The 144,179-nt window shown below is 43.6% G+C and overlaps 2 protein-coding genes and 1 pseudogene across 3 annotated transcripts; 2 read left to right on the forward strand and 1 right to left on the reverse strand.

The window, feature by feature from the left end:
- The first annotated feature begins 4,184 nt into the window (after positions 1–4,184).
- Positions 4,185–13,761, forward strand: LOC147447247 (uncharacterized). The gene is made up of 5 exons (XM_086523595.1): positions 4,185–4,265; positions 4,575–5,102; positions 5,185–5,857; positions 12,246–12,812; positions 13,226–13,761. The coding sequence occupies exons 1-5, from the start codon at positions 4,185–4,187 to the stop codon at positions 13,759–13,761; spliced, it is 2,385 nt and encodes a 794-aa protein (XP_086379721.1).
- Positions 13,762–21,076: 7,315 nt separating this feature from the next.
- Positions 21,077–97,282, reverse strand: LOC147447248 (synaptotagmin-2-like). Of its 2 annotated transcripts, none has more exons than XM_086523098.1 (12): positions 97,259–97,282; positions 50,109–50,207; positions 49,962–50,012; positions 49,750–49,873; positions 49,011–49,129; positions 25,375–25,476; positions 25,207–25,281; positions 24,828–24,907; positions 24,492–24,735; positions 24,008–24,349; positions 23,747–23,878; positions 21,077–21,459 (listed from the first exon to the last, which is right to left on the reverse strand). In XM_086523098.1, the coding sequence occupies exons 4-12, from the start codon at positions 49,835–49,837 to the stop codon at positions 21,331–21,333; spliced, it is 1,311 nt and encodes a 436-aa protein (XP_086379224.1). In that variant the 5' UTR covers positions 49,838–49,873; positions 49,962–50,012; positions 50,109–50,207; positions 97,259–97,282; the 3' UTR covers positions 21,077–21,330. The 2 variants fall into 2 exon arrangements, with proteins under 2 accessions (XP_086379224.1, XP_086379223.1); XM_086523097.1 differs by having other exon boundaries at positions 96,868–97,263.
- LOC147447249 (uncharacterized) lies at positions 60,825–61,480 on the forward strand (annotated as a pseudogene).
- Positions 97,283–144,179: the final 46,897 nt, after the last annotated feature.

Here is a 144,179-nt window from a genome sequence, read left to right on the forward strand (position 1 = left end):
CGATTAAGTGGATGTGTAAGAGGTTTAGTTCCAAGCCACCCAAGCAAAGGTTGTGGCTACAAGGCAACCTATGTCAGTGAGTCACCACACAACCCCCTAAAGCTTAACATCAAAATTACTTGAGGAAACACCTTGTGAGAGCCATGGGGAGCCTCTCACAAGATGTTTGCTCAAACAATTTCGGTGTTAAGCCATGTTGAGCCCCTATCCCCACACCAAGACTAACATGTACAAAAAATTTTGGATAAATTGAAACAAAACTTTAGTTCTATTGCAATAATCATTGACATCAAGTCGGGCTACAAAACATACAGGGTTGGTTTACAAAGAAGAGGGAATTGATTATTGTTGTGGGGGGAAAGAGAGAGAGAGAGAGAGAGAGAGAGAGAGAGAGAGAGAGAGAGAGAGAGAGAGAGAGAGAGAGAGAGAGAGAGAGAGAGAAGAGGAGGAAGAAGAAGAGAAGTTTCTAACGTCATTGGAAACTTTTGAAGATCTATCTGGTAAGTTTTGAACTCAATACCTCGTATCCAAGATAGAAGCAAATTAGGATGTTGTGAAAAGAGACTAAGGGGGATGAGAAAGCTATGAGGATGCTTCTTTACATGGGTAAATTGAGGCCCTTGTGAACATGGAGAAGGTGGAAGTCAAGTCCATGTGAGAAGCACCAAGCCTTGAAATCCACAAGATAGGGATAAGGAGGGGAGGAAAATCCCTTGGATCATGCATCTGAAGCAATCTCATAAGAGAGAGCCAATTCTGGTAATCCCATTATGTTGTTTAAACATGGAAAATCCCCTGGATCATACATTTTGAAGCAACTTAGAGGAGTACACCAATTCTAGTAATCTGATTAAGTTGTTTAATGAACATGAGCCAGGCGGCTAACACCTAATCATCTAATTTGAAGAGTCCAAAGATATGCTTCATATGGGGGAGAGTAATCACATGACAAATCAAGAATGGAGTCCATCGATGTGTGGTCTAAGGACACAAAGAGACATCTCAAAGAATGAATTGTGTTATTGGTCCAAGTCCAAACATAGAACCAAATCTCTCCATGCGCTTGATTTTTGAACATCAGTATATTTTGTAGTTTCCACCTCCTTATTTCAAGGGCATTAAATATTATTCCTTTTTTGGTATATTCACAAATGATAATAAAGTTGTCCTTAAGATGTGCATTATTGTGTCAATAGTACATCCTATAGATTGTGACTTTGGTATCAGATGGAGGCTTTTGATTTCTAGAACTTAATGGTAAACTGTATATTATGTGGGTGTGGGTGTGGGTGTGTGTGTGTGTATTGAAGTCAACAAATTTGTAGCTAGCCTGTCTTTGCTTGGCTGTTTTAGCTTTGTAAAAGAATAAACCCTGCAATTGAGAAGACCTTTTTTTGTTCGTAATGTGCCACAATCAATGGCTTCTAAAGCCATAGCTTGCATCAAAAATCCATGCCATAACTCTACAACACCTTCACCATCATGTACCTCCCTCAATTTTTTGTGATTTCATACCATGCACACCGCACACATCCATCCGCGATACTTGAGACATAACAATGGAGACACTTTTTGTTGCATCTTATGTCATTCAGACGACACCGCCACCTTGTAGGCTGGTTATCTTTTGCCTCTACCGGAGGCTAATACTCTCTCCACCCCAAAGTAGCACCTCACCCAAGCAAGACAACCACAGCCATCAAGAGGAGACTCAGATGCCCACATCAAAGACAAATTAGAGTGATCATTGAGTGCCATCAAAAGCAGATGCCATGACACCTCAATCACACAGACCTACATCTTCCATGAGGGAGACACCTTAGAGAGGATATTTCAATGACACCTTGTATGTTTGAACTATGGATGCAACTTTTAGAAAGGTAGCTCATTTCAGCCTTTAGATTTAAGCTTACTTTTATGTTGTCCCAAATAAGATATTTCATCCATTGTATCTACGAGATTCCCTTCATTGGATGTATGGGTTTTGTCTCATAGGCCACATGGCCTTTTAAAAACCTTAATATTCTCTCTCTCTCTCTCTCTCTCTCTCTCTCTCTCTCTCTCTCTCTCTCTCTCTCTCTCTCTCTCTCTCTCTCTCTCTCTCTCTCTCTCTCTTTCTCTCTCTCTCTCTCAAAAGTACAGTAAAAGATGCAGCTAGCTAGATTGCATATCATGCTTGTATACCCTATGCACACAGTCTTGCATTGCGAGCCCCTAGCAATAGAGCTCTATCCTTCATCACAAACATCATGCCGGGGCACACTACATCAAGTTTGTGAATGTGGCCACTATTCCTTACAGTCAAAGGTGTTGCGTTTTCAAAGGCATACACCAAACAAGAATAAATTTTGATTTTTCTCAACTGAAGGCATAGACCAAACAAGAACAAGTTTTGATTTTTCTCAACTAAAGCATCCAATAGAGAGAAAAGACAAACACTCAATTACATAATCCAGCTACAATTGCTCGGAGATGCTACCCTGTTACACTAAAAAGAATTACTCAGCAATGGTCCCAGTCAAAATCCAGAATGATCCCAGTCAATGGTTTCGCAACCTACGCCTTTTGCAGATTCGAGTAAATATGGGATACTCAGATGCACTCTACCTTGATTCTGAGTTAGGTTATTCCATATCTGAAGTTTATAGCAAAATTAATGCGCTAAAGAGCATTGTAGGATCTGATAAGATAGATAATCGTAAGGAGCCTATTTTCAAGTGTCCCAGTGCTAAACGCTCTTTTCCCATTTTCAAATGTAGATGGGGTTGATCATGTATTGGGCAAAACTTTTATCTACTGAACAAAAGTGATTCATGTAGATGGGGATTCATGTATTTTTTTAAATCTAAAATAGAAAGCACTTAAAAAGTGAATATTCTACGAGGGTTATTTTTTAATTTACAAGCATTCAGACCTTCTCTTTGGTTGTCACATTTCTCTTTGCAACCACTGTAGTTTTTTGTGTACAGTAAAATGGAGATTAGTTGTGCCATTCCATTGGCTATTGCAACCAATGGCTTGATATCTTCTAGGATAGCTATAAGTGCATCAGCGGGTGAAGAGGAGATATTGTCATCTCTTCCTACTATTCGCAATGTGCGTGCAGCAAAGAGAGCAGCTCGAAATGTCGAGAGGAATAGTACATCCGTTAATGAACAGGAGATACTTTCATCTCTTCGTATTCGAAATGTGCATGCGGCAAAGAGAGCAGCTCAAAATGTCGAGTGGAATTCAAAGAAGCAAATTATTGAAACCTTGCTAGAGATCAAAGCCTCCTGCAATAGGATGGAGACAATGCAAACCAATGTCTTGGATGTGGTTGAAACTTTAAGCTCTGCATTGGAGATTGAAAGTGGGATACTATGGAAATTGCGAGAAGAGACAAAAGCATCAAACTTGCAGAGACTAGAGAGTGAGGCATACATGAGAGAGAAACTTTTCAAAGTTGAGGATTCTCAAAAGATGATATTGGCATCTATTGAGAATCTTCGAAAAGAAGCTTCGCAGAGTCAACGTGAATCAAAAGGACGAATGCAAGACAATAATCTATGACAAATCGTACCTAGATTGAGAAGTATCGTCAACAAGCTCGGTGCTTTGACAAAGGTTCAAGGTTCAAGACTTTCAGATATCCGAGCTACCTCAAATAAATTAAGTGCTTTGGCTAGATTAGTTCAACCAAAGCAGCATCAAGTTTCTCAACGACCTAATCCTATTAATCCTACTAATGGTAGAAATATGTAATGCTATGTTGTATCTTCATCAAACTGTACTTTTTGATTGAGTCACTATCAATGTGTTGAATGTATTTAGTCCTACTTATGGTAGAAATATGTAATGTTATGTTGTATCTTCATCAAATTGTATTTTTTAATTGAGTCACTATCAATGTGTCAAATGTATGTAGGTTAGAGGATATAATTAGATGTTCCTTTTTATATTGATTGTCTATTATGGATAAGAATGTCCTTTTAGTGACTGATCAAAATTATAGCAAGGATATATATTATTGCACTTGATTTCATAGATGGTATTTGGACCACGTATTATCACCTAGTCATGCACGACGTAGTCAATTGTGTGATGATTCGTGAAAGGCAAGGCGCCAAATAGCACGAGAGAGAACAAGGCATGACCTACAAAGTACTATTGGAACTTTATTGGAGTGCAATGAAAGGCAGATCATGCATGATGTACATGAAGGAAACTCTGAAGACATGAATGTTGGGACAACAATGAACATAGTAGAGGGAAACTATTCTAAAGTAGAAAAGCATTGTTTGTCCATCCGCTTTGAATATCCAACGTCTCTCCTTTTACACCACAAGTCTATGGCACCAGTTCTATCCAAAAAGTGTGTGTTGCACAACTTAGGAAGCTTAGATTTTGTTTGCTCCAAATGTAAGGCAAAGGCATGGAAGGATGAAGGAAAGACTATCCAAATATTTGTGGGTAAATATTGTTGCTCTGATGGAAGAATTCGATTACTTCCTTTGAATGAGCCACCAAATGAATTGAAAGATTTGATGAGCTCCACCACAACAAGAAAAAGGAAGTTCTTATAAAACATTCAGGGATATAATAATGCATTGGCATTTGTGTCTCTTGGTGCCCATATCGATGAGACTATCAATTATGGTGGGAGAGGTATATACACTTTTAAGGTTCATGGCTCTGTCTATCATAGCATTGGTTCTTTAGCGCCTGTTGAAGGACAAAATGAAGTTCCACGCTTTGCACAATTATATTTTTTTGATACTGAACATGAGTTGAGCAACAGATTGCATCATGTTTCAAATTTAGATCGTAGTATTCTAGAGTGTTTACAATTGATGATGCATAGAGTAAATCCCTCTGCAAATGCTTTACGATTTACTGCTTCTTTGTCTGGAGATGCTATTGTACCCAATATAAGGATGGTTATTGCAGAGCATCATTGTGATGGTTGGCAATATCTTGCTCCAAGGGGTTTGGAGGTTGCTGCAATTATGCCAGGACCAGGGGATGATAGAAATATTAGCTTACCGCGACATTGGACAGAATTTTTGACACGGGGACTTGAAAAGAATCTCCAGCATGCATCGAGCTTACATGTCCTTATTGTATGTTTTATGATTTCCAAGTGGAGAGGATGGGTAGCATCTTTATTTACAAACTACCAATAGAAAAAAAATGATTCAAAAGAAATATTATGTCTTTTGCTTACAAATAAGAGATGATACCGTGGAGTGTCTTCTTCGAGGGGGTAGGCTATTACAACAGTATGTCGTGGATGCTTATAGTACTCTAGAGGAGTCACGGCTTTTGTGGATGCGAAATAACCAAAAAACACTTCGTGGTGAAGTGTACCAAGGATTGGTTGACATGGTTGAGGCTAGAGATGGCTTAGAGAGGGCTGAAGGTCAAAATGTTGGCCGTAGAATTGTTTTGCCTTCATCTTTTGTTGGAGTTCCAATATATATGTGCCAACTATTTCAAGATGCAATAGCAATTGCTCGTAGTAGGGGTAAACCGGATCTCTTTATCACATTCACATGTAATCCACGATGGAAGGAAATAGATGATGCAGTACTACATGGACAAAGTGTTGTTGATCGTCCTGATCTGACTATACGAGTGTTTTATCGGAAGTTCCAAGATATGATGCATTTACTTATCAAGCAAGCCGTATTTGGGGAGGTGATTGGACATGTTTCAGTAATTGAGTTTCAGAAGAGAGGTCTTCCTCATGCTCATATATTGTTGATACTTGCATCCGAATATAAACCCATAGATACATTACACTATGACAAGTTGGTTTGTGCAGAGCTCCCTGACAAGAATGTGTTTCCAGAATTATTTGATGTAGTGATTCATTGTAATGTTCATGGGCCATGTGGCCCTCTGAACCCAAGTTCTCCATGTATGGTTGATGGAAATGTTGGAATTAGGGTTGCAGAGAAACGCACACAACTTGGAGAAGACGAAGGAAGCTCAAGGCACACAATAGAGAGTGTATTACTTAGTGTGCAATGGAAAGATGGATAGCCCTAGAGTGATGGGCGTATATATAATGCACGGGGGGAAAAACCTCCTAAAGAGGGAAAAAATGCCCCGGCGGTCCTACTGTGTTCACACACATCACTACCACATGTATATGGTAACAAATCCCCCATGGAGTGATGCGGTGAACGAGAGCTGGCACATGAGTAAAGGGAAGTTTCATGCCCTGACATGATCAGTCCACAGTATTTTCTCTTAAAGAGAAGTCCGAAGTTTTTATGTGCTTCAAACATTTTTTGGCTATGGCTGAAAATGTCTCGAAATGTACTATGGGCACCCTCCGTTCCGATCGAGGGGGGGAGTATATGTCTCATGAATTTAATGCATTTTTGGCTAGTCGTGGGATAAAACACCAATGTACAGTGCCTTATACACCTCAGCAAAATGGTGTTGCTGAGAGGAAAAATAGGTCACTTACGAAAATGGCATAATGTATGGTCAAAAGTCAAGCTTTGCCGCATTCTTTTTGGGTTGAGGCCATCATATGTGCCACTTATGTACTTAACAGGTGTCGTATGAAAGCTTTGCAGTCTATTACTCCATATGAAGCATGGCATGATAGAAAGCCTTCTATTGAGTACATGTGTGTTTTTGACTGTTTGGCATATGCTTTGGTGCCACAAGTGCAGTGCAGAAAATTGGATGATAAGGCTGTCAAATGTATTTTTGTTGGTTATAGTGCTAAAAGCAAAGGTTACAGGTTGTATCATCCGCAAACAAAACGCATTCTGATTTCACGGGATGTAGTGTTTGTGGAAGATTCTGTTCAGCCTTTGCTGTCATGCACTAGAGACAATAATGTAAGCTCACAGGACATTTATGACACTTTGTTGCCTCTTTTCAGTGGTTGAAATACGAATGTAAGTTCCAATGAGGCAAATGTACAGCCTATGGGGGTTTCTGAAAATGTTACAAATCAGCCTATTACTGATGCAGATGTACATGATGTACTTGATGAGGAAAGGGCTGAAAATGAGGAGGCTAGAGGTATGCCAAAATGGCTGGTGCACACTTTGCGTGACAGTAAATTGGATGCACCTTTGTCTAGTCATACTTGTTCAGGCTCTCACCATGCATCTTATGCATCAGATTGTTATGCTTTGGCTGTGTCTAGTTTACATGATGTTGAGGAGCCTCTGTCTTTTGATGAAGCATAGAACTCAAAAAATTGGATGGCTACCATGCAATCAGAATATGATGCACTTATAGAAAATGATACATGGACTTTATGTGATTTGCCTCCTGGCAAAAAGGCCATTGGTACGAAGTGGGTTTACAAGTCGAAATGCAAGCCGGATGGTGAGATCGATCGCCATAAGGCTCGACTTGTTGCAAAGGGTTATGCACAACAAAAAGCATAGATTATGAAGAGAATTTTGCTACCACTTGTCGTATGACTACTGTGCGTTTTCTATGTGCATTGGCAGCTCATTTTGGTTGGGATGTACATCAATCAGACATTGTTACTGCTTTCTTGAATGGTTATATATTTGAGGAAGTTTATGTAACGTAGCCTCGCGGTTTTGTCATAAAAGGACAAGAGGACAAAGTGTACAAATGTAAAAAGGCTTTGTATGGGTTGAAGCAATCTCCTCATACTTGGTATGAGAAAGCTGACACTCATTTGGTTAAACGAGGCGTGAGGGTGATGTACTTCTCATTGTGGTTCTTTATGTCGATGATTTGCTCATCACTGGACCAAATGAGAGACATCTTGCTGAATTTAGGGCTGATTAGAATGCTACTTTCAAGATGAAAGATTTGGGGTTGTTGCATCATTATTTGGGCATACAGTTTAAGCAGTGTGATGGTGGTATTGCCTTGTGTTAGGAAAGTTACATAGAGACATTCCTATGTAAGTTTGGACTTGAGGATTGCAAACCTATTGCCACTTCCATGGAAACAGGTTTGAAGTTGAGTCTACATGATGCTTGCGATCCTGCTGATGTCACTCTTTACCAAACTGCTGTTGGTTGCCTCATTTATGTATGCAACATGAGGCCAGATATTCAGTTTGTAGTCTCACAAGTCAGCAAATTCATGCATAGCCCAGGGTCTAAGTATTGGTAGGCTGTCAAGACAATTTTCCGCTACCCTAGTGGCACTTTACATCTTGGCTTGTTTTATCCCTAGGGGGGATCATTGCCGCCACACTTACATGCTTTTTCGGACTCAGAGTCGGTTGGTTGTTTTGACATGCGAGTGTCCACAAGTGGTTTTTGTTTCATGCTTGGCAGTTCATGTATATCATGGTTGAGCAAGAAGCAACCTACTGTGGCCACTTCGAGTTGTGAGGCTGAGTACAGGGCAGTCTTCACAGCAACAGTTGAGTGTGTATGGCTCAGATGCCTTATGGCTGATTTGGGTGTTGGACAGGACACTGCCAACACTATCTACACTGACAGTCAGAGCGCATTGGCAGTTGCGAGGAGCCCAATTTTTCATGCTCGCACAAAGCACATTGAGGTGCATTACCACTATGTCAGGGAGAGTCTCTCAGTAGGAGAGATCAGCTTGGCTTATGTGCCAACACAGGACAACCTTGCAGATCTTTTCACAAAGGCATTGTCTCGTGAGAAGCTTGAAGCTTTCAGCAAAGCTTTGGGCTTACTCCCCTTCACTATGCACAAGCTGCAACCTGCATGTGGCCCGAACTGAACCATCCTTTGGAAACTTAGAACGTTGCATCTTACCCAAAATACAACCTTCACAAACATGTTTGACAGGTGCTTCAAGAGGTGGCAAAGAAACAACCATATCAAATTTCTGTAAACGCAGCAAACTAGCAAAATTCAGATGACCAAAACGTGCATGCCAAAGTTTTGCATCTGAAATAGCCCTTGAATCTGCAACAACATTTGCAAAATTTTGTCCACACTTGTCATACAAAGTGAGCTTATACAGCCCACGGCACAAAAGGCCAGATGCAAAAATTTCATCACCAAAACTGACATCATGAATTGTACATCTGTCATCCACAAATTTGACTACAAGTCCAACTCTAGCAAGTGCGGATACAGACAAGAGATTCTTCTTGATCCCAGGTACATAAGTGCATCAACAAGTGTGAAAGAACTGCCATTAGCAGCAGTAAGCACAATCTTTCCAACTCCCTGAACTGGATAAGAGGCATTGTTGGCACAAGTGACTGAATTCCCATGAGGGACAGACTCGAGAGAGGTAAACAATTCACGATGTGAGGTAATGTGCTTTGTAGCACCACTATCAAAATACCACACATGTGAATCTGCAGGAACTCACAAGCATGTATCATGGACAGCAGGATTGTAAGTGCACTCTGTGCTAAAAGCCCATTCTGCATCAACATCAGCATTACAGTCTCCTTTCACAGAAGACTCAACAATGGCTACATTTGTAGTGGAACCAGCATTTGCAGTGGAACCACCCTCTTTCTTCTTAGCCTCTTTGGCCTTCAACTTAGGACACGACTTGACCAAATGATCATTAGCTTTACAATCATGGCAACGCATCTTATTTTTGCCCTTATCACTAGAATTTCCAGACGAATTTCTGCCAGCAAAAGCCCCAGGGCAATCACTTATCAAAAGACCCCTAAATCACGTGCGTTCAAGAGGTAATTAATAATATCCCAATATACATACTATACTTACACTGTGAGCCTATTTAAAAAACCCCTAGCCCCCTCTATATGTATACATTTTTATACATTTTGGTCTTTTAATAATCCTCTCCCGTTAACTCACGTGATATCATACACATTCTAAAAAGTGACCGCCCCGGGGCAGAAGCATTAGGAATAGAATTTTTGCCACTCGCAGCAGAACCATAAGAAGTGGTTGCATTACTGTTACTACCCTTTCTTTGAGAAGCAATAAAAGCCTATTCAACTGCACGCTGCCTAGTCCTGTTTTTTCTAGAAAGTGACTCTTTCAACAGCAATGTGCATAATGTATCAAACTTGACAACTTCAGGATTTCCTTGGGTCATCAGTCTCCAAGTACTAGCAAAATTCTGGTAGGAATCTGGTAAGGCATCAAGAACAGTCTGCACAAGGGAACTGTCTAAAATGACTTCACCTCCAGAAATAAATTGCTCATTGATATCCTTGACACTAGCAAGGAAAGTGTCCATATCATCTTCCTCATGCATAATCTTCGACTCCAGCTCTTTACGTAACAAAGCAATTTTAGCCTCATTGCGGCTTGCATAAAGACCTACTAGAATATCCCAAGCCTGTTTTGCAGATTTTGCAGAATGGATGTGAGGAACAATGGTGCGCTTCACAGAAAATGCAATCAATGCATAAGCATGTGCATCCTTTACATCCCAACGAGCTTGTTCTGCCGTAGGCAAAACAACTCTAATGGCAGCGATCCTTGCAGCAAGACCTACAGCATCCTCAAGATCGCCTACATCCTCAGAACCAAGTTGTACATCAATGCCCTGCACAATGTTCCAGACGCCCTTTGACACAAGAACATGTTGCATCATATAAGCCCACATAGGGTAGTTGTCCCCATCCAACCCGTCCTCGGCAGCAAACATCTTGAACACATCTATGTTGTTGTTGTCAGCCATGGTAAATGTTGCACCTGATGTGAAAACTGCCCGAAAATAGGAGAAACAGAGCGCGAACAACACGTGCTATACCGTAGAAGACTATAAGGCACCTGTTATGCAAAAAACGGCACTGATAGAAATTCTGCACAAAATGACAAAATAGCCTGTGCAGTACTGCCTCTATTGGAAACGAAGGCCGAAATGAGCCCAAATCAAAAATCTGAGCAAACCAACCTCTTCAAGATTTCTCAAAATATTTGTCGACGTATGAACGCTCGCCAAAGCTCACTGAAATCGGAGAAAGTGCCTGTGTACTGGAGCAGCAGGCGACTGAGCCCGGGAGGACGCAACCTGCTCTGATACCAATTGTTGGAATTAGGGTTGCAGAGAAATGCACACAGCTTGGAGAAGACAAAGGAAGCTCAAGGCCACAATAGAGAGTGTATTACTTAGTATGCAATGGAAAGATGGATAGCCCTAGAGTGATGGGCATATTATTATGCACGGGGGAAAAAACCTCCTCAAGAGGGGGAAAATGCCCCGGCAGTCCTAGTGTGTTCACACACATCACTACCACATGTATATGGTAATAGGAAAGAAGTAGATTCAAGTTTCCACGAACATTTTCTACGTCTACAAATGTAAATGAGAGTGGATATGTTGTGTATATGAGACGAGATGATGGAAGGTTTGTTCCATCTAAAAATTACAATTTAGATAATCGTTGGGTTGTACCTTATAGCCCTCTCTTATCACTAAGGTACCAAGCCCATATTAATGTGGAGATCTGCTCAACTGTCACTGCCGTGAAATATCTTTATAAGTATGTCTACGAGGGAGATGATCGAGCCACTATTGTTCTTCAAGATATTGAAGGAGCGACTAATGAGATCAGCAGTTATCTCAATGCACGTTATGTTTCTGTATCTGAGGCTATATGGAGAATATTTGGCTTCAACATGCATAGTGAAAGGCCAGCTATTCAACGATTGCAAGTACACCTTCCATTGAAAAATATGGTTACATTTCAAGATGGTGATGATGTATCACATTTGCTGGATAATGAGAAAAAAAAAAAAACTACCTTGACAGAATGGTTTGTTGCAAATCAAAACTATCCAGAAGCAAATAGCTTCACATATACCGACTTTCCAAATGGTTGGGTATGGAATAAAAGTCGAAAGGCATGGTCTCCACGACAACAGGGTGTTTCTATTGGAAGAATGTGCAATATTATCCCTACTGCTGGTGAGGTTTATTACCTACAAATGCTTCTCAATATTTTCAAGGGATGTAAGTCTTTTGAAGACTTGCGGATGTATGATGGTCACATTTATGATACATACAAGGAGGCATGTATAGCTAGAGGATTATTGCAAGATGATGAAGAATAGTCACTTTGCGTCTAAGAGGCATCTTTTTTTCAAAATGGAATGCACTTGAGACAATTGTTTGCAATCATATTAGTCTTTTGTGAGCCACTTCATCCGGCTTCTCTTTGGGACAGGTTTTGTACCGAATTTTGTGAGGACTATGTTTATGCCCTGAGGATGCGTATTTCAGATGCAAGCTGCGATTTGATGTGGCAAAAAATCAATCTTTGCTTCATATAGAATTCTTTTTGCAACAAAGGCTTTGCGATTATATGTTGCCTGCAATAGATTCAACAATGGTATCCTTAAGTGAAAATGGTGTTATGGCTGAAGAAACAATGTTCAACGTTGATGAACAATGTAGTATAGCAGATTGTATGGAGACTTCGTTAAATGAGGATCAGCGAGATGCTTGCCACCAAGTGCTACACGCTGTTGACACACATTCAGGGAAGGTATTTTTCCTAGATGGTCCTGGTGGCTCAGGAAAAACTTACTTATATAATGCACTTCTTTTACGAGTGCGAGGAAGTTGTAGAGTTGCTCTTGCATATGCATCCTCGAGTATTGCAGCTTTGCTTTTGAGTAATGAAAGAACTACTCATTCTAGGTTTAAGATACCTTTGGAGCTTCACTCTGAAGCAACTTGCAATATAAAGGTAAATAGTCAACTTGCAGAACTTCTAAGGAATGCAGCTTTACTTATATGGGATGAAGCTTCCATGACACATCGCTATGCATTTGAAGCAATGGACAGAACTTTAAGAGATATTATGCAGCGAGATACTTTCTTTGGTGGAAAAGTCATTTTGCTTGGAGGTGACTTTCGACAAATACTACCTGTTGTACCAAAAGGTAGTCGTACAAACATTGTAAATGCTTCATTGTGTCATTCTCACATATGGAAATATACGAAGATATTGAGGCCTACCATAAATATGCGTATACGTGATTGCGGTTCAAATTCACTTCAACAAAGTTTTCCCGTTGGGTGCTTGATATTTGCAATGGGGTTATGGATTATGGAGGAGACTTAGACGGAGTCAAAATACCTTCACACATGATGCTTCTAGGAAATAGTTTGGCAGATCTTCTAAGCTTTATGTATGGAGATTTGTGTCATGTGCAAGATCATGCAACTTTTTTCAGAGATCGAGAAATACTTGCTCCGCGGAATAAAGAGGTGGATTTAATTAATGACTATGCATTGCAAAGAATGCATGGGGATTGCAAAGAGTATCTGAGTGCAGATTCAATTTGTATGTCAGAGGAAAACACACATTTGTACACAATTGAATATCTTAATATCCTTACTCTTGGTGGTGGTTTTCCACCTCATGCTTTAGACTTGAAAGAAAATGCTCCTATCATGTTGCTGCGAAATTTGGATCCAAGATGTGGATTATGCAACGGAACCAGATTGATATGTAAGAAATTTCATCATAAGGTAATTGAGGCAGAGATAGTTACAGGATCGAATATTGGAGAGAGAGTTTTTCTTCCAAGGATTGATTTTATTATTGGAAACCATCAGGGGCTTCCATTTCAAATGAAGCGTCGTCAATTTCCAATCAGGCTTGCTTTTGGGATGACTATAAACAAAGCACAAGGGAAAACACTTGGAATTCTTGGTCTATATGTTGCATCATCGATCTTCTCTCATGGTCAGTTGTATGTTGCAATGTCACGTGTACGAAGTGCAACTTCTATGAGGATTGTTGTCAATACTGAAAACACTCAAGCAGAGTGTTACTACACTCCAAACATTGTATTCAAGGAAGTATTACAACTAGCGAGCTCATAACAATAAGTTCAAATTGACATTGTGACTCTCACTTAAAGTCAAACACACATGATGTTAAATTTTATTCATATCTCTTAGATCAAAGTATTGCCAACATATGGATCCTCGACGCAGCGCCTCCTATGTAGTGGGTCACATCACTGAATTCATTCGAGGTATTTATATCTTTTTTGAATTAGTTTATTAAATTGACCTATTATTTTCTTGAGAAGATTGGCTTATACACTGACTTACTTTGTTGAAGGATCCACCGCAATGGAGGGGAAGAGTTCCTGCTATGTTTTTGGTGATCTTATTTGATACAACTCATATTATATTGTAAGAGTTTTTATTTTCTATATGTTATATTGGTAGTTTTAAGCTTTTATTGCTCTATATAATTCATGGATGCCTTTGCAGAGATCACTCCCATCGAGGTTTTATCATCGTAGGTGTTTATGAAATGCTATACTTAGGTAGAGATATGTCTATGGAAGTTCTTGGATACTGCCATGTTGCCTTTTCTTCAGACCACGAGCATCGTCAAATTCAAGTTAATATTTGGTTTGTGAGTGACGAGAGGCCAGTCAATGCACAACAAGTGGGGGTTGTTGGAGACCCCACTACACCATATCGATTGAGGATATTTACTCAAGTTGAAACACCACCCCGTATCTTGCAAAATGTACACAACTTAGGTCCTTGGACTTATAGAATCCCTAATGTGGTCTCTCGAAGGCTACACTTTGAATAATTGTTTTGTATTGTCTCTTTGTGAAGTTGTGAAATTTCAAAGTTTTTTGAACTGCTTTCATTTCTCTCTCTCTCTCTCTCTCTCTCTCTCTCTCTCTCTCTCTCTCTCTCTCTCTCTCTCTCTCTCTCTCTCAAATCCTCTTAAACTTCCAAATTTGTGCTGTTAGAGCAGATAAAGAATAGCACGATATATCATGGTTTCGTACACCCTCAATGATGTACCTACTTATATTAGAGGTATGTAAATATAAAATCTTATCTTTGTTATTTACTTTTACCATGAATGAGAACTTTGTGGCCTTTATTTTGTATGTTTACATGTGTTACATTTTTTCTAGATCCTCCATTGTGGAGGGGTCCTGCACATGCTGAGGATATTGTTCGTATTATCGAGGATTTTGAGATCCTTTGGTGCGTATAGCTTGAACTTGAATCCATATGACATTAAATGTGTTGTTACTTTTTATGTCTGAATGGTTGGTTGTTATTTTCATTGCAAGCTTCAATATTATTGCAGACAATCTGTCTTGGCATTATATGAAGCACGATATTTTAGAAGTGTTGTAGGTTAATATCACATAGAGTTTGATATAGATGATATGTGAATCACTATACGAGAGTTAGGTATGCAACGGCCTCTCAATTGCAACTTTTCATACGGTCCCTATGGAGTGAATGAATGGATGTTTAGAATCTATTATTTGGGTGAATCACCTCGACGCCTCGGTCGCAGTGTTCGATGTGTCGGACCTTCGATCTTGAGAGTTCCAAGTAGAGTGTGTCGTAGGCTCAACTTCTCTAAACGATCGAACACTTTGATCCATTGTCTATGCATGCTAAGTACCATATTTTTTTATTTATTGTTGGCTTACTGAAGTGGGTTTTTATCTACTAGATAGGTTAATGAGAGAGAGAGAGAGAGAGAGAGAGAGAGAGAGAGAGAGAGAGAGAGAGAGATTTGCGAATTGCTAATGTAGGTTAACATGGGTCATGATGTAGTGGCTATTCTCCCAATACATATAAGGATGATTATATATTTGAAAGTTAAGGAAGAGTACATTTGTCAAGGATATGGTACATGGTGTTGGTGGCATCATTGCGTGTATTCATATGCTGATGGGTGGTATGGAAATAGTGGACGGTTAAGCATTTCACTATTCAAAGTGTCACAAATATTGAGCGAAATAAAATTGATGAGAGTCCTACAAGAACTACATATGGTTGATATTTATTAAGCATTTCACTATGCAAAGTGTCACAAACATTGAGCGAAATAAAATTGATGAGAGTCCTACAAGAACTACATATGGTTGATATTTATTATGTCAATGTTTGTGGTTGTGATATTCAGTTGGCGAAAGATATATCACAATCACAAAATATTACATTTCGGATGAAGAGTTTGAAATTTTGAAATTAATTGTGAAGTTTATCAATGGGGTATATTGGAGCAATCCTCAATCGTCCAATTATAGAGTAGAATATGAGTCGTTGTAAACAATAAAATTTGAATGTTGTAAAGACTTTGACCTAATGAACCTCTTGACACTTTTTGGCATGACAATTAGTAATTGAAGTGTTCGTATTGCGCTTATACTTTTTTAAAGTGTTTAAGTGGCCATGTTGATCATCTCTCTCTCTCTCTCTCTCTCTCTCTCTCTCTCTCTCTCTCTCTCTCTCTTTCTTTAAGCTTTGAGTACTAATATTGCCTTCTTTTCTTGCAACCAATTAAATGGCCCACGAAATTGTGAATATTTTTCCAAGTGTAAAAAAAATTATTGTTGATGCCTTTGAAGAAAATTTGTTACCTGCTGAACGGGGATGGCAATGGGCATGGGAAGTGATTGAGAACTGTTTGGGGGTCATATGTAGACGAAGAGTTGGACACGATTTACATCAAGTTGCTTGATCCCTATTTCTTTCCCAACATTAGGCTCATGCTCTTAAAGGAAGAGCTTGGGTTGATTCGTCAGTACACGATTTACTTGAGCTGGGTTCAAAAAATAGATTTAAGAGAAGTTTGTAGAGCTCCAGCTCAATATCTTGATCCTGTTGAGAGTGCTATGCAGATATGTTCCTCAACCTTTTTCGCAATAATGTAAACTATTTTTTTATGTAATGTGCTTTAGTCATGTGCTTTTATGTAATCTCTCTCTCTCTCTCTCTCTCTCTCTCTCTCTCTCTCTCTCTCTCTCTCTCTCTCTGCGCAAAAGGGGCTAAATGTACCATGAGTAGTTTAAAGGGGCCAAAGACAGAAAGTGTCGATCGTGTGTGTGTCATGGAGAGATGTATAAAGATGCACACACACACACAAACACATACAGAGTGAGGTGGTAAGAGCGAGCGAGGCCCGCCGGTAGGCGGGGCGCGCAAGCTAGTTGGGGATTGTGTGTTTACCATTCTATCATATCATCATTACATATTAAGGTTGGTTTGCCTTTGTTAGTGTATGGTTAGGAAATTACTTTTTCTACAATATATTACTAGGCTAGTCCATCAACTAGCCACAAAGAAGAGATCATGTGAGAGGAATAATGTTCCTCTGTGAAGTATATTTTTCTACAAGATATTACTAGGCTAGTCCATCAACTAGCCACAAAGAAGAGATCACATACTGTTCCTCTTTGGAGTATATTTTTATGAATGTGAAGATAAATAGAACTTAGGGAGCATAAAGTTGGTCACTTAGTTTTGATGAAATGAGGACAAGATGTTGAGCAAATACTTATGGCGTCGACTATTTTCCTTGGGATGCTTTCTTCTCGCAAACCTGCAATCCAGGTGTACAACCAAATTTAGTCACTCACCATGCTTTAGTGTTTAGCCGTATTGGTATATTGTAGCAAAGGCATGCACTTTTGAGACTATGACCATAGGGTATGGCCTCATTGTAACTCTAAAGAATGAGACTTTCATGGTTGATCTCCTTGGCCCGTAAGTTTCTTATGGTCGTGATGCAAAAGATGCAATCTTCTCTTGATCTGATATTGTGGAAAGCTTTAGTATGGGCTTTATTATGTGTTTGTTTATAGATGTCAAGTAGTCAGTTGTCCCATTAATGAGCATGAAAAGGCATGCCAGCATCCATAATGTCACATAATCCACAACCTCATTCACAGAAAAGGTAAAATGACATAGAATTGTTGTGACAAACATCACTATTCATCATCCATTTTCCTACTACATTTTTGAGGTCCCTCACATCTCATGAAAATTGGGCAAGATCTATTTGATAGTATGGCCATCCTTTATAGTTTGAACTAAAGGCAATGCATGTTACTCAAAGTATGCTTTTCCAAAATGCTTGTTAACAAAGAAATTAGTTTTTGGTAAGATTAAGAGAGAAATTATTACATCAATGCAACATGGGGCCTATATTTTGAAGCTTTAAGTAGTAGGCTCACCTCCAAGGTAGTGTATATATATATTGTGAAATCAAAAAGGTTACAATGATATCCATGCTCCAATCGAGCCATGGCATCTACTTCCAACAACAACATCTTACCCATACATCAGCTGCATAAAGCAGCTTGCTTCCTATGGAAAAACTTCCTCCACAACATGCAAGCAATAAGCTTTTGAAAATCTTTACAAAGATGACATACTACTTAAAGAATAAATCATAGCATCACTTATATGAGGTTATGGGTTTCCATGTAAAAAGCTCATGTCTATAGACTCGTAGTTGCATCACTATGTATTTCTGTTTTTTCTGTCATCCTTGGCTAGCTGTGAACATGGAGATGCATGTAATTATTTCTATCATTATGCTAATATATATACTCCACTCATGTTTGTCAGTATGTCTAAAAATTAAAAAATAGATCAACCATCGCATCACCTATGGAACTCCTCTCAATGGAACTCCTAAGGAAATGCGTTGTTAAGCGAGGAGCTCGATGTAGAGGAGGTGCACTTGTCAGACCCGCAAATTGATGGCATTAGCAAGGAAAACAAGGAGCCCAAGGGGCAGGTGCGTTGATGTACCCTAGGGGGCTCCAAGGGGTGGTGCAGACTATGGTAACATCATTTCACTCCAAAGGATGAGGAGCCACGGTCAAACAACACCATCCTAGAAGTGGAGATCAACCATTTGTGGAGTTCTTGTTTTGCACAACTAGGATAAAGCCTTTGGCTTGTGCATGGATGAGTGTGTGAGTGCAATGTGCACAAAGGCCAAGCTCCCTCTGGACTATACTCCAGACCCCCTTTAGACCAAGCTTTTCTCAACCGGCGATACCATTGTCAAGACCATCACACTTGTGGTGAGAATGTACTAGGAACCGATTAAGCGGATGTGTAACAGGTTTAGTTCCAAGCCACCCACGCAAAGGTTGTGGTTACAAGGCAACCTATGTTAGTGAGTCATTACACAACCCCCTAAACTTGAGGAAACACCTTGTGAGAGCCATGGGGAGCCTCTCACAAGATGTTTGCTCAAACAATTTTGGTGTTAAGCCATGTCGAGGCCCTATCCCCACACCAAGACTAACACGTACAAAAAAATCTGGATAAATTGAAACAAAACTTTAGTTCTATTGCAATAATCATTGACATCAAGTTGGGCTACAAAACATACAAGGTTGGTTTACGAAGAAGAGGCAATTGATTATTGTTGTGGTGAGAGAGAGAGAGAGAGAGAGAGAGAGAGAGAAGAGGAGAAAGAAGAAGAGAAGTTTCTAACGTCATTGGAAACTTTTGAAGATCTATCTGGTAAGTTTTGAACTCAATACCTCGTATCCAAGATAGAAGCAAACTAGGGATGTTGTGAAAAGAGACGAAGGGGGATGAGAAAGCTGTGAGGATGCTTCTTTACATGGATAAATTGAGGCCCTTGTGAACATGGAGAAGGTGGAGGTCAAGTCCATGTGGAGGAGCACCAAGCCTTGAAATCCACAAGATAGGGATAAGGAGGGGAAAAAAATCTCTTGGATCATGCATTTGAAGCAATCTCATAAGAGAGCCAATTCTGGTAATCCCATTATGTTGTTTAAACATGTAAAATCCCTTGGATCATACATTTTGAAGCAACTCAAAGGAGTACACCAATTCTAGTAATCTGATTAAGTTGTTTAATGAACATGAGCCAGGCAGCTAACACCTAATCATCTAATTTGAAGAGTCCAAAGATATGCTTCATATGGGGGAGAGTAATCACATAACAAATCAAGAATGGAGTCCATCGATGTGTGATCTAAGGACACAAAGAGACATCTCAAAGTATGAATTGTGTTATTGGCCCAAGTCCAAACATAGAACCAAATCTCTCCACACGCTTGATTTTTGAATTTCAGTATACTTTTGTAGTTTCCATCTCCTTATTTCAAGGGCATTAAATATTATTCCTTTTTTGGTATATTCACAAATGATAATGAAGTTGTCCTTAAGATGTTGTGCATTATTGTGTCAATAGGACATTCTATAGATTGTGACTTTGGTATTAGATGGAGGCTTTTAATTTCTAGAACTTAATGGTAAACATTATATTATGTGGGTGTGTGTGTATATATATATATATATATATATATATATATATATATATATATATATATATATATATATATATATATTGAAGTCAACAAATTTGTAGCTGGCTTGTCTTTGCTTGGTTGCTTTAGCTTTGTAAAAGAATAAACCCCACAATTGAGAAGACCTTTTTTTGTTCATAAACTGTCACAATCAATGGCTTCTAAAGCCATAGCTTGCATCAAACATCCATGCCATAACTCTACAACACCTTCACCATCATGTACCTCCCTCAATTTTTTGTGACTTCATACCATGCACACCGCACACATCCATCCGGGATACTTGATACATGACAATGGAGACACTTTTTTGTTGCACCTTATGCCCTTCAAACGACACCACCACCTTGTAGGCCGGTTATCTTTTGCTTCTACCGGAGGCTAATACTCTCTCCACCCCAAAGTAGCACCTCACCCAAGCAAGACAACCACAGCCATCAAGAGGAGACTCAGATGCCCACATCAAAGACAAATTAGAGCAATCATTGAGTGCCATCGAAAGCAGATGCCATGACACCTCAATCACACAGACCTACATCTTGCATGAGGGAGACACCTTAGAGAGGGTATTTCAATGACACCTTGTATGTTTGAACTATGGATGCAACTTTTAGATAGGTAGCTCATTTCAGCCTTTAGATTTAAGCTTAATTTTATGTTGTCCCAAATAAGATATTTCATCCATTGTATCTACGAGATTCCCTTCATTGGATGTATGGGTTTCGTCTCATAGGCCACATGGCCTTTTAAAAACCTTAATATTCTCTCTCTCTCTCTCTCTCTCTCTCTCTCTCTCTCTCTCTCTCTCTCTCTCTCAAAAGTACAGTAAAAGATGCAGCTAGCTAGATTGCATATCATGCTTGTATACCCTATGCACATAGTCTTGCATTGCGAGCCCCTGGCAATAGAGCTCTATCCTTCATCACAAACATCATGCCGGGGCACACTACATCAAGTTTGTGTATGTGGCCACTGTTCCTTACAGTCAAAGATGTTGCATTTTCAAAGGCAAAGACCAAACAAGAACAAATTTTGATTTTTCTCAACTGAAGGCATAGACCAAACAAGAACAAGTTTCGATTTCTCTCAACTAAACCATCCATTAGAGCGAATAGACAAACACTCAATTACATAATCCAGCTACAATTGCTCGGAGATGCTACCCTGTTACACTAAAAAGAATTACGAAAACTTTCTGCGGTGGAGGTGTACGCAGAGTACAATTTACAAGTCTGAGGAGCAGTAGAACCTCCGCAAGACAGTAAAGAAGTATGCATACCAGTGTGGCATGTTAGCAACCACTCTCTCATCATCCTGATAACCACTGCAACTCAACTGTCACTTTCCCATTTTTGGAATCAATCAGCTGGTATTCCTGGTTTATCCGCTTGTTAGAGACCACATCTGCTAGATTGATGTCCACATAACCCAGTAGTTCCTGAAAGGGGGAAAACAGATAGGGAAGTCAATCGACACGCCTATTGAGCTGTCATCAACAGTAGCATCATTGACAATATCAAGCATCTGCATCTTCTCTACAAACGATGTATCACCCAAAGAAAGTTGTAATAACTAAGGAGAAGCCTTGGGTTAGGAAAAATGGTATGCATAGCAAATTGCTATTGCATCTTATTCAGCTAATGCTTTTTCTGTATATACCTGCTCCCAGTATCAAATAGCTGAGAAAGAAAATTCAGTAAAACTTAGTTGATCGATATCCCAGAATACTGGCGTTACAGCCACAGCCATAGCAGTAAAAGGAGTATGCATGAATCCAACAGTTGGTGGAAAAAGTTGTTAACACAGCTGATACTAGACATGGTGCTCAAGAATCCTGAACATTACGAAGGCAAGCATCATGAGAGAACGGGAACCTTTTAAGGAAGAAGACTCTTTGGAAGGGAAACGATAAGCTTGAGAAAAAGGGAACAGAACCCGGAGTGCCACATTATTTGCATGAATGTGTGTCTTCATATGGTTTTAAAAGAGGCATAATGTATACAAGGGGCATGCCACAGGGCTTGTTGGTGTTGGGAGGGCCAGGTTCAGGGCAGGTTAGCAATAGCTCCTTTTCTCATAATGATGTATCAGCTTTTGTATATGCAGCCTTGTCTGCAACAGCCCATGATGTACTAAATTTTTGCTCTCTCTAATACAATATACCTAGATGATTCCAGGATAAGCCCAGATTCACCCTTAAAGGAGAGTGCAAGATATAGAACGATGGTAGTCACCTACAAGACAATATAACCATCAGCTCCATCGTGCATAGTAATGATTAAATACCACGACATCCCCACTAACGTCACCAGTGCCCGATAGTGGGTGTAAAACTAGGTACTAACATATGCTCCCAAACACAACACACACCACACGCGCACACACATGAGCATGCATCAACACTAAGTTCAGCGTACTGAGTTTCTGTCGTGACTCCAGAGATCAAGAGCAGACTCGGCCATAATGAAGCCTAGCACTAAAAGAAGCATTAAATCGGAAAAAATAGCACAAAAAAGACATAGTTGATAGGGCATAAGCACCACAAAAGATAGAAAGAATTAGCAAAATATCAACTGGTCGTAACTCGGACGAAAACTTCACAATGTGAAGTTTGCATGTCCGCTATACGACCTAGATGAATCCAGGATAGCCTAGATTCACCCTAATACAAATCTCAAAAAGTTTTGATGGTAAAAAAGAGGTATAATAAAGAAAGAACCTTTCTTCATAGTGGTCATGACAATAGATGTGGTTGTCTTACATGAATCTAATTCAGAAGCATTGCTTACATCATCTCTCAAGTCATTCGGAAACGGGAACGGCTCTCTCTATGGAAGGCGTTCCCCGGTTCCAAGAGCTTGGAACAGCGTTCCCTTGTGATTATGGTTTTATGGTGCCTCGGCCATTGAAAAGGCTTCGTGACATTAGTCATTCTTTCGAATAAAAGCCTCTTCATTTCATATATGATGGCACCAAGCAAGCACGTAAATTGCTAACTCGTGCATACCAAAGTAGAAGCAGCAGCAAGCGACAGAACTTCCTTGGCAAGTGGCCTCATGCCCAACCTACCACTCTTCCTAGTGAGAGAAGTCTCTATAGGAAGTTTTTTAGCTCAAGAGCAATCTTTTCTAGGATAAGGTTGAAGAAAGACTCTTCAGACGTCCACCTCAGTCTTAAACGGGAGATCAGTTTTCCCAGCCTTTGTGCAGAAGTTCCCCCTTGACTCCATTGTAAGAACAGCACCATTTCTACACTGGGAAATGCAGTGTTTGCAGCTTTTGCAGCGCAAGCAAATCCAGTAAAAACCTCCAAACCTTGGGACGTCTTCTCAGCTCTGACAACCATTAGCATAATAAAAAAGGGATAGATGCCGTTTCAGGCCCTTCGCAACACTCATGGGAAGCCATAGGCTGCGGCCATAGAGCCATTGAAAACCCTTGATCTAATTTTTATTAGCTTATTAAAGATTCTAGTATTCTTCAGTGGCAACAAATTTTTGTGCCTTACAGGCTTCATCCTCCACAGTCCTACTAGCCCCTCTCAATGCATATTTTAAATTTCCAATGTCTTAGGTTTTTGCCTCCAAACTCATTTTTCTCCCTGCACTCCTTTTCTCGCAGATGGGTAAAGCAAAAAACTTACTTTTCACCACCTTGCAGGGACCAAACAACCTCCACAGAGCCACAACCAAAAAATTTAACATGCGATACAATATACAGCCTTACCTTCGGGTGTAGTCCCATGCTTGAACCTTTGCTCCAACATTCCACTCTGATTTTTCCACTTTCTGGGGGTTCGTCACACATGTATTCGAACTTCCCATCCGGCCACTTCGGATCTCTGTTCTTCTTGATAGGCTTCAGATTTTCAAACAAGATCATTTCACATCAGCAAGTAGATTTTGACCACTTTGCTAAGGTTGTGCTTATCTCACAGAAACAAGACAAGAAAGTTACTACACTTGAGAATAGGAGTCCAAGGATTACCTTTGTCTTATGTTCAATTCCTTTGAACAGGACTTTTGCAAATGGATTAGTATGATGCCTGCCTTCCAAATCCTCTGCTTCATGCACTGTCACAACTAAGCATCCTCCACCCTGTGGTGTTCCTTCTGGTGGTTTCTCAGTTTCATCCCCTTCAGGAATGACTTCATCATCTTTAAAAGGCTTATAGAGTGTGTCCAAAGTAATTGTTCCGCGAGGCTTTTGATTTGCAGGGTCGTTGTCATCCATGGTCTTTCTGATATTTAAGGTGTGAGTTTGTAACTGATCCGGAGTGAGTTTAGTCAGTGGAATAACCTGCATGCCCAAGAGATCATGTGCAGAAATCTGCATACCACAACACCCCTTACTTAAGTGTCAAAAATAAACAGGAATTGGTTTAGCAAAGGAAGAAAAGAGCTAAAGCTTGTTAAGCACTCTTAAAGAACAAAAGTTGCTGGAGTGTGAAAAGGATCTTTTAATTGATCACCTTTTCCCAGTCATAGATGTGCAGTTCCAAAGCTTGAGAATCAGGATTTTGCACCAAAAGTGTATGAGTCTCGTCCCAATCTGGATTCAGAGTCCCCATCCTCCTTTGTGTTTTCTTAGAAAGAGTTCCATCACCAAGAGACATTTTAACATATGGATCTGATTTTCCCATCAAATCTGCCTTCTTCAAATTCCTGCAGTTCTTTATGCTTACTTGAAGCATTCCCACAGGTTTGTTGAGGGGCCTGCAAGATCCAGCAACAAGGTTTTAAAAGTTGCCCAACAGAAGAAACCATCAAAGAAGAAAAACACTCATAGGAAAGTCTCAAAAGCTTACACTTTTGAGTCATCTAAGATTGGGACTTCCAAAAACTTGGGCCATAGATAAAGCTTAGCTACTTCCTCTTTAATAAGATCCTGTAAAACTAGCTTCAGCCATCAAGTAGCAAATGCACAAATGTAGAACATCGAACATACACTCAAATAGCTAGAACTTAAACAAACAATTCTTCTGGAACAGAGTGAGAATCATTAAAGACACCACACTGAAGAATGCTTAAAGATAAGTTACGGACAGATGGAAGTGTCTCAACCAAGCTCACCTCAATCATAGCTTTTACAAAGCTTTAACGGAGCTAATGGAAATCCTTTCCTCTTAAAGTGGTCTTACAAACTGAATATGCAGTTGAATACAGAAACAATTATAAAAAGAACACCTGAACAAAGCCATAAAGGCCTGGAATAGCCATCAAGTCTCCTCCAACCAGCTTCAAGCCAAAATCTATGTGTGGCTACAAAGTCATCACAAGAGCAGGAAGCCACTTGTTGGCATTGAAAGATGGAGTTCAATAACAAACACACCAATATAAATTTCAAAAACTAACCTTCTCCATCAAGGAAACAACTATCTTGGAAAAGCATGGAAAGATAGGAACCAGTGGCTTCAGAGTAACACGAGCAATCGCAAACACTTGCAAATCCACCAACTGAAACAAAAAAAACAATTCAATTAGCTGCGGCTACATAAAGCAAACACTTGGAAGTAGAGCAACTGAATTGAATAGAACAAACTCAGGGCACTGAGCAATAAAACTCATCCTTTTAGATAAAAAGGATAACATATGTTGTACTATATACTGTTCACATACACCGCCACAAAGTCCTTTTACTCGACAAAACAGACAGTGGATAAGACTTACATACTATTGGAATTAAAGGTGATGATATTTAACACGACAGCACAGTGGGTGAGGGTATAACGTATGGTCACGAAGTGGTTGAGTACGTAGAATCCTACGCATATCTGGGAGCCGTTTTTACAGCTAGAGGCAGCAGCTTTGAGACTTACACTAGGATACGCAGCCCTGCATGATCTCTATTACATGTTATCTATCAAGTGATCACTTTTATCAACCATCTGTGGGCTAAAAATTCTGTTTTGGGCTGTCCATTACCACCTAGACAGTAGGCCAAGCAGTTTCAGCATGGACCTGAGTCGTGTGAGACAAGCATTTAGCAACATGGTTGTTTGTAACTCAATGTAGCGATTGGATGCAATTTCTACTATCTCATACTCTCTTGATGTAATAGTTTTTTATTATGCACTAGTCAGAGCCATTATATGTGTGATTGGCTACTCTATGACAACAGGTTGCTTATCCGAGTGTTCCACCAGTTTATGGTATGCCCAGTTTTGTGAGCCTTATATGGTAATTTAACCTGCTCGTGGCAGTCAATGCATTTTGCATCGAATGCATTTCCTTTTGTGACCTCTCTTAGATGAAGGTTCCATTAGGAAAAATATTAACCCTTTTAAGGGCCTTTTGGGATTAAGGTTAATTAGAGGATAGGCAATAGGAAGAGGGTGGTGGACACACTCTATGGCCTCAAAATAGTAAGAGGACAAGGTAGTTTTACACTTCTTAATGGTCTCTTACCTAGTGAGAAGGTGCCATTAGTAATCCTGCACCTACTATTGGTATTTTAAACTTTGATAATGTGGCTAACAGCTTGTTGTTCGAGGAGATCATACACAAGTTTGTTGAACAAGACAAGCAGAATGCAACCAACGTGGAGGGGTAGAAAACATTTGAAGGGGAAGTCCCGTGAGAGTAAGTCTCATAGCAATCATAGTAAGTCGTAGTAAGTCGAGAGAGAAAAAAGATCTTCAATGCTATCAATACAACAAGAAGAAGCAAATTAAGAAGATTTGTTGGAAGTGGAAACGAGGAGAAGAAATATAAGCATGTTGATGGCAAGAAAGAGGACAAGGGTAAAGCCAAAGTCGAAGAGGTTAATGCATTTAGGAGTGTTGATGGCCATACCTTGTTTGCCTCTTCATTACGTGCATTTTTCCTGACGAGCAAAGAGGGCTCATTTACCAAAGATTGGACGTTGGATTCTCGTGCATCCTTTCGTGTTACTCTCGATAGATGAAGGTTCCATTAGAAGAAATATGAACCCTTTAAAAGCCCTTTGGGATTAAGGTTAATTAGAGACCAACCAGTAGGAAGAGGATGGTGGACACTATCAGAAATTGTTGACGTGTCAAGCCACTGAAGAGCAGAGCCTACTTGCAGATCCTAGCAGAGGGGCCTAAACCCTAGAAGCAGCAGGAGAAGTTTCACCAACTTGCAAAGTTTTGTCGAGTGGCCTACCAACTTGCGGGACCCCGTCCGATGGGCCCAAGTGACCTAAAGACATTAAAATAAAGCAAGACTACACACACACACACACTCAATCTTTTGCGTTTACTGTTGATGACATGACAGATGTACAGACGCCCGCAAAACGCGTTGGCATGCTGACGTGGCAGCCTGTACGGATTTTTGTGATTTACGTTGGGCAACTTTTAGTGACAATTTTTGAGGCCATATGCTTTTGAGTTTGAAGTTTTGCTTTTCATTGGCCAAGAGCCTTTAAATATGTGCAGAGGGCTCACTCTCTAATACGCTTCCGAGTGAAGGTGCAAAGCGCGAGTACCCGTCTCGTGTGTCGTCTATCTCTTTCAATTCAGTTGTTATTTGAAGTGCTTAAAGTTGTAGACTGTCCTTTCCCGTTGGCACGTAGTGCCCGTCTCCAAGACAGACACTCTCTATGCCCTCAAAATAGTAGAAGGATAGATAGATTTACACGTCTTAATGGTCTCTTACCTAGTAAGAAGGTGCAATTAGTAATTATGCACCTACTATTGGTATTTTGAACTTTGATGATGTGGCTAACATCTTGTTGTTCAAGGAGCTCAAACAGAAGTTTGTTCAACAAGACAAGCACAATGCAACCAACAGAGAGGAGTAAAAAAAACAATTCAAGGGAAATTCCCGTGAGAGTAAGTCTCATGGCAATCATAGTAAATCGAGAGAGAAAAAAGATCTTTAGTGCTATCATTACAACAAGAAGAAGCAAATTAAGAAGAATTGCAACAAGTGGAAAGAGGAGAAGAAGAAATATCAACGTATTGATGGCAAGAAAGAAGACAAGTGTAAAGCCAAAGTCGAAGAGGTTTATGCAATTAAGAGTGTTGATGGCGATATCTTGTTTGCCTCTTCATTACCTGCATTTTTCCTACCCAGCAAAGATAGCTCATTTACCCAAGATTGGACGTTTGGATTCTCGTGCATCCTGTCGTGTTACTCTTGATAGATGAAGGTTCCATTAGAAAAAATATGAACCCTTTTAAGGGCCCTTTGGGATTAAGGTTAATTAGAGGCGAGCCAATAGGAGGAGGGTGGTGGACACACTCTATGCCCTCCAAATAGTAGAAGGAGAAGAAGGTAGTTTTACACTTCTTAATGGTCTCTTACCTAGTGAGAAGGTAGGGGGTAGGCAAGGGAATGAGAGAGGAAGGACCCCTTGGAACCTCTAAGTTTCCCTTTTTTTTGGGCTGATATTTAAAAAACCTTAAAAGTTTGAAAATTTTGGAAGTTTTCAAACTCAAACTTACTTTCTTTAAAACCCCTCCAAACCTATTTTATGGTCAAAAAAACATTTTTGGACTTCTAAAAGTCAAAAACGTGCACCCAAAAACCCAAAAATTGAATAACTTTCAAAAAAAAATCAAAACATCATTTTCCAATCTCCAAAGCCCCCCAAACCTATCCCGTATGTCACTAAAAGGTGTATTTTTCCTGTTGCCTTCTTTAAATATGTACTACATATTTTTATTTAATTTATTTTTACTTGTTTTCCCCGAAACTCTTGAAAAGGTGCAAGTGGACATTGCATGGCCAGTGTGAAACGGCTGCGGCCGAACGGGTTTCTCACATCGAGAATCTAGTTCGGTCAATCAGAAACTGGCTAGGCCAATTAGCACTAAATTCTGATGAGTATGGAAGCATGTGTACGCCAAAATGGAATTTGGGCCACTCAGCAAGTCACAACTTTTTAAGTTGGTGGGTACTAGGAAATTAAACAAAAGGGGCAAACTGGACACATGGCAGTAGGAGAGCAACTTGCAAGCCAAAACACACTCCAAAAGCTCTTCCCAAGAGGGGGCGCCAAAAATTGAGAGTGGAGGCTGATTTTACTCATTGTGACTACAACGTGTGTGAGAGCAGTGGGTGCAGGTGATCACAACTTTAATGGAAAGCTTGCCTTCTTCCTTTGTCTCATGTAGCACAATGATTTGCTCTCGCACATCTCTCTCTCCCCTTTGTACAGAGGGGTAATGCCCCACTAGTTGGGCTTCGCAATTGACCATGTACAGTTCTGGGGGTTTTAAGCGCGTTTGCCAAGGCAAGAGCCTTCTAAAAAGGTACCGGATTAGCTAATTGCTAATCCCCCACAGGTGCGCACAGTTCCATCGCGAAGGATTGCGAAAACGGAGAGTTTTCTCACATGAAAACTCGTCCGATTCAAAGGGGCATGTGGGAGCACCTGAGACAGAAAATTACAGCCTGCTGTGTTTTTCTGCAAGTTTAGGGTTTCGCATCTAAACTGCAAGAGATCACCAGGGGAGCCTTGGAAAGGCCTTGGGATGCGTGTACAAGGTTTTGGGCACCCGACAGTGACAAAACAGAGAATTACAACACGATGAAATGGACCTGCAGCTCACCGGAAAGCTTCCAAAATGCAAGGGAATCTGTCCTAGAGGTGTAATTTTGACCTACACGGGTTTTGGCACCATTATGCTACCGAAATCAGGTTGGAAACCTGCAATTTCAGCCCTTGACAGGTTTGGACAGCTTGATGAGAGTTTGATCTAAGTGTTCGGATCATCTATTTCAATTTAATAAAGAAATACAGAAAGGGGCGCCAGTCTTTGGGGCCTACAGGGTGTCGGTCTTCGTGTGCACATTGATGATCTAGTCGTTGGATGCATCTGTGTTCTCTTTTCTTCTCAATGCTCTGTGTAAAGTTAACAGGTAATTGAATTAATTCCACCCTCTATTGTGTACTGGCCGGTTATATCGTACTTAAAAATTGAATCTCTCTCTCTAGAACCCATTTCCCAAGCCCTCCTTTGCTACAACCATCACACTCACCCTCTCTCCAACACTCTCTCTACTACCGTCTCCACTAGAGCACCAAGCAAGCTCCTCTTGCTTCTCTCCTCCTTCCACCTCCCATTGCCACACCAAGCAGGTCATCCACCTCCTATCTCCATTGCAGCACGAGGCCAAGCTCCTCTCCCTTCTCTCCCTCCCACCTCCCATTAGCACACCAAGCAAGTTCATTCCCCTTCTCCCACATGCATTGTAGCACCAAGCAAGGTCCTCCTCCTCCTACTACTTTCGTTTACACACATGGCAAGCTCTATGTAATGTGCACCGAAAGTGAATGATGTGTATGGCTCAGGATGAGTAAATAGTAAGTGCTCAAGGTTCCTTTTACTTAGAGAAAGGGAGAGCCTTCCTCGACTTAATGAGAGTAAGTGTGCAATGAACAAACACAAAAGTGGAATGCAACTATGAGTGACTGTGCAAGAGAGTGCTAGAGAGAGAGAAGAGAGGACACCACATGGCATCCCAAACCCCCCTCCAAGGACCCCCCTCTCTATTGCTAGAGAGGTATTTGCTTTAGATTGCACAAAGTCTAGTACAACGCTTCTAGATGATGTGGTACTTGATGATGAGTATGTCGACGACAACGATGGAGACTATGACGATGACGACAAAGGTGTTGTCGTCAAATTTGGGATCTGTGACGATGGCGACAAAGGTGTCGTTGTCAAGATAGGCATCTGCGATGACGATGTCGACGACGACGATGGTGTCAACCACGATGGCGTCAAGGCTGAAAATTGAAAACACTAGATGCTCTGCTGGGGATCTACTATTGTGGCGGTACTGCGGCCTGGATTTGCAACCGCTTCGCTGAGCTAGGGCTGAAATGCAAAAATGCTGGCTGATCTGGCTGAAATCTGAAAACGCTAAACTGATCTGCTGAAATCTGAAAATGCTAGGCTGATCTGGGTCTTGACGGGAAAACTGGCAAGGATCTGCAGCCGGGTGGGAGCGGGTTCTCACAAGGCCAAGGGCTGAAAACTAAAAGCACTGGCAGAACTAGCTGAATCTGCAAACGCTAGGCTGATCTTGTAAGAAAACGCTGGGGCAAGCTATCTGGTCGCACTCTGCACTTGTGCACTGAGTCTGTCTTCTATCTTCTGCTTCTACTGAGTGCCCACTAGGTTTCACTAGGTTTCTTTTATAATTTCTTAGCAATTTGCCCTACCTACTTTTCCAACAAAAGTTACTTATTAATAAATAAGTGAAAAATGTGTACTTTGGCAAAAAGGGTTCTATGCTCTAAAAATGCTCATGCTTGGTACTGTATCATGATACTAATGATCCTGGGTTGTGCAATCAGAGGGTATGCAGCTACTCTAAGTGCCTGGACATGCATGGCCTACGTATAGGCTCACAAAGGTGCCAGAACACTTCCTAGGCTTCCTAAACCCTAGCAATAGGAACAGCTTCTCCACGTACACATAGGGTTAGGAAAGATGGTGAGATACATATCGTTTCTAGGATACAATGATTGTATCCCATCGTTTCTAGGATACAATGTTTCGTAAGATAATCCGTGGCAATGATTTCATACTCAAATGAGAAGAAAATGCACAAGATCCCTCTCAAAGAGGTTGAGATGAGTAAGCCTTAAGGTTACCTTTAATGATGGTACGTCATCCGTTCATGAGTGTCGACAACAAGCTGTCTAAGCGCCACATAGAGAAAAAGAGTGCAGAATTACACTCCAAATAGCTCTGACCATGCACAAAGTAGGCGCACTTCATCGAGTAGTACTAGAAGGCCGATAGGATAGCCAGGTCCACGCGCAACATTGACAGGGTCAACAAGTTTGTAGGCCGTAGAACCAGCCTAGACTATATTATGTTGACAAATTGTGGGCCATGTTACAAGATGACAAGCATAAGTGGGGGAGTGCTATGATATAAGAGATGAATTCTTTCTAGAAGAATCAGAATTGGAACTTAGTACCTTTGCCATAGGGGAAAAATGTTTTGCCGTATAAATGGGTTTACAAGTTCCCACATTGTCAAGGGATTATGGGCTATGGGTAGAGATCCAGAGGTTACATACCTTGTATAAATGTCCAGAGCTTGCTTAAAGGCACATTGCTCTTTAAGAGGGAGGATTTTGGAGTTAAAGACCAATGTGCCTTTGGCCACTTGCCACTATGGCCGCCCACCCGCACACTAACAATTACATTCATGATCCATAATATACAATAAGGAGTCATCTACAATGTTGCAGTCGTTGCAAGAAGCGCTCCACCCATCTCTCTCTCTCTCTCTCTCTCTCTCTCTCTCTCTCTCTCTCTCTCTCTCTCTCTCTCTCTCTCTCTCTCTCTCTCTCTCTCTCTCTCTCTCTCTCTCTCTCTCTCTCTCTCTCTCTCTCTCTCTGCCGGATGGTGGCTATGGTCGGGTGGTTCGTCCGACGTGTATCTATAGGCGGTAATGGTAGCTGGGAGATCCATTCTCCTCGTTCGTTTCACATAGGAGGCATGTCCTGGCCTCTGTTGTATCTCCCAGTCTCGATCCGCAGCTGGTGTGAAGATGTGCGTATCTGACCAATAGCACATCGTATCCCATGAGACAAGTGTGTGTCCATGTATCTAGGTCTCGTCACAAGACCGTCTTCTGAGAGAGAGAGAGAGAGAGAGAGAGAGAGAGAGAGAGAGAGAGAGAGACCCGTACTGGGGCCAGCGTCCGAGGACGTAGGCGTGCACCTGTAAGACCGAGCGTCCCATACCACCCGACCTCACCTCCTCGAGGTGACCTCGCGCACTCCTAGCCTCGCGGGCTAACCACTGGCACTCTGCCAGTGGGGGTCGATAACTCCAAATGAGGCCTCGGCCTCCCTTTTATAATAATGGCTGGCCACACTGGCCGGGTTAACACTACGTCCGCCTGGACACTGGACGCCCATCCCGACGGCATCTAGGCTAGATCCCCTCTCCTGTGAGTGGGACATAACATACTTTCCCCCTTAAGAACCATTGATGTCCTCATCAATGAAGTGGGGATACTGAGCCTTCAAAGCTCTAACAGGTTCCCAAGTAGCAAACCTTTCAGATTGACCCTTCCATTTAATTAAGTACTCGTCATAAGCCTTTTGGCGCGAATGACGGATACGATGATCTAAAACTGCTTCTGGTTCTCGAGGAATATACTCAGTTTGCATATCTTGCCAGACATTTTCCTTGATAGGCACAACAACATCGGCTTCGCCCAATTTTGCTTTAAGGCGGCTGACATGAAATACTGGATGTACACTAACATCCGAAGAAAGAGCCAGTTTGTAGGCAACTTGGCCAACTTTCTTTGTGATCAAGAACGGACCAAAATATATAGCTGAAAGCTTATAATGCTTTCCCGTTCGCATAGTCTTGGAATCCTTGGGTATCTTCAGATAGACCCATTGTCCCACATCTAGAGTCCTTGGAGATCTCTTTTGATTAGCATAAGTAGTGACTCGATCACGAGCCGTCCTTATACTATCCTTAGCCAATTCGAGCATTTCTTGCATGTCATACAGGAAATCACGAGCTTGGCGTTCCTTGACTTTCTCTAAGCCAATAGCAATTGGGGATTTAGGCTCAAATCCATACATCAGCATGAACGGGCTAAATCCAATGGCAGAATGCTTGCTACTATTATAGGCAACTCTAACTGTGGAAGATACCTTTCCCAATCAAATTGCCTGTGAGAGACATAGGCTCTCAACATGTCCTCTAATGTTTGATTCATCCTCTCAGTTTGTCCATCGGACTCAGGATGGTCAGAAGACGACATACTCAACTTCGTCGGAAGGTGAGCAAAGACATCTCGCCAAAATCGGCCAATGAACTTAGTATCTCGATCACTGACTATATCTTCTGGGAGACCATACAACTTATAAAGTTGATCGACAAATAAAACCGCCAACTCATGGCTTTTTACTGTCGACTTCGTTGGTATAAACTTCGCCATTTTTGTGAGTCTATCGACCACAACCCAAATAGCGTCATTGCCCCAACTAGTATTTGGCAAACCAACGATGAAGTCCATGGAAATACTCTACCACTTGGCATCTGGGATTTCCAATGGATGTAGCAGGCCAGCTTTCCTAAGGCGCTCTGCCTTATTGACCTGACACTCAGCGCATCTCTTCACATAGCTCTCTATGTAAGAGCGCATCCTTGGCCAATAGAAATATCGCTTGACCAAAGCCAAAGTTCTCTGGATGCCTCGGTGCCCAGCGCTAGGAAAATCGTGGCATTTCGCACAAAATCCTTTGTCGAATCTCATCGATTCCGGCACGCAAACTTTACCATTTCTGAACAATAGTCCACCTCTAATGGAATATTGTTGCTATCTCGTAGCTCCAGCACGACTCGCTTGAATCTCCAGACCACCCAAGCCTGTATGCGAGTCATGCCTCGCTTCGACCTCGTTCCATATCTTGCCAAAATCGCCATCGGAACGACATAGCCCTCAGAGAGAGAGAGAGAGAGAGAGAGAGAGAGAGAGAGAAATCCGTCGAGATTTCAGCCATAGACAAGGCATTAACCTCAAGAATCCTGCTGAGTGCATCGGCAACTCGATTGCTGGATCCTTTTCTATAACGGATCTCAAAGTCAAACTCTTGCATAAGCTCAACCCATCTAGGCTTCCGGCCTCTGAGATCACCCTGATCACAGATATAGTGCAAGGAATGATGATCTGTCCATGCAACAAACGTAGAGCCATACAAGTAGTGCCGCCATTTCCTCAGGGCGTGGACTACGGCGTAAAGCTACTTTTCATACGTTGGATAACGCATCTCAGCGTCAGAAAGCTTCTTACTTTCGAACGCGACAGGACGTCCATCATGGCATAATGCCGCACCAATAGCATAATCACTAGCATCCGTTTCAACCACAAACGGTTTGCTAGGATCCACAATGTGTAATATTGGCACAGTAGTCACCAAGTGCTTTAGTGTCCGAAAGCTCTCGTCGAGACGCTCATTCCAGACAACAGAGGGATTACCTTTACGATGAGGACCCGAAGTCTTCGGCCCTTTCACCCCTCCTTTTAAAAGATGCGTAAGCGAAGCAGCAACTTTAGAGTAATCCTTGATAAACTTGCGAAAGAATCCAGTAAAGCCTAAAAAGGACTTTACTTGGCGTACATTCTTCAGAATGGGCCAATTTCACACTTTATCCAACTTTTCAGGGTCGACGCGAATTCCATCGCGAGTAATGATGTGACCCAAGTACAGAAGCTCTTTCTTAAAGAATTCACACTTAGAAGCCTTAGCGTAAAGCTTCTCAGTTCTCAGTACTTCAAGAACAGTGCATATATACACTAGGTGCTCAAACAAACTTCGGTTGTAGATCAAGATATCATCAAGAAATACAACAATGAAGTTGCCTAAAAATGGTCTCAGCAGATCATTCATCATCTGCTGAAACATAGCTGGAGCATTGGTCAAACCAAAAGGCAAGACCAAAAATTCGTAGTGACCATAATGCATATGGAAGCCTGTCTTAGGAATATCTTCCAACTTGATCCGTATCTGATGATAGCCTAATCGCAGGTCTATGTTCGTAAAATACAACGCTCCATGGAGCCGATCTATCAGATCGTCCATGCGCAGGAGCGGATGCTTGTCCTTGACAATGAGCTTATTCAACCCCTTGTAATCCACGCAGAAGCGCATAGTGTTATCCTTCTTTCGAGAAAGTAGCACCGGCGCTCCCCACGGGGATTTGCTAGGCCGAACAAAACCCCTGTCGAGAATATCCTTCAGCTGTCGCTCAATCTCGTCCTCCTCGGTTTTGCTAAACCAATAGGGTTGCTTTGAGAAGGGCTGACTACCAGCCACCAACTCAATGCCATGATCTACTCCTCTCGAAGGCGGCAAGCCAGAAGGTAGATCATCAGGAAAAACATCCTGGAAATCAGTCATGATTTCTCGAAAAGGTTGGATTGTCAGAATCCCCAAGTTCAACAAAAGAACATGAAACATTTTTACGAAATTCACTGACAGAAGTACCTAAGCACTAATGAATCAAACCAAGCAGATGGTACACATTGATAAAAGTCAACATCAGAACACTTTATTTCTTTATACATTTCCAAAGCAGTAACAAGTGGTATTGCAAAACCATTATTTACAGACTTCTGATTACAAAGCGACACAGATACATGAGGCATGTTCTGCTTAACAAAAACAAGAGAGTGATGTACATAGTCTATATACAATGAGTCTTGTTTATCATAAAACCATGGAATTCCTAAAATAACATCTGCTCTATCCAGGCGCATGATGTGGAAATCCAGGTTCTCTTTGTAATCAGCTAGCTCGAGTGACAAGTCTGGAACCATCCGATTCCATACATCCGTATCCACGCCACGAACCATCTTCACGCGATACTCATGGTCATTGTCCCGCGTCCCCAGGCTCAGTTTCTGCACCAATTTTGCATCCACAAAATTGTGTGAGCTTCCACTATCAAGGAGTACGATATTGATCTTCCCGGGAAAACGGAGAAGATCGTGCTTATCAAACACTTTGGTGCTAAAAGTACAATTAGTGCATGAACTGTGCGCTAAATGATGGATTTCAACTTGAATGACATCAGAGTTACCTGAGATCTCGTGAATCTGAACCGAAGGACGACCTTGCGGTTTTTGCGTCTTCTTCTTCTTGGGGCAATCCTTGATTTGGTGACCCGTCTGGCCACATCCGAAGCAAGTCCCCTTCTTCACTGCATCAGCAACTGAAGCATTTCTGGCTTTCTTCTTCTCCTGAGAAGATCTCGGCGGTGATTTGTACTTATGCTGGAATCGGGGTCGCTTCCTCGAAGCACCCTCATCAGATTGATGGTCTGCAGTTCTTTTCTTCTCATAATTCGCTTCATTTATCAAATGGAACGTCCTGGCCTTTGCCACTACATCCTCGACATCAGTCGGGGCTTTGTCCTTAATTAAGGCCCAACAGTAATCCTCATGCAATCCCAGCAGATACATGTGCACAGTGTGCGTAGAATCCACCTTGCAGAAGGTGAACGCCTCTTTGAAAGCTATCGTATATTTATCACAAGACGGAGTTTTCATCGAAAGACTCTGTAGTTTGGCGTAAGCTTTCAAAGGGTCCATTTTGCGAAATCCCTCTAGAATTTTACACAAAAGTCAGCCCACGGGGTCGTAGGCTTCTCTATCATGTCACGCCACCAGGTAAACGCCTTACTGCGCAGATAGAGAGGAATCGTCTGAATCCTCGTTCATCATGCTCCCCACGAAGATCAAAGTATGCGGTCCATTGGTGCAGCCAGTTATTCACGGCCAGTTCCGTACACTCCTCTTCACCTGAGAAATTTGTAGTCTTGTACGGAATTGTGGCAGTTGGACCACCCTGCGAACGCCCAAAAGCAACAATTTGCATCCGCAATTGCTGGAGATGGGTTTCACCCTCGGAAATACGCGCAGTCGTCGACTGAGCCATATTTTCGAGAGTAAAGAGTCGGGAACTGAGTCCTTGCACGACCCCTTCGAGAGAGGCCAAGCGAAGGTTCGTCTGAACGTTCGCGTTTTCCAAAGTGGTAACACGCTGGTCGAAACTCTGGAAAGTACTTGTAATCCATGTATAGAGAGCATGCGTGAATGGAATCTGGATGTTACCTGGCGCGTCGTCACGCTACACATCTGAGCTGGAGGAATCCATGGCGAAGTGCGTGAAAAACTGGAAGTTTCACGCGAAACCGGGCCTTTTCTGCACTTTTCGATCGCGAAAAGTTGAAGTGCGAGGAGCTCTACGCGTCGGCGTGAGCGTCTGAAGGCGAGCAGGTGATGGCGGGAGCGCAGGAGCACGAGAGCGCGAGCAAGTGAGAGAGATGAAGCGCGAGAGAGAAGCAGAAGACTTGAGAAATGAATTCTCTGTAAGCTCTGTAAATGTCTGTAAGTGAGTTTTTTAATGAAGTACAGATTTCAGACCTATTTTTTAAAAAAGGTCCAAATTTAGAAGGGCTTGGCCATGACTTAAAATAAGGGTGTCCCCCCTTTTTTAAAAAAAACCCAGCGCTAACTCAACCAGCAGCGTAAAATAAACCAACGCAAGGTCTCCAGTGAAGGCTAAAAAAATCCAGCGTTGGGCTGCTGTACAGAGGCCGCGTGGAGGTGGAGAGCGAGCGCATGCATGTAGAGTTGGGAAAAAAAACTTGCTCGTGCCCGCGTATGCCATACACGCGATGAACTGCCAACCAAGCACACACGCTGGAAAAACGAACCTCCACGCTGGCTCTTCCTCTGCAGCAGGTCTTTCGCTTACTCACAAATGAATTCACTTTGTGCTTACAGAGAGAGGTATCTCCCCCCCCCCCCCCCCCCCCACTCTCTCTCTCTCTCTCTCTCTCTCTCTCTCTCTCTCTTACACGGGTGGAGATCACTAGACTCATTCGTCAGGACCTGATCCAGCTCGACACCAGGAGGACATGGATAGAGCCGCCTCAGGAGTTGAGCACGAAGATGGCTTTCTATAGAGAGCATCTTCTCCACCTCACAGGAGATGGGTTTGTGATTCGACCCAGCTACATGGACACACATATGTCTCATGGTTTGCGTTGTGCCATTGGTCAGATACGCACATCCTCACATCAGCTCGAGATTGAGACTGGTAGATTCAGAGGGATACCAGCAGACAGCAGGATATGCCGATTATGCCAGAGAGAGCCAGAGACAGAGTTGCACTACATATGTCATTGCACAGTGTTCTATGAGATACGGGGGCGTTTCCACTGCTTATTCAGAGAGGGTTTTGGTCCTCTATCTAGGGTCATGAGTTATGAGGATCAGAGATGTCTTGGACTATATCTACTTGAGTTACACAGGTATAGAGACACTTTACTGGGGAGAGCTAGAGAGAGGCAGTCCCAGAGACACATTACAGATTTCTTTTCACTAGATATGGGACAGCCAGAGGAGCAGCCACCACTGCAGAGCTCGTCCCACACTCATTCGACCACTACTGGCACTCTCATCGACCGAGCATTGGAGCTACAGAGATACAGACGACCGCGACTGAGGAGAGGAGCTACACAGCATCGACGGAGACTACAACAGAAGATTCGAGCCATACTCTCTCGACATCCAGAGTGCAGATGAGGATGGATCCTCACCATTTCTTCCATCTTTGTTTCACACACTGTTACATCCAGTTTACCGGGTACCTATTGTATCAGCTGCTACACCCACGTAGTTTTAGATTGTAGTAGTAGTAGTAGTATTTTGTTCCACTTCTAGTTCTTTTGTACCCAGACATGGTATTAGATTCACTATTTTGTAACTGATTGGTCTCATAGGTCATTTTGGCCTTTTGAAGACGTTAATATAACATTTCATTTCATTTTCATTTTCTCTCTCTCTCTCTATGCTTCGCATAGAAGAGAAGGAGATTACAGAGAAAGTTTAAAGAGGATACTGCATGCTGAATTTTAATCTAAAATCAGCCACTTAATGAGTAATTTACCGATTTCATCAAAAACTAGTAAAATCAATAAGTAATCCTCCAATTTTCAATAGTTTCACCTGCCAATTTGCTGATTTTTATCAAAAATCAGCAGCATAGTACTAATTTACACCTGCAAACATACTCATGAGAAGAAAATGATCAATTAAACAATTATATCATCAAAAATTATATGAAATAAAGATTATCCGACTCGAACCTATCCGTAGGTGTGCACACAGTCCCTCGTGCAACCAAGCCGGCTCTGATACCATGAAACGAACGAGGAGAATGGATCTCCCAGCTACACAGACCGCCTACAGATACACGTCGGACGAACCACCCGACCATAGCCACCATCCAGCAGCTCCCCCGTGCTGGGGCCAGCGCTCGAGGACGTAGGCGCGCACCTGTAGGACCGAGCGTCCCATACCACCCGGCCTCACCTCCTCGAGGTGACCTCGCACACTCCTAGCCTCGCGGGCTAACCACTAGCACTCTGTCAGTGGGGGTCGATAACTGCAAATGAGGCCTCGGCCTCCCTTTTATAATAATGGCCGGCCACACTGGCCGGGTTCACACTACGTCCGCCCCAACTTTGGACGCCCATCCCGACGACATCTGGGCTAGATCCCCTCTCTTGTGAAGCGGGACATAACACTATGTGACCTGGAGCCTGAGACAGAGTTGCACTATACATGTCATTGCCCCGTCTACTACGAGATACGCGGAAGCTTCCACTCCTTGTTCAGAGAGGGCTTCGGACCACTCTCTAGAGTCATGCGGTACGAGGATCAGAGATGCTTGGGTCTGTTTTTGCTCGAGCTGCGTAGACACACAGAGAGCTTGATGAGAGGAGAGGCCAGCCAGTCTCAGAGACGGATCACAGACTTCTTTAGAGCAGACACTGGACACCCGAAGGAGCTACTACCACAGAAGAGCTCGCCGCCTCACACTGGAGGAACACTGATCGACCGAGCTAGGGAGATCCAGACGCCCACGACTGTGGAGGACTACACAGCATCGACGGAGGTTGCATCAAAGGATTCGGATCACTTTGGCCCAATATGCACGACGCCCGGTCAAGCTATTGACCATGGAGAAGATTGATGAGATCCACCAGCGAGACCGATGCTGGATCTTTTGTGATCTGTGATTTAGCTATCCCACCTAGCTGGATCTTTTGTGATCTGTGATTTGGCTATCCCACCTATCTGCTTAGATCACACCTAGTTGTTTCAGATTCCATAGTATTTTATTTTGTCATTTTATTTTTGTCATTGTCATTTTTGTTACTCTGACTTTGTATCAGATCCACCACATTGTAACTCTTTGGTCTCATAGGTCATTCTGGCCTCCTGAAGACGTTAATATAACATTTCATCTCTCTCTCTCTCTCTCTCTCTCTCTCTCTCTCTCTCTCTCTCTCTCTCTCTCTCTCTCTCTCTCTCTCTCTCTCTCTCTCTCTCTCTCTCTCTCTCTCTCTCTCTCTCTCTCTCTCTCTCTCTCTCTCCAGCTAGGCCCCCCATTAGTGGTGGAGGCGCTCACCAGATCAGTCTCCTTCATAAACCGCACATGGGAACTTCCTAGAGACAGATATGCTCGCATTGCACTTGAGTCCTCTCGACAGTTAGCCATGCAAAGAGATACAACATGCTGGTATGGGGAGATGGCATCATGGTTTCAGGCGCATGGGGTCAGCATAGACAGGCTGCCACCATTCCAGTACTCATTGGATGCACCATCTCTCACTCTTACACAGTCAGAGATCACCAAGCTCATCCGCCAAGACCTGACGCAGCTAGACACCAAGAGGACAAGGATACAGCCAGCACAAGAATTGGGCACGAAGATGGCTTTCTACAGAGACCACCTTCTCCAGCTTACGGAGAATGGTTTTGTGACGAGACCCAGATACATGGACACCCACTTGTCTCATGGGATACGATGTGCTATTGGCCAGCTACGCACATCTTCTCACCAACTGCGGATTGAGGCTGGGAGATTCAGCAGAATACCAGCAGAGGCCAGGACATGCCCCTTGTGTGACATGGAGCCTGAGACAGAGTTGCATTATACATGCCGCTGCCCCGCCTACTACGAGATACGAGGCCGCTTCCATTGCTTGTTAAGAGAGGGCTTTGGACCACTCTCAAGAGTCATGGGATACAAGGATCAGAGATGCCTGGGTTTGTTCTTGCTCGAGCTGCGCAGACATAGAGATAGCTTGATGAGTGGCGAGGCTAGCCAGTCTCAAAGACGGATCACAGACTTCTTCAGAGCAGACACGGGACAGCCGCAAGAGCCACTCCCACAGCAGAGCTCCCCCTCGTCTCACACCAGAGGCACACTGATCGACCGAGCGATTGAACTGGGGAAATCCAGGCGCTCACGACTGCGGAGGACTACACAGCATCGACGGAGGCTACGTCAGAAGATTCGGAGCACTCTGGCCAAGCATACACGACGCTCGGTCAGACTACTAACCATGGAGGAGATTGATGAGATCCGCCAACGACCGATGCTAGATCTCCTATGATTCAGCTATCCCAGCAAGCCGCCCATTTTTGCTTAGTTCACATCGACCAGTCTAGGATCCCATAGTATATATCTTTGTTTTGTACTGTTGTTATTTTGTTACTCTGACTTTGTATCAGATCCACCACCTTGTAACTTTCTGGTCTCATAGGTCACTATGGCCTTTTGAAGACGTTAATATAACATTTCATTTCATTTCATTTCTCTCTCTCTCTCTCTCTCTCTCTCTCTCTCTCTCTCTCTCTCTCTCTCTCTCTCTCTCTCTCTCTCTCTCTCTCTCTCTCTCTCTCTCTCTATATATATATATATATATATATATATATATATATATATATATATATATATATATATATATATCTACTTGAGTTACACAGGTGTAGAGACACTTTACTGGGGAGAGCTAGAGAGAGGCAGTCCCAGAGACACATTACAGATTTCTTTTCACTAGATATGGGACAGCCAGAGGAGCAGCAACCACTGCAGAGCTCGTCCCACACTCATTCAACCACTACTGGCACTCTCATCGACCGAGCATTGGAGCTACAGAGATACAGACGACCGCGACTGAGGAGAGGAGCTACACAGCATCGACGGAGACTACAACAGAAGATTCGAGCCATACTCTCTCGACATCCAGAGTGCAGACGAGGATGGATCCTCACCATTTCTTCCATCTTTGTTTCACACACTGTTACATCCAATTTACCGGGTACCTATTGTATCAGCTGCTACACCCACGTAGTTTTAGATTGTAGTAGTAGTAGTAGTATTTTGTTCCACTTCTAGTTCTTTTGTACCCAGACATGGTATTAGATTCACTATTTTGTAGCTGATTGGTCTCATAGGTCATTTTGGCCTTTTGAAGACGTTAATATAACATTTCATTTCTCTCTCTCTCTCTCTCTCTCTCTCTCTCTCTCTCTCTCTCTCTCTCTCTCTCTCTCTCTCTCTCTCTCTCTCTCTCTCTCTCTCTCTCTCTCTCTCTCTCTCTCTCGGGGTAGCAGTAGATCATGCCCTCCTCACGTTTACCGTCCCATTCCGATTCAGCACAGCTCGAATGGCACAGACATCTACACATACCCGATACACTTTTACTTCGGAGACTGATTCTGTTTACATAGATGGTATCTACAGACGCTTATGTACAGAAGATCCGGGGAGACCTCTAGAGGAGCTGACCTATATATAGACAGATACACTACAGGATGCAGCAGCAGAGGCATACCCACACACTGAGCCTGGGTAGCGACAACCTTCTAGGAGCATACCCCACGATAGCTGGTATGACGAGGAGTGCAAAGAGACTAGAGCCCAACTTTAGAGGAAGGTACTTCTAGGAGTCATTACTCACAAGCAATTACAGACTGCTTCTCGGTGTTTGGTACCACGGAAGAAGAGGGCGTTTCTAGATCAACTAGAGCAAGATTTATAACAGTTGTTTTTTTTAGCCAGGATTCAAGCGAGGTATGGCGACTCTTCCATGAGCACTCTCCCCCACCAGTCATCGCTTCTACGGAGGTATGGGTCAGTATGCATCATCTCTCTACACAGTCTCAGGGCAACCACGTCTTCCAAATCCGTCAAAGCCATGCCCACACACATGTGCTTTCTTTACTGTCGAGATGGTAAAGAAAGCCATTGGCATGATGAAGACTAGGCGAGCATATGATCATGATGGCCTGGTTGCAAAGCATTTTATACATGCCAAAGAACTGCTTGCAGAGCTTCTAGCAATGATGTTCAACTGTCCCATGTGCAAGGGCCTACCTGATACTTGGAGTTTGTCCACTATCGTACCTATCTTCAAGGCACGGGACCCTATGGAGCCTGGGAATTACCGCAATATCATGATTGGAGACACATTGGCACAGTTGTACGCATCCATCCTTGAGCAACAATTGAGTAGATGGGCGAAGAGAGAGGGTGTACACGCAGCACGACATGCGGGTTTTAGGAGAGGTTTCTCTACTCTTAATCATATTCTGACACTCAAAGCCATTATTGAGGGGAGAACACATGGGAGACGGCTCTATTGTTGCTTTGTGGATTTCCGCAAAGCCTTTGATACATTGCCCAGAGCTAGATTGATGCACAGACTGCAGGAGATGGGAGTACCCAAAAAGTTGATTTGGGTATCATGGCTCTATACAAGTCAATAGTGGGGCATGTACGCACTCCAAAGGGGAATTTTGATTTGGTTCACTCCACTATTGGGGTGAAACAGGGTTGCCCGCTATCTCCTACACTATTTGGCATGTATGTGGATGAGGTTTCTGACTACATTGAGAGGGATGGTGATAGAGGAGCACAATTGGCAAGGACATGGATCCCACTATTGTTATATGCTAATGATATTGTGTTGATTTCTCACTTCGCGGAGGGGATGCACCGTCATTTAAATGCTTTGTATGTCACGTTTGTGACTTAACTACATTACAATACTTACTCGTTGATGCAGCTACGCGAAGTGCCATGCCAAGGAGGACCCCTACGCTTGGATGGTTGTGACTCTTCGCTCAAAGGACATGCCTCTTCGCCAAAAGCCACACTCCTTCGACGACTGGTCACACCCCTTCGCTCTACGGGTGCGACTCTTCGCCCAATGGTTGCAGCTCTTCGCCGAAAGGATGTGTCTTTACGTCTAAACTCCTGTCTCTTCACCAAGAGACTTGTCTTTTCATTTGTGTCTATTCGTCTCCTATATAAGGAGCCCTTGTATCACACATTCAATCAATCAAACACAGAGTCTTCTAAGTCTTGTCTCGAGTACAGTTCAGTTGCTTAAGTCTTAATCATGAGTTTAAGTACTTAATTAAGGATTAGTACCTAGAATCCTCACAATGGTATCAGAGCAAATTTTTTCTCGGGACCCGAAGGTTGTGAGCCTCTCACCCTCACCGCTACCCTCTCCCCCCCCTTCCCGGAGTTGTATGGAAGAAGGAGAACGAATGAAATCCCCAAGATTTTTACCTCTTTTCCCGCCGCACATGTGTTAAATTACCACTTTCGGGCAACACTAGTGTAATGCAAGATGCTCTCTTAAAGTCTCGGAGGTTCAACATGGCATTGATGGCGGTGCCCTGTCCCGTGTGACGCGTGGAGGTACTCAAACTAGCCCCCCCATGTCCCTTTTACCCTCTCGGAGCCTCTCCAAGTGATGCACCCCTTCGAAAGGACACAACTTTTAAAACATGCCCTTTCACATGGAAATGACCTTTTTCTTTAAAAAAAAGTGACCCTCAACTTTTTAAAAAAAACCTAACCATTGGGCACCCTCTCCTACCTCAAAAAACGGAAAAAAAGAATTTTATTTTTTTTTCAGCCCCCCCCCTTTGACGTGCGAGCATATCAGCCCCTCCCCTCTTCGATTGCGCGCAAGAAACCAACCCCCCTTCCCTTCCTTGGGTGCGCCCCATCACCGCCCCCCCCCCCCCCCCCCCCCCCCCCCCCCCCCCCCCCCCCCCCCCCCCCCCCTCGCAGGTGATGTGGGCTCACGGTGTGCTCTCGAAGGCGGATTTGCATGGCTGTCCAGAAATTACAGCAGCAAAATACTTCAATTTTCAGCACCGAATGAGCTTCTTCTTCGCCACTTTTACCTCCCAGGAGTGATGGTTATTAATCTCCCTTTCTAATGCTTGAGTACTACATGATTTTTCAGCCCCCTCTGTGGTGAACAGTTTTCATTCCCCTCAACAAGAAGGAACCCCTTTCATTGGCGTCCAAGCAAAGCCTTCCTTTTCATTAACGGTTCATGCTCGAGTATGGACTCTCACCTCTCATTGTGGAAGCATCGGGTAGCCGCCTTGGAACAAGACATCTCTCACTTACAGTGAAATTGGAGGCTCTCCGGCAACAATTGCAACGACCTTTTGGTATCAAACAGTTTTCGACGGTTTCTCAGCGATCTATTTCTCACCCTCAGCATGTTTCTTCAGAGACAACCCAACACAAACTCACTTTGCTTGAGCAACAACGTGCTCAGAAACAACATTCTTTGCAGCATGACTGCTATAACAAGCCTCAACCTCAAAATGATCATCGGCAAAAGCAGCAACATGAAGCTTTCAGAAGATCTCCCTTCAAGAGCATTCAACCTCTTCGAAGTGGGCTCACATAGTGGCACATATTTCCGACCCTAGTCAAGTACTCGATCGTGAACGCCGCAACGCTGGACAAGTTCCCCCTTGCGAGCCATGCCATGCTACTCCTACTCTGGAAGCCTTAATACCCACTGATAAAGCTGAAGATTCAAGAGATTTTAGTTCATGTGTGGCATCCCAAACGCACACAACTTCTTTGGTTGTGGTCCAGGCAAAAACAAAAGCCTCGTCACCGCCCTTGAAGAATAAAGTCTTTGTTTCTGATGAGATAACGGATGCTGTGGTGAATGATAATTCTTCAAACTTGAAGATACCAATTCTTACCTTCAATGATACAAAGGATAAAACGGATACAAAATCTTACAGCACGACTTCAGTCGCTGCAATTGAATATTTGGACACAACTTGTTTCACAGATAAACCTTTACAGATGGCCGTACCTCCAAACACTACTATGTCTCAGTCTATGACATCCCTTCAAAAGGATTTTACTGTTCCAGACAAACCAATGGAATACCTTATAGATTTCCAACCAGTGGTCTTTACTCAAAAGAAAACTCAAGTCAGTTTATCAATAATTTCACTCGAAGCAGATACAAATTCAATCTTTTCTTGGACAAAGCTCGAAGTTACAAAAGACTTTGACAAAAGCACTAATCAAGTTGCAGATGTGATACTGATACTTTTGAAAAAGATGAGACACGTTGCAGATATGATCAGTTTTCAGTTTGGCAAAATAGTCATGATCAATAACAGTGCCATGACGTGGGAATTAACAAAAAGAGCTTTGGATGCAGAAGCACAACAACAATACATTTCCTCCTCCCGGAGTTTCTACAACTACTCTGAGTTTTATTTTAAGAGGGAGGGAATGTCACCTTTGTGACTTAACTACATTACAATACTAACTCGTTGATGCAGCTACGCGAAGTGCCATGCCAAGGAGGACCCCTACGCTTGGATGGTTGCGACTCTTCGCTCAAAGGACATGCCTCTTCGCCAAAAGCCACACTCCTTCGACGACTGGTCACACCCCTTCGCTCTACGGGTGCGACTCTTCGCCCAATGGTTGCAGCTCTTCGCCGAAAGGATGTGTCTTTACGTCTTCTTCACCAAGAGACGTGTCTTTTCATTTGTGTCTATTCGTCTCCTATATAAGGAGCCCTTGTATCACACATTCAATCAATCAAACACAGAGTCTTCTAAGTCTTGTCTCGAGTACAGTTCAGTTTCTTAAGTCTTAATCATGAGTTTAAGTACTTAATTAAGGATTAGTACCTAGAATCCTCACATTGTACACATTTGCCCACGATAGAGGATTGTCAATTAACCTGGGGAAAACCAAGGTTATGGTGTTTAACACCACAGCACAGTGGGTCAGGAGGTCAGCACCCACTTTTGCATACGGCCAGGAGACAATGGAGTATACACATGCATACACTTATCTTGGGGTAGTCTTCAGTGGACCGATGTTCATTGAGGAGAGCAGCAGAGACTAGATTGCCAAGAGCTTATGCAACCTTGAAAGGATTGGAGAAGATGTGTTCGCAGGTTCAGTTTCAAGAACCTCAAACAAAGATGTGGCATTTTGACACTCTAGTGACTTCACCTATTATGCTTTATGGGGTTCAGATTTGGGGACCCTCAATGGACCACCATGGAAGATCTGGTAGCACTGATGGATAGAGATGTTGGAGAGGCGTCTAGTCTCTATGTTCTCTCGGTTGGTTCAGGCTAAGGCCTCACTGCCACATGAGATTATTAGAGCCGAGGTAGCTGCCCCCCCTCTCGTAGTTGAGTCCCTTACTAAATCAGTTTCCTTCATGCATAATTTATGGCACCTCCCCAGAGACAGATATGCTCGGTTAGCCCTTGAGTCATCCCGATAGCTCAACTAGATACCAGAAGCACATGGATACAACCGGTACAAGAGTTGGGCACGTAGATGGTTTTCTATAGAGAGCATCTTCTCCAACTAACACAAGATGGATATGTGATCAGACTGGCCTATATGGACACTCATTTATCCTATGGGATACGATGTGCTATTGGTCAGATGTGCACATCATCACATCAGCTAGAGATTGAGACTGGCAGATTTAGGAGAGTACCAGCAGAAGCCATGATATGCAAGTTGTGTCATATAGAGCCAAAGACAGAGTTACATCACATTTGTCATTGTCCGGTATACTATGAGATACAAGGCCGCTTTCACTGTCTATTCAGAGAGGGCTTTGGACCCTAGACGATATGGGAGACGCCCAGTACGACTATTTACAGAAGCGTACATTGACGAAGCTCTTCAGCGAGCGATGCAATACTTTCTCAGACAACGCCCGATGCCGGGCATCCTCGGGCATTGATTATGATGATGATGATTTCAGTCTAACAATTTTAGTCTTTTCGTTTAGTCTTTCACTTTACTTCATTTTATTTTTGTACCCAGGCATTGGATTAGATCCACAAGGATTGTATCAGTTTGGCCTCATAGGTCATTTTGGCCTTTTGAAGCCGTTTAATATAACATTTCATTTCATTTCTCTCTCTCTGCGCACACTTTTCACCGCTGCCAACATATATTTCAGGTAATAAACATTAAAATCAAAACTTTAGCCTCATTTAAGTTGCAGGTTGGGACCCTTATCAATGACGTATATACATAATTTACATAATTTTACACAGGTATTCTTAAACTTATAAGGGAAAAATGATAAGTAGGCTCAAGTTACAAGCAAGCTTGGAATTATTCAAGTTTGATCCTAGATTCTCCTCAGTTTGTTAGCTGAGAAAAATGATAAGCAGCCTTTATGTTACACGCAAGCCTAGAATTATTCAGGCTCAATCCTAGATTCTCGTCAGTTTGTTAGCTGAACATGCCAATGAGTGAGGATTATTCTTAATCCTGTTCTTTTGAGATAATCTTGAAAAGTCAAATCCTCAGACAAGTACCTGTACTGTTGCTTTGAGACCATATGCTTTCACAGATACCAGAATGTTGGGGTTTCCAGCCCACTTGAGAACAGGCTCAATAATAATTTCAGATTCCTGTGTATCGAATGCTTTTATTCCTGCAACATCACATGACAAAACACATGACTCTAAGTACTGAAGATAGATCAAAACAACAGGTATACCGATTGACTATAGGCACTTACAATATAATCAGCATCAGACTTAAATAAATGACTGTAGGAACTTGAAATAGATAAAATACGGACTACTTGAGAAGGACGAAACACAAAACACCAAACTTTCTGGATAGTTCGCAATAAAAAGACTGAATTAACCTACTTCCAGACAATTCTCAATCAGGCAACTGAATCAAATTTCATCCCTTATTGACAAGGTTCTCAGGTCCTCATGGCTTAAAAAGTTGAATATCTTGAGCATGTTGAAATGTCAAATTGGCATTGCCATATCTAACCAAGCTATGTAAAAAATTAAAGGTAAGATACTAACACAATCTGACATAGAGTGGGCTATTTACAAGTAAAAAAAGTTTGAAACACGATTACTTCAAGTCATCTATTGCAACAACAAATTTCTATGGCCTAAACTAGTAAAATGTAAATCCAATTTGGAGCTTGTAATTTCACGTCATGCAGAGATCATACAATGTGAAGAAGACATCTGAGCATTGAAATGTAATTAGATATAAGAGAGAAATGAAATCCCAGAGCTATGTCACCATGAAATGTTGGAGGTAATGTGCCCAGAGTGAGGCATTCAAACTCTACAGCATCAATTTTGTACTTTGCACTGTATTGATCAATCATTGGCTTTGTTGTCTCCTTGATAATGTTGCAAATAGCCTATGCAATATTGAAAACACTTCCAAATAAAACAGTTGAAAATCCAAGGCCACAGTAGAGTACATATTGATAACAAGCAGCTAATCACCTTATCAAGATATGGCCATAGCTCTCCTAGAAATCTGTTTAGCCAATCCACCTGAATCAAAGGTGAGACAATGGGTTTCATGTTCTAAATGAAAAGCTATATAAATTTGCTTTCAATAACAACATTGTTATGGAGGCATATACATACCCTGTCATAATCAGGATTTTTCACCCACAGTGGTATTTCTGGTAGTAGTTTTTGAAGAGTGCTCGAATCCAGCTCCCCTAAAGGTCTGATGACTGGATCCTGTGGAAAAAAAAGTGAGCATTGAGAGCTCGTACAGTCCGTCAGTCATAAAGAAGGCTATGATCAATTTTTATACAATAGGTCCCTCCTCATCATCCACTTGACCTTCAAGTACATCACCTTTAAAAAATCTGAGAATGCCCACATGAAATACTCACTTGAAATGCATTAATTCAAAAGAAATTTTTATCAAAATCATACGTTATTTATCTTTTGCACGATCTAGAAAGGACCATAATATCAGATGTTCTATTTAACAAGTAACAACAATTCTCTTTCCCTGCATTTCTCTTCTCTTCATCTCAATGACACTCTATTAACTAGTAGTAAACAAATGTAGAGACAAATGAAGAGTTGCATTCTATATGCAATAGTCTAATGAATCATATGGATAGGCATAGTTATATACTATATACGCATTTGTTTTATATTATTGAGAGCATTGGCTTTTGTCATGTGTGTAACACCACTTGAAATGAAACAATTCTCCAAAAGAAAACAGGAAACCCTCATTTATAATACAGCTACATAAGTTGCCAAGAAATATGTTCCTTTTTCTGTTGGCAAAAAAGTTTATACATCACTATAGCCTGGCCCGTTGGGCAGGCCAGAAATAGTACATAATTATGCTGAACATTAAGTGGCATGAAAAGCTACAAAACAAAAAACCTCTAATCTTCAAAATCTGGCTCCCAACAGGCTGCAGCATAAAACACAGAAATTCGTACACAGCAACCAGCAGCGCAAAACACGGAACTGTCCATACAGTGCCATGTCAGCATGTCAACCAAAAATCTGGGCTGTCCGTATTGTCTTGACACGTCATCAGATGGATACGCAAGTCTTCTATGTGTGTGTGTGTGTGGGTCCTGCTTTATTTTTTATGTCTTGGGCCCCATCGGATGGGGTCCCATAAGTTGGAAGATCTTTTAATAATTAGGCCTCTCGACAATGAACTATAAGCTGGTGAGAACTTCCTTTTCTTCTATTGCTTCTAGGGTTTAGCCCATCAGCCAGGATCTGCGTGTTGGCTAGGGTTAGGTCTGGGAATTTGGAAACCCTAACCCGCCGGGTCTTCAGTTGCTTGACAGGTCAACAGTTTATGACATCGCCCCTTCTTGAAAGAAGAGTAATCGTCCGCGATTTCTGCAAAACAACTCAAGTGAGCTTAAAAATATCCAAGAGCCATTCCGACGGTGTGTCCAAGGGGACTACCAGAGATACCAAGAAAAAGCCAATTGCCACATCATGAAGTTGGGCAATTTCGACGCTCTCCTGGGCATGCCTTGGCACGACAACAATGACACGACACTCTACATTCGTAACTATACGATCACCTTGATACAGAAAGACAAGCCAGTCGTCCTCAAAGTTCAGCTGTTTGAACAAAAACCCGAATGAATTTTCTAATTGCTTCGTATTCATATACTTTTTGAACTTTGTTTGAGAAAGTACTGTTTGAAATTTGTTTGAAATGGATTGTAATTGTTTCAAACCTGTCTTGGTGCCGAGTGAGAATTGCTTGACTCTGGTTTTAATATTGGTTTCTATGATTTGTGATTTACTCCCGGGTGGAGTACTGAAGAATAGAATTGATGTTTAATCATGTCTGAACCTCGGAACGACGCAGATCGGGTGTTTGGGGAGCATTTCGTTGTATGTTGGAAAACCGTTGAACGACGCAGGCTAGGTGTTTGGGGAGCATTTAGTTGTATGCTTGAAACCTCCAAGCCATGCAGGTTTTGGTCTAGGGAGCGTTTGGTTGTATATGTCCTCTAAGCTCCTGGCCCGCACCTTTTTAGGTTTCGTGAGGGGAGTGAGGAGGTAGTCGTTGAGTAGCTTCATATCTACGACCGTCTGTCTAGGAGAAGTGCTCAGCAGTGTTGTTTGTTGTGTCTTGTAACATGCATATGTGAGCATTTGTGTTGCGTTGTGATGTGTCAACCACTGAATATTCCTAATTGGGTGAGATTTCCTGGGTATGTAATTTTAGTGCATCGAGACACCCGCTACAGAACAACGCGGACTGGGTATGATGGCGAATTTTTCTATGCTTGAATATCAAGAGCTCCGATATGGAATGAGAAAACTGAATGAACCGGAAGAGCACCAATGAGCAGTTGAGTTTGGCCCGTGGCTAGCTCGGCCTTAAGTTCGCAACCATGTGAATCATAGTCAAAATCCATCTTCTTGAGGAAGTCGTGATGGATGAAATACTTGGTAGCTCCTGGGTCAAAGAAGATTAAGGCTTTTAAGCCATTGATTTTTCTATAAGCTCTACACAATTTATTTGAGCTTTTAAGATTAATGTCATCAATATACACCGACACAAGTCCAATGGCAGGGTGAGCTCTCTGAGCCGAAGGTGATCTTGCGGATCTATCTGCTATCGGAGTTCAAGGTTGCTCTGAAGATGTCTGGGCTCTTTTGAGGACATGAATTGAAAGTATGCCCTGTCTGAAAACATTCAAAGCATCGGCCTTCTTGTAACAAAGTTTCTCGTTGATGCTTTGTCAAACGAGGTCTTTGCAATAGCAAGAGCAGACGAGAGCTGCGGCAACAGCCAGGACAACTGACAACATTCGATGGGATTTGAAGAGAGCTCTGAATTTTATGATCTGGACGCTCGCTACTGCTGTCGCTCCCCCCCTCGCACCTGCACTCCCCTTGAGCTAACCCCTCCCCCCCCCCCTTGTCACCTGCTCCCCTCTTGCGCCCGTCCTCAGCCCCCGCTGTCCGCTGCGTCACCTGCCCCCACTGCGCTGCCCCTACCCTTGCCCGCCCGCCCTCAGCCCCCGCTTCCCTTCATTGCACTGCCCTCTCCCTCCTCTCTTCACTCACTGAACCCCCCCCCCCCCCCCCCCGCGGCCCGCGGCTCATTTCGTTCTGCCTAGTCTCACGCCGAGGTTCTTCTGTCGATTGGCTCTGGCAGTGCTAGTTCTTTGACAGTGCTTGCCGGGTTCCCTTTGCAGAAAAATTGTTTTACCCTCTCTTTCTCCGCCACAGCAGTAGACACAGATGGAGGCTCAAGCTCCGCCACAGAAGGACTCTACTGAAGCCCCTTCGCCCCGACCCCGCTGAGCCCACCATTCGACTTGCTCTATCACCGACAGAGCAAGCGAGCCTAGCCGCAGAGATAGAGCGCCTACAGGCGACTTCTATCATCTGCAAGATTCTCGGCACCAGACCCAGCAAAGAAGAGCTACATGATCTTCTCCAGACCCGCCTTCTCGCAAAGGTGGGCAAGATCTTGGACGTTCAGATCCTCGGACGAGGCTACTACCAGATCGAGTTCGAGACCCCCGAGATGGCGTCCAAGGTCATCGACATAAGTCCATTGACCATCCGAGCAGCTCGAGCCCACTTTCAACAGTGGAGACATGGTTTTGACCCTTCTTCAGATGTTCTGGTAGAGGAGGCAGACATCCCCATCTCCGTCTGCTTTCCTGGTTTGCGGAGGGAGTACCTACCACTTTTGTCTAGGATAGGCTTAGCGATTGGGACTGTCCCGGAGACACCTCGCACGGCAGCCTCAGTAGCTGCCAAGGCGGCCGGCATTCCCTCAGTTCGCGTTCTGGTTAGGGACACTCACACTCTCCCAAAGGTCATTCTTCTGCCTCGGGTGAGTGGGGGTTGGTTTAGACAGAGCATGGAATATTCGGGCCTCCCAAACCAATGCTTCATTTGTCGACAGATGGGCCATCTTGCGAAGGCGTGTCCACGGAGGAGGCCTTGACCTATACCACAGACTCAACCCCAACCTGCAAGGGCTCGCCAGCAGCCCCACAGGCAGAGACACAGAGCACTCATGCAGAGCCACCCTCCGAGCCTGGGGCTCCAGCAGAGGAGGGATGGTAACAGATTCGTGGTCGACGACGGCAGGGGCCACAGCGACAGCCCCTCACTCAGAGTGGTCCTCAGGCGTCTGCCCAGCAGTAATGGGTTCCCACGGGGAACCGTTTCGGTCCTCTTGAGCAGGATGAGGTCCCTGCTCCAGCCCCCACCTCACCTTCACCCTCGACAGTCCCTCCTCCCCTAAAATTCCCCTCCTCCTCAACATCCCCCCCCCCCCCCTGGCCTCCTGCTCCCGCCGCCTCTTCCCCTCGCCCCTCTACCTCTGCCGCTCCCCCCCCGCCCCTCTACCTCTGCCGCTCCCCCCCCCGCCCCTCTCCCCCCTGCTCCTACACCCCCCCCTCCCGCTCCAGTTCCACAGTCGACCCAGGGGGCAGGGCCATCTCCGGCTGCTAGGAGATCTCTTGGCAGCGCCTTTGCCACGAGTCGCTTTGCGAGAGAGGGACAGCCTTTCTTGCGACCCCCTCTACAAGTACAGACGTCTCCCTTTGCAGCAGTCCCTCGTGGTTTGACGAGCTTCGACGTTCGGCACCACTGGGACTTTTTTGACGACTTTACACGTTTTCTCGGCGACCCCTCAGCAGACCATGAGGCAGCCTGCTTCAAGGTTCATGTTCTGTTCCTTGCAGCTAGGGGGATAGAGGCCTTCGACTCAACGGTTGGCTTCTCTTTTCCCCTTTGCGGCAGGCACCAGACTGAGTGGACTCTCGACTCAGTATTGGAGTGGTTGCATACACAGGTCCTAGAGTTCTCTCACCACATGGGAGACCTAGGAGTTACAGACATGCTTCAGACTTTGTGGCCATTGGCCAAGTTTGCGGTGACCCCTCCAGATACAGCAGGATGTAGACACATTGTGGTTCACTTCTTTGCTGATACGCAGTGCTTGCCATGCTATGTACACATTCATGAGGACTCCTGGACAGAGGAGGTTGCTTTACGTACGGCTCGCTCTACTTGGGCTTGGGCCAGGCACTTGTTGCATTCACGCCTATCTAGAGGACGCTCGGATGCCGATTACTCCCCATCCAAGCCAGCCTCGAAGATAGCACGTTTAGCTGCTGCGGCAGCATCTGTTCTCTCTCGCTCCCCATGAGGATCGTCTCATAGAACGTGCAAGGACTTGGTGGGCCCCAGTTTCAACGTCAGCGGGGCCGACTACGTCAAGAGCTTCAGCGCTGCCTTGTGGGAGGAGAGATTGATCTCCTTATGCTACAGGAGCATCATCTGTGTGAGAGCCACATTAGACGTTGTGGTAAGCTCTTGCGTGGACGATATGATACTTTTTGGTCAACTGCTTTTGGACATGGAGGCATCCAGGGTGGGGTATGTATAATTATTGCGGATTCTTTGCAGCAGGCAATTGCGGGCAGAGGGATTATTGTGCCAAGCAGGGCTCAGTCGATCACTATGCACATTCAGGGTTGCCTTGTGGGTTTCCTGAACATATAGCGCCCAATGTGGCGAGTGCACTGGCAGGTCATCATTCTTCCTTGTTCCCAGGGAGGGCTTGGGATCATAGACCCAACACAGTAGAGCACCACCCTTCTTAGGAAGTTCATTGTCCGAGGTCTTCTTCCAGGTGAGGAGCCCTGGAAGGAGTTCTTGTTACAGCGGCTTCGTGCTAGGGTGCCTCACGTAGGAGGCCCTATGGCAACCTTCGACCAGATGGATCTTCACAGAGATACGGAGGATCGCTTCGCTGTGGGGTTGCTACGATCTTGGGAGCACTTGCTGCGAGGCCTGGAGCAGCGTCAGCCTACTTGCACGGAGGAGCGCCTGCCACAGCCCCTTGTTTGGAACCCCATGGTTAGCACTCAGAGAGGTCACTTGGTTGGTAGTCGGCCTCATGTTTCCTGGGGTTCTATGGCAGCAGGTCCAGCACGCTCTTTAGGTGATTGGTTACAATTTTCAGGCTTGTCACAGGAGCTACAGGGCTTTCAGCTTACAAGGCATGAGAGGGGTGCAGAGCATGTTCCAGGACATCTCAGAGGCAGTACCAGCAGCTGAGTGGCTCACGCCTCTTGAGTCAGCAGCGCCCAGATGGATGGGAGCCTTCACGCGACTGGAGGTTCTCATCTCTGTTCGGGCTTGCTCAAAGACTGCTCCCTCCCTGTTTTTCGAGCTACAAGGTGAGGGACGCTTACAACGAGTTGCAGTAGAGGCCCCACAGGTGGCAGAGTGCTGTTTTCAAAGGATCCGAGTGGTGGGTATCTATGGGAGGACTTGTGTCATCGATCCTGACCCAAGCTGCTCTTGCAACTGGACACTGGAGACTGTGGGCTTGGGAGTGCTGTCCACTGGCACGAGTACAATGGGATCCTGGAGAGTGGCTTTGGAGGGACCCCTTCTCTTTTGCAGACCGACAGGTGTCCCTTTCTTTCAGTACACTGTTCGACTGGGACGTCACATACTGGCAGCACAGAGAGAGGCTCGCCCTGCTGCAGCACCTCATTAGCAGGAGGAGGGTCTAACAGCTGAGTTCTTGGCAGCTTTTTGGGAGAGGTTGTGGGACTCAAGACTGCCAAGGCGAGTCAATTTGTTTCAGTGGCTGGTCGCACACAGAGCTACAGCAGTTGGGAGTTGGCTCGTGCATAGTGGCCTCTCGTCCGCATGCACAGCTTGTGACCATCTTGTGGAGAGTCAGTGTCACTGCCTATGGGACTGTCCCTTGGCACAGCAGGTGTGGCTTCGTGTTCTTCGGCTGATGCTCGCTCTTTCCACGGCTCGGCAGTAGACTTGGGAGGCAGCTGCTTGGTCCACTCTCACGAGCCCGGCACTTCAGTTTGAGCTATCATCCACCAGCAAGATGATAGTGATGCAAGGGGGGCGACTTACACTCCAGCCTGCCACATAGCTTACTCCATAGGAGTGGTGCAGTGAGAGAGGTGTATTGGGAGCTCATTAGTGGCCTGACACTCTGGTTCATCTGGCGGGCCCGTTGCTTCCGCATCTTCGAGGCTCGCCCTGTACCACCAGCAGAGACTGTTCGGGATCTTTGGCTTGAGCTGGTTCATACTCTCAGAGGACAATTCGAGAGACTCCAAGGCAGTTCTGACCGCATGCGGGAGCACAGAGAGGCTTTCCTTCGACTTTGGCGTCCTGGGCCATTTTTCACCATGGTCCAGGGTGTGCTCAGATGGCACTACCGTCCACCTGTGTGGCTCTTCCCTCCTTCCATTTCCTGATCTAGCCTCATTGTATATATGTTGTTTTTTCATTGGGAGAGTCTCCCCATCATGATTGTTGTAGTCCTCTCTTGTAGAGGAGGTTGTAGCCCTATGGGCAATTTCATTAACTAATAGAAGGATCTTTTTCTCGGGGGGGGGGGGGGGAAAACGATGTCTTCGCAATTGACGAGATTCCCGAGGATTTGTTCGTTGTTGCCGAGAATTCTGATTGTTTGCCGGAGTTTCTTCTGTAGTTAACTCTAGCTTCCATTTCATAAGCTTACAAGCGACCGCGGCATGGTCCATAAGCTCTTGCATTGTCGATACTTGTTTAAACAGATAGTATTTCTGTAAAGGAGATGGCAGTCCAATGGTATCCCGCTCGCATTGGTCATCCAAAGAAATCAACTTGGAGAAAGACAACAGAAGGTAGACGTCGAGAAACCTTTGGTTGTAGTCTTCCATGGTCTCCGTTGCAAGCATTTTCAAGTTGCCCCATTCTGACAAAATCTGGACTTCAAACAGGGAGGTCATATAACTTTGTGCAAAAATTGTCTTGAAAGCTTGCCAAGTCCTTGGAGCATGCAGTTTGGTCACGATTGAACTCCACCACTGCATAGCATTATCCTTGAGAAATCCCGTAGCTTGAGAAATCTTTGATTCTTTCTATAGTTCCCCAAAGCATAGATGTTGTCGAATTGTTGGAGGAACTGGAAGGTTTTCTTCCAACCTCACTCCAAAAAAAGGTGAAAAATTTTACTGTCGTGCCACCATCCTTGAAATTTCTTTCTTGGGTTACCTGTCACTCTTCAAAAACACGACTAGGAATCGACACGGCCAAGTGGACTTGGGTTACGTGCGACTACAACAAGCAAAAAAATTTATGTGGTTCTTTCCTTGAGTGATACAAAACACTGCCAAAGAGCTCTGATACCAATGTTAGATGCAACGGAACTAAATGTTGATACAACCAAATTTGCTGAAAAACGGATTCTAAACAGGTTTTTACAGTAAATTACAGATTTACGCAGGTTTATGCAAATGTACATTTGATGTATTTGGATTGGGGAAAGTCTTAAATGCTGTAATTCCCGAGCATTAAGCAAGTTTTGGATGCAAAATGTCCTTTTCGAGTCAATTTTCAGTACTTTTATGCTAAAAATTGAGGCTTTTGTCCATACATACTCCCAAAGGCTGTGTTTTTGCAATAAAATGTACATTCTTTGAGGTTACAAATACCAAAATTTGTTGTTTTTGGGTAAAAATTTACTTGCTGAATTTTCTGCACAGATTTTGCTATTCTTGTCTAAACTTGCATATTTTTTGCTCAAATTGCTTCTGTGACACTTTGGAGCTGTTGTGCACATTGCAGTGAGGTTATATTTTGTTTTTGGTGCATTTTGCCCAAAAATTTCAACATTTAAGCCCTCTTGTTTGTGCAACTATGGCATCGACTTCCTTTGACGTTAAGAATCTCTTCGAGATCAAGCGATTTGAGGGAACAGGTTTTGATCTTTGGAAGGATAGGATTCAAGGAATCCTCTTTCTTAAAGATTGTGACAGGGCACTTGAAGCAGAGAAGCAAAAGATATATCAGATGCAGCATGGATTACATTGAACAAGAAGGCCCATTACCTACATTAAAATGGCCGTCTCTGACGAGATCTTGGTAGATCTCAAGGGTCTTGTCAATGCGTTTGAGTTGTGGGAGAAATTGAAGGCAACGTATGAGAATACGACCCCAGTTAATCAGGTGCATTTGATGCCGAAACTTGTTGGCATGCAGTTAGATGAGTCCAAGAGCGCTACAGAGCATTTGTCATTGTTTACAGGCACTCTATCTCAGTTACAGGACTCAGGTTTGCCCCCTTTTGATGATAAGCTCAAAGCTATCTTCTTGCTGATGACTCTACCTGATTCTTGGGAAACATTGGTAGTCTCACTGTCAAATAATCCCAACTTGACTTTTGATGGAGTTAGGGGTTCAATATTGAATGAAGAAATCGGGAGGAAAGCAAGTGGAGAAGAAGGTGGCTTAGCCAACATGGTTAGAGGCAGGACAGAGAAGAAGAATGCCTATGCACAGAGAAGTAAGAGTAAGAGTAGAGAAAGGGGAAATGTCAGCAAAGGCAAGGGTGATGTGACATGCTATCAATGTGGCAGGAAAGGTCACAAGAAACCCAACTGCAGGTACTATAAGGCAAAATTGGAAAGGAAGAAGAACAATGGAGACAAAAAGAAAGAGAAGAAGGAGATCAAGACAGATGCACAGGACAGTCCAAAGGACAAAGAGAAGGCCAATGTGGTCTCTAGTGTCGTTATTGAGGAGCTGTCAGATGTTGAAGACATCTTATGTGCCACTTTGTCAGTTGATGATGCTCATAAGTCTGATGCCTCTCTCAATGTTCATACACACGATATGCAGATCACCAAGAGTGATCTAATTGATGCTTTATTGACTGTTAATGATGCATTATACCAGACTTGGATAGTTGATTCCGGTGCTTCATTTCATGTGACTCCTATCAAGGAGTGCTTTTCTACTTTTGTTGCAGGCAGCCATGGCCATGTTTACCTTGGAAACAATCATGCATGTTCCATTGAGGGTATTCGCACAGTGCATCTTTCTATAGATGGCACAAATGAGCTTGTCTTGCATGATGTTAGATATGTGCCAGGAATCAAGAAGAGTCTGCTTTCTGTTGGTCAGATGGATATGCATGGTTACAGCATTTTGTTTGAGAAAGGATCATGGAAGATCACAAAAGGCTCAAGGCTGATTGTAAAAGGTACAAAGAAAGGGACACTTAACTGCTTGCATGGAAAGGCCTTATTGGGCAAATTTATTGCTTTGGCTGAAATTAACTCACATATGGAGTTGTGGCATAAGAGGCTTGGCCATATGAGCCCAAAAGACCTTGCTAAGCTTTGTAATTTGAACAAGCTTGATGCTAAAGGCACAAAGCTTGATTTTAGTAATGAATGTCAATATGGCAAGCAAGTAAAAAGTTCTTATTACTCCCGTGTCTCTCGCAAATCTAATGTGCTTGATCTTGTACATTCTGATGTTTGTAGAATGCCCACTAAATCTATAGGGGGTGCACATTATTTTGTCTCTTTCGTTGATAATCATTCTAGAAAAATCTGGGTTCATTTGCTCAAATCGAAGGATGAAGCCTTTGCTACGTTTAAGAAATTTCATGCATTTGTGACTACCCAAACAGGTAAAAAGCTGAAATGCTTGCGTACGGATAATGGGGGTGAGTTCATAAGTGGTAAATTTAACAAATTTTGTGAAAATTTGGACATTAAGAGGGAGCTTACTGTTCCATACAGCCCCTCTTCTAATGGTGTGTCTGAAAGATACAATAGGACTTTATGTGAGAGGATGAGATGCATGTTGTCCATAGCTAATCTCCCTCATGGATTTTGGGGAGAAGCTCTAAAGACTGCAGTGCATATATGTAATCGATCCCCTCACATGTCTTTGAAAGGTGACATCCCTGAAGAGGTTTGGTCTGGTAAACCTGCTTCATATGATCACTTACGCGTCTTTGGTTGCGAAGCGTTTGTGCTCAGTTGAGGAGTAAGCTAGATGCAAAGTCCATTAAAGTCCTCTTCATGGGATACGGTGAAGAAGGTGAAATGGGCTACAGAATTTGGTTACCTCAGCTCGAAAAGGTTGTACGCAGCCGGGATGTTGTTTTTAATGAGGCAAGGCTGCTTAAAAACAATTGTGCCTCTAATGGTGACCATAAGAAGGTCAAATTTCAGCATGTACAGCCACCTATTAGGCCTAATTTTGACCCTCGGGATGCACCACATATGGCTAAAAATGTTGATGAACCAATGGTGTTTGAGCCAGATGATGTTGGACAGCAAAATGAGGCTCCTGAAGGGCATGTGCAGCCACATAACAATGCTGAAAACTGGGCTGAAAATGATGTATAGCAGCCCTTTGTTGATGATATCATTGTTTCACCTTTTGTAGACCCATTTCCAGATAATGTGGATCATTGGGTGAGGCGTTCTACTCGTCCAAGGCGGAATGTGAGTACATATGATCCCTCTTTGCATTATATTATGCTGACAGATGAAGGGGAGCCTCTCACTTATAAAGAGGCTAAGACATGTGAGTCAAGCAGTAAGTGGGAGCTTGCAATGCAAGAGGAAATGAAATCCTTGTATGCAAATGATATTTGGGATCTTGTGCCATTGCCTAAAGGGAGAAAGGCTCTTCCTAACAAATAGGTATACAAGATTAAGATTGTGGATGAAAAACCCAAGTACAAGGCAAGATTGGTTGCAAAAGGGTATGCACAAAAAGAAGGAATTGATTTTCAAGAAATCTTTTCTCCTGTTGTAAAGCTTACAACTTTACGTGTCCTTTTTGCTCTTGTTGCGGTGCTTGATTTGGAATTGAATCAACAGATGTAGAGACAGCGTTTTTGCATGGTGACATTGAAGAGGACATATACATGAAACAACCTGAAGGTTTTGTAGTTCCTACACGCGAGGAACTTGTATGCAAACTGAAAAGGGCTCTGTATGGTTTAAGACAATCATCACGGCTGTGGTATAAGAAGTTTGACACTTTTATGTTGTCTCAAGGCTTTAAACGTAGCCATACAGATCATTGCTCGTATACGAAAAGGGATGAAGATGGTAGTCCCATTATACTTGTTCTCTATGTTAATGACATGTTGCTTGCCGGGAAACATAAGACTAGTCTTGATGCTCTAAAACGTAAGCTAAATTCAGCATTTGCTATGAAGGATTTGGGTGATGCAGAGCATATTTTGGGCATGCATATTAAAAGAGATAAAAAGCTGAAATTGTTGTTTTTATCTCAAGAAAGGTACATTGCAAAAGTACTTGACAGGCTTAATATGGTTGATACTAAGCCTCTTGGAGTACCTTTACCTCCATACACTAAGCTTAGCAAAGGAGATTGCCCAAAGGATGAGATGGCATTGAAAGCAATGAAGGGAATCCCATATGCATCAGCTTGTGGTTCTCTTATGTATGCTATGATTGCCACTCGTCCCGACATTGCTTATGCAGTGGAAATTGTTAGTCTATACATGTCAAATCCTGGCAAAGCGCATTGAGAAGCTGTCAAATGCATTATGAGATATTTGAAAGGTACACAATCAAAGTGTATTTGTTATGGAAAAAGTGACTTAAAGTTGCACGGATATTGTGATGCAGACATGGCAGGTGACATGGATACCAAGAAATCTACCAACGGATATGTATTTGCCATTGTTGGTGGTGCAGTCTCTTGGTGTTCTAGGTTGCAAAAAATTGTGGCATTGAGTACTACTGAGGCTGAATATATTTCAGCCACAGAGGCTTCAAAGGAGGCCATTTGGTTGGGCAGACTTGCAAAAGAACTTGGCATGCCTGCTCATACACCCGTGTTGGGTTGTGATAGCCAGAGTGCTGTCTATTTAGCCAAAAATGCCATGTTTTATGCGTGTACCAAACACATAGATGTGCAGTGCCACTTCATACGTCAGGTATTGGAGGATGGTCTAGTCACCTTGACTAAGATCCATAAACAGGATAACCCTGCAGATGTTCTCACCAAGAGTCTTGCTAAGACTCAACATGAGCATTGCATACATCTGGTGGGAGTTGGTTAACTTAAAGGCGTCATTTATGCCTTTAAGTGGGAGGTTGTTGGGTTAAAGGCCTAAATAACCCTGTTTTGTATATTTTTATACTTTGTCCAGGTTCAATGTGAACCTGGACACATTTTTTTTAATCACTTATAATAAAAGTGGGAAAACCCAAAACTCACTTATTGAGTTTTCCAAAAAAACGTGAGCTCTCTCTCTCTCTCCTTGCTTCAATCCCTAGTGCTTCCTCTCTGCTGCACTCCGCCTCCTGCTTCTTGCCCCAATCCTGCACTACATCGCGACGCGCACCTACCGGTATCCTCTGCTTCGCGCTTTCAGATGATGTGGTACTTGATGATGACTATGTCGACGACGATGTCAACGACGACGATGGAGACTATGACGATGACGATGATGGTGTCGTCATCAAGTCCAGGATCTGCGACGATGATGACGAAGGTGTCGTCGTCAAGATAGGGATCTGCGATGACGATGACGAAGGTGTCATTGTCAAGATAGGGACTACAATGACGATGACGATGTTGACGACAACGATGGTAATGACGACGACAACGTCAAGGCTGAAAACTGAAAACCCTAGATGCTCTGCTGGAGATCTGTTGATGTGGCGGTATTGCGGCTTGAATCTGCAACTGCTTCGCCGGACTAGAGCTGAAATGCAAAAACGCTGGCTGGTCTGGGTGAAATCTGAAAACGCCAGGTTGATCTGCTGAATTCTGAAAACGCTAGGCTGATCTGCTGAATTCTGAAAACCCTAGGCTGATCTGGGTCTTGACGGGAAACTGGCGAGGATATGCAACCGGGTGGGAGTGGGTTCTCGCGAGGCTAAGGGTTGAAATCTGAAAACGTTGGTGGTAGTGGCTGAAAATGTTGGTGGGAGTGGCTGAAAACGCTGGGCTGATCTTGACAAAAAACGTTGGGACCTGTGGGTGCCTGCCTGCTGTGTTGCGGGTGCTGCCCTTCTGTGTCCTACTTCTTCTCCTTCTACTCAGTGCCCAATGGTTTTCTCTTATAGTTCTTTTAGCAAATTGCCCTACTTACTTTTTCAACAAAAGTCACTTATTAATAAATAAGTGAAAAATGTGTATTTTGGGAAAAAGGGTTCTATGCTCTGGAAATTTTCATGATGGCTATTGAATGTCATGCTAATGATCCTGTTGTGTGCAATCAGAGGGTATGCAACTATTCTAAGTGCCTGGACATGCACGGCCTGCACACAGGCTCACAAGGGTGCCAGAACACTTCCTAGGCTAACCTAAACCCTAGACCTGGGATAGCTTGTCCACATGCACATAGGGTTAGATGTGCACGTGACATCCATAGCCTAAGGGACAAGGGTTGGAGAAAAGGGTTCATCAAGAGGCAACATGTAATTCGGGTCTCCAAGTATCGGCAAATCAAGGATCGTTGTGGAAGACTTGGGAGCGGTAGCCCCCTTTGAAGATTAACACTCCTCGAAGACAACATCACGGTTGAGTGCAACATCCTTCTCCTCTAGATCATAAAGTTGAAATCCCTCGGAAAGAGGGTTGTAGCCGACAAAAAACATTCTCCTTGACTTGGGGTCAAAATTCCCCCTTTGCTCCTTTGGTACATGGACATGTGCATCGCTTCCAAATATCCGAAAATAGGAGACGTCGGGCTTCTTACCATAATAAGCTTCGAACGGGGTCTTGAAACGGTTGGAGACCGGTTTATGGTATGAACTGCTGTCGCAACCGCCTCTACCCATAAAGACTTTGGCAAGTCTCGATGCTCAAGCATGGTCCGTGCCATTTCGACCACTGTCCTACTCTTCCGCTCCACAACTCCATTCTCTGGAGGGGATCCAGTATTCGCAAGCTCTCGCTTGATGCCATTGTCTGCACAAAACTGAAAGAATGCTTTGGAGGTAAACTCCCCGCCTTGGTCCAATCAAATAGTCTTCAACACTTGATTGCTCTCCTTCTCCACAAGGAACGCCAATTCTTGAAGAGGCCAAATGCCTCCTACTTGTGCTATAGAAAATATACCCAAGTAAAGAGGCTGAAATCGTCCACCAGCAACATGAAATAAAGAGCCTTGCCGAGGGAAGGAATCACAAAGGTCGGTGTGAACCAACGCCAAAACAGCAATGGCTCAGCGTGTAGCAAGCCTCTGAATAGATTCTCGATGTTGCTTCCCACAAATGCAAGTAATGCATTTTCCATGCTGACTTCCAACATCTCGTAAGCTTATAAGCATCTGATCGCAAAAAGCAAGCCGAAGAGCATCATTGTCAAATGACCAATTGTAATGCCAAAGATCACCTGTAGGTAACCTAATTGCTGAAGCAAGATCATAAAGCCTGTAGAGTCCGTTCTCCACTGAGCCTTTTCTGACCTCCTTGCCGGATTCACGATCCCAAATAGATACCGCATCCTCCGTAAAAATCACATCCATGCCAAGCATGCACGCCTCTTGCACATGAAATCCTAGCTTCGGAGCATAAAGTACCTTGGAGGTATGCATATACCCCCTCTGTCGTAGGATCCATAGATCGCTGTGAATAGGAATTTTAGATTTGGGGGCAATAAAGATGGTACCACAGTGTCACTGCATGTTGGACAAAAGATCCTTCGAAGGTGTCATGTGCCGTGAGGCACACAATCCAGAATCCAATCACGATCATCTCGAGCTGCAAGAGTCGACACAACCTCCGATGTCCCTAGAGAATCCTCTCAGGGTAGAATCTCTAAATGAACAAAGTGGCCCTTTTCCCCACAATTTTCAGCATCACTCTTCTTTTCTTTGTTATTGCTTTTCTTCTTACGCTTCTACTTCTTCTTCTTCTTGTTGGAAGAACCGGTCAAGGCTTCGGAGCCTGACTTCTTCCCCATATTGAACCGCTCCTCCTATTCCAACACCATTGGAACAATCTCGTCCCAAGAAATAGTATTCGACCAGCCACTCATAATCAATGAATAGAAATTGGTATATCAAGGAGGTAATTGGGCCAAAAGCCATATTTGCCTTCATAAGTTCAGAATAGTCTGAACTCACGAATTATAAGAGGGAATAAAGCACTCATAAAACTATAAAAGCAAGGGACACAAGAAAAGAAAAGAAAAACAAAAACAAACAAACTAAATCACTTTGTTTGCTACGAAACAAAACTAGATAAAACAAAACACATTAACTTAAAGTGGTTTTTAAAAAAGACATGTGTAAAATAAGTTGACGCAACGTATTTGGCTTAAAACAAGTACTCGACTTTAAGCAAAAAAAGGATAAGACATCTTTAAAAATTAATCCTAGAAATCAAACTTCACACAACAACTTCTAACGAAACACATTCTTAAGTCCTCAAGTAAGCTAAATACGAAATCGAAAAATGAATACTACTACAAACCTACGAAGAGCAAAGAACCAAACTTGACAATATGTGATCTCAACTTCGCTGCTTGTCCAAACAGGAAGAATAAGATTATCACCTTTATCATGCATAGCTTGGACAACAGCTATGACATCCCTACTCACGTCGTCAGTGCCCAAGAGTAGGTGCAGGTTTATATAGAGGTCATTCATGCTTTGAACGTACTCTACAAAACCAACGAGCTGAGTTTCTATCACCCTCCAGAGGTGATGGGCCAAAAGCCATATGGCCATGTCCTCTGAACTGATAAGCTTTCCCTTATGAAGTCTCTCTTGCTAAAGCTCCTACATCTTGTTGATATGATCCTTCATGGGTGAGTTCCTCACATCGAGGGTCCTCAACTGCACCTCGAGGGCTATCCGCTTCATTGGAGAAACTCGATCATAAAGTGAAGAAAGCCGATCCCGAATCAACTTCGCGTCTTTCATCAATCGGATGTGACTGATGACTGATGATGTACTGTTGAGGATAATGAAAGACCAAATTCGAGCATTGACACGCTCCCATAGCTTCGCTATCGCAGGGGTCCTTTGGCTTTTGAAAGTTACTCAAAACAAAGCCTCCAAGCTCGTAGGAGTCGAAGACCGACATCATGGTCGCTTTCCAAATGGCAAAGTTATCGCCGTTCAATTGCCGATCCGAGGGAAAGGTAGGGAGGGTAGGTATCTTGATTGGTTGATCACCTACGTCGGAGTAGAATTGGGACCAATCTTCCCACTCCTCATTGACGGGTGGTTCACCACCACCGCTAGTCACACCCTCATGTTGTACTTCTTCATCACGCTGTCACGGACCGAATTCATGTCAACATCATCACTCCTCTCCATCATGTTGGAGAACTTGGGCATGTGATGAGGCTAGGTAGAGGTAGAAGAGAGGAAAACTTCAAATCTGCCCACTATAACCACAATCAACCCCGAATAAGTGAAAAACACACAAAAAAACAACGAACCATCTCTTTTCGTCGCGGAAATTCAGCACCAAATACTCGCACAAATCACCTATCCGGTTCGAGAACATGCCATGGCTCTGATTGTCAAAGTGTTGAAGGGTTTAGCTCGGATCTAGTACCCCGCACACAAACACAAGGGTTTCTTTACTTCACTTGAAAAGAACTGAATTGAAATGAATGAAAGAGAGAGACGCAAAGAGAGAGAGAGAGAGAGAGAGAGAGAGAGACGACACGGCATGTCGGGTCCCAACCACCCTCAAGGGCCCCCTTGCTCTGTTGCCAGAGCAAGTACTTGTTTTATTACTTGCACAATAACTAATACAATGATGCTAAATACTGAGATGTTGAGATGTACTTGATGCTACTGATGCTGAGTACTACCAAAGTGTTGATGGGTATTGTAAGGCTAAGGACTGATATTACGAGTACTTGGTACTTGGTATTGCGAGTACTTTGGGTACTGAAGGTACTTGGGTGCTAAGGAGATGACGGTCCTGATGATCCCTACGCTGAGCTAGGCGGGAGGGTAGAAGCCAAATCGCAAGGAGTGCTACATGCTGGGGTATTGAGTCGACGACGACGACGAGGGGTACTTGTACTGCAGTGCTGTTGAGGTGCTAATGGGTATTGTTGGAGGTACTTGATATTGTGACGACAATGATGACGATGACGAGGCTGTGGGCTGATTTGCTATCGCTGGGGACGACGATGGGCTGAAATTGAAAACGCTGGTGGTGATGCGGCGAGGACTGCAGCCACGACGAGGCTATGCTAACAACTCTGAGGGCTGAAATCTAATGACGATCATAGGGCCGAAAACGCTGATGGCTATTGGAGAAAACGCTGGCTGATGGCTGCCCAAGCATTGGTACTGCTTAGAGGCTCTTCTACTGCTCCTCTGCCTTCTATTGGTGCCCAAAGGGTTTCTTTTATAGGTCCTTTAGCCATTTGCCCTACCTACTTTTAAAAAATGTCATGTCAAAGTCACTTATTAACAAATGACTTAAGTGATTGTTCATATGCTATATGTTTATGTGACTTAACTATGCAAGAGAGCGTATGCAACTATGACCGGCCTGGACATGCATGTCCTGCTAGAGGCTCACAAGGGTGCCAGGCTAGGTCCTAAGCAAAGACTGACGCTAGACTCTAGCAGAAGCTTGTCTACGTGGCGCAATTGCAGTGCGCACGTGATATCCCCCTTGTTAAAGGTGAGGCACAATTGCCGCACATCTATCTATACTTCTGATGTTGAATGCTTCTTATGCTTGTGGATGCATAAACCAATGAAAACTTCTCCAAACTTGTGGATATTTTGGATGTAAGTACTATTGCGATGTAAACACCGACCATACGAGTTACTAGATAGCCTTACTACTGTCGCAGAATACCATCCTTGATGCTTACTCTGCCTTGCAAGCAAGTACGACCACTCAAATAGTCCTGTCGTGAAAACATTACGGGTGAAGCTGAAAGGTAAGGGTGATCAGAGGTATTTCCAAGGGTTCCTTGTCGACAGAAGTGGATACACGCTACATGCGAATGCGAATGCAAAAGAGGGTTAGGGATCCTTGCACCAAGTCCTTCCTTATCCGCATAGGAGGCAAGTAGATCTTCGTACTCAAGATCTGAATTTTCGTGTAGCCGATGTCGATCTTCGTTCAAAGTGTCACAAACTGCTGACGTGTCAAAGCCCTGAAGAAGGGAGCCAACTTGCAGATGTCGGCCGAGGGGCCTAAACCCTAAGAAGAACAAGTAACAGAAGAAGAAGTCCTTCCAACTTATGGGGCCCCGTCCGATGGGGCCCCAAGTGACAAAAAGGATTCAAATAAAGTTGGACTCTCTCACACACACAAAAGACTTTTGCAAATTGATGACGTGGCAGATTTCTGAAAATTGCGCTGACATGATGACGTGGCAGGCTGTACGGATTTTCGCATTTTGCGCTGACTGCTGTACGAACTTCCGTGATTTACGCTGGCAGCTTCTGGGCATTGCTTTTGGACCAGATTCTTTTGAGTTTGAAGGCTTTTCACTGTAAACTGCTTTTGGGGCCTAGGGCCTTTAAATATGAGGTTAGGGCCCATTCTCTGGCATGCTTCCTGGAGAAGGTGTAGAGTCTGGAGTATCGGCTTGTACTGTGTTGATGCAATATAAAGAAATACCGAAAGGAGCGCCAAGGTTTGGGGGCAATACTCTCTGGGGTGGAATTCCGCCACTGTGTTGCGTGTTGTCTCTCTCTCTCTCAGTTCAGTTGTTATTTAAGTGCTAAAAGTCTGTTCAGTTTGTTCTTTTCTATTGGCATGTGGTGCCCGTCTTGTGACACAAAGACATAGCGATGAAGAAGGGATCGCGCCCGATGCGCGATGGACTAAGGGTGGGAGTGGCTAATACGTCAGTGTCAGGGCGTGAAGATTCTTTGAGGAAAAAAAATTGGGAGAGGTTCTTTGGGTTCTTGGTGGTTCTTCCCTTGAGTTTGCGATGCCGAAGCACGCACAGAGCTCTGATAACAATGTCAGGTGCAACGCGCACAGGGCTCTAATACCAATGTGAGGTGCAATGTAAGTGTTTATAAGGGTTTAGCTCGGATCTAGTACTCTGCACACAAACACAAGGGTTGCTTTACTTCACTTGAAAGGAACTGAATTGAACTGAATGAACGAGAGAGAGAGAGAGAGAGAGAGACGACACGGTATGTCAAGTCCCAAGCACCCTCAAGGGCCCCCTTGCTCTGTTGCCAGAACAAGTAATTGCTTTATTACTTGCAAATAACTGATACAATGATGCTAAATGTTGAGATGCGAAGATGCTAATGGGTACTTGATGCTATTGATGCTGGGTATTGCCGAAGTGCTGATGGGTATTGTGAGGCTAAGGATTGGATACTCCGGGTACTTGGTACTTGGCACTATGGGTACTTTGGGTACCGAAGGTACTTGGGTGCTAAGGACACGGGGGTCCCGATGATACCTATGCTGAGCTAGGCAGGAGCCAAGCCAAAACGCAAGGAGTGCTAGATGATGGGGTGTTGAGTCGACGACGACGACGACGAGGGGTACTTGAACTGCAGTGCTGTTGAGGTGCTAATGGGTACTGATGACGGTACTTGGTTCTACGATGACGACGACTGTCACAAACTGGTGACGTGGCAGGTCCCCCGGACACACACACACACACACTTCTGACGTGGCAACAACCCGTGAAATGCGCCGACAAGCTGACATGGCAGATTTCCACGAAATACGCTAACTGTACCAATCTCAACAAATCGCGCTGACTGTCGTATGAAACTGCCGGAAATTACGTTGACTGTTTTTGGCAGATTTTGGAAGACCGGTTGCTTTTGGAAACTGTTGCTTTTTATTTTAGGAGCTTTTGGGGCTCTGCTTTTGGACATCCCTTGTAAGAATAAATAAGCCTTTTGGGCCTCATTACTCAGGGCATCTGGACGTAGAGTCTGAGTGTGAGTTCCCGCGGACTCTCTTATACTTTGCACACAGATTAATATAAAAAGAAATACCGAAACGGGCACCAATCTTTGGGGCCAATACCTCTTGGCACGGACCTACGCCAGGCCGTGTCGTCTTTTGTGAACTGTTTTAAAGTGAATCTCTGCTGTGTCGCGGTAGAATCTTGACTTGGGATGTCCAAGTTTGTTACAGTGGTATCAGAGCGCGGCCCATTTCTCTTTTACCGGGAAATCCGATCTTTTTCTCGCGACACTTATGGATTCCAAAAAGAATCAGTCGACTTCTTCTACATCTGCTGATGCAAAAGGAGATCACGAAGAAGATTCAATCGAATTAACAGAGGAAGAGTACGGGCCACCTAGGCCTACTCAATACGAACTTCAAGAGATGGAACGTCGACAGCAGGTTGACGAGTGCACAAAGCATATGATTAAATTTGCTAAGGATCCTCAGTTTGCAAAATTTTTGTCTCAGCAATCCATCGCAGAAGTGCACACCCAATGGCAAAAAGCCACAGAACCACCTATCAAACCGGCAATCAAGAAACCTCCGCTGCTGCTGCACGCTCCCCCCCCCCCCCCCCCCTGCGCCATCGTTGCCCCTCACCCCCCCTCTCTCTCTCGCCCTCGCGCTGCCTCCAGCCCCCCCCCCCCCCGCGCTGCCCCCCCTCGCCCTCACGCTGCCTCCCCTGCCCCCCCCCCTCTCGCCCTCGCACTGTCTCCCTCGCCCAGCCCAACCAACCACCGCTGCCCGCCACTCTCGCCCCTAGCTGCCCTTTAACCCGCCCGCTGCCCCCCCATTCCCTGGCTGTTTTCTCCCCCCCCGCCCCCCCCCCCCCGCAAACTTTTGTTCCTTCGCTCGCCACTGTATCCTTCCCTCCATCCCCCCCCCCCCCCTCTCCGCATTGCCCCCAAAGGTTTTCTGCACCTGGCTCTGCATCGCTTTTTCTTCGGACTAGTGTTCGGCGTACTCGGTTGCAGTTCTTCTTCACCATCCGCTTCTTCGACTCAGCAGTAGACACAGATGGAGGCTCCAGCTCCGCCACAGAGGGACTCGCCTGAAGCCCCCTCGCCCGACCCCGCTGAGCCCACCATTCGACCTGCTCTTTCGCCGACAGAGCAAGAGAGCCTTGCCGCAGAGGTAGAGCGCTTGCAGGCGACTTCTGTCATCTGCAAGGTTCTCGGCACCCGTCCTAGCAGAGGAGAGCTGCGAGACCTTCTCCAGGCCCGCCTTCTCGCAGAGGTGGGCAAGATTTTGGATGTCCAGATCCTCGGACGGGGGTACTACCAGATCGAGTTCGAGACTTCCAAGATGGCCTCCAAGGTCATAGCTATGAGTCCACTAGCCATCCGAGCATCACGCGCCCACTTTCGACAGTGGCGACATGGTTTTGACCCGACTTCGGATGTGCTAGTAGAGGAGGCAGACATCCCCATCTCAGTCTGCTTTCCGGGTTTACAGAGGGAGTACCTTCCACTTCTCTCCAGGATTGGCTCCGCCATCGGGACTGTCCTGGAGACACCTCATACGGCAGCATCAGTAGCTGCCAAGGCGGCTGGCATCCCTTCAGTTCGAGTTTTGGTCAGAGATACCCACACGCTCCCAAAGGTTATCCTTCTGCCTCGGGTGAGTGGGGGTTGGTTTAGACAGAGTGTGGAGTACTCGGGTCTCCCGAACCAGTGCTTCATTTGCAGACAGATGGGCCATCTAGCGAAGGCCTGTCCACGGGGGAGGCCACGACCTGCACCTCGGCCTCAGCCCCAGCCTGCCAAGGCTGGGCCGCAGCCACAGCCAGCGACACAGCGCACAGATTTTGAGCCACCCTCCGAGCCTGGGGCTCCAACAGAGGAGGGATGGCAGCAGGCCCGTGGCCGTCAACGCCAGGGGCCACAACGGCAGCCTGGCACTCAGAGTGGCCCTCAGGTGCCTACTCAGCAACAGTGGGTTCCCACGGGGAACCGCTTTGGTCCTCTTGAGCAGGAGGAGCCCCCTACGCCAGCCTCCACTTCCGCTTCACCCTCGCCAGCCACCCCACCTTCAGATTTCCCCTCTTCCTCCTCATCCCCTCCCCCGCCCTCTACTCCCGCCCACTCCCCACCTCGCCCCCCTGTCTTTGTCCCCCCACCCCGCTTCTCTTCTCCTCCGCCGCCGCCCCCCCCCCCCTCCTTCTCCCCCTCCTCCTGCTTCAGTACCACAATCGACTCAGAAGACTGGTCCCTCGCCGGCGGCTAGGAGATCTCTTGGCAGTGCCTTTGCCACGAGTCGCCTAGCGAAAGAGGGTCAGCCCTTCTTGCTACCCCCTCTGCAGATTCAGACATCTTCCCTTGCAGCTATCCCTCGTGGTCTGACGAGCATTGACCTCCGACGCCGCTAGGATTTCTTCGATTATGGATTCACTCGCTTTCTTGGCGATTCCGCAGCAGACCACGAGGCAGCCTGCTTCAGGGTCCACGCTCTGTTCCTCGCCACTAGGGGGACAGAGGCCTTGGACTCAGCAGTTGGTTTCTCCTTTCCCGTCTGTGGTCGGACCGAGACAGAGTGGTCCCTAGACTCAGTGGTGGGATGGTTGCATACACAGGTTCTCGAGTTCTCTCACCACATGGGAGAACTTGGAGTTACACATTTGTTGCAGACTTTGTGGCCACTGGCCAAGTTTGCGGTGAAACCCCCAGACTCAGCAGGATGTAGGCACATTGTGGTGTACTTTTTTGCTGATACGCAGTGTTTGCCTTGCTATGTATACATTCATGAGGACTCCTGGACAGAGGAGGTTGCTTTGCGCACGGCTCGCTCTGCTTGGGCTTAGGCCAGGCACTCACTACAGGCTAGCCTATCTAGAGGACGCTCGGATGCGGATTACTCCCCATCCAAGCCTGCCTCGAAGATAGCCCGTCTTGCTGCTGCGGCAGCATATGTTCTCTCTCGCTCCCCATGAGGATCGTCTCGTGGAACGTGCAAGGATTAGGTGGGCCCCAGTTTCAGCGACAGTAGGGCCGATTGCGTCAGGAGCTTCAGCGTTGCCTTGTGGGAGGAGAGATTGATCTCCTTATGCTTCAGGAGCACCATTTGTCTGAGAGCCGCATTCGACGATGTGGTCAGATTTTGCGGGGACGTTATGATACCTTTTGGTCAGCTGCTTTTGGACCTGGAGGCATCCAGGGTGGGGTATGTATGACTATTGCGGACTCATTGCAGCAGGCCATTGTGGGCAGAGGGATTATTGTGCCAGGCAGGGCTCAGTGGATTACTTTGGAGGTTCAGGGTGGCCTTGTGGGCTTCCTGAACATCTATGCGCCCAATGTGGCGAGTGCTCGTGCAGAGTTTTAGTCACAGATTGTTGAGTCTTTGCCACAGGTTGACCATTGGTGTGTAGGAGGGGACTTCAACATGTTGGAGGACCCCTCTGACAGGATCGGAGGCAGCCATGCTACTGTACATGGAGTCGAGTTAGCAGCTTGGAAGAGGTTGTGTATGACTTTGAGGGTCTCAGATACATGGCAGCATTCTGGCTTTGTGAGGCCTCCAGAGAGTCTTGCCTTCTCTAGATCGGACCGCAGAGTGGGAGGAGTGAATCTATCGCGGATAGATCGCTTCTACACTAGTGACCACTTCAGTGACTTGGGGGGATCAGTGGGCATCCTGGCAGGGACATCCTTCTCGGACCATGCTCCAATGATCCTCACAGTGGCAGACAGGCAGAGAAGTGGGAGCACAATGCTTCGCATCCCAGAGCGGGTCTTGTTGGACTCAGCACTCAGAGAGAGGGTAGAGGCTCTCTGGACAGAGGGCATGGACAGCCAGGCTCTACCTGCAGACAGAGTGGCCTTAGGCCTAGCTCAGCTTAGCCACTTTTTTCTCCAGGAGTCTTTGGCTCGACGGGCTGCAGTGAGAGAGGAGGAGCAGCGTCTCAAACGAGGCATTGCTTCACTACAGAGGATGCAGGAGCAGCATCCAGACAGTCCATGGTTGGAGGAGCAGTTACAGCAGGCTCGACGGGAGCTTGCTTGCACAGAGGAGAGGCGCCATGAGTTTGCCTTTCACCAACAGGCATCTCAGTGGACTCAGGTGGGTGACAAAGTGACAGGTGCTTTTTTTGAGACTGTGGGACCTCGGCACTCGCATGCCAAGGTCAATCAGCTGAGGAGACCCGATGGGTCAGTTGTTTGTGAGCCTGAGGATATGCATGCAGTTGCTACTGACTTTTACCATGAGCTACTATCGGCTGAGCCCCAGTCAGAGAGACAGGATGCATGCAGGGAGCAGGTTTGGGCGCAGATGCCTTGTCTTGTGACTGAGGAGATGCGCCAGAGGCTAGAGATACCTCTTTAGCTTGAGGAGCTGCACACGGCTCTTAGGGCCCTCCCTCGTGGTAGCTGTCCAGGTGAGGATGGGCTGACTCCCAGCTTCTTCTTGGAGTGCTGGGACCTGCTTGGCCCAGATCTTTGTAGTGCCTTTCAGTACATTCTGCACACAGGAGTGATGTCGGATAGCATGAGTGAGGGTCTGATTTACCTCATTCCAAAGGAGGGTGGCTCCTTGGATGAGATTCGACAGTGGCGCCCCATCACCATCCTCAACTCAGCCTACAAAATTCTTGCCAAGGCTCTGAGTTTGAGGATTCAGCCACTTTTGGAGAGCCTTATACATGGGACTCAGACAGGTTTTGTGAAGGAATGCAGTATCCTTGACAACATCTTCACTTTCTGGGAGGCTTCTGCCCTGGCACGTCTCCGTGGGGAGGACCTTGTGATTCTTCTTCTCGATTTTGAGAAGGCATACGACAGAGTTGACTGGGACTTTCTAGAGGGCACGCTTCGCAGGATGGGCTTCTCAGATGCTTGGATCAGAGGGGTGTCAGCTTTATACAAACAGGCTCACAGTCAGGTGCTTTTGGCAAGAGGTAGAGGTGAGCGCTTCATGCTCACACGATCGGTCAGACAAAGTTGTCCTCTTGCCCCCTTTCTCTTTCTGTTCTATGCGGAGGCGATGAGCAGATTTTTGGTGTCACAACAGGTTGGTTTGAGGGGCTTAGCACTCCCTATACGGGGAGATGAGCTTCTGGACGCTGAGTTTGCAGACAACTCAGCCTTGTACTTAGAGGGCCAGGAGGCCAATTTACACAGATGTGGGCAGGCTTTGGAGACCTTCTGCTGTGCATCGGGCGCACTGATCAATTGGAGAAAGACAGTGGCTTTCTCGGTTGGTAGTGCTCCTATGCCAGATTGGATGCCAGGAGAGGGTTTCAGGTGGATTCCTCCAGGGACTGCAGTTCGGTACTTGGGTTGTCATGTTGGTTTGGACTTGTCCCCCGAGCAGCAAATTGCTCCTCTTCTCCTGTCCATCAGGAGAAAGCTGTTACATTGGAGCTCAGCACGACTTTCGCTGGCTGGTAGAGTAGTAGTTGCCAACCAGGTGTTGTTGGCGACTATGTGGTACATCACTTCTTGCTGGATCTTCTCGAGTTCTTGCATCAGCTAGGTAGAGAGGCTGACAGGAACTTCCTTTGGTCAGGTCGCGACACTCAGATTGCCCGAGCCAAGGTGGCTTGGTCGGTCATCACACTTCCTTGTTCGCAGGGAGGGCTTGGGATCATTGATCCAGCACAGCACAGCAGAGCCCTTCTTGGGAAGTTCGTCGTCAGAGGACTTCTTCCAGGCAAGGAGCCCTGGAAGGAGTTCTTGCTGCAGAGGCTTCATGCCAAGGTGCCTCAGTCAGGAGGCCCTTGGCAACCTTCGACCAGATGGATCTTTACAGAGTTGCGCCGAGTTGGTTTGAGCAGGAGACTGGAGGACCGATTCGCTGTGAGTTTGCTGCGTTCTTGGGAGCGGAGCTATTACGGCGTGGCCTAGAGCAGAGACAGCCGACGTGCACGGAGGAGCGCCTACGGCAGCCCCTCGTCTGGAACCCCATGGTTAGCACTCAGAGAGGCCACTTGGTTGGGAGTAGGCCTCATGTTTCTTGGGGTCCCATGGCAGCAAGTCCAGCGCGCTCTCTAGGTGACTGGCTAGAGTTCACAAGTTTGTCAGAGGAGGTGCAGGCTGTCCAGCTACAGGGCATGAGAGGGGTTCAGAGCATGTGTCAGGACATCTCAGTGTCAGTTCGAGCTGAGTGGCTCACGCCTCTCGAGCCAGTAGCACCCCCGTGGATGGGAGCCTTCACACGACTGGAGGTTCTCATTTCAGTCAGGGCTTGCTCAGAGACTGTCCCAGCCTTGTTCTTCGAGCTTCAGGGTGGAGGACGATTACAGCGAGTTGCAATAGAGGCCCCGCAGGTAGCAGAGTGCTGTTTCCAGAGGATCCGAGTTGTGGGCATCTGTGGGAGGACTTGCGTCATAGACCTTGACCCAGCAGCTCTTGAGACAGGACACTGGAGGCTATGGGCTTGGGAGTGCTGTCCACTGGCACGAGTACAGTGGGATCCTCGTGAGTGGCTATGGAGGGACCCCTTCTCTTCTGCAGACCGCCCAGGAGTCCCTTTCTTTCAGTACACTGTTCGGCTTGGACGTCATATACTTGCAACACACAGAGAGGCCCGTCCCGCTGCAGCACGTCATTGGCAGGAGGAGGGCCTCACAGTTGAGTTCTTGGCAGCTTTTTGGCAGAGGCTATGGGACTCCAGACAGCCGAGGCGCGTCACTTTGTTCCAGTGGTTGGACACAGAGCCACAGCAGTAGGAAGCTGGCTTGTGCATAGTGGTCTCTCGGCCGCATGTACAGCCTGTGACCAGTTAGTGGAGAGTCAGCGACACTGTCTTTGGGACTGCCCCTCGGCCCAGCAGGTGTGGCTACGAGTTCTTCGGTTGATGCCTGCCCTCTCCACGGCTCGACAATACAGTTGGGGAGCAGCGGCTTGGTCCACCCTCACGGGCCCGGCACTTCAGTTTGAGCTATCTTCCACCAGCAGGATGATAGTGATACAGGGGGGGCGACCTACACTCTAGCCTGCTACAGACCTTACTCCACAGGAGTGGTGCAGTGAGAGAGAGGAGTGTTGGGAGCTCATCAGCGGCCTAGCTCTCTGGTTCATCTGGCGGGCCCGTTGTTTCCGCATCTTTAAGGCTCGCCCTGTGCCACCAGTAGAGACTGTTCGTGACTTTTGGCTAGAGCTGATCCATACTCTCAGAGGACAGCTTGAGGGACTACAGGGCAGCTCCGACCGCATGCGGGAGTGCCGCGAGGCTTTCCTTCGACTCTGGCGCCCTGGGCCTTTCTACACCATGGTCCAGGGGGTGCTCAGATGGCACTACTGTCCACCTGTGTGGCTCTTCCCTCCTCCCATCTCTTGATTTAGCCCCATTGTATATATGCTGTTTTTTCATTGGGAGTCTCCCCATCATGCTTGTTGTAGCCCTCTCTTGCAGAGGTGGAGGTAGCCCTATGGGCAGTTTTCATTAACTAATAGAAGGATCTCTTTCTCGAAAAAAAAAAAAAATCAAGAAACCTCCTTCTCCAAGGATGTTTACCGAACAAGAATTACAGGAGGTGGTTCAGACACAGCTCAGTCGACTTTTGGACGCAAACAATCAATCCAAAAAGCAAGTGAAAAAACGCAAGAAGGGGACTGACTACCCTGGTTATTTGGTTGATGAACGCGCGGCGGTGTGTGCAAGTGATAGAGCACACAAAGATGTGCACTGTGTGTGCAGAGAGGGGTGGCGAAAGCAAGCAGGAGAGGAAGCGCTAGCAGAACGATGAGGGAGAGAGAGAGGACTCACGTTTTTTGGAAAAACTCAATAATTGAGTTTTGGGTTTTCCCACTTTTATTATAAGTGACCTTTAAAAAATGTGTTGTGTCCAAGTTCAATATGAACCTGGACAAAGTATAAAAATATACAAAAAGGGGTTATTTAAGCCTTTAACCCAACAACCTCCCACTTAAAGGCATAAATGACGCCTTTAAGTTAACCAACTCCCACCAGCTGTATGCAATGCTCATGTTGAAGACTTTTGGTGAGAACATCTGCAAGGTTATTCTGTGTGTGAATCTTAGTCAAGGTGACTAGACCATCCTCCAATACCTGTCGTATAAAGTGGTATCGCACATCAATGTGCTTTGTCCGTGCATGAAACATGGCATTCTTGGCCAAATAGACAGCACTCTGGCTATCACATCCCAAGACAGGAGTACTAGCAGGCATACCAAGCTCTTTGACAAGTCTGCCCAACCATATGGCCTCTTTAGAAGCCTCAATGGCTGAAATATATTCAGCCTCAGTAGTACTCAATGCCATAATTTTTTACAGTCGTGAACACCAAGAGACAGCACCACCAACAATAGCAAACACATAGCCACTAGTGGACTTCCTGGTATCCAAGTCACCTGCCATATCTGCATCACAATAGCCCTGCAACTTCACGTCACTTTTGCCATAGCATATACACCTAGATTGTGTACCTGACAAGTATCTCAGAATGCATTTCACAGCTTCCCAATGTGCTTTGCCGGGATTGGACATGTATCTACTAACAACTCCCACCGCATGGGCAATGTCAGGACGAGTGGCAACCATAGCATACATAAGAGAACCACAAGCTGATGCATAAGGGATTCCCTTCATAGCATTCACTGCCGCGTCATCCTTTGGGCAATCGGCTTTGCTAAGTTTTGTGTGTGGAGATAAAGGTACTCAAAGTGACTTAGCTTCAGCCATGTTAAACCTGTCAAGTACTTTAGCAATGTACTTTTCTTGAGATAAGAAGAGCAATTTCAGCTTTCTATCTCTCTTGATTCTCATGCCCAAGATGTGCTCAGCATCACCTAAATCAATTTTAGCTTTCTATCTCTCTTGATTCTCATGCCCAAGATGTGCTCAGCATCACCTAAATCCTTCATTGCAAAAGCTGAATTCAGCTGACGTTTAAGAGCATCAATGGTAGACATATGCTTCCCAGCAATCAACATATCATCTACATGTAGCACAAGGATTATAGGACTTCCATCATTATCCTTCTTTGTATACAAACAATGGTCTGAATGGCTGCGTTTAAAGCCTTGAGACAGCATAAAAGTATCAAACTTTTTGTACCATTGACGTGATGACTGCCTCAAACCATACAGTGCCCTTCTTAGTTTGCATACAAGTTCCTTTCTATCAGGAACTACAAAACCCTCAGGTTGCTTCATGTAGATATCTTCATCAATGTCACCATGAAGAAAAGCTGTTTTTACATCCATTTGATTCAATTCCAAGTCAAGCACTGCAGCGAGAGCAAAAAGGACACGCAATGTCGTAAGCTTTACAACAGGAGAAAAGATCTCTTGAAAGTCAATCCCCTCTTTCTGTGCATACCCTTTGGCAACTAACCTTGCTTTATACTTGGGCTTTCCATCAACACATTTGACAAACCCATTTGTTAGGAAGAGCTTTTCTTCCTTTAGGCAATGGCACAAATCCCAAGTATTGTTTGCATGTAAAGATTTGATTTCCTCTTGCATCGCAAGCTCCCACTTACTGCTTAACTCACATGATTTTGCCTCTTTATATGTAAGATACTCTCCCTCATCTGTCAACATAACATGATGCAAAGAGGGGTCAAAGTGCTGTTCTGACACGAGTAGACCTGCGTACCCAATGATCTACATTCTCAGGCACAGGTTCTACATCAAGAGGCAACTCATTGTCAGCATGCTCATGCTGCTGAAAATCATTTTCAGCCATGACAGGTGGTTGTCCATCCTCATTTGGAGCATCTAAAGCATGTCCTACCTCTTCTCGCTCAAGGTTAACCGGCTGATTATCAATTTCAGCTTGCGGTAATGCATCCTGAGGCTCTTTTGCAACATCAATAGGTGGCAAGAGAGGCTGAAATTTGACCGATTTCTTGTCAATTTCATAAGATGTAGCATTTTTCAGCAATTTGGCCTCATTGAACACTACATCTCGGCTGCGTACAACCCTCTTAAACTGAGGCAACCATATCCTGTAGCCCATTTCACCCTCTTCCCCATAACCTAGGAAGAGTCCTTGGATGAACTTGGCATCTAGCTTTGTCCTCAAGTCATTACGAACATGGACAAAAGCCTCGCAGCCAAACACTCTCAAATGATCATAAGAGGCAGGTTTGCCAGACCAAACCTCCTCTGGAATGTCATTTTTCAGCGTACTGATAGGAGAGCGATTGCATACGTGAACTGCAGTTTTCAAAGCCTCTCCCCAAAACCCATGAGGGAGATTAGCCGTGGACAACATGCAACGCACTCTCTCACATAAAGTACGGTTATACCTCTCAGCCACACCATTAGAAGATGGATTATAAGGAGATGTCAACTCCCTTTTAATCCCATATTCTTCGCAATACCGCTGAAATTCAACAGACGTGTACTCCCCCCTATTGTCAGATCTCAGACATTTAAGCTTACTACCCTTTTGCCTGGTCACAAAAGCATGAAACCTCTTAAATGTATTAAATGTCTCACTCTTATTCTTTAACAAATATGCCCAGCCTTTCCCAGTGCAATCATCAATGAATGTAACAAAGTATAATGCACCACCAAAAGACTTAACAGGCATTGAACATACATCAGAGTGAATTAAATCAAGAGCATTAGCTTTGCACGAGACACCAGAATAATAAGAAGACTTCTTTTGTTTAACATACAAACAGTCATTACAAAAATCTAACTTCGTACCCTTTACATCAACCCTCTTCAAAGAGGAGAGCACATCAAGTCCCTTCTGGCTCATATGGCCGAGTCTTTTGTGCCACAACTCCAAATGAGAAGCAATTTTGGCCACTGCAAGAAACTTGCCAAGCAAAGCTTTGCCATGTAAATAGTACAATGTACCACTCTTGCATCCCTTTGACAATGAGCATTGATCCCTTAAGCAACTTCCATGAACCCCCAGCAAAAATGGTTGTATAACCCTGTGCATCCATCTGGCCAACAGACAATAGACTCTTCTTGATGCCTGGTACATACCTTACATCTTTAAGCATAAACTCTTGGCCATTGTTTAATGCCAAGCGCACAGTGCCCATTCCTTCAATATCACAAGCATGGTTACCCCCTAGGTAAACCTTGCCATACTTGCCTGCATGATAAGAAGCAAAACACTCCACAGATGGAGTCACATGAAATGAGACACCCGAGTCTACTATCCAAGACTGTGTAAGGCTATCGTTTGCACTTAGCAATGCATCAATGACATCTCTACGTGAGATAAGCATGTCTTCTGCATTTGCTACAACAAAATCTGAGGGGCATGAAGCTGCAACCAAGATCTCCTCATTGTCGGATAACTCTGTGATAACCACACTAGAGGATACATTGACAGTCTCCGAATCCTTGGAGGAGGTACCTACTGATTTTCCCCCTTTCTTGTCCTCTGTCTTCTTCTTCTCCTGTGATTCCTTCTTTCTTTCCTGCTCTTTCTTGAAATACCTGCAATCTGGCTTCTTATGGCCTTTTCTGCCACACTGGTAACAAGTCACATCCTTATCCCTAGACTTGCTTTTGCTCCTGTTTTGAGTCTTGGTACCTGTATTTTGCTTCTGACTTCTGCCTCTCGCGTTGTAAGCAGAACTGCCACCTTCCCCACCACTAGACTTGCGTCTAATTTCCTCGTCTAAGATGGAGCCTCGCACTCCATCATATGTGAGGTTGGGGCTATTACTCAAAGAAACCACAAGCGTTTCCCAAGAGTCTGGCAAAGTCATCAACAAAAATATGGCTTTCTACTTGTCATCAAAAGGTTGAAGCCCAGTATCCTGTAGCTAACTCATAACACTGGTGAAAGCACTTAAGTGCTCAGAATCCGACTTGGCTTCGTCAAGCATCATGTTCACCAGTTTGCGCATCAAATGCATCTGATTCACAGGGGTGGCATTCTCATAAGTGGCCTTCAACTTATGCCAAATTGCATGTGCAGTGTCCAAGCCCTTTATGTCCACCAGAATGTCATCGGTCACAGCCATTTTGATATAGGCCTTTGCCCTCTTGTTGAGCTTGGCCCAATCCTCATCCGGCATATCCTCAAGCTTTACAGCCAAAAGGGGGTCCTCACAATCCTTGAGGAACAAAATCCCCTGCATCCTGTCCTGCCATAGGTCGAAACCTGTACCATCAAATCGCTTGATTTCCATCAAGCTCTTGGCATCAGACGACGAGGAAGTCGAGGCCATTTGCACGGATAAAAATGCAGCAGAAAGTGTCTACACAAAATCTGAAAATTTTCAGTGATCACAATGTACCGCACGTTGCATACAATGTGCTGAAAACTTCAGCCATTAACAAGTATCCCCAATGCGTACTTGCATAAACCCACAAAAGGCGTACATAAACCTCAATTTGTGTACATAAAAACAGTCCAATTCTGAATTTTCTGCACATTTACTATTTTGGCGCATCAATTTGCATCAAATGGACCTGTTTTGAGTGGGAAAAGCAAGGGGCATTCACGGGAATCGATTTTGAACACCTACGTTTTGCTGTTTTGACCTGTAATTTTCTGGTTTTTACCTGTTTTGACCTAATTTCAACATGTTTTAGGCTATTTTGGAAACCCTAATCACCCTAGGTGACACCGGAAGCAAGGGGCTTCGCGATGAAAGCGAAAATTTGACGCGAGAGAAGCCTTTCGCCTGCTATGTCCAACCTCCTGCGCAAAGCTTCTGAAACCCTAATCTGACTCTGATACCAGTTGATGAGCACGCGGCGGTGTGTGCAAGTGATAGAGCACGCGAAGATGTGCAGTGTGTGCAGAGAGGGGTGGCGAAAGCCAGCAAGAGAGTAAGCGCTAGCAGAACGATGAGGGAGAGAGAGAGGGCTCACGTTTTTTGGGAAAACTCAATAATTGAGTTTTGGGTTTTCCCACTTTTATTATAAGTGACCTTAAAAAAATGTGTTGAACCTAGACAAAGTATAAAAATGTACAAAAAGGGGTTATTTAGGCCTTTAACCCAACAAGGTCGTCAATCTTCTTTTGCATCTGCAAGAAAGCAGAAGAAGCGTGTACGATTTGGAGGACTAGCCAGTTCTTCTTCTTCCTCTTCTTCCGACAGTTCTTCTAGCTCTTCTGACTCGAGCGAGGAGGACAGAAAAGGCAAAAAGCGAAGCAAAAAGCAAAGCTTCGGAAAGGGCAAGAAAAAGGCAAAGAACTCAGATTTCGCCCGGTTGCTGACAGTTATACAAAGGAGTCATCCTCTGACAGACTCCGATGACCATATTTTGTATGCAAAGAAGAAGTATTTTAACAGAGCCAACCAGTATGACTTCCTCGAAGACAAAAGCAAGAAAGCAAAAGAATTCAAAGAAGGTGGACAGTCGATTACATTTAAATCCTTTTCTGGGTTCCGAGATGCTCCGAGGGCTTTGGCCTTCATTCAGTAATTTGACATAGCCTTCTCTCGAGGGCACTACTCAGAGCACTCCAAGATTAGGAGGGTTGCATCTTTTCTTAAAGGCAATGCTCGAACATGGTGGTCCACTCTTCTGCTAAGGAAGGAAGCTCCAGTCAAGTGGTTGATAAAATCACCATCAAGAACAGATTTCCGATTTCAAGGATCAATGATATTCTTGATCGACTTCAGGGATCCTCTTGTTTCAGCAGGATTGAATTGAAAAGCGCATATCATCAAATCCGGATCGCGCCGGGAGATGTCTACAAGACAGCCTTTCGTACGAGCTTCGGTTTGTATGAATTTTTGGTGAAGCCTTTTGGTCTTACCAATGTTCCAGAGACTTTCAACCAAATGATGGATAGGATTTTCAAAGTATAGTCATTTGTCGGCACTTTCTTTGATGATATTACAGTCTTCTCCAAGGATGAAGCACAACATGGACATCGTCTGCTACAGGTCTTTCAGGCATTGTGAGATCACAAGTTAGTTATCATTGCCAAAAAGAGTGAATTTTTCTTGCCAAAGATACACTTTTTGAGACACATCGTCTCGGGGTACAGATGCCCGGTCAAGATTGAGACTATACGTGATTGGCCCGATTTGAAGAATGTTCATGAAGTCAGAAGCTTCTTGGGCTTGTGTTCTTATATCGGCAGTTCATTCGAAAGTTTGCAGAGGTAGCTTCCCTTTGCACATTCTGATACAGAAAGGAGTCCCTTTCTCGTGGGGACCCACAGAGGTGACTGCCTTTCAGACACTAAAAGAGAAATTAACTACTGGACCAGTATTGACTTTGCCGGATTGGCAAAAGTCATTTGAAGTATATTGTGATGCTTGTGGTCGTAGTCTGGGAGCGGTCTTAATGCAAGAAGGCCATGTGATTGCCTATGAAAGCCGAATGTTTTCAAGGCCAGCATTGACAGCACAGATTTATGAGGAAGAGCTTTTGGCAGTGATCCATGCTCTTACTCAATGGCGACATTACCTACTTGGAGCCGACTTCACAGTTTTCACATTGATCATCAGAGTTTACGGTACTTCTTGTCACAGAAGCAGCTTCCGGAAAAGCAGATGCGGTGGGCTAACATCTTGTCACAGTTTTACTTCCAGATTGTCCATGTCCAGGGACAAGAGAACTTGGTGGCAGATGCTTTGTCTCAAAAGCCGCTAGTCAAGGCTATTTCCGTGATTCATCATAGAAGCTTCGAGGACATGGTTGATCAGTACGCCACAGATCCGGATTTTCAGATATATTCACTCGAATACAGAATGGGGAGACAGTAGCGGGATTTCCATACAGGATGGCTACTTGATGAAGAAAACGATGTTGTGCATTACACAACCATTGAGGGAAAAGGTTTTGATTGAGTGCCATTGTCCACCTTTACGGGTCACCGCGGCATAGAAGCTTCGAGGACATGGTTGATCAGTACGCCACAGATCCGGATTTTTCAGATGTATTCACTCGAATACAAAATGGGGAGATAGTAGAGGGATATTCCATACAAGATGGCTACTTGATGAAGAAAACGATGTTGTGCGTTACACAACCGCTGAGGGAAAAGGTTTTGACTGAGTGCCGTTGTCCACCTTTACGGGTCACCGCGGCATCGACACCACCTTGAAAGATGTGGAGCGTTATTTCTTTGGCCGAGACTCAAGAGAGGTGTGGACGACTTTGTACGCAGTTGTTTAGTATGCCAGAAGGTCAAGTCTGACAGGCATAAGACACAAGGATTGTTACAGCCTTTACCCATTCCCACTCGCCCCTGGGAAAGTATTGCAATGGATTTCATTTTTAATCTCTCAAAGACACGATCACTCTTCGACGGGGAAAGCGCCATTTGAAATCATAGAAGATGCTCCAAAGGTTCCACCCTTCCTTAGCACGAAAGATAACATTTTTGAAGCCAACCAGTACACGAGGGACTTGGACACTGCATTTGCCAAGGTCCGGGAGACTTTAGCGAAATCTCACAAACGACACAAGAAGGCAGCAGATCGACACCGTCACGATTAGAAATTAAAGGAAGACAATTGGGTGCTCTTACGTTTTGAGAAGGCACGCCTAAGAAAGAAAAAGGGAAAGGTGCGGCTTTTTCCAAAGCTTAGCATGAGGTATTATGGCCCTTTCCAGATAAAAGAAAAGATAAATGATGTCTCCTTTAGACTGAAGCTGCCCGATACTTGGAAGATTCACAATGCATTTCATGTGAGTCTATTGAAGCCTTTTAAAGGCGATGTGCCCGATGATGGGGAGCCAAATGAGCAACCTGAAGTGGAGGAAAGCTAGGAGATACTCATTCGAGAACAGATATTGGCACACAAAGACAGAAAGATAGAGGGTAAAGGTGGTTCTTGGTTAAGTTCAAGAACTATCCTGCATTAGATGCAAAGTGGATGGAGGAGGAGGACCTAGCAAATACTCCTCAAATTTTGGAACTTTACCTTGAAGCATTCGGTTTAGCATAGTCTACTCCGATAGAACCCTGACTTCAATGAGGGTGAATCTAGTGCAGCGGGTTTGCACAAGAGGGGAGTCACTCCGCTCCTTTGTCAACGGATTACCCCTATTTTGAATAAAGTCACTGATGTCCCCTTTGGGTTTCAGGGATACTAAAGGGCTGAGTAGTATTCTGTTGCATGAATTTATAACTGGAATTCCCGACAATGGAAATGATTGATTTGTACTTGACTTGTTTGAGTGCAAGAACTGAAAGACGAAATACCTACAGTATTTCGGTCTCATAAATCTCTTTAGACATGATTGCAATAAGGATTAGTTAATCCGGCATCCGTGAGGTCCCGACTGGATCTAGATGCGATTACTAAATACGTTGCCGATTGATCATGTTCTGAAATTTGGAATGAATTTGTATGTGATTTGTCATGTGATGTCTTGTGATGTCCGGTGATGTGACTGTCGTCTTGTACAAGTGCTAGAGATGTCGTGTCTAGTACGTCGGTACTAACAGTCAATGTCTACTAAGACAGTTTATGGCCTCTCAGTTTTGTAGGCGTAATCGAGGGTGATTACAATTCTTTCAAGAGGGGGGTATGTCACAAACTGGTGACGTGGCAGGTCCCCTGGAGACACACGCACACACACACCCTGCTGATGTGGCAGCAGCCCGTGAATTGCGCCGATATGCTAACGTGGCAGATTTCCACGAAATGTGCTGACTGTACGGATCTCCGCAAATCGCGCTAGCTACTGTACTGAACTGCCGAAAATTACACTGATTGCTTCTAGCAGATTTTGGAAGACCAGTTGCTTTTGGAAACTATTGCTTTTAATTTTAGAAGCTTTTGGGGCTCTGCTTTTGGGCATCCCTTGTAAGAATAAATAAGTCTTTTGGGCCTCATTACTCAGGGCATCTGGACGTAGAGTCAGAGTGAGAGTTCCCGCGGACTCTCTTGTACTTTGCACACAGATTAATATAAAAAGAAATACCGAAAGGGGCCAATACCTCTCGTGTCGTCTTTTGTGAATTGTTTTAAAGTGAATCTCTATTGTGTCGCGGTAGAAGTATCCAAGTTTGTTACAGCGACGACAAGGCTGTGGGCTGATTTGCTATCGCCGGGACGGCGATGGGCTGAAAACTGAAAACTGAAAACGCTGAAGATGAAGATGGCTGAAATCTGAAAACGCTGGTGGTAATGCGACAAGGATTGCACCCGCGACGAGGCTATGCTAACAACACTGAGGGCTGAAAAGGCCGATGGCTGTTGGAGAAAACGCTGGCTGATGGCTGCCAAAGCGCCAGTACTGCTAAGAGGCTCTTCTACTGCTCCTCTACCTCCTACTGGTACCCAAAGGGTTTCTTTTATAGGTCCTTTAGCCATTTCCGTGCCTATATGCTTAAGTGACTTAACCGTGCAAGAGAGAGTAAGCAACTATGACCGGCTTGGACATGCACATCTTGCTAGAGGCACACAAGGGTGTCAGGCTAGGTCCTAAGCTAAGACTGACGCTAGACTGTAGCAAAAGCTTGTCTATGTGGCACAATTACAATGCGCACGTGACACTCATACCATGTCAAAGGTGCAACGGAGAAGGGTGAATCGGATGATGGCCTTCACCTGCAACCGCGAGCAATGGATCTACAATCTATAGCGACATATTTCCTCATAGTCGAACTCCTATCGCGTACCGCTCACCGAAACCAAGCACGCGTGCAACCACACGTGTAGGGGTTCAAAGCGGAGGGGAAGGAAGCGCTAGAGAGAGAAGCAGAGATCGCAAGCAAAAATTGCGAGATCGTTGACGCAAGAAACGCGAGAGTGAACGCACACACACAGGGCTAGAGAGTGAAAATGCTAGAGAGAGTATGTGTATGCGGGGGGTTTTGGGGGGGGGGGGGAACGGCTGCCTATATAGGGCAATAGGCAAATTGTACTACCCAGCCTCATGCCCCTATGACCCAAAAAAAAAGGCCAAAAATGCTAATAAACATATCAATTCATTGAAAGTGACCTAGGACACATATTTAGTAGCAGAACTGCAATACACTGAAGACTCTGACCCCAAGGGTCCCGCCTCATGCTAGCCTACAGGGTGGGCAACACCCTGAAGTGCATCACCGAGAAAGGTAGGTTTACCTCAAATATCGTTGGGCACGGCCACAAACAACCCTCACTCCCTAATTTGCTCCTGGGAGATACTGGAACCACCACCGGACACGAATCTAAACTCTAACAGTGGTAATACCATACCCGACCGAACAAGGGGAGGGGTAAAAAGCAACTCCGTACAACCCAAATTTTCCGCCGCAATCCATGTCGCAAATCGTGCAACAATTGCAAGCTGCTAACGGGACAGATGGGCGCACGTTTTTCGGTAAGTTTTCAAAAGCATTAACTTTTTGGGTGACCTCTTTTGAGTTGCAAATCTTTTGGGAGCCTTGTTCTTAGCGATGTCACATTTGGGTCATGTGGCTTTAAATATAAGCCTAGGGGGCCACTTTGGTTAGATCACGGGACAACAGGCTCGATATTCACCTCTTTGCCTCACAAGACCCCATCAAGTGGTGGACAACGCGGTCTATCGTGACTGTTGTAGATTGTGCTAACCTTGACTTCGGCTTGACCTTGCATTCGGGCGTGCCATCTACGAGGGACCTTTCATTCCAATCGAACATCGGCGGTTGTAACTCCAGAGGGGGTACGACTTATCTTTTAATCGATAACACTACGAGTGGATTTATGAGAGAGATGGCCATGTTGACACGTTGGTGGACAGAGATTTATCATTTAGACTTGACAAGTACATTGCTATGGAGGAGCATTCTCTTGGCCTTACACAGAGGATCCTGGGTCGCTCCTTGATCATTGTCAACCAAGCATGCTATTCTTGCATTCAGAGCCGCCTTGAGCTTAGCTTGGTTGGCAACACAATTGCTCTCCCTCCTGTTCGGATGAATTCTTACGTTCAAAGATTGTTACATTCACCCTCAATAATCTCACACATCTCCCAGCTCATACAAGTAGTGGATCGTGCTTTGATTGACAAAGGATTGGAGGCAAGAGATACAGGCATGACCCCAAAACAAACAGCTTTGTCTAGCCACCACTCTTCCCAAAGGATGACCATAAGGAAAACTATTACCTTTGGTTTTCCCTCATCATGGAGCTTGATTACAAGCTGACACCTTAGTCGAGCTCTCCCACATCTTGGAGGGCTCTACCTACAAACTATGCACCATCCGGTGTTGGTCTGTGCAGTTTATAGACAAACACTGCAGCATACAGTAGCTTCTACAACGCAAACTTCAGAGTCTAGCTTTCCTTAGTATCATGGTAGTTCTCGTACAACGTACGAAACATTTCGTTCCGTTCGGCTGGTCCCGTCCCGTCTTGTACGTTCCGTTCCATTCGTTCCGTATGGTCAGTTTTTATGCGATTGTTTCTAGCCGTTGGCAGCTTTTGATTGATGACTAGGGACCGTTGAGCACACCATTGGGGCCGTTCTGGGGTGCAAATTCAAGCAGTTTAGGCACATTGGATTCTATGTGTTGGGGCTCCTTGAGCTTTGGATGCTCCCCCTTCCACATGTGACATAATGACATAATACATTGGATGCCACTTCTCTCATGCTCTCCCTCTCTCTCATGCTCTCCCTCTCTCATCATCCATGTTCTCCCTCTCTCATGCCAGATTTCTCGCACGATCAGTCAAGAAGGTCATCATCCATGGGGTTACATTGGCTACAACTACAAGAGGTAGAGGTGCAAGGGCTTCCACTCCCCGTGGTGGTGGTAGAGGCAAAGCATCAACAACACGCACGGTGGCTCCTAGGACCTATGTGCGGCGCACCCACTTATCCTATGTTTATAGGGTTTCCATTTTTATGGTGGTTGGGTTTATTGGACGATATTGCCCAACTCAGCTTGACCTAATATATAGGCAGGGGTTGTTGCCCATTAGGACTATGGTGAACACATGGGTACACGGGGTTTGATCAATCTCTCTCTCTCTCTCTCTCTCTCTCTCTCTCTCTCTCTCTCTCTCTCTCTCTCTCTCTCTCTCTCTCTCTCTCTCTCTCTCTCTCTCTCTCTCTGGTGGCGATTGGTCAGCTCAAAGTGTCAGCACACACACTAGAGATCGAGGTGGTGCGAGCTCATGACATTCCAAGGGAGGAGAGACTCTGTCGAGTATGCAAAGAGGAAGTGGAGAGTGAGGAGCATTTTGTTTGCAGATGCAAAGCTTATGTTGATATTAGAGGCCGATACAAGCCACTATTCAGAGGGCAGCCTACCCTCCGAGAGATCATGCACTCTAGAGATCAGAGACAAGGGGCGCTACTTGCTAGAGATACACAGGCACAAGGATACACTTCTACAACCACCTACAGAGACCAAGGTGCGGGGGAGACAGTCACAACTTACAAATTTCTTTCAGAGAGCTTCACCCCTTCCATTCCCAGACCCACCGAGGGGAGTGAGTCGTGACCCTTCAACAGGCTGAGACGAGCCGGGCCAGACGACACCCACGTGCTACCGAATGTCAAGCCCCACGACTCCACCGCAAACAAATCGAGGAGATCCGGACCCGAGCACATCGAGCTGCTAAGGAGAGACAAGCCCAAATGATAGCTCACCCAGCTGCGTTCATTAGGGCAGCCCTTGCTCTCAACTACATTTTACATCCTGGAGCTAGCTAGAGTGATGCATTTGCATGGTTATACTACGTTGAGCATATAGACATGCTGTCACGTGACACATCCAACCCTATGTGTCCGTGGACAAGCTACGGCATGACCAAGGTTCAGTCAATCGAATCAATCTAGAATAGGAAGTGATCTGGCATTTTTGTGAGTCTGTTCGCAGATCGTGAATGTCCAGACACTTAGATTAGATGCATATCCTCCGGTTGCACGCGGCAATATCATCAACATTCCCATCAGAATCCATCGGGGGAATTTTCGAGTGCATTTTTCCTATTTTTGATATTTTTCACTTATTTATTGAGTGACTCTTGTTGGGAACTACATAGGGCAATTTTGCTAAGATGATATATAAGCAACCCAGAGTTAGCACTTTCTGGCAAAGGAGGCAACAGAAGCATTGCTCAACAGGCCCACTCTCAACAAGAACAAGAATCCAACAGCCTGGCGTTTTCCTTCACATCCGGCCAGCGTTTTCAGCCCCCTTGAACCAGCATTTTTCAGCATTGGTGCATCAGCGATTTCAGCCACAGATCCTCAGCCATTTCAGCGTTTTGCAAGCCTTCAAAAGAGCGTTTGCAGCAGCCAGCAAGTAGCGTTTTTGTTCCACAGCAGTTAGCGTTTTTCAGATTTGCATCCTTCTCAGCCAGCGTTTTTGCATCAGCCATTGACGCTCCAAAGCTTGCAGATTCAGCCCTAAGAAGAAGGCGATTTGGTCCTTTTGCTGCAGATCTCTGCCGCATCGTTCCAATCGCAAAGAAGAACCTCACAAAGCTCTAGCGTTTTGCATCATCTGCAATCAGCCAGCGTTTTCAGTATTCAGCCATTAGCCTCGACGTACCGTCCATTCCCGTAGCAGATCCAGTGATTCCAAGAAAGAAAGGACAGTACGACAAGAACCAGTTCCAGCATCCAGTTTCCAGCATTAGATTCATCATCGTCATCCATACCGTTGACCTCGACATAGCCCCATTAGACTTGCCTCGGTTAGCTTCCACATTCACTTGTACCAGATTGTGCAATCAATAGTAGACCACTCTCGCCATCGAGAGTGGAGCCCTTGGAGGAGGGTTTTACGTCTCTGGTGTCGTATTCTCTTCTCTCTCTATCTCTCAGTGTCAGCACCTTCACACACAGTGTCCATTCACTTTGTTTGTGACATGTGTCCATTGCACTCTCTCACTAAAGGAACGGAAGGCTCTCCCTTCCATAAGTAAAAGCAACCTTGAGCACAGTTCGGAGCACTCATCTTGAGCAAGTTCAACATTCATTCCATTGCACCTTACACATGCACATATCCCTAGTACTAGAGCTCCACCCATCCCCATAGATCCCATCATCCACCAGAAGTCCTTTTCTTTTATTTTGTACCAGTTTGAACTATTTTCTCTTTTCCGATAGACAGAGGACATACACACATGTATACTTGATTTGTCTCATAGGCTAACTTCGACCTAACCTAGACGTTAAAAAGCTCTCTCTCTCTCTCTCTCTCTCTCTCTCTCTCTCTCTCTCTCTCTCTCTCTCTCTATATATATATATATATATATATATAGAGAGAGAGAGAGAGAGAGAGAGAGAGAGAGAGAGCTTTTTAACGTCTAGGTCAGGTCGAAGTTAGCCTATGAGACAAATCAAGTATACGAGCTTTGTTACTCCGAGTGGATCCACGATCGAAAGACAGGCAGCCTAGGCAATTTCTGGCAGGCATCCAAGAAGCGGATAGCTAGACGTGGAGTAACAAAGCGAGAAGTAACTCACGTCGTGGGGAACATCAAAGCATGATTCACCTGTACTAAAATCCCATCTGTCTCAACACTCTGAAGTCGTCGGACCGTCATGTAGTACCCGCCTCACGCCAATCTCATGGAAATCTAAAGTAGCTGCATCTCACAATGTCTCCAATAGCCACTTCCATAACTTGTTGGGTTTGCCCCGAGAAGAGGAAGCTACGAGTACATCCTCCTCATCAACATCATCATCTCCACCATAGTGAGAGCCATCATCAAGTGCATCATCATGAGTTCGTGCATCCATCTCTAAACAAATCTGTCAAAGGCTCTGTCCACCTTGGGTAATGTAGCAAGAAACGTAACCAATGCTAGGTATCTGATCAATATAAATTGTCCTCTATAAAAAGCCTCTTGTAGTAGCTCACAAAAGCCAAGGGACCGTGACACCCGAAGGTGTGCCTCCAAAATCATCCGCGTCCACTCTAATAAATCCTGATGTTGAACCCCAAAAAAGGATGCAAATCTACAGCATTACCATACTATTGTCAGAGAGGCAGAAGAGACCCAATCGTTGTCCACCACAAAAGCCAAGGGAAGGTACCAAGATGCACATCTCTCTCACCAAACCAAACTTTCCCAAGGCATCACTAAACTTACTCTCAACCAAATTTGACACTGTCTGATATCCATGTAATAGCTGGCTTTTGTCATCGCCTGCTCCAGAATGACATCATAGACAACCTCCCTTGTCCACAAGATATCGTCATGTAAAACCAGCACTTCGAATCTAATAATCAGTGCATTCTCTTGACGGAGAAAAATCTGACGTTCTCCAGACAACTACAGGAAAAACATAAGTCGAGGGAAGGTACCAAGATGCACATCTCTGGCCAAACCAACTTTTCCAAGGGTCACTAACCTAACTGTCAAACAAATCGGGAGACTGTCTGATATCCATGTAATAGCTGGCCTCTACCATCGTCTGCAGAATAATATCATAAGACTAAATCCAATAATGGGTGCATTCTCTTGACAAAGGAAAATCTGACAATCTCGAGACAACTACAAGAAAAACATGTCGACACATAGTGCCCCACTCCTAAAAAAATATCTAAACATCTCCATGGACCACCCATGAAGAACTCAACAGGCAAAATCTCTGATTCCAAAACATCTGTTGGTGATCCAAAACCTATTGAATAGTCAAACTCCGCAAACTCATAAGACTCGCTCTCTTGCTCACCCCCAATAGTGCCTGCTATAGGAGGCATTTATGGCTGGATCTCCAAAGAATCCGAAGGCTACTAAGCGTGCCTCTCCTAAGGCATCTCAGGCTGATGTTGAAATGCCTCCGATTGTTGATTCTCATGCTCTATCTATCTGTCAAGCTCCTATGAGGCATCCTCTTGATCCTAATCTGGTAATCTCTCCTCAGGAGGTCTGTCTTGGGGCTACTCTGCCTCGTCCAACCTTGTATCTCACTACCTGTCTGTGAACAAGGATAGGTTGTTCATGGCCATGCCTACCTGCATGTCTCTATCTCAGTGTCTAATCAACATTGTGCTGTTGCTAAGCACTTTGCTGCTCCTGACTCCAACCCCTCTGATCTCTATCATGCTGTCGCACAAGGTCCAGCTGCTGTACAGAACTCTGATGGATCTGGTGTGGTTGTGAGGGTTGTCCTCTCTTGCGACCAATGTGTATATGTAGATGCCCTCAAGGGCAATCCATGACCAAATGCCCCATCTCATGACATCTAGGACACTAGTTCGGACTGGCCGTAACCACATTCCTCTACGAGTGTAGCACCCCTTTCCACTCAAAAGTAACTGCAAAAGGGGTGGTAGCCACCTTCATAGATGGCACAGATGTCTAAGACTGTACTAAACACATAGGTGAAATGCCAACAATAGAACCTATCTACCTGAATATATCTAGCAACCAAAATTGTGCAGGTAGCTCTGGAAACTCATACCACAAATGCAATCTAACCCGAAAGCCAGAGGAGTGCGGCTGATGGCCCTAGAAGCAGCTCCTGTGGTGAGAAAACAATAATGAAAGTACCTCTTCCCAATAGGATGACGTCCTCCACCCTGCCTTACTCCAAAGCAGAGTTACCGGGGAACGCCCCCTAGCCCCCGTTCCGGCGTTCCGGGGGGCAGTAGTTCCCTTCTCGAACGTTCCGAAACATCCCGGAACGTCTGACGTTCCAGGTGGCCAGTGCAAACCGGAATGGCCGTTCCGGAACGTTCCGGAACGCCCCCGAAATGTTTCGGAATGCCCCTGGAACGGCCAACGGCTACAAACAAATTTGGCAAAAATTGAAAAAATTGAAGTAAATGTTTGGGCTTCTTTTTGAAGTGTGCAAGGCCTCAAGGACTCATAAAATGCACCCCCCTCCCCCTTTCTCTCCACAAGCTAATCCTCAAGGGTCAAGCTCTCTCCCTCTCACACTCTCAAGATCTCTCCCTCTCAAGACTCACTCTCTCAAGGCTCAAGGCTTCAAGCCTTCAAGCTCTCTTCCTCTCCCTCCCACTCTCTCAAATCTCTCCCTCTCCCTCTCACTCTCTGGAGTCTCTCCCTCTCACTCTCTCAAGCTCTCTCTCTCTCATCTTCATCTAGTCATAGCAAGGTTGAATGGTCTTCAAAACGAGTTTTTTGTGAGTATTAGAGTCAAAGCACTCTAATACTCCTTGTATTTAAACACAAGGAGCTAAAAAATGCACTATTTGGGTGTTTTTTAACCTCCCGTTCCGCGCCGTTCCCGTTCCGGACCCCTAGCCATTCCCCCGTTACGCGGGGATCCCGTCGCCGTTCCCGTTCCGCGTAACTATGCTCCAAAGCAACTAGATTGCACTTGAGCCACTCCCAAATGTTGACTCGAGTGTAGGAGCATTCAGACCATACAGCCGACGACGAATCTTGTGGTCAAGGTCCTCTTAAAGACAAAAGAAAGTCCTCTCTCTCTCTCTCTCTCTATATATATATATATACCCCAAGAGAGAGCAGACAAAATGTCAATTAAATCAGGAGTCATTCACATATGACCATATAGAATCATCCACATATGACCATATACAGCCAATTGAAATTCCCGTTTTTCAGTCTCTCAAATCTTTTAACATAAAGGATTTGATCAGATACAAGAGGTGGAAAATTCTCCTCAGAGTATGTCATAAGTAAAGCAACAGGAATCTCATCTCTAGCAGCACTCTCTGTGGGCATACAAACAGGGGGTATGCCGTCGAGCCCTTAAGAAGATAGGGGAGGTGCCGCTGCTCAAAAGAAGGGCCCTCTCAAGAAAATGGAAGTTCAGTTGTGGAATCCTTGTGCCTATATACCATGTTCGGCTGAGGTGTATTTGCCGTCTGTGTCTTCTTTTCCTTGCATCTAGAGTCTTCTTCTAGCTCTTTCTGCACCCATTTCTAGTCCTCCCAGAAGGACCTGTAGCCGAAGACTCCCATGAAGCCTCCTTTCTCTCATGCTCCTCTGCCTGTTACTTCTGCTCATGCACTATCCTAGTAAGATTCCATATTTCCAATAACAACCGAGAGGCTTGGCCCAAATTTTGGTGACAAACCACTTGCTGAAGTGGTTCATGAGGCAGCCAAGTGAACCGCCATTGTCGCAGATCAGAGCAAACCTAGAATACAATACATCCAATCTGTAATGACAGTAACACCTGTTGGAAGACATTACAGCCACAAGCAAACGATCGATGCCAGACAGCACTAGCATATACAAGGCATCATGCCTCTGTCAAATGTGGCATTTATCATGTTTCAATGAAATATCGTGTGTCAAAGCCAGCATTTATCAAAGGCCATGTACTCTGCAGAAATTATATCTACGACAAGTGGATGAGACACAGCACGAATTTGATAACCTTCACACAAACAGGCACCACAAAACACGCACAAAAGGAGAGAATGGGTCTCGCCTTCACTTCGGTGGATTGCCAGTAAATGAAGATGAAGTAGCCAACGATGAGGCCAAGGGCAATGCCCACCCCGAAGCCGAAGAGACCAAAGATCGTACTAAAGAATCCCATCCTTGACAATGCCCGCTACTGATGAGCTAGCTAGCGGGCACTTGATCTACATGTCGCAGCCAAGCAATACGAGGCCAAGGGTGGGCGGGTCTGTGTGCGCGCGTGAGAGAGAGAGAGAGAGAGGAGAAAGGGTAAAGGGCAATCGTAAAACGGTGTGGCCTGCAACGGGGTGTGTGTGTGTGTGTGTGTGTGAGAGAGAGAGAGAGAGAGAGAGAGAGAGAGGGGCGGGGAAGGGGGGGGATACGAGGCAGATGCAGAACTGTTCTATGCGTGCGCGTACCGATTTCGGCGGATGCGAAATTAGGTAAGAGCAGGCAGAGTTTTTAGAAAGCGCGATGGGCCTCTGTCGGAGACTTGGAGGGAACCATTTTGTCTTAGGTCTAGCACGTTGAGGCAATGAGGAGTCCAGGACAGCAGAGAGAGGGACTAGGCTACGAGCGTTGCTGTCGGTAGAGGTCAAACATGCCACGTGTCACATGCTGTGGGTCAATAATAGTTACCTTGGCCAAAATTGTAAGCATGTAGATGTCATGTAGATGTAGATGCAGACATGTATGCAATGTGACTATCATCATGATTCATGTTTAGGGTAGCCTTTCCTCGTTACCTTGATTATGTAAGAGCAATTTTAGAAACCTTAAAAGGAGAGGCAGTCCACTTGGGTTACCTTCATTGGAGAGAGAACTTGGAAAATTAAAACTAAGAACCCGAAAAAAGAACTCCTAAGGTAAAGCTAAAAACTCGTACCGCTAACATTGCGGGGTCCAATTCGTGGGGTCAACGGTAGGGGCACGTGGACGGTCGAGCACGCGATTTGGGCCGTCGGATCGACGCAGCAGGGAGGGCAGGTTTTTGATTGCGCAAAGTCGCAAGGCTATCAGCAAGTCGCGATAGGGCAGGTGGTTAAGGTTGTGGGCTATGGAGCGGGAGGTCGTGGGTTCGAAGGGGCGGACGCGCAACAGGCAACGCTGTTTTTTTATTAAACTGGGCGCGCGATCAACGGTTGATCTTGCCCCTGCTGTTGATCCCGCGAGTCGTGCCCGTGTCAATTATCAACAAGGCTCGCCTTTTAAGTATTCTGTCGTTGTTCATTATGGGTGAAAACTTTAGTACATTGAATTACCGAATCAACCATAAAATCTATGGCATTTTGATCACCATTGGTACCCATCAAATATCAACCCTAATATTAGTGATAGGGCAAGGTCTCTTTGATGTCCCGCTAACAAGGCATACGCTACCACAAGTCCCCCGTAAGATGTTTCCAACTTGAAGACAAACCCAGATGGTGTGCTTCATAGATAAGAGTGACTCAATATGAGTGCCTGAGAATGACCCCGTATGACATCGGTCAAGGGATTCATTGATTGCACAATTTAGCGATGACGAACCATTTCCATGATAAATGATGCCTAAAACCCTCTCCATAGTGATTGCAAGCTTGTAAACAACACAAGTTTCTTCCATATTAAGGACCATCCTTGGAAGTGAAGCAATTTTCACGTTAGAGGCTCTACTTTTCTTACATCTTCACATTTAGTCCAACTACATTGCATATTAGAGGCTCTAATATTCTTACATCTCCGCATTTAGTCCAACTACATTGCATCACAATACATCTCATTCATCTAGTTTGCAGATTGTTTACAAGCACCACACGTAACAATAGCATCATCGTGCCATGCAATAGCCCATCGCAATCACATTGCTAGTAGATGTGGCATCTCAATCCCTCTGCTAGCAATTATAGAAGTTACCTTTCTCCAACTATATCTCTCCTCTTATAATTTTCTCACTATCTCTTTTCTCTTTCCTTCCCCCCATCAATCTCTTTGACCACCTTTGACCTTGTCATGTCTTAAGCAATTCTCATGCATTTGAATGATGTTTAGTTTGACAACATAGGAGATGGTAACATTCTTCACATCTATAACGAACATTGGCGATGTAAACAATATTGAGAAATTTATTGGTGTCCATGTGCAATACATAGCTTCAACATTTTTCCTCTATTATTTCACTTAGAGTTTAACTTTAACAATCATTAGGAACGCATTTTTATTTTTATTTTATTTTTTTTGTGTGTGTGGGGGGGGGGGGGGTATGTCAAGTGCTCTTAGCCCATGATAATCTAGTCAGGTGAGTGTCAATATACTACACTAAGATTAGTCTTCCAATTTCATTTTGTCCCTTCATTACTTTGATGCATGCAATTGATGAATGGCTTCTAAGGATCCTTTTGCTCAACCGTCCAATGAATAAAATAAATCATGATTTCTGTTGACCAAACTAATTTGGCATGAGCCGGTCCTTTGCTTCAACATTATGCATCTCAAGTGAATGCCCGTGCATCCAAGCCCCATTATATAATCATCAATTCATTGTTGTGATTGGTTGGTTTAGTGCTCTCTCTCTCAAACCAACATAAAAGATGTCAATCCCAGGACGTAGCTGACCCGACTACTGCATGGAAACGTTGAATGCAATGTCCTATTGACAATGCATTGAGTAGAAAGGCATCGCTCTCAAGCTAGGAAGCAACTAAAGGGGAAATGCCTAAGTCTCTTGTGCGGTCAAATCTCTCACTCTAATGGTCGTTACGGTGTCAAATGAACTCCAAATGACATGAAACTTGAGATTAGGGGTCTCTAGGCTATAGGCAATAGGTTCCTAACAACCAAACCTGCAAAAGTCACCATCGGGTAGGTGAGAAATCGTGACCATTGCCACTTCTTACCTTCACCAAAATTGATGAATGAGGGGTCATTTGGCTTCTCCTAGGACCTACTTACCTCTATCCATGCGTAGTTTCACTTAAAGCACTATTAGCAACTCACAAAGAGAAAATAAACACACGAGGCGACCTAGAGCTAAGATCGCTCATTGCGTCGCGCGCGTGCACACACACACACACACACACACACACACACACACACACACACACACACACACACACACACACACTCAAACACAGCACACAAGACATGTACAAGATGATAAGAGTGAGAGGAAGCAACACAAGAAGTTTCATTAGCAATGCTCACCCGTACAAAGAGTAGTGAACGCGCCAGTGTAGGCTACCTCTTCACCACGTATGTTACCATATACATGTGGTAGTGATGTGTGTGAACACACTAGGACCGCCGGGGCATTTTTTCCCTCTTTAGGAGGTTTTTTCCCCCGTGCATTGTATATACGCCCGTCACTCTAGGGCTATCTATCTTTCCATTTGCACAGTAAGTAACACACTCTCTATTGTGTGCCTTGAGCTTCCTTCGTCTTCTCCAAGCTGTGTGTGTTTCTCTGCAACCCTTATTCCAACAATTGGTATCAGAGCAAGTCACGTCCTCCCGGGCTTAGTCGCCAGCTGCTCCAGCACACGCCTGCTCACTTTCTCATTTTGTACAGAATTTATGTCAGTGCCGTTTTCTGCATAACATGTGCCTTATAGTCTTCTACGGTTTGTGCTATATAGCACAGGTTGTTCCCGCTCCATTTCTCCTATTTTCGATCAATTTTCACATCAGGTGCAGCATTTACCATGGCTAACAACAACAACATAGATGTGTTCAAGATGTTTGCTGCTGAGGACAGGTTGGATGGGGACAACTACCCTATGTGGCCTTATATGATGCAACATGTTCTTGTGTCAAAGGGTGTCTAGAACATTGTGCAGGGCATTGATGTATGTCCTGGTTCTGAGGATGTAGGCGATGTTGAGGATGTTGCGGGTCTTGTTGCAAGGATTGCAGCTGTTAGAGTTGTTTTGCCTACGGCAAAACAAGCTCGTTGGGATGTTAAGGATGCGTAGGCTCATGCATTGATTGTGTTGTCTGTGAAGCGTACCATTGTTCCTCACATCCGTTCATCAAAATCTGCAAAACGGGCTTGGGATATTCTAGCAGGTCTTTATGCGAGCCGCAATGAGGCTAAAATTGCTTTGCTGCGTAAAGATCTGGAGTCGAAGATTATGCATGAGGAAGATGATATGGACACTTTCCTTGCTAGTGTCAAGGATATCAATGAGCAACTTATTTCTGCAGGTGCAGTTATTTCAGACAGTTCCCTTGCGCAGACTGTTCTTGATGCCTTACCAGATTCTTACTAGACTTTTGCTAGTACTTGGAGACTTATGACCCAAGGAAATCCATAAGTTGTCAAGTTTGTTGCATTATGCACATTGTTGTTGCAAGAGTCACTGTCCAGAAAAACAGGACTAGACAGCGTGCAGTTGAACAGGCTTTTATTGCTTCGCAAAGAAAGGATGGTAACAACAATGCCGCCACTTCTTATGGTTCTGCTGCGAGTGGAAAAAATTATGTTCCTAATGCTTCTGCTGGCAGCAATTGGTCTGGAAATTCTGGTGATAAGGGCAAAAAGAAGATGCGTTGCCATTATTGTAAAGCCAATGATCACTTGATCAAGTCGTGTCCTAAGTTGAAGGCCAAAGAGGCTAAGAAGAAAGAGGGTGGTTCCACTGCAAATGCTGGTTCCACTACAAATGCAGCCATTCTTGAGTCTTCTGTGAAAGGAGATTGTGTTGTTGATGTTGATGCAAAATGGGCTTTTAGCGCAGAGTGCACTTAAAATCATGCTGCCCATGATGCATGCTTGTCAGTTGTTGCAGATTCACATGTGTGGTATTTCGACAGTGGTGCTACAAAGCACACTACCTCACATCGTGAATTGTTTACCTCTCTTGAGTCTGTCCCTCATGGGAATTCAGTCACTTGTGCCAACAACGCCTCTTATCCAGTTCAGGGAGTTGGAAAGATTGTGCTCACTGCTGCTAATGGCAGTTCCTTCACACTTGTTGATACACTTTATGTGCCTGGGATCAAGAAGAATCTCTTGTATGTATATGCACTTGCTAGACTTGGACTTGTAGTCAAATTTGTGGATGACAGATGTACAATTCATGATCTCAGTTTTGGTGATGAAATTGTTGCATCTGGCCTTTTGTGCCGTGGGCTGTATAAGCTCACTTTGTATAACAAGTGCGGACAAAATTTTGCAAATGCTGTTGCAGATTCCAGGGCTATTTCATATGCAAAACTTTGGCATGCACGTTTTGGTCATCTGAATTTTGCCAATTTGCCGCGTTTGCAGAAATCTGATATGGTTGCTTCTTTGCGGCCTCTTGAAGCACCTGTCAAACATGTTTGTGAAGGCTGTATTTTGGGTAAGATGCAGCGTTCTAAATTTCCAAAGGATGGTTCAGTTTGGGCCACATGCAGGTTGCAGCTTGTGCATAGTGATGTTTGTGGGCCCATGCAAACTCCAACACTATCTACACTGACAGTCAGAGCGCATTGGCAGTTGCGAGGAACCCAGTTTTTCATGCTCGCACAAATCACATTGAGGTGCATTACCACTATGTTAGGGAGAGGCTCTCAACAGGAGAGATCAGCTTGGCTTATGTGCCAACACAGGACAACCTTGCAGATCTTTTATTGTCTCGTGAGAAGCTTGAAGCTTTCCGCAAAGCTTTGGGCTTACTCCCCTTTGTGGAATGATCCTGTCCTCAGGGCATGGAACTTCCCTTTACTCATGTGCCAGCTCTCGTTCACTGCATCACTCTAGGGGGGATTTGTTACCATATACATGTGGTAGTGATGTGTGTGAACACTAGGACCGCCGTGGCATTTTTTCCCTCTTTAGGAGGTTTTTTCCCCCGTGCATTGTATATACGCCCATCACTCTAGGGCTATCTATCTTTCCATTTGCACACTAAGTAACACACTCTCTATTGTGTGCCTTGAGCTTCCTTCATCTTCTCCAAGTTGTGTGTGTTTCTCTGCAACCCTAATTCCAACAATGTACACTCAACAGTTATCAAATCCTTAATAATTTCAAACTTTTGGCCTATATACCCAGGGTTAAAATTGGGTATAGGCTTGAAAGAGATAATTATTACTTAAATGTGGTGGACTAGGATATCTAGCCTCTCATTAAGTACAAAGTTGTTCCTATAAGATCATATTTTGCCGAGGTGTATGAATTACATTGCAGGCTTAGGAAAAAATGAATAAAATAAGTCGATGATTTCTGTTGACCAAACTAATCCCGCATGAGCTGGTCCTTTTCTTCAGCACTCCCCCTTCCCGGCTTCTTGTCATGCCTAGCAAGATTTTACTCTTTAAGCAGGGGCTTTCTTTGTTTTTGTTTGTCCACAAAATGTTAGAAGGCCAACATCATCTGTTGCAAATGATCCTTCTCTTGTGGCTTGTACATTCTTGTAAGTGGATTTTCTCATTCATGGAGGATATAGCTACAAATCTGAGCCAAAGATCTTTGCATATTGGCACGAAGATAGTTAAATCAATCTCAAAATAGCCTTGTGTAGAAGGCTTCTTCGTAATGGCTTGGAAGGAACATAATTTGTGAGAAGAGGCCGTAGGGGGTATCATTAAGATTGAAGATGAGACCTTTGTATCCCTCGAAGAATGAAGTCCATTTGACTTTTGTGGCTTCTGTAGTCGTGAATGTATTGATACATGCTGAGAGCATGTAGCAAATCTTTAACATCATTTTACAGGAAATGTTTGGTTTCCCTCGAACCAGGCTGGTCATTTGTTTGATTGCCTTCCTCATACATGCGAGTGAAGGTGCCTCTCTTGGTTTGGGGAAGATCGGGTACTGGAGCCATGTAGGGTGAGAGACAAGCAGCTTCTCGAAGTCATCCCACCTTCTTCTTATGATAATTGGGCAATGTGGGGTCGATCTGAAGGTGGGTTGCAGCAAAGTAATTGATCGTTACTGTCTACTTGTTCTCCCCCGTGAATTTGATTTTCCATTCCGGTCTCGCCCTTTTGATCTATTTAGTGGTCCATTCTAATAAATCTAGATTCTTATAGCTACCCTCGGCATCAGGTAAATTTGCTAGCAATAGCTCTGTTTTCTTTTCTGTTGTTGTTACCATATACATGTGGTAGTGATGTGTATGAACACACTTAGGACCGCCATGACATTTTTTCCCTCTTTAGGAGGTTTTTTCCCACGTGCATTGTATATACGCCCATCATTCTAGGGCTATCAATCTTTCCATTGAACAATAAGTAATATACTCTCTACTGTGTGCCTTGAGCTTCCTTTGTCTTCTCCAAGCTGTATGTGTTTTCCTGCAACCCTAAGTCCAACAATTGGTATTAGAGCAGGTTGCATCCTCTCGGGCTTAGTCGCCAGTAGCTCCAACACATGCTTGCTCACTTTCTCCGATTTTTGTGAGGGCTCGAAGAGCATAGTCTGCCAAGATTTTTGATTCAGACTCATTTCGGCCTCCGTTTCCACTACAAGCAGTACTGTGCAAGTTATTTCGTCATTTTGTGTAGAATTTATGTCAGTGCCATTTTTTGCATAACAGGTCCCTTACAGTCTTCCACGGTTTGTGCTATATAGCACGTGTTGTTCCCGCTTCGTTTCTCCTCTTTTCGGGCAGTTTTCACATCAGGTGCAGGCATTGGTCATGGCCGACAACAACAGAGATGTTTCAAGATGTTTGTTGTTGAGGACAGATTGGATGGGGACAATTACCCTATGTGGGCTTACATGATGCAACATTTTCTTGTGTCAAAGGGTGTTTGGAATATTATGCAGGGCATTGATGTACATCCTGGTTCTAAGGATGTAGGCGATGTTGAGGATGTTGCAGGTCTTGTTGCAAGGATTGTTGTTGTTAGGGTTGTTTTGCCTACAACTGAGCAAGCTCGTTGGGATGTAAAAGATGTGTAGGCTCATGCATTGATTGAATTGTCTGTGAAGCGCACTATTACTCCCCACATTCATTCAGAGAAATCTGCCAAACAGGCTTGGGATATTCTGGCTGGTCTTTATGCATGTCGCAATGAGGCTAAAATTGCATTGCTGGCGTAAAGAGCTGGAATTGAAGATTATACATGAGGAGGATGATATGGACAATTCCCTTGCTGGTGTCAAGGATATCAATGAGTAACTTATTTTTGCAGGTGAAGTCATTTCAGACCATTCCTTGTGCAGACTGTCCTTGATGCCTTGCCAGACTCTTACCAGACTTTTGCTAGTACTTGGAGACTCATGACCCAAGGAAATTCTGAAGTTGTCAAGTTTGATGCATTGTGCACATTGCTGTTGCAAGAGTCGATTTCCAAAAAAAACAAGACTAGACAGCATGCAGTTGAACAGGCTTTTATTGCTGCTCGAAGAAAAGGTGGTAACAGTAATGCAACCACTTCTCATGGTTCTTCTGTGAGTGGAAAATTACATGTTTCTAATGCTTCTGTTGGTAGAAATTTGTCTGGAAATTCTAGTGATAAGGGCAAAAAGAAGATGCGTTGCCATTATTGTAAAGCTAATGATCACTTGATCAAGCAGTGTCCTAAGTTGAAGGTCAAAAGAGTCTAAGAAGAAAGAGGCTGGTTCCACTACAAATATTGGTTCCACCACAAATACAGCTATTGTTGAGTCTTCTATGAAAGGAGACTGTGATGCTGATGTTGGTGCAGAATGGGCTTTTAGTGCAGAGTGCCCTTATGATCCTTCTATCCATGATGCATGTTTGTCAATTGCTGCAACAGATGCTCATGTGTGGCACTTTGATAGTGGTGCTACAAAGCACACTACCTCTCATCGTGACTTGTTTACCTCTCTCGAGGATGTCCCTCATGGGAATTCAGTCACTTGTGCAAACAATGCCTCTTATACGGTCAAGGGAGTTGGAAAGATTTTGCTTACTGTAAATGGCAGTTCTTTTAGACTTGTTGATGTATTGTATAAACCTGGGATCAAGAAGAATCATTTTTTCCTTATTTGCACTTGCTAGACTTGGTCTTGTAGTCAAATTTGTGGATGACACATGTATAGTACATGATCTTAGTTTTGCTGATGAAATTGTTGCATTAGACATTTTATGTCGTCGGTTGTATAAGCTTACTTTGCATGACAAGTGTGGGTAGAATTTTGCAAATGCAATTGTGGATTCTAAGGTTATTTTAGATACAAAACTTTGGCATGCACTAGTGATGTGTGTGAACACACTAGGACCGTTGGGGCATTTTTTCCCTCTTTAGGAGGTTTTTTCCCCGTGCATTATATATACGCCCATCACTCTAGGGCTATCAATCTTTCCATTTCACACTAATTAATACACTCTTAGTTGTGTGCCTTGAGCTTCCTTCGTCTTCTCCAAGTTGTGTGTGTTTCTCTGCAACCCTAATTCCAACAATTGGTATCAGAGCAGGTTGCGTCCTCCTGGGCTTAGTCGCCAGCAGCTCCAGCACACGCCTGCTCACTTTCTCCGATTTCTGTGAGCTTTGGCAAGCGTTCAAAATTTTGCTGGTCTACTCAGATTTCTGATTCAGCCTCATTTCGGCCTCCGTTTCCACTACAAGCAGGTCTGCATAGGCAATTTCATCAGTTAGTGCAAGATTTCTGTCAGTGCCGTTTTCTGCATAACAGGTCCCATACAGTCTAGTGCGGGTTGTGCTATATAGCATGTGCTAGTCTCACTTAGTTTCTCCTCATTTCGGGTAGTTTTCACATCAGGTGCAAACATTAATTTCCATGGTTGACAACAAGATGTGTTCAAAATGTTTGCTGTTGAGGAAAGGTTGGATGGGGACAATTACCCAATGTGGGCTTACATGATGCAACATGTTCTTGTGTCAAAGGGCATCTGGAATATTGTGCAGGGCATTGATGTACGTCCTGGTTCTGAGGATGTAGGTGATGTTGAGGATGTTGCAGGTCTTGCTGCAAGGATTGCTGCTATTAGAGTTGTTTTGCCTACGGCATAACAATCTCGTTGGGATGTAAAGGATGTGCATACTCATGCGTTGATTGCGTTGTTTGTGAAGCGCACCATGACTCCTCACATTCATTCAGCGAAATCTGCAAAACAGGCTTGGAAAATTCTAGCAGGTCTTTATGCAAGCCACAATGAGGCTAAATTTGCTTTGCTGCGTAAAGAGCTGGAATCGAAGATTATGCATGAGGAAGATGATATGGACACTTTCCTTGCTGGTGTCAAGCATATCAATGAGCAACTTATTTTTGCAGGTGAAGTCATTTCAGACAGTTCCCTTGTGCAGACTATTCTTGATGCCTTACCAGATTCTTACCAGACTTTTGCTAGTACTTGGAGACTTATGACCCAAGGAAATCCTTCATTTGTCAAGTTTGATGCATTCTGCACATTGCTATTGCAATAGTCACTTTCAAGAGAAAACAGGACTAGACAACGTGCAGTTGAACAGGCTTTTATTGCTTCTCAAAGAAAGGGTGGTAACAGTAATGCAGCCACTTCTTATGGTTCTTCTGCGAGTGAAAAATCACCTGTTCCTAATGCTTCTGCTGGTAGCAATTCGTCTGGAAATTCTGGTGATAAGGGAAAAAAGAAGATGTGTTGCCATTATTGTAAAGCTAATGATCACTTGATCAAGCAGTGTCCTAAGTTGAAGGCCAAAGAGGCTAAGAAGAAAGAGGGTGGTACCACTGCAAATGCTGATTCCACTACAAATGCAGCCATTGTTGACTCTTCTGTGAAAGGAGACTATGATGCTGATGTTGATGCAGAATGGGCTTTTAGTGCAGAGTGCACTTACAATTCTGTTGTCCATGATGCATGCATGTTAGTTGCTGCATATTCACATGTGTGGTATTTCGACAGTGGTGCTACAAAGCACATTACCTCACATTGTGAATTGTTCACCTCTCTCGAGTTTGTCCTCATGGGAATTCAGTCACTTGTGCCAACAATGCTTCTTATCCGGTTCAAGGAGTTGGAAAGATTGTGCTTACTGTTGCAAATGACAGTTTTTTCACACTTGTTGATGCACTTTATGCACCTGGGATCAAGAAGAATCTTTTGTCTGAATCTGCACTTGCTAGACTTGGACTTGTACTCAAATTTGTGGATGACAGATGTACAATTCATGATCTTAGTTTTGGTGATGAAATTGTTGCATCTGGCCTTTTGTGCCGTGGGCTGTATAAGCTAACTTTGTATGACAAGTGTAGATAAAATTTTGCAAATGTAGTTGTAGATTCAAGGGCCATTTCAGATGCAAAACTTTGGCATGCACGTTTTGGTCATCTGAATTTAGCCAGTTTGCTGTGTTTGCATAAATCTGATATGGTTGCTTCTTTGCCGCCTCTTCAAGCACCTGTCAAACATGTTTGTGAAGGCTGTATTTTGGGTAAAATGCAGCGTTCTAAGTTTCCAAAGGATGGTTCAGGTAGGGCTACATGCACGCTGCAGCTTGTGCATAGTGATGTTTGTGGGCCCATGCAAACTCCGTCCTTGGGCAATTACCTGTACTTCGTGACTTTCATTGATGATTACTCTAGGCATGCATGGGTATTTCCGCTTAAAACGAAGTCCGAAGTTTTTATGTGCTTCAAACAATTTTTGGCTATGGCTGAAAATGTATCCAAATGTACTATGCACACCCTCCGCTCCGATCGAGGGGGGGAGTATATGTCTCATGAGTTTAATTCATTTCTGGCTAGTCTGGGATAAAACACCAATGTACAGTGCCTTATACACCTTAGCAAAATGGTGTTGCTGAGAGGAAAAACATGTCACTTACGAAAATGGCACGATGTATGGTCAAAAGTCAAGCTTTGCCGCATTCTTTTTGGCTTGAAGCCATCATGTGTGCCACTTATGTACTTAACAGTTGTCCTACAAAAGCTTTGCAGTCTATTACCCATATGAATCATGGCATGATAGAAAACCTTCTATTGAGCACATGCGTGTGTTTGGTTGTTTGGCATATGCTTTGGTGCCACAAACACAACACAGAAAATTGGATGATAAGGCTGTCATATGTATTTTTGTTGGTTATAGCGCTAAAAGCAAAGGTTATAGGTTGTTTCATCCACACAAAAAATGTATTTTGGTTTCACGGGTTGTAGTGTTTGTGGAAGATTCTGTTCAACCCTTGGTGTCATGTACTAGAGACAGTACTGTAAGCTCACGGGACATTTATGGCACTTTGTTGCCTCTTTTCAGTGGTGGAAGTTTGAATGTAAATTCCAATGAGGCAAATGTACAACCTATGGGGGGTTTTGAAAATGTTACAGATCATCCTATTACTCATGCAGATGCACATGATGTACTTGATGAGGAAAGGGTTGAAAATGAGCAAGCTAGAGGTATGCCAAAATGATTGGTGCATACATTGTGTGACAGTTAATTGGATGCACCTTTGTCTAGTCGTACTCATTTAGGCTCTAGCCATGCATCTTATGCATCAGATTGTTATGCTTTGGCTATGTCTAGCTTACATTATGTAGAGGAACCTCTGTCTTTTGATGAAGCACATAATTCAAAAAATTTGATGGCTGCCATGCAATCAGAATATGACGCACTGATAAAAAATGACACATGGACTTTATGTGATTTGCCTCCTGACAAAAAGGCCATTGGTACGAAGTGGGTTTACAAGTGAAATGCAAGCCAGATGGTGCAATCGATCGCCATAAGGCTCGACTTGTTGCAAAGGGTTATGCACAGCAAAAAGGCATAGATTATGAAGAGACTTTTGCTCCCACTTGCCGTATGACTACTGTGCATTTTCTATGTGAATTGGTAGCTCATTTTGGTTGGGCTGTACATCAATCAGACATTGTTACTACTTTCTTGAATGGTGACATATTTGAGGAAGTTTATGTAACGCAGCCTCGCGATTTTGTCGTGAAAGGACAAGAGGACAAAGTGTGCATATGTAAGAAGGATTTGAATGGGTTGAAGCTATCTCCTCGTGCTTGGTATGAGAAAGCTGACACTCACTTGGTCAAACGAGGCTTTTGTAACGGTGCAACAGAAAGCACATTGTATGTAAAGCATGAGGGTGATGTACTTCTCATTGTGGTTCTTTATGTAGATGATTTGCTGATCATTGGACCAAATGAGAGACATATTGCTGAATTAAAGGCTGATTTGAATGCTATTTTCAAGATGAAAGATTTGGGGTTGTTGCATCATTACTGGGGTATATAGTTTAAGCAGTGTGATGGTGGTATTGCCTTGTGTCAGAAAAGTTACATAGAGACATTGCTATGTAAATTTGGACTCGAGGACTGCAAACCTATTGCCACTCCCATGGAAACAGGTTTGAAGTGGAGTCTTCATGACTCTGGTGTTCCTGCTAATGTCACTCTTTACCAAACTGCTATTGGATGCCTCATTTATGTATGCAACACAAGGCTGGATATTCAGTTTGCAGTCTCATAGGTCAACAAATTACTGTATAGCCCAAGGTATAAGCATTGGCAGGCTTTCAAGAGGATTTTCCGCTACCTTAGTGGCACTTTACATCTTGGCTTGTTCTATCCCAAGGGGGGATCATTGCCTCCAGACTTACATGCTTTTTCGGACTCAGATTGGGCTGGCTGTTTTGACACGCGAGTGTCCACAAGTGGTTTTTGTTTCATGCTTGGCAGTTCATGTATATCATGGTTGATCAAGAAGCAATCTATTGTGGCCACTTCTACTTGTCAGGCTGAGTACATGGCAGTCTCCATAGCTACGGTTGAGTGTGTATGGCTCAGTTGCCTTATGGCTGATTTGGGTGTTGGACAGGACACTGCCAACACTATCTACACTAACAGTCAGAGCGCATTGGCAGTTGCGAGGAACCCAATTTTTCATGCTTGCACAAAGCACATTGAGGTGCATTACCACTATGTCAGGGAGAGGCTCTTAGCAGGAGAGATCAGCTTGGCCTATGTGCCAACACAGGACAACCTTGCAGATCTTTTCACAAAAGCATTGTCTCATGAGAAGCTCAAAGCTCGAAGCTTTCCGCAAAGCTTTGGGCTTACTCCCCTTTGTGGAGTGATTATGTCCTCAGGGCATGGCACTTTCCTTCACTCATGTGCCAACTCTCGTTCATCACATCACTCCAGGGGGGATTTGTTACCATATACATGTGGTAGTGATGTGTGTGAACACACTAGGACTGCCGAGGCATTTTTTCCCTCTTTTAGGAGGTTTTTCCCCCGCGCATTATATATACGCCCATCACTCTAGGGCTATCAATCTTTCCATTGCACACTAAGTAATACACTCTCAGTTGTGTGCTTTTGAGCTAGAGCTGCTGACTTCTTGGAACTCTAATGAGCTTGCTGATATTGCTTCTCTTTTTTATCCAGGGTCAGCTTGCTGCTTTGGGTTGTACTTTACTGCACGCCTTTCCATCACTTTTTTTTCATACAGTTGTTTGTACTTTCTAAGTTCTCCACTGATGTGCTCAACCTGGACGTCTCTCCTGTGCGGAGCTTCTACCAGGTTGTCTCTACCAATTCTTTGTTTGCAGTCATTGTTTTGTCCATCTTGTGCTTGATGCTGACTACTACCAAAACTCAGGTCGGCATTATTTTGCTCCTCTTTTTCATATTTGAGAGTTATTTGCATAATTTTTTGTTCAACTCATCAGCCAATCTTGAGATCAAAGCTGCCTTGGCCATATTGGACATTAGTTCTTGCATGGAAGGCCCTTGGGAAGTTTCTCTTGTATCTTCTTTTGCGGTTACTTGAGCTAATCCCTTGTCTTTCTTGATACCTTCTTTCTTCATTTTAGTGTGATTGTCAGTTCAGAGGGCATATCCGTTGTTTTTTCGGCTTCTTCCTCGTGCAAAGTGTCTTTATGTGAATGTCTAGCCAAGGGTTTCAGCCCTACATTCTGATGCTTTGTCATAAAATATAATATCTAACTTTACCAAATGATTTTCTCATATTAAACTAATCATTTAATATGGGAAGATAAAAGGGGAACAAGAGTTGAGATATAGATATGTGCTTTTAGACCTATCTCAACAGGTGACCAAAAGGAGAAATGGTTGCATCTCAATAGGGGTCCAAAAGGAAACGGTCTACCAAAGAGCAATGTGCAATAAGTGCTTCTAGATTTACCTCAGCAAGGGACTAAAAGGAGAGATGGTTACATCTCTCCAAAAGGAGGTAGTCTATCAAAGAGCAACGTGCATCTAATGGAGCTTAAAAGACCTTAGGGTCAGCTTCATTAAAGACCTCCAAGAGTTAGTGTTAAAAGGTCCTTTGACCTTAGGTAAGCTATGGCTGACCTTGAGGTGGGAATCCTACCCAAGTATGAGGTGCTTGTCGGCTTGCTAAGTGTTTGTGGGAACCTTGCCCAAAGCCTGAGGTGATTTTTATGCTTAAATGACTAAGGTTCTTGAAGTGTTCAATTCAAAGATAAACTCTCAAGAGGCATAATCTGTTTCCATGCTTAATTGACTAAGTGTTTGAAGTATTCAATTCAAACCAAATGACTTAAGAAGCATAAAAGACACATGTCAAAACCATCCACATGTGGCCCTCATGATATGCTTGAGTCCTATTGGATAGTCTTTAAAGGGGTCCAATGATAATTTAGATGCATAAAAATAAATAATTAAGTTCTTTCTCTCAAAGAGGAAAAAGAGGACACGTGTCCAATTGATATAATTAAATAATACGAGAGAGAGAGAGGGGGGGGGGGGTATACTCTCCCACACACACACACACACACTCATTGTGTGGAGTGCAAAGTGCAAGAGCTCCATATCCTTCTCAAAAGTTGAGAGCCTACACCAACACTCTTGGCTATGGAATGAAAATCCAACCAAGAGCCATGCTTTAATGCTTAAGCTTGCCAACTTCTTCATCTTCATTGCTATGCTATTATGATATGCTAAGCAAGAAGAGTGATGATAAGTGAGGAACTATTTCTTTCTCCTATGGATGATTCTTCTTCTTCTTTCCTACCCTCATTCTCTGCTAGCTCTCTCCACCTTCGAAGGTGTTTGAGGCCTTGGGACTGAGGCTTGGGATAGTTAATGCTTTTTGCAAAGTTTATGTTATGCTTGTGATGCATGAAACTTTCTATCTTCATAGCATCACCAAGGTCACAAGAACATAAAGATTGTATTGTACCAAATCTCTCTTGATGGGAGAATCTATAATACAAACGCCTTTTGGAGGGGGGACCGGCTCCAAGTAAATCCGATCCTCAACTATTGTCATGTTCTCTAATACTCTCTCTCTTGCAAAAGTATTGTTCATGCCAAGTTAATTAAGTACTAGGTTCCTGTTGTTACCATCAATTAAGTTCACTCTCTATGTTCTCAGAGTAAACTCACAAAATTTCTCACTCTAATTTTCTTAATTCCGCTATTCTCAAAGTTCATAGGCCAGTCTCATTACATGCTTTCTCCACATTTCTTGTATCTTTAAGACCTTTCTGAGAACTTGTTTTTGCTCTTGTGTTCCTGATGAGAGGTATACACCAGCCATCCCTAGGTTTCTTGTATTTTTAACAAGCCACCAGGCTGATTTACTTCTCCCGATACTTGTTCATTTTCAGCTTTTTGTTCTTGTTCAATTGTCATAGGGGTTTCTTGCATTTTTAGCAAGCCCTCTGACTGATTATTTTGGCATGTTGACTGTTCTTGTGTTTCACGCTGGTGACTGGGCTCTTTAATGAAAGACATTGATGTCTCGCCCATCGCCTAGGCCTCGTCTAGACTATACTTTGTTGCCATCAGGTCTTTGATTAAATCTTTACTTTTCTGTTCGGGTGCGAGGTGTGAGGTTGGGACCTCGACCTTCATAAATTCCGCATGGTGCTGGCTGGTTTGTCCAAAGTGAACTTTTGTTTCAATGGTCGGGTATTCCATATGGATCAAGGAGCTATGCACTGGACTTGGTATTTTAGCTTCTTCAATATGTATTTCTTGTTGTTGCTCCTGCCTTGACTGCTCCTCTTGTTGATAGATTCATTCTATTAATTCTATTACATTATCTTCCTTGGACTTATAAAGAGATTCCTCCCTCGTAGATGTGGTTGTCTAATGATGGTTAAATCTCCTTTTGGTCCTTAATTCCTTGGAGAAGGCACTCTCTTTGTGTTGCTCTTGGATCCTAGTCTGTTTGGCTTCCTCCCATTCTGCTTCGCCTTCAGCTGGCCTCTTTGATGTCTGACCGGTCCGTTCTTTGATCTTCTCTCTCATCATCTCTGACAAGATTTGGGCTTGTTCTTCTTTCCTTAGTAGTTCCATCTTTCTTTTTTCCTAAGTGGCGTCCCTTTGCTTCTGCTTTTGTTCTTCCTCTGCCCGTTGTTTTCTTTCCTGCTCTTCCTTAGCCTTCCTTTCCCTTTGTTCTCTTCTTCGGGCATAAACGGATGTGGGCTTTCTTTCTTGAGTATTTGGGTCTATCTGTTGGAGTTCCACTTCTTCTTCGTCAGTCTCTGATCCAATGGAATCAGAGCTGGTGGCCCCTTTGTCTCTAAATACTCTAGTTGTGTTGTCTTTTTTGCCTTAATGGGCCTCATTGATGTAGCAGACCCAGTCCCTTTTCTTCCTTTGGGCTGCCTGATCATTTCGGCCCACTTATTTGATTATGGAGCATCTTCTAATGCATCTCTTTCATCGACAAGGCAAATTGCAATCTTGGTTAAGAACTTAGCTCCCCCTAGGTGTGGAATGCCTGACTGCTTTGCCCACCGCTTCTTTTTTGTTGCTGCTACCATCCGGTTCAACCCCACTTAGCCAGATCAACTGGTACGTTTTTGTGCTGGGGTACTAGCTTTTGTAAAGCAGAAGCTAGATTTCTTTCAGGTCTTGTATACCTAGTATGTCTGTCAAAGTGCAAATGCTGGTGTAGGACCCTCATGAGATACTCAATCCTTTTTTCCTTGACGCTACTTAAAGTAGGGAGTGTCACCGTGCTGATGTCTTCATCTGCATATCCTTGCGGCTCATAGGCTCCCCCCTCAGTAACTTGGTGATTTCTGCTAGGGTATCCATGGTTATCTCTATTGATATCTTTTCTCTCACTGCATTTGTTAGTGCTGTCGTAGCTTTGTCTTCATCTACTTTTTGTAGATTTGTGATTAACTCATGGGCTCACCTGTAGTCAGCTTGGACTATGGGTTCTGACAAGAAGTCCTCAACAACTATCCTAGAGATTGCCATGTCTGCACTTTGGGGTGTGTAAGCAATTGCATTGAAGTCCTTGGGCATTTGTGGTGCCTCCCATCTTCTTCCCTGCTTGTCCTTCCAAACACAGTCGAACACTCTGAGGCCTTTTGTTGCTGGATAGACTCGTTGACAAAGCATGCCCTCGATTCAGTGATATTTTCCATATCGACTTGGTAGCTATCCTTATCTTCCAGTTTATAAATGCTTGGGTGCCTCATCTTTTTTGGAGTGCTTGAACCTATACATGAAAAGCAAAATCTCACGGTTTAATGCAAGATTTTGAGTCATGATAAGTCCAGCTATGTCAATATCTGTGTGTTATGAGGTCTAATTTGTGCAATCATGGTGTCTATGGAGTCTTCTGACTGATCACTTTCCGATGGTCTTCTTTAGTTTCAAATTTGATCAGCATGGTAGCATCCTTGGTCACTGACACTGCCATCTTTCACTTGACCTATTGTGTGAATCCATATGTGGATTCCTTTTGTCTTTCTGGTTCTCTGGACTAACCAGTTGATATGCTTCTGAGCCCATTTGGTACTTCAATTCTTAGAAAAAGGTCTCATGATAGCAACCACGGTAGTTGACATGTGTCAAGCTTGTAGGAATTAGCTCTTAGATCATGCAGATGATGCTCCAGCTAATTTAGAAGTTTTGCATGGCTAAAAAAATACAAACACTTATATATTGTAAGGTTTTCCAAAGCAATATACAATAGCGTGGTCTTTTTTCTGTGTCAGACTCTCTCTATACTCTCTCGTTAGCTCATTCACCTCCTTCTCTGCACGCTACCCTGCTCGCCATGGATCCTCTTTGCTGGAATCCTCCAGAGCCCCAACACCAACAACTGGTATCAAAGCGTTAGGCTCTCAAAGCGGGTCCTCTGCTGCATCTCAAGACGCTGCCGTATTGTGGCGCTGGCGAGGCCAAGTCCAGGTAACCTCTCAAAATGCCATCTTTCCCAGGTGGTTTCAACAATCCCAAGGTGCTGCAAACAGGGCGCACTAAAACCCTTCGCATGCTGCATATCAAAACGTTGGGTTGCAATCCCAAGCAAAAGTCTGCAGCATCAAGTGCCCTCTCAAAACGCTGCTAATGAAGTTGATTTGTCTCTTGTGCCTCTCAAAACGCTGTGGTGGAGAAGCTTGTGAGAGCGCAGCATATCAAAAGGCATTGAAGGATTGTGGGCAATTTTTTGCACATATCAAGATGTTGTCTATCCAGCTGTAGTAGAGGTGGTCTCTCTTTTACTAGCATATCAAAATGCTGTTGCAAATCATTGAGCCACTGAGGATGCATTTCAAAATTCTACTATAAGTTGGCAGTTTATATTGCAATCCAACATAGTTTTTGGTCAAACTTCTAGGTAGTTTTGTGAGCATTTCCAAAGGATGCTAGCCACAGGGTCCCTTGTTAGTGACGCGCATGAAGGTAAAAATAAACGGTAGCATCAAGAGCTTGAGATCGACAAAGAAACCATATGAAGCGAGAAGATACATGGGTTGCCAATTGTTGGGAGACGCACAATCCTTATGCAAACCATTTGCTTCGAGCACTCGGTGCATTAAAACAGAGTTCAAAAAGTTTTTTTTCTTATTCAGTATCATAGATTTGTCTGTCTATTGTCAACACAATCACAATTATCTTCCAAAAGCCTTGTTTTAGCTTACAAGCTATCAATTACTGCCATGCCAAAAACTTTGTACGGGACACTGCCACAAAAATAAAGTGGTAAGACCCCCTTCTTGTTTGGTCAAGTTCTTATTGTCTCACACTGATAGTTGTTTGAGGGAAGTGCACATAGACACCTATGTTGTTGTCCAAGGGGGGGCTTCTACTCATAGTTTCAGGTGATTAAACTCTACAATGGTCTGTCTCGAGTCCATTGTTAGTGGTTTGGGCTTGAGGGGGGGGGGGTGGGTGGGCGGGGGGGTTGCTGGGTATTCAAGCCCAAGTTTGGTCCAATGTGTCAAGCCCATGGGAATTAGCTCTTAGAGCATGCAAATGAAGCTCCAATTATTTTAGAAGTTTTGCATGGCTAGCATGGCTTTAAAAAAACACTTATATATTGTAAGGTTTTCTTTTACAAAGAAATATACAATAGCGTGGCCTTCTTTCTGTGTTGGACTCTCTCTGCTCTCTCGCGTTATCTCATTCACCTCCTTCTCTACACGCTACCCTGCTCGCCATGGATCCTCTTCGCTGGCATCCTCCATAGCCCCAACACCAACACATCCTCTATGTACGACATGTGCATTATGTTCTCGAGATTTCACAGAGTTTGATCTCAGTGAGATGCTTGAGATACAATGGTTGTCATGTACTACTTTGAGAGCAATCTTTCCAGATGGAGTTGGGTGGCTAATCATTGCATGGGGAGTTAGGTCCTACATCGTCTACCCACTACATGTTTCTCAGGTGCAAGAGGCATAGTCTTAGTGATGGCACTGATGTGTGAGGAACGAGAGATAAGACGTGTCTCATTCACGAATGAGCTCCAGTATGCTCAAGAGACAGAGCATGTAGCTGTGTAGGACATGTCAGTGGACTTTGCAAAGGCGGAGGTGGAGCGAGATTGCTCCAGTGGGACACAAAAGGTGTTGTCAGAGTTTATACAAACAGAGGTAGAGCATGTCTGCTCCCTACAGACACAAGCATAGATGGCAAACATGGAGTTCTTTCATCTAGTCATGCTAGAGGCTGATAAGTTGATGCCAAGACACATAGTTCCACATATGGATGAGAGGGAGTCTGCAATATTTGCATGTAGGCTCTAGCATGGATTCACATGTTTACCTATCATTGATCCCTTATTATTTATATACAATAAAATAAGGAGGTAGAGTTTGCTGCTTTATTATCTACCCACATAGAGTGCTCCTGCTTCTCCCTCTTCCTTGCATGCATGCATTGAACAATCACACTTATTAAGCTTGCCTTTGCCTATGTCCTTTTCTGTGCTCTTCCATTTGCCTTTGGATTTCCAATCTTGAGACCAATGGATTTGCACATCCTCGAGGACTTTGTGAGAGTTGAGGCCGCTAAATGAGTAATAGTCCAACAATCACTTTCCATTGTTGATGGTTGATTCTATGTTGGTGTAGAGGCTTTGATGCAAAAAATTCCCAAGACTTTTTGATACTTAGCACAAAGTTGGCACCCCAAATTTGTCCCCAAGGCCATTGTATTTCAAAATGTTGGCCTCCTGGCCTTAGCATCACCTCTCAAAATGCACCAAATTCAGCATCAATCACTCCACCATCATTTCTAAAACATTGTCTCAGCACCAACAACCTTTCCCTTTTCTTATGATCTACCACTAACAAAAGAGAGCATTGCTACTACCACGAGTAGCATCAAGATTCTTCCTGTTAATCTCTTCAGTAAGCAAACTGTCCTCAACATCAACACATGTTAAAACATCAGCAAGTGTTGAGTTACTTGTGGATGTGCAAAAAGTATCCCAACTTTTTGGCGATGTAACCAATGAAAAAATTGCTTTGACCGAATCTTCAAAATTGACTCTTTGCATAGAAAGCTGGCTGAAAATTGTGTTGAACTCATTGACATGGTTTCACATGTGTGTGCCCTCATCCATCTTCAAATCAATCAACTGTTTCAACCAATAAACCTGTGATGCTGCACTTTGCTTCTCATACAAGTCACATAACGTTTTTCACAGCTCATAGCTAGCCTTTCCCTTGTTTACATTGAAGTACATATTCTTTGACAAATTTAGCATGACGGTGGACTTGGCAAGCTCGTCCAACTCCTGTCGGTCATACTCATCCATATCCTCAGGCATTATCCCCTTCATTTTTATCGGCCCGATGTGCTTTTTATGCACTAAAACGTTGTGAAATGTTTCCTTTCAAAATGGGAATTTAGTGCCATCTAACTTCTTAATGTTGAACAAAGAGTTCTCTGATAATGAAGCCATCACTCGACAAGGAACAAAAGTGGTAGGTCCGCTCAACTAAACAAGACGATAGAAAACCTAAAGGAATTTGACAGAGTCTCCCCCACAAAAATGACTTTTGAGCACAAAACAAATGTGTACAATGTCTGAAATGCTGATAAAAGTGGCTAACTCTAAAAGAATGTCTTTAACCAATTGAACACTATCAAACGCATATGCATAAAGATGACAGCAATGCCAAAAATAGAAAGTTAGCAATTGCACACCAATACTGCACTAACCGCATAAACATACATCCTATGTTGATGTCAAAACTATAGGGATGTTGGGGCTCTATTGCGGGCACGCTCTTGTACCTGTATCACCGATAGGATTTGCACATTTGAGAATCCTTCAACTCAATAAAACCTTACTATGACCTTCAACAATAGGCTTTGCATGATAATTTTTGTCCATACACAACCATATAAGATCTTACATCAACCACAAAAACCTTACTACGACCTTCAACAATAGGCTTTGCATGATAATTTCTGTCAATACACAAACCACATAAGATCTTACATCAACCACATAATATCATTTTCTGTAATTGCTGCTGCTGCTTTGTTTGATTTAACAGACCCACAAGAATTTACATCAAATGTGCATGTATGATAGAGATTGCAAAAATAGTCTGCATTGAAAACAAGTATGTGGAAGAACCTGCAAATGTAGATCCCCATGCTATTTAAGATAGATAACTCCCGAACCATGCAAAATTTGTAGTAAATTTCTTCTGCAAAGTTGTAGAGCACAAAAAAATGGTCAATAATTGTGGATGTCGGCCTAAAATGTTGATTGTAGCCATGAGAAATCTGAGTTGCAAAAATTTGTAGCCTGTCCTACACGACATGTAGGAAAGTCTAAGCAAGGCAGCTCAAAATTGGTGAGGATTCTAAAAAAACTTTCTTCTGCAAAGTTGTAGAGCATGAAAAGTTGGTTGTGCACTCGGGAAATTGACTTGAACGGCTACCTTTTGATATGCAAAAACAGACCTGCAAAAATATGGTAAAGGTTTTGCTATGTTTTTGCCTGCTTCTCTACCAAGCACTAATGGTGCTCTACAATCCTCAAGCTCTAATATCAGTTGAAGCGCGCGAGCAAGAGCATGTGCATGTCTGTGCAACAATGGAGAAGAGAGAAGAAGAGAAACACTATTGGGGTAGGCTATGGAGGATTCCATCGACAAGGAGCCATGGCGAGGTGATGGCGTGTAGAGCAGAGCGGAGAGAGGGTAATGAGAGAGAGAGAATGAGAGAGAGAGAGAGAGAGAGAGAGAGAGAGAGAGAGAATCTTCAATACAAAAAAATAATTTCCTTGCATAAATTATCATGAAACTTATTAGATATGTAGCTTTAGGCAGCCATGCAAATATCCATGCAAATTCGACGCTTTACCACCCCAACAAAAAAATCTCAAAAAATCTTCTAATGTCAAGAAATTATCTGATCCAACTAAGGACAATAAGCCACCTCATTGGCTATAATATTTATATGTAGGATGTTGACATTACCCTTAAGTGTTTTGCGGATAATTCCCAAGTTCAAAATAAAGTACAAGATGGAAATTACATTAAAGAAAGACTAGATGACCTACTCTAATATCAAATCAAAATAAATGAGAGATTCAAGACTAGATAAAGAGAAGAACAACAATGACTATTAATAGAAATGAATACAATGGATGCTAGCTTAGACTTTGAGCATGAGTGGCTTATGCATTAAGTGCAATGCTCTATGAGTAGGATTGGATCTACACACACAAAGGTATCCTGAGATGATAGGCCAGCTAGTTCTGGTAGGCTAATAAGATTAGGGTAACCAAATCTAGAGAAAAAGATTAGGGTAACCATACCTAGAGAAAACCCTTCAAATTTAGGCTAACATTACTCTATAATATGTCCTTTTTTTTTGGGGGGGGGGGGGGGGGGGGGGGGGGTCGGCCTCAGTAACTCCAACCCTCATCAAGTCTCCGCTTCTGTTTAAACTTCTCTAGTGTGCTAAGTAATTAAGAGAGGTTTACCTTGTTATTATTTTTCTTGCATGTGCTACTGAATTAATAATCCAACATTTATGTCCAATTATACGTAACTAAAATAGATAATTTGATAACAATGGTATCATAGTTATACTCAGGCTTTTATGTCAAATTATATGTAATTGAAACACATAATTTAATAACATTGGTGTCATAGATGTATTCACACTTTTCTTCTTGTTGAGGAGAGATTGATCCTAGGAATCTTTGTGAGCCCATCAAGCACCAAGTTCTACTCTATCTAACGGGATTTCACACTCCTCTTTTGTTAGGCTTATATATCAAGCTACTCTATATGATGGCTAGTATATGAAGTTCCTTCATTTATATTGGACCTCCTCTATATATACATCATTTAGTGTAAGTATTCTACACAGTTCATGGTTGTAGTCTCTCTGTATTGTGTCTTTCTTCTTCTCTTTCATCAACTTTTGAACATGGCATCAGAGCGTAGTTGCTTTTCTTTCATGAAAGCAACGCATTATGGCCTCTCACGACTTTGTGCAACTATTGTGCAAGAAAAATATTTAATTAAGCAAAACATAAAATTGTCATAAGTTTCTTTTTAAAACTTGGATTCTAGTGTTTGAAGAGTCATTTTTAAGGTTTTGAGGCATTTGAGAGGTGCTCTTCATGATAGATTTATGACATCCTGTACCACTAGTAATCTACAATGATTTGGTAACTATTGAGAGTGGTGCAACTAAGCACATTATGTCTGATTGAGATGTTAATTTTTCTTCAATCTGTCCCTAATGGGAATATACCTTGGATGAAGAAGATTCAAAAACCTTTGTTTGTATCTGCACTTGCAAAAACTTTGATCACATATTTATTGTGATCTTAGTTTTGGTGAAACTATTGTGGCAACTCACACTTTTTTTTGTGGGATGCATAAGTGAAGGGCATCTAGTGGTGTGATCGTGCACGTGCATGTGGGAAGGGGAAGAAGAAGAGAAGAGTAATTAAGGGAAACATCACACCAAGAGAATGAGAGTGTGTTACCTTTATTTCTATATGAAGAGTAGAGTTAATGGTTAGTCATGGGTGGGCGTCCACAAGCCGGGTAGCCACATTTCTTTACCCCAACAATCTCCCACTTAAAGGCTAATGTGTCCATAAGTGGCTATGATTAAAGGTAGTATGTACAATTTTGAATCATGATAGCTTCACCCTTGTACAACTATGTTCACCCTACACCCATAAACTCGATGTAATATGCGAACCGCTCCATAGCCAAGCTCTTTGTAAGAGCATCCACTCGGTTGTTATCAGTGTGGACCTTGGCAAGCTTCAATTGCTTATTTGTCAACGCATTCTGAATGAGATGATATCTCACCTCAATGTGTTATGACTTGGAGTGAAACACGAGACTTCTTGCCAAAGCAATGTCACTCTCACTATCTCAATGCAAAAATGGAACCTGTTGAATGTCCAAAATTTTAACTAAACGTGTCAATCATATATCTTCCTTGCTAGCATCTGAGGCTGCAATATACTCAACATCTATAGTGGAAGAAGATGTATAATCTTGGAGAGATGATCTCCAAAAAAAATGGCTCCTTTTGCAAATATGAAAATGATGCCAAATGTAGATCTTTTACATAATCCGCATCTGTGTAACCAACAATAGATGCATCGCTTTTACAAAGGGTAAACACCTGCTCGTTGCACCCTTCAAGTATTTGAGAATGATTTCCCTTGCTATCCAATGCTGCTTGCTAGGATTAGCTATATACTAACTAACCACTCCCACTGCAAATACAATGTTTGGCCTCGTAGCTACCATAGTATACATAAGACTACCTACAATTGAAAAATATGAACACTTGCCATTTTGCTCTCTCAACATCTGATTTGGGAAAATCTTCCTTGCCTAGTTTTGGATATGATGGTAGTGGATTACTCACTTCATTCCCCCCTTCATATTGAAACACTACAAGACCTTGTAGATATAAGATTCCTAAGACAACCCAAGAATTCCCTTTTTCGTGTGTCTCTTAATACACATACCAATAAAATGATTTGCATTGCCCAGATCCTTCATAGCAAAGTTTTTGCTCAACATTTTCTTCAATTTGGCAATCTCCTTATTGGAATTTCGCACTTAGAGTGCTATCTACACATAGAATGAAAATGAACAAAGAACCATCACCGAGTTCCTTTGTATACAAGTAGTGATCCTCTTGACTCTTTTAAACCCCTGGGACCGCATAAAAGCATCAAACTTTTAATACCACTACTTTGAACCATGCTTTAAGCCATAAATCACTCTCTTGAGTTTGCATACAAGCTCCTCCTTGATATCATGTTCAAAACCTTCAAGTTGCTTCACGCAAACATCCTCTTCTATATCCCTATGAAGCAAAGCTATATTCACATCCATTTGGACAAGCTCCATGTCCTTAATGTATACTATGCTAAACACTATATGTAGTGTAGTCGTCTTGACTAGAGTGAGGATATTTTATCAAAATCATCTCCCTTTTGCTGCTTGAATCCCTTATAAAAAAATCTAGCCTTGTACTTATGCTTAGGATCATCAGATGTAAGCTTCTTTTTGTAAACCCATTTGCAAGGTAAGGCGCGTGATTGCCATTTGGCACTTCAACCATCCCATGTCTCATTGTTGAGAATTGAGTTGTACTCAAATTGCATGCCCTACTCCCACTTGACCTTGTCATCCATTTATATGGCTTCCTTGTAACAAGCTCACCACAATTTGTCAGCTTAACATAGTAGAACCCTGGTTGAAACAACTTGTGTGGATGTGAGGACCTACTAGATCATCTCACGGACTGACTATTACTCTTTTTCCTGTCAATTAGATCATTGTTAATGTTACCATATACATGTGGTAGTGATGTGTGTGAACACACTTAGGACCGCCAGGGCATTTTTTCCTCACTAGGAGGTTTCCCCCCCTGTGCATTGTATATATGGCCATCACTCTAGGGCTATCTATCTTTCCGTTGAACACTTAGTAATACACTCTTTGTTGTGTGTCTTGAGCTTCCTTCATCTTCTCCAAGTTGTATGTGTTTTCCTGCAACCCTAATTCCAACAATTGGTATCATAGCAAGTTGCATCCTCTCGGGCTTAGTCGCCAGTAGCTCCAACACATGCCTTCTCACTTTCTCCTATTTTTGTGAGCTTTGGTGAGTGTTAGCAGGTTGAAAAATACTTCGGGTAAGCTCATAGAGCTTGGTCTACCCAGATTTCTGATTCGGGCTCATTTCGGCCTCCGTTTCCACTATAAGCACTACTGTGCAGGCTATTTTGTCATTTTGTGTAGAATTTTTGTCAATGCCATTTTTTGCATAATATGTCCATTAAAGTTTTCTATGGTTTGTGCTATATAGCACACGTTGTTCGCACTTTGTTTCTCCTCTTTTCAGGCAGTTCTCACATCAGGTACAACATTTGCCATGGTTGACAACAACACAGACATGTTCAAGATGTTTACTATTGAGGATAGATTGGATGGGGACAATTACCCTATGGGGGCTTATATGATGCAACATGTCCTTGTGTCAAAGGCATTTGGAATATTATGTAGGACATTGATGTACGTCCTAGTTCTAAGGATGTAGGCGATGTTGAGGATATTGAAGGTTTTGGTGGCAGGATTGCTATTGCCAGAGCTGTTTTGCCTACAGCTGAGCAAGCTCGTTGGGATGTAAAAGATGTGTAGGCTCATGCATTGATTGCATTATCTATGAAGCACACTATTATTCCTCATATTTGTTCAACGAAATCAGCAAAACAAGCTTGGGATATTTTAGTTGGTCTTTATGCAAGTCGCAATGAGGCTAAAATTGCATTGCTGCATAAAGAGCTGGAGTCAAAGATTATGCATGAGGAAGATGACATGGAAACTTTCCTTGATAGTATCAAGGATATCAATGAGCAACTTTTTTTTGCAGGCGAAGTCATTTCAAACAATTCCCTTGTGTAGACTGTTCTTTATGCTTTACCAAATTCTAACCAGACTTTTGCTAGTCCTTGGAGACTTATGACCCAAGGAAATCCAGAAGTTGGTCAAGATACATTATGCACATTTCTATTGCAAGAGTCACTTTCCAAAAAAGAAGGACTAGACAACATGCAATTGAACATGCCTTTATTGCTGCTCAAAGAAAAGATGGTAACAATAATGTAGTCACTTCTCATGATTCTTCTACGCGTGGTAAATCACATGTTCCTAATGCTTCTACTGGCAGAAATTTGTTTGGGAATTCTGGTGAAAAGCGTAAAAATAAGATGCGTTTCCATTATTGTAAAGCTAATGATCACTTGATCAAGCAGTGTCCTAAGTTGAAGGCCAAAGAGTCTAAGAAGAAAGAGGCTTGTTCCACTACAAATACTGGTTCCACTACAAATGCAGCTATTGTTGAGTCTTCTATGAAATGAGATTGTGATGTTGATGTTGATGCAAAATGGGCTTTTAGTGCAGAGCGCACTTATGATCCTTCTGTCCATGATGCATGTTTGTCAGTTGCTGCAGATGCTCATGTGTGGCAATTTGACAGTGGTGCTACAAAGCACATTACCTCTCATTGTGACTTGTTTACCTCTCTCGAGGATGTCCCTCATGGGAATTCAGTCCCTCGTGCAAACAATGCCTCTTATCCGTCAAGGGAGTTGGAAAGATTGTGCTTACTGCTGCAAATGGTAGTTCTTTTACACTTGTTGATGCATTGTATGGACTTGGGATCAAGAAGAATATTTTTTCCCTTATTTGCACTTGCTAGACTTGGTCTTGTAGTCAAATTTGTGGATGACAGATGTATAGTACATGATCTTAGTTTTAATGATGGAATTGTTGCATCAGACATTTTATGTGGTGGGTTGTATAAGCTCACTTTGCATGACAAGTGTGGGTAGAATTTTTCAAATGCAGTTGTGGATTCTAAGGCTATTTCATATGCAAAACTTTGGCATGCATGTTTTGGGCATCAGAATTTTTCTAGTATGTTGCTTTTGCAAAAATATGATATGGTTGCTTCTTTGCCGCCTCTTGAAGCACCTGTCTGTGAATGCTGTATTTTGGGTAACATGCAGCGTTCAAAGTTTCCAAAGGCTGGTTTAGTTAGGGCCACATGCATGTTGTAGCTTGTGCATAGTGATGTTTGTGGGCCCATGCAAACTCTGTCCTTGGGCAATTACCTTTACTTTGTGACTTTCATTGATGAATACTCCTGGTGTGCATGGGTGTGTCTGCTTAAGGCGAAATCCGAAGTGTTTTCATGCTTCAAGCAATTTCTGGCTATGGTTGAAAATGTCTTAAAATGTCTCAAAATGTACTATGGTCACCCTCCGTTCCGATCAAGGGGGGAGTATATATCTCATGAATTTAATGCATTTTTGGTGAGTCGTGGGATAAAACACCAATGTACAGTTCTTTATACACCTCATCAAAATGGTGTTGCTGAGAGGAAAAACATGTCTCTTATGGAAATGGCAAGATGTATGGTCAAAAGTCAAGCTTTGCCACATTTGTTTTGGCTTGAGGCTATTATGTGTGCCACTTATATACTTGGTCCCACGAAAGCTTTGCAGTCTATGACTCCATATGAAGCATGGCATGATAGAAATCCTTCTATTGATGCACTTATAGAAAATGACACATGGACTTTATGTGATTTGCCTCTTGGAAAAATGGCCATTGGTACAAAGTGGGTTTACAAGTTGAAACGCAAGCTGGATGGTGAGATTGATCGCAGAGATCAGCTTGGCTTATGTGCCAACACAGGACAACCTTGCGGATTTTTTTCACAAAGGTTGTCCTGTGTTGGCTTATGTGCCAACACATGACAACCTTGCATTGCCTTGTGAGAAGTTTGAAGCTTTTTGCAAAGCTTTGGGCTTACTTCCCTTTGTGGATTGATCATGTCCTCACACGACATGGCACTTCCCTATACTTTATGTGCCAGCTCTCATTCACCGATCACTTTTAGGGGGGAGTTGTTACCATATACATGTGGTAGTGATGTATGTGAACACACTTAGGACCATCGGGGCATTTTTTCCCTCACTAGGAGGTATTTTCCCCCCGTGCATTGTATATACACCCATCACTCTAGGGCTATCTATCTTTCCATTGCACACTTAGTAATACACTCTCTGTTGTGTGCCTTGAGCTTCCTTAACCTACTCCAAGTTGTGTGTGTTTTTGTGCAACCCTAATTTCAATAGTTAATGGAAGGTACATCACTAGTCTTTTAAATTTTCATAGATTCTGAGGCAGTGTCCTCGAATGTGATTTTTCTATACTCAACCTCTTTGATAGGTTTTTGTGCATCTTTGATTTATTGACAAGATAGCATGTGCATATGTCTCGTCCAAAGATACCCAAATGATCATAATGTGGCCTCTTTCTAGACCACAACTCCTTTGGAAATTCAATGGCATACTAGGTGACCGATTGATGATATGTGCTATTGTAAGTACTACCTCTGTCCAAATTTTTTGGGTCAAATTCTCCATAGAAAGCATGCCTATGACTCGCTCTTGAATCATTTGATTCATCCTTTTTATAACTCCAATGTGATTAGGTGTGTAAGGTATAGTAGTTGCCTCTTAATACCTCTCTTGCTACAAAAATTCTCAAACTCCCTAGAGACGTACTGTCCACCATTACAAGTCCTCAAGCTTTTGATCTTCTTGCCAAATTGATTCTTTCCAATGTTATACATTTTTGGAAAGTGGATAAGACTTGATCCTTGTGACATAAAGGATAAACCCACATCTTCCTAGTGGAATCGTCTCTAAAAGTCACAAAATAGCTAGCTCCACCTAGAGATCTGGTTGGAATACGACCAAAAACGATGCTATGGACAAGCTCTAATGGCTACGAATGCTTCCTATTCAATGGCAATAAGGTGTTCCTAGTCTTTTTGCCAGATATGCAATGCTAACACATAGTAAAAATGGAATAACTTAACGTAGACAAGTAACCAAAATGATCTAGTGTTTTCATTCCCTTTTGGCTCATATGCCTTAGCCGGCTACACCATAACAACTCAACTATGGATATACAATCCTCTTTTACACACAAGACAAACATAGAGTAAAACGTTCCATGCTTTTGATTACTAAGAATCACAAAATTTCCCATTCTGATTGACCATGAACCACTCTCAAAGGTGGTCCTATAACCCAAGTTGTCAAGTTGACCAAGAAATATCAAACTCTTTGCTAACTTGATGAAATTCTTGACTATGAATTCTGTGCCATTATGCATAACTAGCTTGATGTCACCAATACCATGTATCTCAAGCTCATAGGCATCATCAAGCTTCACTTTACCATAAGTATCTACATACGTAGAGAACCATTCTCTACGAGGTGTCACATAAAAATTGGCTCTAGAATCTATGACCCAATTCTGATCAAAGCTGGCATCTTAGGCGATAAGGGAATTTGGAGATCTATTGTAAAGATTAGAATATCTGAGGAGGCCTGAACCTCATGAAAATTTGCAATCTTAGGAGACTCTAGCACATTGAGCCCCTCAATCTTGGCTTTTCCCTTACCGTCATTGTCTTAACTTCTTGTTGTCTTGAGAATTTTTCTTCTCTCTTTGCCATGTACAAAATTTTTCTTTAAATTTCCTTTCTTGTGGTAATGGTTGTTACCATATACATGTGATAGTGATGTGTTTGAACACACTTAGGACCGCCGAGGCATTTTTTCCCTCTTTACGAGGTTTCTTCCTCCGTGCATTGTATATACGCCTATCATTCTAAGGCTACCTATCTTTCCATTGCACACTAAGTAATATAGTGTTTGTTGTGTGCCTTGTGCTTCCTTCGTCTTCTCCAAGCAGTGTGTGTTTTCCTGCAACCCTAATTCCAACAATTGGTATCAGAGCAAGTTGCATCCTCCCGGGCTTAGTCGCAAGCAGCTCCAGCACATGCTTGCTCACTTTCTCCGATTTTTGTGAGCTTTGGCAAGCGTTCGTCAGCTCAGATTTTTGATTCGGGCTCATTTCGGCCTCCGTTTCCACTACAGGCAGTTTTGCACATAGAGCTATTTTGTCATTTTGTGCAAAATTTTTGTCAGTGCCGTTTTTTGCATAACGGTCGCTTACAGTATATAGCATGTGTTGTTCTCTCTTTGTTTCTCCTCTTTTCGGGCAGTTTTCACCTCAGGTGCAACATTTACCATGGCTGACAACAACACAAATATGTTCAAGATGTTTGCTGCTGAGGACAGATTGGATGGGGACAATTACCCTATGTGGGCTTACATGATACAGCATGTTCTTGTGTCAAAGGGCATTTGGAATATTGTGCAGGGCATTGATGTACGTCCTGCTTCTGAGGATGTAGGCGTTGTTGAGGATGTTATAGGTCTTGCTGCTTTTAGAGTTGTTTTGCCTACGACAGAACAAGCTCGTTGGGATGTAAAGGAAGCATAGGCTCATGCATTGATTGCATTGTATGTGAAGCACACCATTACTCCTCACATTCGTTCAACAAAATCTGCAAAACAGGCTTGGGATACTTTGGCTAGTCTTTATGCAAGCCACAATGAGGCAAAAATTGCATTGTTGCGTAAAGAGCTGGACTCAAAGATTGTACATGAGGAAGATGATATGGACACTTTCCTTGCTACTGTCAAGGATATCAATGGGCAACTTATTTCTGCAGGTGAAGTCATTTCAAACAGTTCCTTTGTGCAGACTGTTCTTGATGCCTTGCCAGACTCTTACCAGATTTTTGCTAGTACTTGGAGACTCATTACCCAAGGAAATCCTAAAGTTGTCAGGTTTGATGCAGTGTGCACATTGCTGTTGCAAGTGTCACTTTCCACAAAAAAAGGGACTAGACAACGTGCATTTGAACAGGCTTTTATTGTTGCTCAAAGAAAGGGTGGTAATAGCAATGCAACCACTTCTTATGGTTCTTTTGCGAGTCAAACATCACATGTTCCTAATGCTTCTACTGGCAGCAATTCGTCTGGAAATTTTGGTGATAAGGGAAAAAAGAAGATGCGTTGCCATTATTGTAAAGCTAATGATCACTTGATGAAGCAGTGTCCTAGGTTGAAGGCCAAAGAGGCTCAGAAGAAAGAGGGTGGTTCCACTGCAAATGCTGGTTCCACTACAAATGCAGCTATTGTTGAGTCTTCTATGAAAGGAGACCGTGATCCTGATGTTGATACAGAATGGTCTTTTAGTGTAGAGTGTACCTATAATCCTACTATCCATGATGCATGCATGTCAGTTGTTGAAGATTCACATGTGTGGTATTTTGATAGTGGTGCTGCAAAGCACATTACCTGACATCGTGATTTGTTCGCCTCTCTTGAGTATGTACCTCATGGGAATTCAGTTACTTGTGCCAACAATGCCTCTTATCCGGTTCAGGAAGTTAGAAAGATTGTGCTTACTGCTACAAATGGTAGTTCTTTCACACTTATTGATGCACTTTTATGTACCTGGGATCAAGAAGAATCTTTTGTCTATATCTGCACTTGCTAGACTTGGTCTTATAGTCAAATTTGTGGATGACAGATGTATACTACATGATCTCAATTTTGGTGATGAAATAGTTGCATCTGGCATTTTATGACGTGGGTTATATAAGCTCACTTCGTATGACAAGTGTGGGCAGAATTTTGCAAATGCAATTTTGGATTCAAAGGCTATTTCAAATGCAAAACTTTGTCATGCACGTTTTGATCATCTGAATTTTTCCATTTTGCTGCGTTTGCAGAAATATGATATGGTTGCTTCTTTGCTGCCTCTTGAAGCATCTGTCAAACACGTTTGTGAAGGTTGTATTTTGGGTAAGATGCAGCGGACTAAGTTTCCAAAGGATGGTTCAATTAAGGTCCCATGTAGGTTGCAGCTTGTGCATAGTGATGTTTGTGTGCCCATGCAAACTCCGTCCTTGGGCAATTACCTTTACTTCGTGACTTTCATTGATGATTACTCCAAGCATGCATGGGTATTTCTGGTTAAAGCGAAGTTCAAAGTATTTATGTGCTTCAAACAATTTCAGGCTATGGCTGAAAATGTCTCGAAATGTACAATGGGCACCCTCTATTCCGATCGAGGGGGGCAGTATATGTCTCATGAATTTAATGCATTTCTAGCTAGTCGTGGGATAAAACATCAATACAGTGCCTTATACACCTCACAAAAATGGTATTACTAAGAGGAAAAATAGGTCACTTACGGAAATGGCAAGATGTATGGTCAAAAGTCAAGATTTGCCACATTCTTTTTGGATTGATGCCATCATGTGGCCACTTATGTACTAAACATGTGTCCTACAAAAGCTTTGTCTATTGCTCCATATGAAGCATGGCATGATAGAAAGCCTTCTATTGAGCACATGCGTGTTTTTGGCTACTTGGCATATGCTTTGGTGCCACAAACACAGTCCAAAAAATTGGATGATAAAGCTGTCAATTGTGATTTTGTTGGTTATAGTGCTGAAAGAAAAGGTTACAGGTTGTATCATCCACAAACAAAGCGTATTGTGGTTTCACAGGATGTTGTGTTTGTGGAAGATTCAATCCATCCCTTGCTGTCATGTACTAGAGACGATAATGTAAGCTCACAAGACATTTATGACACTTTGTTGCCTCTTTTTAGTGGTGGAAGTTCGAATGTAAATTACAATGAGGAAAATGTACAGCTTATGGGGGTTTCTGAAAATGTTGCAGATCAGCCTATTATTGAGGCAAATGTACATGATGTACCTAATGAGGAAAGGGATGAAAATGAGTAGGCTAGAGGTATGCCACATTGGCTGGTGCATACATTCAGTGATAGTAATTTGGATGAACTTTTGTATAGTCGCACTCATTTAGGCTCTCGCCATGCATCTTATGCATAAGATTGTTATGCTTTGGCTGTGTCTAGCTTACATGATGTTGAGGAGCCTCTGTCTTTTGATGAAGCACAAAATTCAAAAAATTGGATGGCTGCCATTGTTGGAATTAGGGTTGTAGAGAAACGCACACAGCTTGGAGAAGACGAAGGAAGCTCAAGGCACACAATAGAGAGTGTGTTACTTAGTATGCAATGGAAAGATAGATAGCCCTAGAGTGATGGGCGTATATACAATGCTTGGGGGAAAGAACCTCCTAAAGAGGGAAAAAATGCCTCGGCGGTCCTAGTGTCTTCACACACATCACTACCACATGTATATGGTAACAAATCCCCCCTGGAGTGATGCGGTGAACGAGAGCTGGCACATGAGTAAAGGGAAGTGCCATGCCCTGAGGACATGATCAGTCCACAAAGGGGAGTAAGCCCAAACCTTTGCGGAAAGCTTCAAGCTTCTCACGAGACAATGCCTTTGTGAAAAGATCTGCAAGGTTGTCCTGTGTTGGCACATAAGCCAAGCTGATATCTCTTGTTGAGAGCCCCTCCATGACATAGTGGTAATGCACCTCAATGTGCTTTGTGTGAGCATGGAAAACTGGGTTCCTTGCAACTGCCAATGTGCTCTGACTGTCAGTGTAGATAGTGTTGGCAGTGTCCTGTCCAACACCCAAATCAGCCATAAGGCGTCTGAGCCATACACACTCAACCGTAGTTGTGAAGACTGCCTTGTACTTAGCCTCACAACTCGAAGTGGCCACAGTAGGTTGCTTTGCTCAACCATGATATACATGAACTGCCAAGCATGAAACAAAAACCACTTGTGGACACGCACGTGTCAAAACAACCAGCCCAATCTGAGTCCGAAAAAGCTTGTAAGTCTGGCGGAAATGATCCCCCCTTGGGATAAAACAAGCCAAGATCTAAAGTGCCACTAAGGTAGTGGAAAATACTCTTGACAGCCTGCCAATCCTTAGACCCTGGGCTATGCATAAATCTGCTGACCTGTGAGACTGCAAACTCAATATCTGGCCTCGTGTTGCATACATAAATGACGCGGCCAACAGCAGTTTGGTAAAGAGTGACATCAGAAGGATCACCAGCATCATGTAGACTCAACTTCAAACCTGTTTCCATGGGAGTGGCAATAGGTTTGCATTCTCAAGTCCAAACTTACATAGCAATGTCTCTATGTAACTTTTTTGACACAAGGCAATACCACCATCACACTGCTTAAACTGTATACCCAAGTAATGATGCAACAACCCCAAATCTTTCATCTTGAAAGTAGCATTCAAATCAGCCTTAAATTCAGCAATATGTCTCTCATTTGGTCCAGTGATCAGCAAATCATCAACACCATTTTGCTGAGGTGTATAAGGCACTGTAAATTGGTGTTTTATCCCACGACTAGCCAGAAATGCATTAAATTCATGAGACATATACTCCCCCCCTCGATCGGAACGGAGGGTGCCCATAGTACATTTCGAGACATTTTCAACCATAGTAAGAAATTGTTTGAAGCACATAAAAACTTCAAACTTCGCTTTAAGCGGAAATACCCATGCATGCCTGGAGTAATCATCAATGAAAGTCACGAAGTAAAGGTAATTGCCCAAGGACGGAGTTTGCATGGGCCCACAAACATCCCTATGCACAAGCTGTAACCTGCATGTGGCCCGAACTGAACCATCCTTTGGAAACATAGAATGCTGCATCATACCTAAAATACAGCCTTCACAAACATGTTTGACAGGTGCTTCAAGAGGTGGCAAAGAAGCAACCATATCAGATTTCTGCAAACGCAACAAACTAGTAAAATTCAGATGACCAAAACGTGCATGCCAAAGCTTTGCATCTGAAATAGCCCTTGAATCTACAACAACATTTGCAAAATTTTGTCCACACTTGTCATACAAAGTGAGCTTATACAGCCCACGGCACAAAAGGCCAGATGCAACAATTTCATCACCAAAACTGAGATCATGAATTGTACATCTGTCATCCACAAATTTGACTACAAGTCCAAGTCTAGCAAGTGTGGATACAGACAAGAGATTCTTCTTGATCCCAGGTACATAAAGTGCATCAAGAAGTTTTAAGGAACTGCCATTTGCAGTAGTAAGCACAATCTTTCCAACTCCCTGAACCGGATAAGAGGCATTGTTGGCACAAGTGACTGAATTCCCATGAGGGACAGACTCGAGAGAGGTAAACAATTCACGATGTGAGGTAATGTGATTTGTAGCACCACTGTCGAAATACCACACATGTGAATCTGCAGCAAACAACTGACAAGCATGCATCATGGACAACAAGATTGTAAGTGCTCTCTGCGCTACAAGCCCATTCTGCATCAACATCTACAACACAGTCTCCTTTCACAGAAGACTCAACAATGGATGCATTTGTAGTGGAACTAGCATTTGCAGTGGAACCACCCTTTTTCTTCTTAGCCTCTTTGGCCTTCAACTTAGGACATGACTTGACCAAGTGATCATTAGCTTTACAATAATGGCAATGCATTTTCTTTTTGCCCTTATCACCAGAATTTCTAGACGAAGTGCTGCTAGCAGCAGAAGCATTGGGAACGTAAGTTTTGCCACTCGCAGCAGAACCATAAGAAGTGGTTGCATTGCTGTTACCACCCTTTCTTTGAGAAGCAATATAAGCCTGTTCAACTGCATGTTGTCTAGTCCTGTTGTGACTCTTGCAATAGCAATGTGCATAATGCATCAAACTTGACAACTTTTGGATTTCCTTGGGTCATAAGTCTCCAAGTACTAGCAAAAGTCTGGTAAGAATTTGGTAAGGCATCAAGAACAGTCTGCACAAGGGAACTGCAACCAAAAAGCACCATTTTGACACAAAAGACATCATACGCGTATGATGTCTATTTGCACTTACAGAGCCCTTTTTTGACAAAACCAGGAGGCTACGTTACATAAACTTCCTCAAATATTTCACCATTCAAGAAAGCCGTAACAATGTCTGACTGATGTACATCCCAACCAAAATGAGTTGCCAATGCACATAGAAAATTCACAATAGTCATACGACAAGTGGGAGAAAAAGTCCCTTCATAATCTATGCATTTTTGTTGTGCATAACCCTTTACAACAAGTCGAGCCTTATAGCGATCAATCTCACCATCCAGCTTGCATTTCAACTTGTAAACCCACTTTGTCCCAATGGCCTTTTTGCCAGGAGGCAAATCACATAAAGTCCATATGTCATTTTCTATAAGTGCATCATATTTTGATTGCATGGATGTTACCATATACATGTGGTAGTGATGTGTGTGAACACACTAGGACCGTCGGGGCATTTTTTCCCTCTTTAGAAGGTTTTTTCCCCCGAGCATTGTATATACGCCCATCACTGTAGGGCTATCTATCTTTCCATTGCATACTAAGTAACACACTCTCTATTGTGTGCCTTGAGCTTCCTTCGTCTTCTCCAAGGTGTGTGCGTTTCTCTTCAACCCTTATTCCAACAATTGGTATCATAGCAGGTTGCGTCCTCCCGGGCTTAGTCGCCAGCTGCTCCAGCACACGCCTGCTCACTTTCTCCGATTACATTGAGGTTTGGCAAGCGTTCACAGGTCAACAAATATTTTGGGCAAGCTCGTAGAGCTTAGTCTGCTCAGATTTCTGATTCGGGCTCATTTCGGCCTCCGTTTCCACTACAGGTAGGTCTGCACGGGCAATTTTTTCATTTTGTGCAGAATTTCTGTTAGTGCCGTTTTTTGCATAACAGATGCCTTATAGTCTTCTGCAGATTGCGCTATATGGCACGTGTTGTTCCCGCTCCATTTCTCCTATTTGCAAGCAGTTTTCACATCAGGTGCAGCATTTACCATGGCTGACAACAACACAGATGTGTTCAAGATGTTTGTTGCTGAGGACAGGTTGGAAGGGAACAACTACCCTACGTGGGCTTATATGATGCAACATGTGCTTGTGTCAAAGGGCGTCTGGAACATTGTGTCGCGCATTGATGTACGTCCTGGTTCTGAGGATGTAGGCGATGTTGAGGATGTTGCAGGTCTTGCTGCAAGGATTGCTGCTATTAGAGTTGTTTTGCCTACGGCAAAACAAGCTCGTTGGGATGTAAAGGATGCGCAGGCTCATGCATTGATTGCATTGTCTATGAAGCTCACCATTGTTCCTCACATCCCTTCAGCAAGATCTGCAAAACAGGCTTGGGATATTTCGACTGGTCTTTATGCAAGTCGCAATGAGGCTAAAATTGCTTTCTTGCGTAAAGAGCAGGAGTCCAAGATTATGCATGAGGAAGATGATATGGACACTTTCCTTGCTAGTGTCAAAGATATCAATGAGCAACTTATTTCTGCAGGTGAAGTCATTTCAAACGAGAAGCTTGACACTCATTTGGTTAAACAAGGCTTTAGTAACAGTCCAACAGAAAGCACATTGTATGTAAAGCATGAGCATGATGTACTTCTCATTATGGTTCTTTACGTAGATGATTTGCTAATCACTGGACCAAATGAGACATATTATTGAATTTAAGGCTGATTTGAATGCTACTTTCAAGAGGAAAGATTTGGGATTGTTGCACCATTACTTGGGTATACAGTTTAAGTAGTGTGATGGGGGTATTGCCTTGTGTCAAAAAAGTTACATAGAGACATTGTTATGTAAGTTTTGACTTGAGGATTGCAAACCCATCAAAACAAGTTTGAAATTGAGTCTTCATGATGCTGGTGATCCTGCAGATGTCACTATTTACAAAACTGTTGTTGGATGCCTCATTTATGTATGCAACACAAGGCCATATTTAGTGTAAAGTCTCACAGGTCATCAGATTTATGCATAGCCCAGGGTCTAAGCATTGGTAGGCTATCAAGAGGGTTTTTTGCTACTTCATTGGCACTTTACATCTTGGCTTGTTTTATCCCAAGGGGGGATCATTGTCGCCAGACGTACATGCTTTTTTGGACTCAGATTGGGCTGGTTGTTTTGACACACGAGTGTCCACAAGTGGTTTTTGTTTCATGCTTGGTAGCTCATGCATATCATGGTTGAGCAAGAAGCAACCTACTATGGTCACTTCCATTTGTGAGGCTGAGTATAGGGTAGTCTTCATAGCTACGGTTGAGTGTGTATGGCTCAGATGCCTTATGGTTGATTTGGGTATTGGACATGACACTTCCAACACTATCTACACTGATAGAGTGCATTGGCAATTGCGAGGAACCCAATTTTTCATGCTCGCACAAAACACATTGAGGTGCATTACCACTATGTTAGGGAGAGGCTCTCAATAGGAGGGATCAACTTGGCATATGTGCCAACACAAGTAAACCTTGCAGATCTTTTCAAAAGGCATTGTCTCATGAGAAGTTTGAAGCTTTCCGCAAAGCTTTGGGCTTACTCGCCTTTGTGGATTGATCATGTCCTTAGGGCATGGCACTTCCCTTTACTCTATGTGCCAGCTCTCGTTCACCGCATCACTCCAGGGGGGATTTGTTACCATATACATGTGGTAGTGATGTGTGTGAACACACTTAGGACCTGTCGGGGTATTTTTTCCCACTTTAGGAGGTTTTTTCCCCTATGCATTGTTGATACGTCCATCATTCTAGGGCTACCTATCTTTCCATTGCTCACCAAGTAATATACTCTCTGTTGTGTGCCTTGAACTTCCTTCATCTTCTCCAAGCTGTGTGTGTTTTCTTGCAACCCTAATTCCAACAATGGTAGCACTGAACATTGTACAAAGAACCCCTAGATTTGCTGTGAGAATTCTTGCAATTCTTAGTTTTGGCACGGTTGTGAGTGCAACCTTTCTTACCTTTTCCACTGTCAACAAAATGCATCAACTTGCTTTGCAGGCTCCATAGACTTCCTACTATTTTTTCATTGAGTAGACTAGAAACTACAACATCATAGACCAATTTTTCCTTAGGTATAGATTTGCTAATGGCTATGCACATCTTCCAGTGCGCATTTATATATCCATCATCTTCTGGGCATTCAATGATTGGCTACAATTGGCCCTTTTGAATAACTCATGCTAGATTTGCTCTTTCCACATAGAGAAATTTGTGTCATCAAACTTTTTGATATTGTAGACATCTTTCTCAAAAGAGGATGCCATATCCACAAGACTTGAGCACTATGGCAAGAAACCCTGGTAAAAATTTGGCAAAACTTCCTCTATAGCAAGATGAAAATCTCAAGCCAAAATAGTGCTCAAAATGTCATAAACGTATACGTAGACTTGGATGAAAAATCTAGTAGAGTGTCTTCTTTGTACAAGGAGCTAAAACTCAACCCAAAATGACGCATAAAAATTGTAAAATCTACTTAAGAAGTAAAACTAGGCATAAACTATCAACTATGACTAATAAATGACTACCATACGGGGCATCAAGCAAAATATCCATAAGATACATGACCTATGGAGAGGATACCATAACGGAGAACTCCAACAATCTATATCACCGAAGGTATCTCAACATTTGAGAATAGTTTTAAAAACCTCATGCAAGACTTTCCAAAGGATAAGCATAGACACATGACACTATCCTAAGTTTTAAAAAGGTCTCTTTCAATTCAAGTCTCCAAAATGGTGGAAAAACTGCCAAAAAATGGCTCCACATGGTAGACAATAGGCAATGTCCACAGCTCAGCGTACATGAGTGAAAACTAGCACAAACATGCACCAAAGGTATTGCAAGCAGTGTGTCATATCCAAGTGGGGATATTGCTCTCTAAAGAGCTCAATGGCACTCTAGGTGCTCAATAACCGCATCTATCAATGCATAAAACCTCCCACCAGAACCAAGAATTGGTGCAAAAAAATATATGCAACAATCTATAATCTCTATGTCTATAAATGAGTCATGACCAAGAGCGTAGAGATTATGAACTGAAGGAAAATCATAGATGTATACGTCATTGCCAAATAGATTCATAATACAATGTAAATTGCTCTAAAATGCATGTAGAGCACAAAACACTTGTATGTGTAAAAGCACTCCATATAATTGCATAAGAAAGTATCCTTGCAAGTGTAAAACTCCACCTGTGACATCAAATCAAAAAATACACTTCAATCAAAATAAAATCCTTGATCAAAACTCCAACAATCTCCACATGTAATGTCAATGCGGATACTCCACCTCTGAGCAATATGCTGAGGAAATTGGTCTCTCAAAAGACCCCAAGGAGAGCCTGAAAACTACGCTCCCGCTCCAAAGATCACTCACCTTGAGTGTAAGTTGGAATGTCGTTGATCCATAGGTGTGTGTTGGTGGTAGGCAGGGATGGGCCATCAATGTCGAGGGTACCAAGGGAGGTTGAGGTCGAGATTTGAAAGAAATCGTCATTAATTGCTTTATGAATCAAATATGAGCCTATTCTTTGCAAGTCTAATTTTTCCAACATAAATGATAGGGGTAAGCATTGCCGATCCTTCCTTTAAAGCTTTGCTTTTTGTGTGTCCATGATAAATTTCTTCCTTCTAAGTTGAACAAGGTCGCTAACCACTTGGGAAAAAATATGATCTTCATCACGCTATTGCACTCATGCTATGCGCATAAAGTGTGTGAGAGAGTAGAGAGAAGGCTTCTCTTGATCTCTCACCAACTTATCTTTGGAATTCTCATCAAAACTCTCTAGCTATTACTTTTGAATGTCCTCATGAAGACCACCATGTAAGAATGTTGTTTTAACACCCACATGGAACAACTCCATGTCCTCTATGGAAACCAAAGCAAGTACTAACCACAAGGTAGTCAATATTGACAACTGGCAAATAAACTCATCAAAGTCTATGCCTTGATTTTTCTTGAAACCTTTGGAAACTAATTTAGTTTTGTACTTTTGATTTTTATCAGTAGTAGGTGTGCTCTTCAACTTGTAGACTCATTTAGATGACAAATCATTCTTTTGTTTGGTAAAGGTAATGAATCCCAATTCTGATTCGTCTTCAAAGAATCCATCTTTTATTTCATGGAAACTTCCCACTTGTCATCTGGTAACATAGCCTCATCATAGCTATAGGGTTTCCAAAATGCATCAACATAATGTAAGCTAGGCTCGGCACAAACCTTTTAAGTAGCTTAGAAACCCTCGTTTACCTTCTCAATGTAACAAGCCATGCCCAAGGAATCAACTGTCCCATTGGCATTTGAGCTCAAACCTTGCGAGTTGCATCATCTATATAAGTGATAAAGTATGCACCACCACCTAGGGATTTGGTAGGCAAAGGCTTACACACATAATCTAATTGCCCAATGAAAATGGGATGATCTAGCATGCTATCCATACCTACAATGCTCACACACTTCAAACTCTAAAATGTCCAAAATAAGAAAGTAACCCAAAAAAGATAGAGGTTTTATTCGATAGTGGCTCAAATCGCTAATTGGTCAATCCATAAAGAGACCACACTTGTCTCCTCTAGACAAGATCAAAGATCCACTTTGAATCTTCCAAGTGCCATTTCCAAAGCATGTATGATAACCACAATGATCTAACTGCCCAACAAAAATCAAACCTAGGTGAGAAGAGTAGGCACACATCTCACATATATTGACCATTAATGGATCACCATTGGCAAATCTCAAATGTATGTCCCCTGCACCAAAAATATCACAAGAAAATTTGTTGCCCAAATATAAGTCCCTTGCACCAACAATATCACAAGGAAAGTTGTTCTCCCTTGCATCTCAAATGTATGTCCTCTGCACCAACAATATCTTAAGAAAAGCTGGTGCCCTAATGTATGTATTCTTGCGTTTGATCATCATCAATAGTAAGCCACTCTCTATGAGGAATAACAAGAAAAGATGCACCAAAATTCAAGATCCAATCATGGGTGCTTGACCCATACTTGCTCGTCAAGTGATATGTAGGTAGAGAAGACGAAAATAAAATATCCTTGTCATCAATGTTGAAAACATTGATTTTCTCTGTTTTTGCCTTGCCCTTGGCCTCTTTCTTTCTATCCTCATGATTTTACTTCTTCTTCTCTTCTTTCCACCTATAGTGGTTCTTTTTTATGTGCTCGTTCTTCTTATGGAGTGAAACATTCAAGGTCCTTCTTATCTTGAGACCTAGTGTGATGCCCACAAGATTTACTATGCTAATGGATCTTTTCCTAAACGACTTTAACACTCAATCAACAATGAGAGCGGTGCTTTTCTTGCATTGATCAATAGACTTTTATCTAACCTCCTCAAAATCCAAGATAGCAACTACATCATCAAACTTTAGGATACCAACAATTGTTGTAGAATTAATGATAGTAGTAACATATGCGTCCCATCCTTGACACTATATGGCATGGGGTCGGGGCACACGAGGGATCAAGGGACCAAATCGAGGGAGGACGCATGGCTTTGATCTCTGTTGTGTGATCGCCATGGTGAACTACCAAAAACTGTGAGTGAACTAGGTGAACTAGGGGCCAAAATGGGGTCATTCCAAGTTTAGTCCACCCCAAGTGCACCCCTAGTTCACCAGCCTTGAGGGATGTGGGTCAAACTTGAGACCTCTTGGTTGCCATAGAAAAGACTTACTACCACTCTAGCACTCATCATTGACATGTCATCACGCGAGACATAAACTTTCGTAGTTCACATCCTGAGTTCACTCTAATTTTAGCCCACCCCTTGTTCACTCCTAGTTCACCGTAGCAATCAAACGGAAGAGTTCAAAGCCGCCATGTGCCCCCAAATTTGGGCCCTATATCTTGTTTAGGTCTTGAGCCCGTGCCATATAGCGATGAGGGAGTCCCATGATGAAGGCAATGAGAATAAAAAATGTATAGCTTTCACTTCCTCATCCAAGTTCAATTTTTGTGCCAATTATGATGTACAATTTTCACTGACAAACCAAGTAAACCACAAACATTATACATATCCACAAGAGTAGCAACATCAATTGCTATTTGAATTCACAAAAAGAAGCATAATTGAGATCAACACATCTCGCAGAAAGCTCTCAAGTACTGGAGTGTTTCTGGAATCACCACATCTTACTTACATAACCATTCTAGTATTTCTCAATGCCCATATTCACATCTTGGATCTTGCATATGCAACTTCAACCACCTGTATTGTTTTTGAAAAGTATATTCACTCGCAAAATGCAAGAAATAGAAAACCTAAAGTTTCTTGTGCATAGTTAGTCTGTGGAGAATATCTAGAAAATGATGCAAAATTTGAACAAACATCCTCTTCAAAGTTTTAGATCTTGTAAAAATGGATGGGCATGGAGGGTAGAGTTCTCAAATCTGCTTTCTATAAAGAGATATTTGACCTTTAAAATAGTGTTATTGTGCATACACAATTTTCAACTCACATCCACTTTTGCAACACTCTCTGTGCATGCACCATGAGTGCAACTAGTGGTTGTTGGCTTGGGCACGAAGACACATTCAAAAAAATTTAGGAGCTTGAGCATTGAATTTCTAGAGAGTTGCATCACTAGAGCAAGGTATGCTCTTGTGAAGCTCACTAGAGAGTGTGCTACTTTTTCACTCGTGTAGAGATCAAAATAATAAAATGGTTAGTGAGGTTAGTAAAATGAATGGGTGATAGGCCATGTCCAAATTGAAGACAATGGCCCTTTACCGTCAATAGATGTTACAAAATATTCTTCAAACTATGATGCTTAGACTCATCATGTGGAAATATTTCAACGAATATAGTTGTAAGGCTTGGCACAACGTATTCCATGGGGGTTTTCGTGCCATAAACTAACCAAGAAGGACCTTACCTCGGGGGGTGCACCTTACAAAATCCTCTATATAACATGCATTCAAAACCTAATAAAACCCCCCCTTTACACATTTTGTGGATAAGGATAAAACTATCCCTCTTACTTCATAAACCTGTAATGTTTTTGAAATTTGAACAAAATTGCCCCTCTTGTAAGTGTAAATCTATAACTAATACGAACTACATTATACCATCCTATCGAGTGCATGTTATGTACCTACATACCTACAAGGTGCACCCCCTGGGGACCATACCTGATTGTTTCCTTGTAAGTTGTTCAAAATTCTCACATTGGAGAGTGCAGCTTCTACTTCTAATCAGGTAGGTGCTGCTCCAAAATGTTCTTCAAAATTCCTTGCAATATTGTTTTTGTTGACTTGCCCTACCCATTAGCATGTGGGTAGTACACCTTACACTTGTGGTGCATATCATAAGTGTTTTTCACCAAATCTATAATCACATTATTCAAGAACTCGATATCTTGATCACCCAATAACTCCATTGGGCATCCAAACCTGGTTAAGCTCTTTTCAGAATGGAACTTGGAATTTGCCACTACCTCCTTTGTCTTCTATCCATTTGGTTTAATAATGTATAGCAACTACCAGATATACAATTTTGCTTGGTTTGAAGGGTCTCACAAATGCAAGTCTCGGCTTTCAAAGGGTCCAAGAACAAAAATTCACGAGAACTTCATTTTTTCTCTTGATCATGGCCTGTCCAATCTCTAGCAAGGATAATAAAATCTAGCATGAAGTGTGGCATTCCTGAATACAATTGGCCACCAAAGATCATTTGAATATATCTTTTGAGCTATTGCCTCACTTGCAAAGTGTCTGGTTCCAACTCCTTCATGTCCTTACGGATAATGACTTCTCGTAATTTTTTGCATTAAAAACGCACATTTATAAGGTCCCCGTTAGGAGGAGAAGCCATCATGCGTGAAGAAAAATCACTCGTTGAAAACCAAAATTTTCACGGCCAGTCTTGAGTAGGTGCAAGTCTATATTGATGGTGGTGCCCAGGTTTGTGTGATAACAGAGTCTACTATGAAAGATATCGGTATCAAATCTGTGGTTAGGTTCAATGTGCAGATGAGGATGGCCAACCATGCCAAAGCTCAATATTTGGGAGTGGCCCAAGACATGAAGGTAAAAGTTATGGGTATTGAGTGCCTCAATGATTTCTGTGTTATGAAAGCAGGTGAAAATGCTCACCTAATTATCTTGGGGAGATTGTGGTTGTTGGCAATTGGGGCCAAATAGGATTGGGAAACAGGGTTTTATACCTTGCCGGATCGAGAGAATGGTGGAAAAATTGTGCTTCACTTGAAGACCATGGAGATCCACTTTCACCTAGGGGCTAAAGATATAAAGGAGGTTTGAGCACCAACTATGAGTATGAGATGAAGACGACTTACGACGAAGGATCTACCAGTATTGAAGAGGAGGAGAGTGATGAGGACGTGCTAAAGCTAGATAGAGATCTATTTGGAGTCACGATGGATTCTACCAAGTCCAATGAAGGCATGCAAGCTTCTATTTGCGGTCTAGAGGCTGAAGGGGTTGAAGGTATGTTGGGTGAAGATCTAGCCAAGAAGGAGAAAGAAAGCTATGTGGAGCTGTGCGCATTGCATCCAA

The sequence above is a fragment of the Adiantum capillus-veneris genome, chromosome 11 (assembly GCF_014529385.1).
Source record: "Adiantum capillus-veneris isolate H3 chromosome 11, ASM1452938v2, whole genome shotgun sequence".
In the NCBI taxonomy this organism is placed as follows: Eukaryota; Viridiplantae; Streptophyta; class Polypodiopsida; order Polypodiales; family Pteridaceae; genus Adiantum; species Adiantum capillus-veneris.

What these genes read in the sequence shown, in the direction of transcription:
- LOC147447247 (XM_086523595.1), top strand. Translation starts at nt 4,185, where the DNA reads ATGCATGATGTACATGAAGGAAACTCTGAAGACATGAATGTTGGGACA. An exon ending in CGAGCTTACATGTCCTTATT is followed by an intron (nt 5,103 to 5,184) that starts GTATGTTTTATG and finishes ATGATTCAAAAG; the next exon opens with AAATATTATGTCTTTTGCTT. An exon ending in ACTACCTGTTGTACCAAAAG is followed by an intron (nt 12,813 to 13,225) that starts GTAGTCGTACAA and finishes TTTGTATGTCAG; the next exon opens with AGGAAAACACACATTTGTAC.
- LOC147447248 (XM_086523097.1), bottom strand. Translation starts at nt 96,978, where the DNA reads ATGGGATTCTTTAGTACGATCTTTGGTCTCTTCGGCTTCGGGGTGGGC. An exon ending in GTCTCAAAGCAACAGTACAG is followed by an intron (nt 25,477 to 49,010) that starts GTACTTGTCTGA and finishes TTTTTGTTTCAG; the next exon opens with TTGGTGGATTTGCAAGTGTT. An exon ending in TTGTTTCCTTGATGGAGAAG is followed by an intron (nt 25,282 to 25,374) that starts GTTAGTTTTTGA and finishes ATGACTTTGTAG; the next exon opens with CCACACATAGATTTTGGCTT.